Here is a 144,179-nt window from a genome sequence, read left to right on the forward strand (position 1 = left end):
TTTCGCAGGATCTTGGCGGAGCCTTGCCAACATTTCCCCATGGGTCCTGCGCACCGTCATGGAGGGCTACAGGCTGCAGTTCCGGGTCCGCCCCCCCAGATTCAACAGGGTGGTCTGGACTGCAGTGCAACAGAGCCAGGTGTTGGGACAAGAAGTTCGCTCTCTGCTGGAGAAAGGGGCCATAGAACTCATTTCCCCGCCAGTCAGGGAGTCCGGGTTCTACAGCCGGTACTTCATAGTTCAGGATGCTCACCATCCCCGCCATCATCAGTCACATCCAATCCGAGGATTGGTTTGTTACGATAGATCTACGAGACGCATATTTCCACATCTCCATCTGTCCCTCTCACAGGAAGTTCCTGAGGTTCGCCTTCGGGGGCGCGGCGTACCAGTATCGGGTTCTTCCTAGCACTCTACATCGATGACTGGCTCATCTTGGCTCAGTCTCGGGAGTTAGTGGTTTGGCATCGAGATGTCGTCCTCGCCCACCTTCACCGTTTGGGGCTGTGGCTCAGCGCGAAGAAGAGCGTGCTGACGCCTGCCCAACGGACTACGTTCCTAGGGGTGGTGTGGGACTCGATGACGATGCGGGCCCACCTGACGCCTGCACGCGTCGGGTCCATTTTGTCCTCGGTGACCAGAGTGAAGCTAGGCTGCACCATCACTGTGAAACACTTTCAGAGGGTGTTGGGTCTCATGGCGGCAGCATCCAGCATAATCCCGTCTGGCCTGCTGCACATGATAGCCCTGCAGTGGTGGCTAAAATCCAAGGGATTCTCCCCGAGGGGAAATTCGTTCCGTCTGATACGGGTTATGAGCAGGTGCCTTTGTTCCCTGTCAGTATGGAGGAAGCCTTGGTTCTTGTCCCAGGGTCCCGTGTTGGGAGAGTCATGTCGCCGGACAATTATTTCGACAGACGCCTCACTCGTGGGGTGGGGCGCGGTCATGGACGGCCGCTTTGCGAGAGGCTCCTTTCTCTTGGCACATAAATTGCCTGGAAATGTTGCCGGTTTTCAGAGCTCTGAGGAGTTTTCTGTCGCTCTCCACAGTCGCCACGTCCTTGTCAGGACTGACAACATGGCGGTGGTGGCCTATTTGAATCACCAGGGGGTCTGCGCTCGCGCCCATTATGCAAACTGGCACATCAGATCCTCCTGTGGTCCCAGCAGAGACTGCTGTCCCTCAGAGCGACATACGTCCCTGGGACCCAGAATCAGGGAGCAGACCTGCTGTCGAGACAGGGGCTGAGGCCCGGGGAATGGAGACTCCACCCCCAGGTGGTGGAGTTATTATGCGAAAGGTTCGGCCCCATAGACGTGGACTTGTTTGTGTCTCGAGAGACTACGCACTGTCCCCTGTGGTTCTCCCTCTCGCCCCCAGCCCCGCTAGGGCTGGATGCCATGGTGCAGACGTGGCTGAGGCTGCGCCTGTATGCTTTTCCCCCGGTCGCTCTGCTCCCTGGGGTTCTGGAGCGGGTCCGTCAGGACGGTGTCAGTCTACTGCTGGTAGCCCCGTTTTGGCCCGAGTGTTGTTCTCAGACATAATATCTCTATACGAGGGCCCGCCATGGCAGGTCCCCCTGAGGAGGGACCTGCTGTCTCAGGCGGAGGGCCAGGTCTTTCACCCTTGCCCCACCCTGTGGAGACTGTGGGTCTGGCCCCTGAATAATAATAATAATAATAATAATGAATAAATCCACTCTAGGGCCCTCCTCATAGGGGCTTCGCTCCAGGATTTGTGTGAGGCAGCTGGCTGGGCCACTCCTCACACTTTCATCTGGTTTTATAGTCTGGACCTTCCTTCTGCACCCGGCACCCGTGCGCTCTCCTCCTAGTCGTGCCTACAGGTTGCTGCACGCTGGGGGCAGGCGGAGGCTTCGGCGTGGAATAGTGGGTATTCTCATTCCCATAGTGTCGTCACCGACGCAGTTCAAGTTCCCTCGAAGGGGAAAGTCTCGGGTTACGTATGTAACACTTGTTCCCCGAGAAGGGGAACGAGACACTGCGTTGGTCACACCTCGCCCCGCCTGGAGTGCCTTGCTTCATAGCAAAGAGCTAATGTGTCCGGTGTGCCGGCGTGCTTATATACGCCTCCAGTTACGCCGTCACATGCTACCGTTCTAGCAACGCCAATAGGATTGGAGTAGTTTCATTCATGATTTCAGCCCTGCCATGCCCAGAGGCGTTCCCATAGTGTCGTCACCGACGCAGTGTCTCGTTCCCCTTCTCGGGGAACAAGGGTTACATACGTAACCCGAGACATTGTTTGGGTTTCTGGGTTATTTTTCAAAGAGTAACCCATGTTCTGGGTTATAGGGTTGGCTTTCTCTCTCTCAAATTCAAATTAACTTTTTTGGCATGAATGTATAGCAACCACCCCGCAGTTGTTGTCACAACAGTCTTTGAAATAACCATCGCTTCGTGTTCGATCTGTTTTGGCCTGTGCTTCTTCGGTGCAACTTCGTCGTGTATTCAAGGTAAGCGAGTATTTTCAGTGTTGATGTAATGTAAACTTCTCTTCTGTGTCCATATCCCCGTTGCTAGTACAGCACCACTTGCTAAAACAATTACCATGGCTTAATTGCTATATTGAGACTAGCGTTAGCCGTGGTAATTCTGTGGTTGCCATGTACATCTAACTAGTTTAAAGTTCGTGTAAAGTCACACATGACATGACACAACCAGTGTTTGAAGACTTTAAGCCTCAAGTTCAATTCAGTTATTGAATGTTGTCGAAGTTTGAGAGAGAATGTTTGAGAGTTGTTTATTTTTCAATTTTTTATATAGAGTTTAATTTAATGCAATAAAAATGTAAAAGTGCTTGAAGTGTGTAATATTGTCACAGTCACCCCTAGTCACATGTCTTCCTTTCTTCTGTTTTCCAGCCACTCATCTGTTTCCATGGTTTCTGTCATTTAGTTCATCTGCATCACCTGTGTTTAGTTAATTACCATCATCATCATCTGTTCCACCTGTGTTTTGTTAATCAATGTTCATCTGTGTTAGTATTTAGTTCCTTCAGTTCAGTCAGTCTTTGGCCGTTCTACTTTGCAGTCTTGTTTAGTGTGTGGTCATCCTGCCTGTCTGTACCTTTTTTGTAGTTACTTGATTAGTAAAATATTTTAAATGGAACTTTGGACTCCTCTTCTTCTTCGGCCTGCACCACACTGTGACAGATATAATGTAAAACAAAGTTTTATTTTCTGAAATAAGACATACTGGCATAGTAACCCAAGTTAGGTTATTTTTGACCCAACTCCTGGGTTAAAAAGGGACCAACTCATTTCTGGGTTAATTCAACCCTGGGTTTGTTCTTTTGACACAGAAGTTGGGTCATATTAACTGCAATGTTGGGTTTTTCTTAACCCAACATGTGGGTCAGGTATTTAACCCAGAAGTTTGGTCAAAAACAATAACCCAATTTTCTGGGTTGAAATAACCCAGAAATTAGTTGGTCCCTTTTTAACCCAGGAGTTTGGTCAAAAATAACCTATTATGGGTTATTTTTTGACCCAGGAGTTTTTAGTGTGTACCTATCGATTATGACTGACAGGCGTTCTTCTCTACATTACAATTACATCCCACAGAAGATAATATGTCAGGTGGGGATCCTCCTTAGGGCTGTCATTGGCTGAATCCTCAGGGGAGGGCCTGCCCAGCATGGCGCCATAGTGGTGGGCCTTCCCTAGTCCTGGCAACCAGAATGGGGTTAAATTAGGAAAGGCTAACCCCAGAGCTGTGGTGGAGATGAGGGCGAGGTCAAACACTCTGGTCTGCTTTGATGATGATGGAGGCTGCGGAGAGCAGCAGACAGACTCTCTTCATGTGGAGCCTGCCAGACCCTGGGAGGACATATCATCATGTTCTGCTGGTCACTTATGTTGCTCCTGTTTGGTTCATGCATGTGGAGATCAAGCTAATTAATGTGCATGTAGCTGAGAGGGACACATGAATATCTGTCCAAGGTCCCCATTTGTTCTCATATGTCCTGTATAAATGGTCTTGTGCATTTGTTAAGCTATTTTGTTCCCTAGCTTCTCCACTACCCCACAGCTTCACCCCTACTGTGATAATGCATGGGAGTTGTGGTAAACTGTCCCCTGCATCAACAGCTGGCAACTGACTCTTCGATAAATAACTCAGCCAAGCAACGATTGCCCAATAATAGCTTGGTAATTATATGTCATGATCTCCCTGCCGTGACTCCTGCTAGTGACAGCTGGTGTGGGAGTGTGTGTCCTTTTTGTTATTTTTATTACCTTTAGGTGAATGTGGTGTGCTTGGTGTGGTGTTGTTTTTTGTTTTTTTTTGTCTGTCCGCTTGTCTCTCTTTTTTTCTCCCTCTCTCTCAGTGGATTTCTGTGGGCGTTACCGCCTTCCTGCTTTGGCGGCTGTTCCTCACCTGACTGCAGTCAGTTTCCACACACCTGACCATCATCTAGCAGGCTCCCTTCAAAGACCCAGGTATAACAATCTTAACAATCTGGCAGGGACTGCAAGTCCTGTTGTTAAGTCATACTTACAGGTGCAGCTCTGTAATTTAAGTCTAAGAAAGTGAGCTTTCATATTGGTCAGTATTTCTGTATTAGATAGATATGGGTTTTTGATTTCCATCAAGATTAAAAAAAATGTGTAATGAATCTCAAATATATGAAAGTTTCACTTTTCCATGATATTCAAATTTTCTTCTCATCTTAATTTTTATTTTAAAACCACGTCAGACCACAGTACGTGGCTACACAGAGGCTACAACATACAGCATATATTTGACATAGAAGCACAAATTAGCTGAGCCTGGAGTCTGTCTACACTGTAGCTGATCTCAAAATCTGTGCTGTAAAAGAGGTTTTCACCTATATGCTTGAGGCATAAATGTTGTTTATTTATTTTATTTTATTTATTTAGAGAACATACAAACTCTACACAGAAAGGCCATATTGACATGTTTTGTAAAAATAAAAAATACTTTTGAAGCTCTGCTGTCCTGCAAATTGGAAACAAAACAATGACTGTGACTCTTTTTATACATGGTCCACAAATTTTTGTGCCTGAATTCTTTGTAACTGGGGACACAGAGTTTGAAAGATATTGTACTTAGGTTGGTATCTTGCAAAAGATGCTATTGAATTGCATTGTGGGAGTTGTAGGACTGAGTGTTTTTGGAACTTGATCCACTGTGATTGTACCAGCCTCTGTTAAAGTGAACTTTACCTGCTTATGTTATACAGTATTGCTGAAGATAATTGCATCCTGATCGTTGTGTGAGGAGGGGGAGGTGCTGCGGAAGCAGTCTGTTTGAAGATTTGTCTTTTACATTTTCCCAAACAAATTTAACTGACTGTGGAACACATCAAAGCTGCCATCTGAAAAGCCTGTCATTGGTTGTACCGAGGCCATATTGTGAACATATGATCCCAGGAGACGCTTTTACCCTGTTGAGGTAAAAACATCAAGAACTGAAAGTGAAAGAGAATAAACGAAAACCACAGGGGTGCAATAAAGTGACCAGTAAAGAGACTGTATCGTGGAGTTATGAACTCTGTGCCCTCGTTGGGGGTTGAATATCAGAGCTGGAGAAGTGTAGGTGAATGTTTTCATGAATACAGACGTGAAGCGAAGGCCAGCTGTCGACCTGGTGTTTTCTTGTTCCCACATAGATCTGACTGTGTGATTAGGCTGGTTTCTCACTACCCTGTGGCCTAAATTGCTTTCACAGTGAAGATATCAATGCAGAATGTTACTGTAAGAGATGTAGGAATGGATTTGGATATAAAACATAATACATTTTTAACTTAATTCAGCATAAGTGTAGAACATTTGGACACACACATAAAGCTTGAATCCTGCATAGTGATTTGCCCTTAAGCAGATCGTCATCAGCTCTCGCCTGCTTACGCAGCTATCAGGCAGTATTTGCAGCTAAATGCACCATAAGTCACTTGATAATTTGCAAGGAATAAACAACAACACTGGATAAAAGTAACATTTTCCTTTTTTCAATTATGATCAAGAATCAGGATCAAGAGTTTTGTTACATTCAGACATGTTATGTGAGTAAACCCAAATTCAAAGTGGGTCATTGTTGAAAATCCTGAACTTTACAAACAATTTCTTACAATTACTGTCATTAATTAGGAATGAAAGGTCACTTCAGATCCAATATTCTTGCAGCTAAAATACTGGTTTGCAACCAAAAGAAAGTTGACTTTGATCGCTGCTTGCCGCCCTGTTAACCAACATCATCAACTAGCTGGTCAAAGATGTCATGTGGCTGACTGTGGATTTTTGATTTATCTCCAGAGTTTTATTATAAACCTGTTTACTTCTTGTTTAGAGGAACATCTGCTCTCAGAATATCTGCTCTCAAAGTGACTTGCAAACTTCAAAGTGAGGATGACTTTGAATTAATAAACTGGGAATCACTAAGACTATGCTAGTACTCACAATGCTATATTTGACAGCAAGAGGCACAAATCTAACTTATTTTGTGCTATACTGCCAAAAGAACAGTTCTTCAGGCTTTAATTTTGATAAATGTATTCCTGTAGTCTTTTGAATAAAGGTTGCAGAGAATGAAAAGCTTCAAATGGTTGAAATGAAAACCTTCTTCTGCAGGTCTGTAAATTCCACAGCATCTTCACTGATATTCATGAGAGAACTAAAACATTTGCCCCAAGATCATGGATAATTCGCTTGTTAAATACTTATCTATATTTTTGACCAAATGGGTACAATGCATTTTTTTTAGAAGGCTACAGCATTTGGGTTTTGATTTAATATACTTTACAGTGAGAATGTTCCTCTTTCTCATAGCAAAACATGTGGTAAACCCTGCTAATTCTGCACTCCTAGCAGGTGAAAACAAACACTGAGGATTATTTGCAGCTACTATTTGTCCCAGCTCTGCTGAACTGTCGACCACACAGTCTCAATCCCAGCTATCCAAAACACTGGACTTACACTCACAACAAAGAACATTCATTTCTCTCTTTCCTGTCACAACAAATGAAAGTCTTTGGGTAATCCCATTTGCGTGCAGTACAGTAGTGACTGCTCAAAAGATGTTAATGGGTTTATAATAGGGCAGACCTTGGTACCAACACATTTTTTGTATCATATCAGTGACCATGCAAACAGCACTATAATAACATGGAATTAGTCAGAATCTAGCACTTATGTGACATGTTTTATGATAAATGTGACTCACTTTTGTTAATTTCATTATTAGATTTTCACAGCTGGCATCACTAAAGATGTATTGTAGAGATGAACATTGGGTTTAAGACATTTATCTTAAAGAAATTCAGTTCAGTATGAGTATTCTTACTTACAAAACCTAATTTGGGTTAAAAAAGGGTTAAACACATGGTTCTTGGGTAGCTCTGTACAAAACATAGTATTCACAGCCAACATGAGTTGAATATATTACATGTATTTCCAGACAATATGTTGCTTTTTGGCTCAAAATTTTAAGATTCCAGTACTAAAAGACAAGCGAAACAATCCTCTCAGAAATACAATATATGGTGATTTATTTATTCTCCAACATGTACAGAGAAATATTAAAACATGTTGCATAGTCAAATATGGAATATGAAGGATGACCATGTCTATTACTAAATGATTTAGTCAGGACACCAAATGATTATTAAAATAAAAGATGGGAGGGCAATAATTAATCTAGATTTGCTAATAACTATGATATAAAGACAATAGTACCTGGAGAGGTGAGAATTATTTCTGGGAGTCTAATCCATTTCTTTGATTATTTTTAAGAACAAAAATGTGCCAGAAAGATCTTATTAGACTTTGCTGCCGACAAGTAGCGTGTTAGTGTCAAGAAGGCTGCCAGAAAGATCTTATTAGACTTTGCTGCCGACAAGTAGCGTGTTAGTGTCAAGAAGGCTGCAGAGATTAACTGGTTATTAGTAACTGAAAGTATCTTACCAGTGTGGTTCAACGAGAGAGGAGACAGCTGGCAGCTTTGCCTTTTGATAACGTTATGTTTCACTGTCAATCTGTGTGGCAGTTGTGACCGTGTAGACCTATGTGTATTCATACTAACATGAACTTGTTCACAAGGTAGTGAAGGTTAAAGCGACCGACGGAACACCTAAACCAGGAAAATGTCAATAGATGGAATACTCCCTGAATGAAACCTGTTCAATATTTAGTTTCGGTTCAACCCAGCTGCAGTCAGTAGTGCCTTTGTTCTACAATGAGGGTCAACTGACCTCACTGAACACATAAAACTTGTCTCCTCTTCCTGTAAGTTTCAATTGGGGTTAAACCAGAGTCCCTCCGGCAGACCTGCCGTTGTTCTGCTTTAGTCTCTCCTGATGTCAGATAGTTATTTGAAGAGGGTCCATAGCTCCTGGTCAGGTTTCCCACAGGCCCGAGGCTCAGCCCATCTCCCTGACCCCCCCTGGAAGCAGAGTTCACGCATGAGAGAGGGGAATGAAAAGGGCCACTCCTCTGATTTATGACCCAACGTAGCTATAGGATACCTTCAGCTCAGGGATGGTTTTTGTTACGGAGGTGGGGGTACACCAAAGCGCCTTCCCCCAGCAAGTCCTGCCAACGTTGGTTTAAGATTTCAGCCATTTGGAGGGAGAAGCTTGGCATTCAGAGTGAAAGGGGCAGTAGCTGAAATGGTGAGACTGGATTTTGAAATTGCTTTGTGTTAGGACAATAGGCTGGTACAACACAGTAATCATGCCTTTTTGACTGATTCTCTGATAGGTTGCTTTCCCAGATGTGAACCAGCTGCTCTATTTTGGAACACCAATACATAACTGATTTGACTGATGCTGTTTTGGATCATTCCAGTCATTCCTTGGACTCAGTTATGAGGATTTTATTTTAGTCTCTCAGTCGTGAGTCAGTCTGCGACTGTATCAAATCAGACTGTGGGGTCAGGTTTGGGTTCTCTCTATCATTCTTGATTCGGTACCTTGAACACTTATTGCAGCCTTGTACTAGCCTTATCCTAAACCTGTTCATTCAAGGTGCCTCTGTAAGACAAGCTAAACTCTAAGATGATCTCTGATGTTGAGATAGTCCAGTCAGAATAAGTATGTACAGTAGTACACAGCTCTTGTCCTCACAAGTATCTTCAGTTACAGAACACCTATGCTTCTACAAAGTCCCCGATGCTTGTAGCTTTTGATATATCTAGCACATCTCTGATGAAACTGTGCCTTGGTAACAGCTGCTAATTGGCTAACATGATTTATTCTTGTCCTGGCAGACCTTACAGACCTGTGTGCTAGCTTTGTGTAAGTTCAGCCTGTCCCTGAGTCATGAACTGAGCTTCTCTCAAGCGTAGACATCCACAGTCTGCTGAAGCTGCTGGCGCAGAAGAACTAGGCCAGATTTGACACACTTCACAACCCATGCTAACCCTGACACATATTATTGCTTCTCAGAGCAGAGAGGAAAAATCCTAGCTACAAATGCATCACAGTTAAAGGCCACTCGGACATGAAATGTTGTATTTGACTCAAGTTGTTGTCAAACTGCAGGACAGGAGGTTTTTATCCCCAAAAAAGCTCATGTTATGCCTTTCTGTGCGATATAACAATCTCTTGTTGTGACAACTGCCCGAAGCGTTCAAGACCACAATGAGTTTTAAACTCTGGGCAAAAAAGGAATAAGATTTTCATTTGTTGCCCTCTAAGTCTGTAATGCTGTTATGGCAGCTAGGGCCTTTAAGCAAAACTCTTACAAAATGAATAAAGTAAACCACAAATGCTTGTGTGAATTATAAACAGTTGTGGGTTTTTAAATTACTGAGAAAAGTAGAACAGAAGTTTTGTGTTCCAAGAGATGCAAAGACTCCGAACCAGTTTGTCAAGTCGTAATTGGGTCAGAACTTTGCTATACAGGATTTGCTGATGGGCCAAAGTGTAAAGCAGGAGGTCTTTGGACCCCTGTGGTGTTTTTTAATGTGAGTGAAAAACCACATCAGCAGCATCAAAGCAGCGGTGGATCCCACCCAAGCATTTTTTGCAAGCAGACTAAAGTCTTAAACAGGTACACCAGCTCGACTTCCCCCGATAAGCTGAACTTTAGACCAACCTAAACTCTATCATTCCTGTAATAATAAGATCTGAATTGTCCTCTACAGTGCCAGCTGTTGTCTTGTTTATTTCCAGGCAGACAGAAGAAGAAAGACCAAACCCAAAACATGACCATATGTTTAAACCTTGTCCTATGAATCCAAAACAGGATGTCACAGCGGGCCCTCCGGTCAGACTAACTGACATAGACACAGGCACACAGGAGGGCTATTGTTTTGTTCTGCTTTGGGAAAGACAGAGAGAGGGAAAAGGAAGTGTGGTAAGGGATGGAGAAATTGGATGTGTGTGTGTCTTTGTGTGTGTAGATAACACTGTATGTGTTGCTGTTAGAAACTTAAAGACTTTTGGGCTATCTGAAAAAACAACCAGCTAGCAAAATTTTGTTCAGTGTCTGCATAATAGAGCCCAGGGAATCTACGTCATATGTCAGACGTTTTTATCCTTAAATGTCCTTCTGGGCTTTTTAAAAGGGAAAGTCCTTCCTAAAATAGAAATCACATATTTTTTCCTTTGTAAATTTTAAGTCTGTTCTCAAGCTGAACAGCTGATGAAGTCATCTTCAGACAAACCCTGGAGCTGTTCCATGGACAGTGAATAATGGAACAACTTTTAGCCTGACAGCACACATTGTAATTGTATTGGGATGTGGAGACATTTTGTAATTCACATCTGTAAGCCCTGGGAATAAATAAAGCTAATTTGGATATCTGAAAGGAAGGGTTTGATATGTTTGGAAGCTAATTCACTGTCTTTCCAAAAAATTAAAAGATTGATGCCACATTGCATTTTTGCATGGTAAATACTATAGATGGAGTTAGCAATTAGCTTCTGGAACAGAGGGTATCAGGAAACAAGCACCTCTAAGGTAATTTGTACAAAAATGTAAGTGTAACAATGACAATTAGCCATTTTATGAAAAGTAGCATTGTGTAGTTCCCACGACTTGCCTGGCAACAAACAGCCAATTGTTGTTTTTTTTACATTTTTTGTAAGCTACGTATTAAATAAACAAGATATAAATAGTGAGCTTTAGAGGGGCTGGTAGGTGGGTTTTGTTACCTTCGGACAGAGCCAGGCTAGCTGTTTCCCACTAGCTGTTGCTAGTTTCTGTGCAATGCTAAGCTAACTGGCTGCTGGCTACAGAACTTTTTATGCTACAGACATGAGAGTCAGCCAGGATTAACTTGAAGACTTGAAACAGGGTGAAACAGCTAGTCTTTCTCCAATCTGCCTTTCAATGTCAGGCTCTAATTAACAAGTTATGGCTTGTTTGTTTAATCTGTACACAAACAGAAATATAAATATGACATGTTGTGTTTCTACAGGGAGTTACATGCTGTAACGATTCTTGGTGAACAGTGGCTGGGCTGGTAGGCTAGCTGTTTACCCTGCTGCCAGTGTTAAAGCTAAGCTAAGCTAATTGCCTACTGGCTCTGGCTCATAGCTCCATACTTTGTGAAGTGGTGCTAATTTTATAATCCAACTTTCAGCAAGAAAGAGAATAAAAACATTTCCCCAAATTTTTTACTTTTCTTGAAGCAAGTCAGTCACCAATTTACTGACAATGGAACATTTCCAACAAATGTCACCTGATATATTCACTTTAAGATTCCAGCTCTGACTTCCAGTTTAGGGAGACTTGTCAGCATAAAATAAAATGCTTGTAGTTTTTCCCACCCTTGAGATTTGAATACATTGTACGATGGTGCAAGTCGAAACAAAAGCTGACTCAGGTCTACATAGCATCAGGCCACACAGCCCTCCTTGTCTACAAACACAACCTGCTGCAACTCACTTCAACATACTATGCAGGGAATGCTAAAAGGATTAGCGCCTAGCCACTTGAGATAATGTGAAAAATGAGACGTGATGTGGTGGAGGGAGGAAACAAAGAGTCAAGGACGAGACACAACACTGACTCAGTCGACCATTACCCTCTTAAGATTAGAGAACGACTCAGTCACAGCCTTTTCTGTATGCTATATTGAATTTAAGGTAATATGAATTAAATATTTAGTAAATATTGACTGGATTTTCTGGAATAGAAAATGTTACAAGAAATTATTTATGCAGATAAAAGGTATCTTTGTCTGCAATGTGCGCTATTTGTATAAGAAGTGTGCTTGTTTTATTTCAGGCTAATGTTTGCACACGTTTTCATTTAATGTGTTTTATTATAATGTTTGTTTTTGATGTAGCAATTCCCTTAATCAAAACAAATGTCTCCTGTCGAAGACAATAAACTTTAACCTTAAAATCACCCAAAAACACAACAAAGACAACAAATAAATTCACACAAGTAGTAGTTCTTTCTTTGTGTTTATTTGCTGTGTACATCATACACAAATCTCTTTGGAATAAAACTTAAATCTCTAATATATATCAAATAAAAAGAGATTTTATGTTTGATTTTATGGGGCCACTTTGTAAACATGCAACCAAATGATTTTCAACAGGCAGTTATAAAACCTAAAATGTCCAAGTTGAAGGGGTTTCAGGAGTGTGCCATGCAGATGATAAATACAGAAAAAAACATATCGAAAGATGCAGAAGACGTAAGTGTGTTCATTTATCACATGTACAAATATAACATGCCCAGAATGCCTCTAAGTCTAACCTCTGCATACCTCTGCAGACCCCTAGTTCATATTTCAGAGGCGTCCTCTAGGACAAGCAATGGAAATGACCTTTCATGGAGATAAAGTGAGAAACATTGAAGGATGGATGAAGTGAGGTAGGATCCTGGGTTATCAGAAAAAGGAGGGCGGCTTCAGCCTCCCCTGCTTGTTTTGATGGGAAACAGGCTGTCTGAAGCCAGCTGGGAAGGTTAAACGTCTATAAACTGCCAGATGGTAAAAGTGACAACCTAAAACATATTGCAGCAAGGGTTTGACAACGTGAGCTCCTTTATTTTTGGAGGTAAATATATCATTTGAACGTGCTTCATTTTTCTACTTCTTTGGTGAGATTTTCCAGTTTTGCTCTTTTTCCCCCTCTCTTCTGTATTCTCCATTTATCATCTCTGCAACTCTATAGCTTACACAGATGTGAGTACTGAACACATGAACGATTAGCTGGGGTAATCAATGAATGTGTCATAAGTGATTATTGGAAAGTGTAAGAATTCTGTGTGAGAATTGAACTTCTTTAGGGTTTGGAAAATGAGATGAAAATGCTGAAAATTACTGGCCATGCATGGCTTTTTGTCTTCTATGATGCAGGTGTTCCTTTGAATGCAGCTCAGTGTTTAACGTTATATGAGATGAATCTCTGCACAGAGTAAAAGCAACATCCCTATCTTTCATTTCCTCTCTCTCTGTCCAGTTCAGTGCATTAACAACCCCACAGGGGTGCTTCGCATGTTTGTTCCAACGCCTGCGTTTAAGGAGTAAAAAAAAAGCAACACACAAACTAAACTGGGACAGATCCGAATGAGGTACTCATGGTTCACTTCACACTCACACAACAGTTTTCCAGTTTAGAAAAAACTTAGCTTAGTGGTTTTCCATTTCAATTTAGTCATTAAGGGAGAGTGTCGGTGTCAAGGACACTAAACTGTGTCCACTGTGTCATGACTAACATACAGTAAACATATGTGCCTTGTGAGGGGTCACAGGGGCTGAATTCGGATCAGTTCTGAATCCAGTTCAGTCAATAACTAAAAAGAAGCTACAAATAGAGAGGACAGCAATGTATACTTTACAGCCACACACACACACACACACACATACATACACACACACACACACACACACACACACACACACACACACACACACACACATACACTGATAACAATACAATTTGCTGGGAGAAAAAGTTTCAATACTTCTATAGGATCTATAAATACAATATAGCAATTTGACAGGAGATAACTAGTAGCAATTGTTGTCCTCTCATTTGAAGAAACAGTTTCTTTGGAGTCGTGGAGAGCGAGGGACTGAAGGTAATCATGTGCCATGGAATGCTAACTCTACGTGCCCAATACAAAACCTAAGTTGACTGTCAATGACACTCCTTCAAAAATTAAATGAAAAATCACATTGCTGCTTGTGACTCAAATTACAACCAAGTCCTATTTTTTCGTTCTATGATGCATTGCAGCAATGCTGCTACCTCATCACAGCCCATTCTGAATGTTATTTTTTGAAAATCAATTGAATGTCACTCATGATTTAATGCTTTGACTTTTGGTTTATAGTGCAAATTTCTGCACAAAGAGTAAAGTTGCTGCAGAACCACATTTTACACCAGGCGATTTCACTGATTAGTTCCTTCCTGGTTTACTGTTTTATCAGAAAAGACACAACCTTCAGACTCTACACTCCATGGCACATGGTTCCTTGTCCATGTATTAAACAGTAGACTCTTTGGGTCCCTCTCGAGCAGCGTTCTTACACCCGTAAAGCCACTTGATGACACGTGCGTTTCTCTCAATGATTGACACACCAGTGGGAAGCTGCTCAGCCAGCTCCTCCTGAAATAGCCCGTCTCCTGAGTGCCGGGAGAACTCACTGGGCTCTGAGCCACCACAGCCGTCCCCACTTACACTGCGGAGGGCCAGTGAGAGTGTGTCTATGGAGCTGGCACCAGAGAGGAAATTGTCTCGACCCAGACGCTCTATCATGTCTATGTCCAGCCCACAGAAGTCAAAGAAATGCTCGTGCTCTGATAACACTACTGAGCAGCGCAGACGCAGGTCTGACTTGGAGCGTTGCAACTCCCCAAACCGCCTTCTGGGTGCTGGTAGTGGTGACGCCCGTTTCCACGGGTCATTCTCATCATCATGGTTACTTGAGTGGTTGCCATTGGTCATACCATTTTTAATTCCATCACTGGTACCATTTGTAAATCCATTCTTAGTCCGTTCAAGTGTACAGCTAAACCCGGGGCTGGGGATTGACCCTGGGCTGCGTTCTTGATCTGTTTTACTTGACCTCCTGCTCCCTGGTCCACCATCCATAATGTCTTTGTCATTGGTCCAAGACATGCGGGAGTCTCCATCCCGTGATGGCGCTTTCTCTTCACCAATCACCATCTTCTGGATTCCTCCGCTACTCTTATCCCTCATGGAGCCCTGGAAGAGGCGCCGGACAAAACTGTAGCCCTTCACTTCCATGTTATTGTTCTCTCCCACTGCTGCATCACTGGGGCTCTTGCACTCTTTCTTCTGCCTGTAAATGACAAGGGAGTCCGGCCTCAGCATGCGTTTGCCTGTACTTCTTCTGAGTACAGGGGCACTGTGTGGTGCTACCAAAGTCTTATTTCCTGGAGTCCTGGGGTTGGGCGGCATGACATTGCTCACATTGCTCCTGTTATGCGCCTCAATGTCAACAGAAGTCCGTCGGTTCTCCTTTCTGGAGTCATCATTCTCATTTTCATCTCTTGAGGTGAAGGAGCCAGACAGTGTAGAGAAGGGGGTGTTGGATGAACACCGTGGGGAAAGATGAGGTGTCAGGCTGCCTGGGATGGCAAAAGCTCGCCGAGGCTGTGGTGGTGGTGTAGCACAGGGGACCAGTACAGGCTCCTGTTTGGTGTTGATCACCTGCTGGCTCTTGACATATTTGGCTTTGTCAGCCTCAAGCCTCTCCACAGCGCTGATTGAGCGGCCGTGGCCTCCGCCATCTATCTGCCTGCGCAGGTAGTCTGGACCCTTGTTGAGGAGCCTTAAAGGTGATGGGGATCCAATGGGTGTTAGGGGCTTCATGTTGATTCACTGAGCTGGGAAAGACATCAAAACTGCAAATGACTGACAGCTTCCAGTGTCCCCCAGAGACAGTTGGCCCTGTGAAAATTTCAAACCAAGTGAGAGTGTTAAAAGTATTTAAGTGTAGAAAATGGTGGCAGCTCTCATTCCTGTACACACAGCTCTCGACTCTTCCTTGAGGTGTAATAGATTGGTAGCAATTCAGGAGACCACAGAGTCCAAGTCGGTTGGTGTAACGTTTTCTATAGATAGCTTACAGTCTGTTTGTTGGGCAATTTTAGAGCCCAGACAAATTGATATCTCTATCCAGTATTTACACAGGCATTTGGATAGGCAGGCAGGGCAGAGGGAAGTCCTTTTTTTTTGTCAGCCAAGAGCACTCCCAAATGAGACACTGCCTGCCCACAGCACAGCAGAAATAGCAGGCAGGGTGCACTTTGAAAGGGTTACTTTTTCTTCTCTCTTTCTGTCTCCCGACAACACCCTTCACTGTTGATCTTTTCAGTGATGGCTGCCTGGTTAAATTAGATATAATGGCCTCAAATATTTGCTTTGTGCAGGTTGTCTGAGGGACATTGGGTCAAGACTTCTATTGTTTGGCGCCCGTCATGGTCGAGGTGACCTGAGGGTGGCCGGCACCGAGGCACTTGGTTCATTGACAGACAGACGGGGCAGATGCAGATCTTGTCCTTGTCCTCACCTCACCTGCATGGATCCCTGGGAGAGACAGAGAGAAAGAGTTTTAGTTGGAATGGTTATTCTCCAGGGCAAGCAACAGAGACCAGATGGCAGGACGGACGGTGGTCCCTAAAGCTTAGCTCAGATTGGGCTTATTTAAAGCTGGAGGGAGTTACATATTTGAAGCAGGCAGCAATGAAGAGCTGACACATGTAAGCATTTTACGACCCTCTACCTTACCCATTAAACACAATAAGCATTTTACTTTTAGATATGTAGCTAACACTACTTTCTAAGTGAGTAAAGGTAAGGGTTCAACTATGGTTACCATGTTGCTGCATAACCAGTCAGAAGCAGAAGAAGGACAAACTACAAAATGTTTTTCCTTTGTCACTGAACGTGGTTCATAAATTTAAACACATGATGTCATGATGATGATATCATATATATGAATTAACAATCACATTTGGGTAATGTTTCCCCATCCATGCATTCTTAATCTTTTATAACTGATTTGTGTCTGTCCTTCAGTCATTTAGGTATATTTTTTGATTTGATAGATGTCTGTTGTCCAGACAGTAATGCAGCATCCTGTAAGTGTTGGATGCAACAATGTCTGTTGTCCAGGCGCATGATGACATGTCTGCCTCCATCAGTTTTCAGCGCAGGAAGTTTGTTTGGGCCAATTGTTTCAGGTTTGCTTTAATAGAAATAGTGGCAAATAACATCCTGTATGACTGATCACAGAGGAAACCTGGCAATCAGAAAAAAGTTGGGCGATTATTTTGTAGTTGTAAAAGGACAGCAATTTAAATTTAAATTAATGTTGTATAATCAACTTCTTTGTTTTCTATGATGTAGCTCTGCTACAAAGCACCAATTTTTGTCTGTAACTCAAGGGGCAGAAATCTGTCAGTGTAGCTGACCACTTACAGTTTTAAACAAATATCTCTACTGAAAACTAGACTGAGATTGTTGCCATTTAAACACCCTAAAGTGCTGCTTAAATAACCCAATATACCTCTGACGTAACTATTTCATAAGCACAGTTAAACAGTTTGCTCTCCAAATTAACAAGCCTCTAAAAAGTTAAAAGACACATTAAACCAAACATAAGGCATGACTCTGTGAAATGCATTGCCACATTTTGTATTATCATGCGTTCTATGAAGCTTTCATGCTATGTGAGTTTTGGGAGGGGAGGTCAGGGAAGGAGGCAGCACGTGTCTATTACAGGATAGACTCTGCCCAAGGGTTATTTATAGCATGAAAATACCCCAGTGCCGTTATCATGTCTCTATGTGTGCATGTGCATGTGGTCATGGGTATATTTGTGTATCTGCTCTAGTTTTGCTCCTGAGCTTATAAGCATGTGTGTAATAAGCATGCGAGGTAATAAGCATAGTTGGGCTGCAGATGATAAAGCCTTTCTCTTATTCTGCACATTTTCCATGTCCTCAAAAAGAAGCAGCAAGTTTGCCACGTGCAAACTGGGAAGACAAAGAACATATCTTTTGAACATGAAGTTGTTATAAATACCCAGAGGCACAGGTGGAGTCTGTCTTATATTCACCCCCCTTTAAAATGTCCATCTGGAGAGATAAATGCTCCTTGTGCCGTGCTAGACAGCAGGAGGGTGTTATATTGTTGTGCTTATTATTCCCACAGGTCTGCCTCAAGTGTTATCAAATGCTATTTTAACTTTTCTTTCACATGAGGTAAAACAATGAACAACCTCCTTTGGCAGGAAAAAGGATCCATGTCTCATCCTTTAAGACAAACTATATGACACCGCTGATAGTGGAAAACACAACAAAACACTTAACCCCTGGTTTTCCATCTTATCTAATGCATTTTTGATTTGTAAGACAGTAAATAATAGTGTGACAGAATTACAAAATGACAAAGGTCATGAGCCACATTCAAACCTAAGACAACATGACTGTAAGCACTTTGGCCCACTGACATTCAAATCAAGCGACTTGAAAGTAAAACAAAAAATGTTGCTCTCTGAAAGGAAAATAACTCTTTTAGTCTCATATTCAGACTTATTTTCATATTTTCGTAGACCAGCAAATTACCCGCAGTGGGTTTATAGACATTCATTTGTTAAAAATATTTATAAAAATTCATCATTGGAAGAGTTGAATGTTTCATTTATCAGCATATTCCTTTTATTTGGCTTACAAAATAAGCCCATTTACTGATAATATTAATAACAAAACTATCCAGAATAATTCCTAAAATTATCTCAATTATACTAAATACTAAACTACTATTCATACATTAGAAGGTGACATATCACGTTCACGTAACCATCAACCTGTATCAGTCTCCTCACAGAGAAGCTCTAGCATGTCTAATGGCATGCCACTATAAATTCACTGAGGAAGGGGGTTAACAGCCAGCTAGTTGTTTTTTCCAGATGTCGGTCTGCCAGAGCTCGGGAAAGTCTGCCAATGTTTAGGTAGAGTTCCGGGAAAAATGTCTCGCAACAGGTGAAAGGGAAAGAAAGGGCAAGGACGGGGAATAAAACAAGAAATATGGGTAGAAAATGAGGAGGAAGTGGGAAAAGGGGTTACGGTGTGTTGGCTGGGGTATTTATTAAACAACTTCCTTCCATAACAATCTCTTCTCCATCTGAGTCCAAAATGATAATTCTATTGAAGCATTGAAGGAGATTATCACCACAGGAGCCTAAACAAAGTCATTAATCCTGATGTTGGCTTTCCATTGAGGGGGATGGGGTAAAGTATGCAAAATTATATGAAGAATACGAAGGCAATATAGCAACTGTTAATCCCTACTGACCCACCAGGTATAACTTTGAAATCCACAACAATATGGGCAATATCTGTATTTTTCCTACTTCTAATGTATTTCCTTGGTTCTACTCTTCAGGGCAGTGTGCATTCATTGAATCTGACATTACGAGCTTGAAGGAAACCAGCCACTTTCAGAGGTTAGCTCTTGCTCCAAGTGTTATCTCGGACAACAAATGACTAAATCTGAGTCACACTGCTAACTGACAGTTGTTTGGGACACAATGTCTTAACGAGAAATGATGCTAAATATAGAAAACGACTGAATTCTTCTGAACATAAAGTTAATGTAAATTTGCATGACAAATAGGTAATGTGAAAACACACACACACACACACAGAGAGTGAACCAGTGACTTAATTGGGATTTGCTGGATACAATAGCCACTATTAGGCCCACTGACCACAATGAGCCAAAGTAGTACCCAGCACCTTCTCCTGTGATCTCAAGGTTTGTGAGAAGCGTAAGATGACTAGAGAATCTTTCCTGTGTTACATGACCTCCTTCTTCTCTCACTGTAGGTTGTCATTAACCTCTAAACCCTTCCCTTCTTTCTCAGTGCTTCTTAATGCTACCTAACCTTGTGTCTTTCATTCCCCTGCATTCTCCTGCACTCCTTCCCACTCTTCATCTCTCTACATGTATATGCCACAGGGCCTCCCTACCCTCTCATTTTCCTCCCTTCTCTATCACTCTCTTCCTGTATACACCCTGTGTATCTGCCCTCTCTATTTCTCTTTGAAACTCTGTCTCTCTCCTGCTCTATTTACTGCATACGCTCTGTATCTGAGAGCGATCTTCAAAAGGTTTTGTCAAGCTTGGGACAACATACATTGTGTTACTTTTGCAAAGAAGGGGCCTTATTTATGAGAATGGATTTTGTTCATATATTGACAATGTTTGTTTTACAATGTAAGTATTAACCAATATTTTTATATGGCACAGTGGGACAGGATGAGCCAAGGGGTTGCAAGAGGTCACAATAGGATTAACAAAATTTTTGTATTTCTTGAGAAATACTGGAGAGTTTCAGCCATTATGGACTCTGAAACTATTCAAATGAAACGATCTGAGAAGGGAAAAATCACACATTGGTTAAAGTGGTCACAGTTCAGAGACTCAAGCAAACCACAATCAGGAACCAGTGGTCTAGAATCTTATTGATCTTTCAAAAGAAACATCCTGTCATACACAAAAAATCCATTTAAATGTGTTTGTTTTCATTTTTACCACCAGTGATCTGAGTATGTCAACATTTGTTTTCTTCTGTTTTCCCTCTCAAGCTGTGAATCCAGAAAACATGCAGAGGGCAACAGTGTTAAGGGTACAATATGCCTTATACAAACTAGCTTGTACAAAGTGTTGTCGGAACACGTCACCAAGGAAAAACTGTTTAAACCTCTTTTGAAAATCCAATGAACAGTGGGGTAAAAAGCAGGCCATCACAGAGAAGGGTGAGACATGCTAATATTTCAAATGGGGATAACATATACTTTTAGACAGTCTCTCCTCAATAGCATTCATGCTGTTACATTTGGTTGTACACACGACCAATGATGGAAGTAGGTGTGGGAAGAGATGAAGTATAACTACATATTATAATATATATTTCACAGCTTTACATATGTAAGGCTTGTTACGGGACGTGCGCAATATCAGTCTCTGGCTTTTGTAAATAACAGATTGAAAAACATGACCTGAAATGTCTGACTTGAAATGTCAAACATCTCGTTCAAAAGCGATCTATCGGACATGCAATGCAAAAGATATCACCAAAATCCAAACATGAAAAAACTCTAGGATTAATTCAGCACACTAAGCATGTGACCCTTCTCTTGCATCTCTCTTCTCTTCTTTAATAAAACTCCTGTCTGTCTGTCTGCCCTTTTCCTTCCTTTCCTCCCTCCCCCGTGTCCTCTCTGTGAAGCGGATGGCCCAGCCTGCAGGGGAGGCTTAACCAGGCACCCCCATGCAGCTAAAGAGGAACCAGATGTTTTGTGTCATGGTACACTAAGATACACGGACAGCCCTGACAGAGACCTGTCATGGGAAGGGACCATGTACTTAAATTTTTCTTTTAATCAACAGCATTATTTGTTTGGGCTACTTGCATTTGACCCTTTGAGAACACAAAGCAGGTCAGGTTTAAGTTTTGTAATCTATTATATTGTCACATACACATATTTGACAGTGAAAAATGCAGTTCTGCTTATTTTTCTGATGTGAAAGTGGTTCCCCAGAAAAAAAAAAAAAAAAAGATCTAGGAAGTGTTTGTTTGCTTCAAAACAACCCACAGAAGAATAACTGGCTCGGATCAGACGGTTAAAGGAAGTTCTACTGTGACTTATGTATCCAGTGAGGTAAACATAAGATAAGAGGTCAATAAATTCAGAAGGACCAACTTTGAAGCTGCTAGGAAATGAATTCAGCACGCTTTCCTGTCAAATTAATCTTTGGACAGTTGAGAGGCATCTGCTGCCGACAAGGAACCAACTGACCATCTCTTACGTCTTTCCTCTCTTTCTCTGTTGTCTTGCATTTCTCACTTTCTTTATATTAACATCTGGCATCTTACTTAAGTATGACACAGACTAACGATCACCACTAAAGGACTGAAATGTCTGAATGTTCAAACGTTAACTAAAGCTCATTCAAAGATGCCTATATGTCATGACGAAGCATCTGTGCACATCGATTCTCTACAGTGTGAGTATGAAGCGTCTAAATGGCCACTAATGAGCCAAGATTCATGACTCCATCCAGTTCAGTCATTAACCAACAAAACAGACACAGACTAAAAGAAGTCTGTTAAGGGGTAGGGCAAAGAAAAAGAGGTGTCTTCTTCTATTATCCAAACAAAGAGGCATACCGGCCTTTCTTTGCATTATTAATGGACCACAACAATGCTCCTCCTCCAGGTCTACAGATAAGTCTTGACCTGGTTGCGCTGCCTCATTAGTCAGGGAGTGAAAAGGGACAAATAACAACACGGTGGCAATAAAATGTAAGACATGGTGCCAAGGGACACATACGCTACTGTCCCTTCAAAAACAAAGCCTGGTAGGCAATTGTAAATCCAATCATCATTGTAAGGGCTTGAACGCCATTTGCCGCTTGATCTACAGTTAGAGGCTTTCACCCTATTCATGTGGAGCAGCAGTAGGCCACCTGGGATGATTTAAGGGACCCCCGACCTGAATAGACCTCCTCCCAAACCATAAAATGGACAAGATGGGCTCTTAACTCACTTCTACTGCTCTTTTGTCATTCAAAACAAGTCATAGCTGAGACAGCTGAGCTCTGGAGCCACAAAACAAAGACACCAGACCTGTGCAGACTTTCAGATGACAGTGATAAGACATGTGCCACTCAAGAACATGCTGGGTAAATGTGCAAGTACACTAATAAGATTATTAGCTGGTTTGTAAAATTAGCCGAAATCCTTTTGGCTAACTGTTGAAGATATTTTTTTAAGTCTAAACGTCTACAAAAGGCAGAAAGCACATTCTACTCACAATAATCAAAAAACATTCTAAACATTACAGCTAATTAGCTTGTAAATCAGCCAACAAGCTAATTGGCTTATTAGCCAACTAGCTTCTAAGTATGTCAGGCCACTTGGCTAACAAGCTGACTAACAATTAGCTAATAAGTCTGTTAGCTGATTTGTAAAATTCTGCTTCATCATTTAAAAAAATGTAATTGCTTTTGAAACTAAATAAAACTTCTATTCACAATAACCAAACCCTTTCAAACACATCTACTAATTGACCTAATTAGCTTTTTAGCCAACTGGCTGGTAAACTGGCAAATAATGAGCTAATTAACTCTCTTTTATTATTCATACCACACCAATAAAATAATAAACATCTGTAGTTACAATGTAGTATCTATCTGGTAACATGTGATAGGCATTATTTTTATACTATAAATCATTTCACAAGCTTAATCGATATATAATAATTATTAATTGGCTATATTCCACCAAGTTAGTTAAAACACATTATCACCATGAGATGTGAGAGTGACTCTTTCAAACATGTGATATAGTCAACCTATAACAGCCATATACTGTACCAACACTGTAACACCCATGCAGTGCTAACGCAGATAACATCTGCTGAGATAACATGTTCTCATTTATTCTTGCTTTTATCAACAGACTGGACAAGCTAAGGGCACCGGACGAGTGCTGTTACTGTTGATGATTAAACAGCTCTGACGTCTAAAGTTATATGAGTCACTATTTACTTTTTCATCTACAATTTTTAGTAAAAAACAAACAAACTTAGCCTTTGTAAGTCTGGACTTAAACTGCCAAAATCTGCCCATAATTTTTTTGAATACGTATCTTAAATTTTAGATTTATATTATGAGAATAATGAGAAGACTATCATTATCATGGGAATTCCAATTTCAGCTTTAAGTTTCAGATAAGATGGTCTCTACACCAGGTACTCTGTGCAAGGAAACCTAACAATCCACACTGTAGCACAGAGACACCTGAACCTGCCTCCCACTCGAGGAATGTTAAGCCCAGCTGCGATGCCTCACTGTCAATGAGTGAACTATTGATGGGTGAACTTATGCACTTACAAGGAGATGATGCATACCTGGATCCTCATATAGGAACTGTACAGAAAATGGATTATCAAAGCCAAACACCCAGATAAAGCAGCCAAACATCCAGAAAGACACTGGTGGGAGAGAACTTGTATGTGTACATTTATGTGTGCAGTGGAGCTAGACCTTTTGTTGATTGGTTGATTAAGTTCGTTGTGTAGAGAATGAATGATTTGTCAATAAACTATTGAATAAAGGACAAAATGTTTGGAGCTCTCTCTCTATGGAATGCACTCATCTGTGGAGCATGAATCTATTAAACAAAAAAAAAAGTGCTCACTCTGCGAATATGCCAAAAAGTTTTATACCACTCCGGGGCCCATACTAAATTCATATTAATGTCTCTTCTGGCTGAGCATGCCTGACAACCCACACATATAAATTTGATGCAAAAATAATGTTTTGATAGAGCTTGCTTAAACCAAAGAAAATCAACCAGCAACTATTTTAAGATAAAGGGCCAAAAATTCACAGGTTCTGACTGATTAACTTGTGCGCACAAAAAACATAGCATCTTACAGGACTTCAGGGGCTTTGTACTATTCAGATCATTCAAAGGAGCAATTTCTGTAAACGTGTATGAGGGTCAGGAAATGTTCTCCTTTCTTAACCCCAGCTTGTCATTTAACCTGCAATTCCAACAGTGGTCCCTAGGCCAAAAACTGCCTATAGTGCTGTTGCTTTGGCTTGATAAAACACAATACTGTTAAAGCAATTAGAGTTTTGCAGTTTAGATTGTTCATTTCTTTAGTGCATTGAGTGCAGCCAGCAGGTGCAGTATGTCATGAATGTTTGCGTGTGAGAAGACACTAAGTGAGAGAGGGGGTGTGCAGGAGAAAGTTGAGTTTGTATACCAAAAGTCCAGATCTGGGCTACATCAAGTAGACAACCCAGCTCTGGACAGTATTGTTCGGTAAATTATAACCATCACTGCTGTTCCCCCCCACATGCCAGCCTGGTTTATGTGACCAGCAGTACAAACCGCAGTGACCTACTGTGTGTGCAGCACAGCCCTGGACTGGGAATGCACTTTACAACTCAGGGTAACACAGATCTCTCCCCAAAAAAGCCTGTCCTGAGGCTGTTTATACAGTACAGTGCATAGGCAAATATCTGGGCACATCCCTCAACCTCCAGAGTCTTAAATTATGAAGGCCTGTTTCTACACTGTGAACCCTCATTAAGCTCTCAGCTGGTGAGAATGCTCTGAAAGACAGCTCTGTGTGGCAAGCTGCCAGATGTTTTATTTCACCAAGTCGGCACATTTTTCACTCTGCCAGGCATATGTCAGCAAAGTGATAAAAGATGATTCAGTAGATGATGCCTCTTAGACTTGCAAAGAGCAACTAAAATGTCATAACATGGTTAGTGGTGTTAAATCATACACCTGTATATCTCCATTCGACCTGACGGAAACGTCTAAAAAATAATAGAATAAAAAAACACTCTACAGTGATGGACAGAAGAGGTACACATACAAAGTGAGGGTGGAATCCATTATTTCTAGGTTTTGTTTTAAGATTAAGAATGATGAATGAAATTAATTAAAATCTGGACACAAGATAGGAGATTTGGGTGCTACTCTATACTTAGAAAGGAGGGGTCACATGTGAGCAGAAAAATACTTGATACACAGCTCACAGAAAGACTAAAAAGAAAGAAAATTAGTGGAACATCTGTGTAACTCCACCCTCTTTTCACAGAGACTCACCAGGGTGCCAAAAGGACATTCACACAACATTTGCAGAATTATTGTAAACACATGTTGCCGATGTTCGCAGTAAGAGCTTGTGAGGACTTGTGACAAGGCTGTTTGGTGTTGGATAGAGCTTAAAGGTGCTCCAGCTATGCTGGGTCCCCAAACACTGGGTCATCTGTGACTCAGGATGGGCTTGTGTGCCAAGTATTAAAGCTCCTAAAAACCTTCTGTATTTCTCTATAAGAATAAATACCAATGACGAAATAAATAACACTCAAGTTAAAGCTTGGAAAAAAACACCCTTAGTTTAAAAAACTCTAGCTAATCTTCTTAATCGGGAATGTGTAGGTGAGGTTTGATTGACAGAGCTGAAAACACAAGCAATGAAACCTACAGATGTCATCATGCTTTGATTCAAATGGTGCTGAATCCCGTTTGGTGCAGAAATAGAAATGTCTTTTTTTGAGTCCTGTCAACTTCAAACCAGTGAGAAACGCAAGGACAAAAACAGAAATACAGAAATCTCTTGTGTAAAATAACTAAAAGGTTGGCAAAACAAAAATGCATGTTCAAGTAAAAAGCTGATTCACAAAGTAGATTTTCAGACTTCTCCCAAAACATCCAGACTAAAAGAAAAGAATCACAAAAAGTCTCTCACACAAAGACCTTCGAATGAGATCTTCTGTTTTTCCTCGCTGCCATCTACGCTTAGCTGTTAACCTCCGTTGAACCTGCCAGCTGTCCTCTCTCATTACCCATCGACCGACCTCCTTCCCACAAACAACACCCCGAGTGCCACGGAAAGAGACCCCACCGTTCGTCACTCGTCCCTTCCTCTCCTCCCTTGCTCCTGTCAGAATCAGAAACATCTGGAGGAGCCGGAAGAATTCGTGGAGCTGCATCAACGGCCCCCTCCTGTGTCGAAGGGAATGTCCAGACCTGTGTCATCTGCCTCATGGTTGAGCGGACACAGTGCGGCACGGCTGAGTGTGATGGGATGTGGCAGAGCTGCAGAGGCGCTCGGTCGGACTGTGAACAATTACGGGGATGTTGGAGCAACGGAGAGAAGGCCTGCTCTCACAGCTGTCACCCACACACAGGGGACTGTCAGAAGATGGAGATCTGTCAGATCATGTTTCATGATTTTGTTGCCCACCATTAATTATGGATTGAGTTATGAGCCCATGGAGAAGTGAGTGATGCAAGAGCAGACACCGACTTCAGGCCTGACGAAATGGCTAGACCGATTATGATAATGATCATATCAGTTCAAAAGGTGGATACAAACATTTGGCGCAAATTTGGATTTCTGCTAGCAAGTTAAAAGATATTCAAAGACATCTGAAGACACTCAAGAGCAGCAACATAAATCTTAAAAGATAAGCCAGAAAGTAGGGTTCACTCCAAAAAGCTACATACTTGGACTCATCCATTTTGAAAAATCTGTCTTTGCTCATCAAATTATCACTTCAGATAATAGGATTCCACACTGTTTACAAAACAGAAGAAATACTAAATGGTAGGTTTTACTTCTCGTTTCAGCCAACAGTACTTTTTAGGAGTGCATGTTTATTTACCATAAGGTGCCTGACTGAGTATGTTGTTTTCCCGCTGGAAGATGTGATGTTTTTGACAGGTTCTTCCTCTTTTTCAAACACTTCTTCCTGAAAACGTTTGGCGAGGAAGTTCCCAGAGACCATTGGCACAATGGCCCAAACTATGTGACGAGGAGCAATAAAGCTAAATTATAAGCCTGACAGTTTGAGTGTTTGAAGTCTCACACTTTTGTGAACGTCTAAAACCAGCTGCTGTTTAGCAACACACACACACACTCACACACTCCTTTAACACAGTGCCAGGGGGAAGATGATGTCATTAGCAGGGTACATTTTCCCCTCTAATTAGAAACTCGAGCTTCCCGCCATAACTTGGGGGTCTTAACATGCAGCCATGCAACAAAACAAGGATTAAACAGAACAAGTGTTTGACGTGCCTCTTAATAGAAAATGTATTATCACAAAGTCTTAAAAGGGCTCTGCAGGAAAGCAAAACCATGCCTCGAATGTGACTGTGGTGCAGCTTGAAGTGATGAGAAACACATAAGTTTGTGAACTAAAATCATGAAAAATCCTGTGGCTTCTGCTCGATCGCTGCATTCAGCACTGATGTGGCTCAAACGAATAAGATTATACACTTGTAGAGCCTCAAAAAACAGCGTCAAGTATAAACCAAAAGAGGGAGAAAATTGGAAAATAAAACACTAAGAAAAAATCCTGGTGTACTATTACATCCCAGTTTATTGTCTCAAAAGTCACAAAATCAATGTGATTCTGCAGGCTTTCTGAAGTGTTGCACCATCAACACAATCATCATCAATGTCCCTGCTGGTACTACGAGGCGAGCAGGAAGGCAAAGACCCAAATTACATTTCATTTAGTCATGTTAATGATGTCAGGCCTCCTGTCAACACCCCAGACGGAGACTGCAGCGAGCAGCTCTACGTTGGGTGCCCCTGGGCTCTCTGCTCTGTTACGGGAGGAAGCATTCTCGTCTGCTCCGCTGGGATCAGCATCCAACACAGATGCAGCCGTATTTCAGCTGGAAAAATTAGCGCACTGCCACATGAATTTGGAGAGAAAAAAGGAGACTGTTTACGAGTCGTCTGCTTGACACTGTAATTTTGCAGGTAGGTATTCAGTCGGAGAGATGTTAGTATCCTGCGTTTAAACATGAACAATATGAAGGATTGATGGTGTTTATGACCTATGACTCACTGTTGCTTTCAGGCAGGGATGCATGCCAGGTCAGATTTGTGGGCTTAAACTTTCAAGAAAAACAAAAGTTGAATCAAGGAAAAGTAGACCTGAATCTACCTCCTAACAATTCCTTATGCCATGCATACACCACATTCATTTTACCAAGTTCCTTGAGGGGGATTACACCCCAAACTATGACAAAAGCAATGTGTTTATCTTGTATTAGTTCATCTTTTTAAGCCAACATTTTGTCAGTTACATTGACTCATGCAGTGAACTGAAAGACCACCCCCCCTCTGGAAAGCTTCCTCACTGCCAGTTCATGATCTGCATCAAGAAAAGCATGAATTAAACCTCCTGCTGCTGCACGCCGGCCAAACCAACACTCACCTATGAATCTCAGGGTGAATGTGTTTATAAGGTATGTGTGGTCTGTTTAGTCTAGCTAAAAAAGTTTGTTTATGCTTCTGACCCCACACTGATCAAGCCAACTCAGGACGCATGAGCTTTAAACATATGAATAGAGAGTTAGGGGAGCGATTGGGTCAAGGTGAAGTTGACCCTAGGGGTACGTGATTGTCTCCTTGGAGGACACAGTCTTACCAGTCTTTTAAGTTTTAGAGTGAGTGTGTTGCAGTATGACCCCTCAGGTCTCCAACTTACTTTTGTTCTTTTGTAAGTTCTCAGGTAACACTGGCTTTATAATGAGTATGCTTGTTTTAATTCGCATAGCTGACTACAAAACGGAACATGTATTTGTCATGAATTAACTGACTGGTAGGAAAATGCTTAATTTAGTTGAAGCTTACAAAATGTTTCTTCCCTGATTAGATGTTTGGAAGCCAGAGCCTCATTTGTGCCGTTCCCCTGATTTCATCCAGATGTAAATAGTGTAGAGCAGAGTTAGGAAGGGATAAACCTGGTGCCTCAGGTCAACTGTATCTGCTTTAATCAGGGCTCAGTGGTCAGTCATCTCTCTCCCTCTCACCCCCTCCATACCATGCAGCTATTACTGACTGGACTTCAAGGCTGAGATAAACCAGAGAGCCTACATATAGGTTTACATGGTAGATGATGAATTGCTGCATTAAGTTCTCAAAAACTGTTTGGGGTTGACACATAAGCTTGGTCTGTTGTTTATGGATTATCCACCTACAAAAAGCTTGACATTCATCCCTCACAGACATACTGCCATACATCAGCCATAAACACACCATAAAGATCTCAGTCGTGACTCTAAAGAATATAAACTCAAGTAATCACGCAGTAAAATTTAAAATGTCAGACACGTGTACTCTTCTTTGGTGTACATATTTATCCAATTTAGGATTTAACTCATATTTAATAATAGTGATTTTATACCATGTAGCCTACCATTGGATCAATGACCAGTGAGTGCCACAGCTATTCTGTGCCACATAGTGTGCCACATATGGTCTTTTTTCAGTTACGAGGCTTTTGTTTTTTGTCCAGCAGTAGCTACAAAAATAATCCAGCTGTAAATATGATTCAGTTAATGCCTGATCAGCCCATGCCAGTCTTTCTCGTGTAAAGCTGTAAAACAACGCTGCCACATGTTAAAAACAGAACGAGAAGTCAAAATAACACTACTCGCAAAATCACCGATCGTATGAATCCATTCATTCCCGAATCGAACATGATCGGTACCCGGAAAACTTCACAAAATAAATCAATCTCGACTCACACATCTGCTTATAACGAAACCATTAAAAAATACAGTCAGCTCCTTGCTCACCTGTTTCGCTCAGTTTATCCACTCTGGTTGTTTTTCAAATCCTGTAAAGGTGTGGAGATCCTCCCTGTGACAGACGGTCTGCTTCACCGTGGCGCTGCGCTCTGCGCTCTGCGCGGACAGCTGGCACACTGAAGGGACCGCTGCATGGCAGCAGCGCGATAAAGAGGGACTCCCGACCTCCCTACAGCGGAGGGGGAAGGGGCGAGGGGGGGCAGGTATGAGGCCGTGTAAATTGACTCCTGTGTAGCATGCAGGGAGCTGAGTGGAGCCGTAAGGGGGTCTTTGGATTAGGGCAAGAGTACAGTGTCAAATTTAACATAATAAGTTATTTAGCTTCATAAACATTACAGTATCCGCTATGTGTGAATGAAATAGGACATAGAGTACATGTATTTTTTATTAATATTTAAGAAATACCTATTAATCCTTTGTAGAATTTGGGGTTTCTGTGTTGCTATATCCTTTAATTCGCCTATAGGGGTAGGCTACAGTTGGGGGAGGGTGTTCACTGGTACCGCTTATTTTCTGGGGGAAAACAAGAACGACTGAAGCAAACTTTAGAGGATGCCTGTAAGTGGTAGCTAGCCTTCTGAAAAGTTTACTTGCACTGAAAACAGTCTACAGCTCTGCTATCAGCTTTGTGAGGCTATTCTTAGTCACGGTGATGCAATGCAATGATTTGCTTTCACCAAACTAGCCTACAGCTGGTACAAGTATTTGATCAGAAACCAAAGTATTAGACAGATTGTGTCAACAAACTGGCAGTTTTAACTTCACTAATTGTTGACATATTAGAAACAAATGTGCTCTCAGTGTGTTAATACAGGTCTTGTGTGATGAGCAATGCCAACAACCAATAAGATGTGCTGAGATTGACATGTGACATGGGATGTGTATCTGACAATGAAGTTTTCTCCTGAAGTGAGAGTTCTGGCACAAGCCCTGATGCCCCACCGTGCTTTATTCCTCCGTCATTATTTATAGCTTAGTAATTGGTGCGCAGGCCAGAATCGTTGAACAACTCTGCTAACACTAGTGTTATTTTTTATTTTATTTTCGAATTGATTATTAAATGAATTAGTTGCTATGCTTACTGAGTAGTTTATTCATTGGTTGTAGCTTGTTAACTAATTAGTCAATCCAGTGTATTGATTGATTGACTGCGTTTTAATCAGTATTGTTCTCCTGCTGCTGATTAATGAATCTTAACCGTGCACTTCACACATTATCTTAGATGACTTTTAGGTTTCTCACACATGATGTGAGCAGCTTTACACCCTTTGTTGTTGATAAAGTCACATGTGATGCAGTTTGATTAAATGTTTGTTTATTTATTTATATATTCCTTTTCCCAAGCCTCGTAGTCCATTCACATGATTTATTTTGATGTGAGTTTTGTGATGTTTTTATTTCTTGTCCTCTACTTATTGTACTTTTTCTTAATGAAAATGATTTAATAATTAGCTTTGGGGAATTCTCGATGAAATAACACCATAATGTCACCGTGCTGTTGTTCTCAGTACGTGATTGAAAGCACAGAATAAACAGCATATTTTGCAGTAGTATGTTGCTTGTTTTTCAACAGTATCCTCTCTCCTTCTGTGTTTTCTCTGCTCACCCTCCTCCCTTCATCCCCACACAGCTCAGCACGACTGGCTCAGAGAGGTCGGGAGAGAAAGGCTGAGATAAAGGAGTGATCCACACATTTCACACACACCTGTTTCTCATTCCCAAGCTCATCACTCTTGACATGGAAGACAGACGATTGAGGAAGCACAGCGCACACAGAGCCACTGGAAATATTTTACCGAGAATATAAACACGCTCCAAAGCAACGACATGCTAAGGCTCACATGATACATACATAGTGCAGACATCATACACACACATGCACTCTTTTCCTCCTTCTGCTGTCATGACTCTGACGAACATTTCACACTTAACTGGCCAAACCTACTCCTGTGAAGCAGCTCTGTAGTTCACAGGAAAAGTGTCTAGATGGGAAGTTTGAAAATAGCAAGCATGCTCAGCAAAGCCTTGAAAGAATACAGGTTTTAGAAAATAGATCAATGCACTCCTGTATTATGGCATTTCTCAAAATAGAAGTTTCCTGTTTCTGGAGAACTGAGAAGGCAGTCACGCTACATTTGGGGCACCTCCAGACTGGAGCCGTGCCTGTCCTCTGCCACATCTGGGTGAGGAAACACAATCTGCTGATCCCGTTCCCTGACCTCTGCCCTCACAGCCACGACTCAAGGAAGCCACACTTCCTGCTGAGCACTGCGTGCGAGGTGGCAAGCGACCTCAACCTCGTTTGACGCCATATTTGCCCGCCGGAGGACACTTCCTGTGTAGATAGTTCTGTCTCTCTCTGCTGCTATGTGGGTCAATGTAGCAGGAGGCTTATTCCTAGCATGATACCTGGTGCCAGTCAGCTGTTTAAGACCCTGTTAACTCGTGGGGTGATAATCCTGTAAAAGCTGTGAAAGATCACGTACTGAGAGGGTGAGGGAGACAACAGGGTTACACGCAGCATCCAAAAGGATATGCAGTGTTTTAACTTATGAGATATTAGACTGGGTAAACATGCTGTAAAGAAAAGTCAATAATAACTGGAAAAGATAGCACTTTTGCAGTGTACATCAACCTTTTTTCAGGGCAAGTCTCTCTCAGTTCACATTTAAGAATGATATTTGTTAAAATGTTAATATCTTTTTCACGTGACTCACAAAAGCAGTTTATGACATATGGTATTAAGCAACAGAAGTTAACAACACTCCTCATGTATGTAGTCTGGCAAGAGATTGATGGGCAGAGCTGTGCCCATTTAAAATACTTTTTACATCTTCTTATTGAAATAGCTCAGCATTTTGCCATAAGCCTTCTTTAAAGCAGTTTCCTCAGGGACAAGGCTGAAGGCCCCTCCATGCAGCTCCTGTTTACAAATGTTATCTAACACCAGGGAATTGGATACCCACAAAAAATCAGGGAAATGTTAGAAGTGGGGTTGTCAGAGTTTTCATGTACTTGATGTCTTTCCATGATGGCTGGGCATCTTTCAAAAAAAATGACAGTTATGTATGCTTTAATCTCTAAATAATCCTTTTTTTTTTTTGTTAAATATGGATATTTCCCCGGTCTTTCTGTGTGGAGTTTGCATGTTCTCCCCGTGTCCGCGTGGGTTCTCTCCGGGTGCTCCGGCTTCCCACCATCCAAAGACATGCAGGCTAGGTTAATTGGTGTCTCCAAAATTGTCCTTAGGTGTGAATGTGAGTGTGAGTGGTTGTCTGTCTATGTGTGGCCCTGCGATGGACTGGCAACCTGTCCAGGGTGTACCCCGCCTTTCGCCTGATGTCAGCTTGGATTGGCTCCAGCCCCCCGCGACCCTGTACGCAGGATAAGCGGTCGACGATGGATGGATGGATGGATATTTCCATTTAGGGACTAGGGGCTACAGGGTAGAACACACATGCACACATACATTTCCGCATGTATATTAATAAGGATCGTCAACAGGAAATGTTTGAATTCTCTTGTACTATCTTTGTGAGGACTAATTTGAGATTTAGATATTGAGACTATTCCGAGCATGTTTGAGGGGTCAATACTTAATTAGAGAGCTATTTTAAGTGCAATGTGTAATTCCTGGTCACATGATCCATATTGGGGGCAGTATTGTGCAAGAACTGCATGTTTTACTAAATGCAGTGATGACACTGTTCAGGATTGTGTACAGTTAGACATGTGCAATAAACTTTGTCCAATGTCCTCAAAAATGAATAGCTTTCAGTCTTGCCTCATCTCATAACAGTAATACTGTAATGTAAGTAATATAAGTGTTTACAATATAGTGAACCAATCAACATCAGTCTACTACTATGTCCATAATCTCATCAGTTATATAAAAAAGCGCAGGACAAGAATAACCACATTTCTACCAAACTGCTGAGTCAATCAAAATAACACTGCTAATCTTCAAATGTGGCATCGGCCAATAGTGTAGCTTGCTTAGCTCAATTTCACCAAGATAGTAACAAGAAAACAGCCACATTCAGAGTTCAGCATCAAACCACATCTCATTACTCAGCTTTAGAGCTGTCTCCACAGTCTCTGTCTCCTCCGCTGCGTTATTTACTTTTGTTTTGCTTCTTTTTATATCTCTTCTTTTCTTTGCCATCCTTTTGTTTCTATAACACTAACCGGGGGGCTGTAAGTTTCTTTCCTACCTTTGTAAGGCTCTTTGGTGTTGTGGTCAAGTTGCACGTTTGGCACCATGTAGACCCTGGTTTAAATCTCCATTTGGTGTCAGAAGTGGGATGACTTGTTTGAGGGGTTTGTGAGGGCCTGTGTGTGTGAATTGGAAAAATATATTTGAGCTGATTTTAAATATTTATCTTCAGTAGGAACCAGTGGGCATGGGGCCACAAATGATGAAGGCAGAAAGCAATTGTTGGTTTTGGTCTTTTCATGAGATTTGTTAAATAAGAAAAACATAGAATATCACAACACTGATCACTTGACTCACAGATAGTCTAGTCAAATTGTCCTCACATTCAACAGATTCAAATTGGTCATCACAAAAGAGCACAGACACACACACACACACATTCACACAAACACAAGCTTGAGGATTAATGACACTTCAACGAGAGGAAGCTGTACTGTGGCCAGCTTCTTGCCCCAGTCCATCTTGGACCATTTGTTGGCATTTCTCTGTAGCTGATGACGGCCTTGTGAGCCATGTGGTGGCTATTGGGAAACACAGGGGTAATCAGGTACCCTTTTATGTAGTAGCACTGTGCAGGTGAACTTTGACAATAAGGGGCCTGGGGCATGTTAACTTGTTGTGGTATCGACTGCCTCAAACTTGACGGAATGAAAAATGCTTCTCGGGTTTTATTGTGAATGGAGTGAAAAGAGGAGGGTAATTATTTTTTCCTGTATAGGCATCGTTGTCTCTCCCGGGCACAATTTTCCCTTGTTTGTTTATAGTGTAATTTGCTTTGAAGTTATTCTAACTGGCTAAGAATCTCCAGGGAGTGTGGCCTATTTATGAAGTCACAGAGAAGAGGAAGTTAAGTGGACATTTCTCCTTACAAGGACTCTGACACTTTGGCACAGCTACCAAATCACTTGGTTAAAGCTGCACTATTTTTTTTTTTTATATTAATAATGGATCAGATGACTATGTGTAATGTGATGAATCCTGTAGATGAACCCAAAGAGAAATATCACCCAACTGCTATTTTATTCTCGACTCTTTGGAGTATTATAACATCTTTCAGCTGATTGTTTTGGTTTTACTGTCCGCAATTTTACTGTTTTGGTTCACTCGAAAAACAAACTCTAAAAACCCACAGTACGCCACAAGCCCAGTACCAAATGGCAGGCAGACACAGTTAGCTGGTAAACATAATGACTCAGCTAAAGAGCCACATATTTCCTTTAAGGGTTGGAGACCAAAACAGAGCTAAAAGGAGCATGACTGCTGGACATAAATTCACCAAGTGGCCAGAAACACGACTCTAAATAAATATGTTGCTAATGTTGCTCTGTGTCTGCTGGATGTATAAATAGGCAGCTGTTTGCTAACACAGTTGTTAGTGTTGTGTTTACAGCTTGTTCCCCTGTGGCCAAAAGAAAAAAACATAAATACAGGGAAAGCTCATGGTTTTTGGTTAGATATTTAAAAAAAAGTTAATACATGCTGTCTCGTGCTTGAGTCAGCGTTGACCTATATTAATACCTAACCAAGATCTTTCCTGGACTTTCTCTAACTTTTATCAAGTGCTTTCAGTTGCCTCAAAATAACCATAAATGTGATCCACGCAGCATTAAATGTCTTACGAAACAAATGTGCAAATGCAAGTATAAGTACATAATTCCTAGGAGACAGTTGACTCCAATACATGTGGATCTAGAAGCTTTTATCAACTACAAGATCTCCCACATTGATCTGTTAAAGCCCAGACCTGTTGGTTTACCTAAACATGCTCACACAGGTGTGTCTACCTCCATTTATTTTGCCCTTTGTGCTGACCTTTACCCCTCTCACCACTAAACTCCTGCCAGTGACGGCGCCTTTTGTTTTCATTTTAAATCTGTTGGAGGAACAGCATGCCCCTACATTGTTTTGTTTTAGTTTGCACAATCTTAATCAAAAAAGAAGAAGGAAAAAGAAACAAAAAAAGGGAGAAAGATGTTCGCAAAGTCCTAAATATGTCAGAGTTGTTGACCCAGCGCCACAGTTGCTTGGATGTATGAAGCATTGTTTTATTTTAGCTGCAACATGCCACAGCTCTGATTGATGCCTGCATTGCTGTTGAATCCAGGCAAGATGTGAAATGCTGTGTTGTGGATCGGAGCCATCTGCTGGCATGTCTCTGGAGGCTTACAGCTCTTATTGTTTCATGAAGAAAACATAATATGATGGGCATCCAAAGTGTATGATGACAATGGCAGGAATGCTGTGTGTGTAATATTTTCTAATATTAAAGATCAATATTTGTGTGAGAACAGAGAAAAGATCTCATCACATCAGGAGACATTCTCTGGGTATTTCATCTTGGCTCAGGGATTCATATCCTTTGGCAGAACATCTTTCCTGTGGTGAAACAATACCAGACGTTGAAGAGAAGGAGCTGGCATTATGAAATGCACACTGCAGCCAGACTTAGAGGTCAGTCAGCCAAGAGGTCTCCACATAATCGACCCAAACCAACACATTCAGGCTTTCTATGAAAACAAACACTGGAAAGTAGGGGATTAGTTTTTGTATGTGGGTCAGTGTCTGTCAGCTGGATGGCTGGAGAGGTTGTCATGTCTAGATGGCAGCTCTGCCACCTGCAATAATAATGAACACTGTAAACATCGGGCTGTTTGTTGGAACAAGACAAAAATGAGGAGGTTGTGATTTTAGTGTAAGAACCCTTCTATGTATGCTGGCTTGATATTAAAGTGATATGCCACCCAAAGTCAAACATTTGAGATATACAAATACTCACCTCATGTAGGCTTGAAAGATGGCTTTAAAAAGTTTTTTTGTGTTTTGATCCATCACAAACAACAGCAGCTGTGGTCAGTTTAAACTTTCAGCCAGATAAAACACAGAACAGAGACGTGAATGTGAAACATATTACGTAATTAATGTTGGTTATTATGGATTCCAAGTTGTTTTCACTAGTCAAGGCAAGTCATTTTTATTCACATAGGCTAGCATAAAATCACAACCTTGCCTTAAATGGCTTTACAATCTTACAAATTTACAAACAAGACCCTTGTTTTAACACATAAAAAATATCAAAAAGCTCAGAAAAAGTGAGATAAATAGATTTGTTGATAGATAGTCTTTGTTTTGCCAAAATCTGTGTGACATAGAGGGACTATATTTAGCCACAGTTGACTGATATCTAGAGTTTATGCTACAGGAGTGAGAGGTTTGTATGGATTTTAGATATTTTTTTCCCGCTGTGAAAATTTGTCATTAATTGAATAAGATACTAATTCCAGCTAAAGAGAGATTAAGTACAAACACTTAAACATCTCATAAATTAGTATTGGTGTTGGCTTTTGAATGCATCTGAATTATCATGCCATATTTTCTCATCTAATGATCTCGCTGTCAATGGAACTGGGACAGCACATTTTTTACCTTGCAATTCACATTTCTCACTTTTCAGGCTATAGACTATTGGAAAGATCATGTGTTTTTCCCATTTCGCTTGTTGTTGGAAGATACTCAGACTGTAATGGAGGATTAATCTGGACAGTCAGCGCTTACTGGAAGCTAAAGACTTCAAAGGTCTTGATCATAGCCTGCCCATGCACTCCAAAAGAATCTGTCAAACAGCTGGCACAGAACAGATGTGGCTCTCCATACAGGCCAAACGCCTCAGTCTGCAAAACTTACAACTTTCCACTCAAATCTATAAACCTGGGCCTATTCTACATCTACACCACCCATTAGCATCATTAAGGAGCGCTCTACATCCTACAGGCCACTTCCGCCTGAACCCCTACAGCAGAGGGACCAGGTGAAATCAAAATGGTTTCCACATGTATTCTGGTTGCCTGGTGATGTATGGCTATGTATGCTAGCTAATGAGCTACGCCAAGCATGATACGGTCATCTGGGAGAGATGGTTTGCAGATTGAGCCTAAATCCCACAGTTAGCGAACAAGCTAAACAAAGCCTCATCTAAGGAGAGTCATGCCTCAACAGCTTTTCCTGTTGTAATTCACCCTTGGATGAAGTTGACTGAAAGAGGATGTTGTCCGTCTCTCTGTGGTCCAATGGTTTTCTCTGATTTATCCGCATCCCTTTCAGGAAGACAAAATTCTCATCACTTTTCTGTGGCAGAGGTGTTGAGCAGGTTAAGTAGCCCTGTGACAGGCCCTATTGTCCCCTCAGGGATTGAAGTTCAGCCTTCCTCTCTGCTTGTCCCTCAACAGGAGACACAGACCTTTTACCAGGTTGGGGTCCCCGTCTGTGGGAACATGCATGGGTTCACATTTACCTTGTGTAGCTTTTTGAACAGCAGGGTGGTAGGATGTGGATACACTGATGCTTGTCAACACCTATCTTGTCCCAAAACATGAGACTAAGTGGACATATCTTGTAGGGACGTGAGGCGTGCCGCAGTTTGCTCGTCTCTTGTTTTTCCTATTTAGGTTCACACAAGTAGTTCTTTCATGAAGTTGATTTAAACTTTAACAGATCATTTGGATCAGAACTCCGCATACGCAAGTGTTTTGGTATTAAAGACAGCAAGAAAGCGTTATGATATAATTTGAAATGTGTGGTATAGTTAAACATGGTTCAAATTTTAATTGATGGGGTCTTGCAACTGTTTGGATCAGCCATGTGTTCACCAAATGGTGCTCCAGTTAATGAGGGTTGGAGTGCAGCAGCTTGCTGCCAGGCCAAAGGCTTCACACCCAGGTGCCAAAGAGTTCGTTGCCTTTTTGACAAGGACAGTAACAATCAACCAGCAACTTTGCCAAAATGTGAGTTGTATTTCAACCAGTGTCTAAATGACCATGAAACCAGTCATGGTTAAGGCCAAGGGTATGTATATGAAGCTCTTTAATGTCGAACTCATCTATTTGGAAGAGCTTGATTTGAAATGGCAGCCATTTATCAAACACACAATCTGAATTTACAACTTTTTATGATGTTAATTCTATTGAGAGAATGTCTGTTTGTCTCTAATGAGTTTGTGGCCCGGAGGGCAAACGAATTTACAGTCGCTTGAAACGACGGTGAATGTTTCATGTTAACTTGTTCAGCCCCCACATGTGGGTACATAGAGGAGAGCTCTTCATAATGTGTCCCAGTACTGTGCGTAACCTTGCAAGAGCTCACCATGCTCACAGATGTTTGATTCTGTGCTTTGGCAAATGTCGCCCTGATGCTGGCAGTCTGAGCTCCCATGTTTCATGGCTGTCAGTCACAGAGGTGGTCTTAGCTTTTAACCCTGTGGAGTTTCAAAGAGAATGGATTTTCCCAGTGCCATCAACCTTAATCAAAATCACATTGTCTACAGCTATTGGCCAATGGTGAAACCTGGAGGCTTATCCTGAATTTAACTTTGATTGGCCTGGGTCTTTGGATTGAGTTGCCCACCGCCCTCTGCTCTTTGATCTGCTAGGGCTCTTGCAGGAAGCTTTAGTACCCCCTAATCAGCCGTTTGTGGACCAGTCCAAGCTTCCCTGAGGGGGGCATAGAGAAGACTGAGTGTTAAGAGGCCAAATTGGCATATGCACAGTCTGGCTCCAGCCATGGATAACCTCAGGGTACTCCCATGCCAAATGTCACATGGTCATTAAATCAAGGAGTCTCCATTAAACTGGACACAACTGCTTTTGACACCAGGGTCTGACACACTGCACCTTTTATGTGACCATCACAGGGACCACTGCCCAGTGTAGAGTTATTAACATAAAGGGGAAGTTTGACAGTGCTTATAGGCAGAGGTAAATCAACAAAACACTCAGCTTGACCAGTGGTTTAATTGTGTAGTATATTGTGTAGTGCAGTGATTCCAGTAGGAATCTTCTTCTAACATTACCAAGATTATTTGTTTTTAGGAAAGAAATAAAGTCACAGTAATCTTTAAACTACTACTTCCAATAAACTGACTGCACAGGGCTCAACTGACATGAGTCAAAGCTGAAATATGCTTCTGCACATAGGCAAACATGCACAGGTTGTTTTGGCATGTTCATGTGGCTGTTTCATTTGTACTTGTATGTACAACTTTTATACTTTTTAAAAAATTTCTAAACTGCCTCTCAACATGAGTTGAATCATCACAATGCGTTGGCTCCTCTGCGAGTCTCTGAATGACCTACAGTTACCCATAACAACCTTCTCTACAAAGGTAAGCCAATCTTCATAGAAATGTAATTCCAGCTTGAGTTTTAATATCTTGAGTTGTAATATCTGAGCACATGATTGTGAGTGTGTGAAGTGTGTGACTAGTTGGCAAGCAAGCAAAGAAGTGAAAATTGATAGGTAAAGGTAATGGATAAATGGTTGAAACGTCCAGTTTCTGTAGTAGTAGTAACACAAACAGCCATACCTCCATAATCACTATGTCTTGTATGAAAAATGTATTGTAACAATTTCCAGTTTTATATTATTGATAGTGTTATATAACACCAAATTAATATCCATTCAAAAGAATTGTAATAAAGGGGTGGTGATGACGCAGCGGACAAGACGCATGTCTTGGGTGTGAGAGACCCGGATTCAACTCCCCACTGTGACATGTCCACCAATGTGTGAGCAAGAAACTTAACTCCTAGTTGCTCCAGAGGCATGCGACCTCTGACATAAAAAGCTTTGGATAAAAGCGTTAGCCAAATGAATAGATGTGAATGTAAATGTAAATACCTTTGGAACACCTGTAGGGGTACATCAGACTAAAGGTTAGGAACTGCTGGTCTAGTGTTTCCATTGCTCACTGAGCTCACTAACATGAAGGGTTAAGAGTTTGAATCCCACTGGGACTGAGCTAAAATCCATGCTTTCTCAAAACTGTAAAAATTCTAAATATAAGAATTTATCTTTTTGCCAATACCCTTTACTGTTCATCTATAAAGTGTCCTTTAGAGGTTTATACCCCTAGAACAATGTTAAATGAAGCTTGACCTCCATCTCTGCCTTTTGCCTCAGACCTCCCACTCACAGGTTGTATTCAAAGGTCACAAGTCTGCTTTGGTTAGTATCCTCTGTCATGTTGTGTGGGAACTTTGCCCTAACTGACCCTTGTTGCATTATGGGTTACAGAGGATCCTCTTTTTCTTGTTGTATACCTGCTCCTGCTAAAATTATTATACACGGTTGCCCTTGTATAATAGTGGAAGTACATGTGTATTTCTTTTTCCTTTATACACAAACAACAGGTTACACTTTTTGCTTGACAGAGTCGTATTTCACTGGTTTTCTGTTGCACCTCATCTCGTCAATCTTTAATTGATTTGTTGTGCTGAAAGGTGAAAACAAAGGTTATCAAGCACACACTCTACAACAGACAGACACAACTGTAAGATTGTTTCTGGTAGGAAAGTAGCATGTTTACAGATAGTACTACAAGATTACTGTTCTAATGTCACTAATAAGAGATTAGCTACAGAAAAAAACACCATAGTACTTCAAGTCTGTTTGTCCACTTGTTATTCTAAACCCTTCTCCTTTTATCAGCTGGAGGTTTCTGTGTTGTCTCCGGGGACAAAGCATTAAAAACGAAGACGTTATAAACAGGAAACAGAGCCCCTCTCTGGTTTCATCTCAACCCCCAGGAAGAGACAGCCCCATTTCAGTGAGTGACACAAACCAGAACACACACACACAAACACAAAGTCCTCATTATCAATCAGGTATCAGGCTTTATTTACCACCTCAATCCTCCCACTTGTCACCACAAGTAAGTGGTAATTTACCTCAAAATGTTTTATAGTGACTACCCTGAGAGGATTGATCCAGCCTGAAAAAGTCGAATGATGGATGTGGATGTGAGACATACTTTTTTGCAGTGATCAGAATTCGGAGAAGAGTTTTAGTGGAAGGCTGGTGATTCATGAATGTGGAAAATAATGCAGTTCTGTTATTACTTCACTTCCTTGTTAACTTTAGGTTGCAGGAGTCATGTTTTCTTTTGATTCTCTGGAGCTGATATTTTGGTAGAAGAACAATAACCTGAGTCTAAACAATGAGTGAATGAATCAGTGGCATTTACAAGATTTACAAAGTTATTTTAAGTCTACAGTATTGGGAAACCCCATGGAAATGTGCTTCATAGGTGCCGATAACACACGTCATATGAATTATTTACTTTGGGAAGTAAACTTTCCATTGCATGACAGCAAGTGCCAGATGAATTCCTTTCACTGTTGAGAGGAATTCGTCTCTCTTTAACAAGCCCTACCTTTTCAGCTTCTATCACTTGGACAAACACACACCCACGTACAGATGGGGATTGTCAGAGTAGTAGTAGAGTCCAACCTGACCAATATGCAGCTGTGTCAGCAGGAGTTGGAAAAACCCAGGAGGAAAAAGAATACAAGAGGGAGAGGGTTGAGAGGAGATAAGAAGAGGAGTGGAAAGGAAATGCAAGTGTTTATGTTGGCCCGCCTCTTTCTTCAGTCCCTGGAGTTTTACTTGACATATGTGTAAATATCGGTTTGTATTTTGTGTGGTCAAAGTGTTTAAGTGTGTTGGTGTATGTTTGAGTCAGTGTGTGCCCTCCTCTATGTACCTGCACTATGTTCTTCGCTAAGTGAGTCTGTGTTTGCAGGTAAAAGGGACTCATGATGCTGAATGATGAAGTGTATCTAAGTGACAACCCCTGTGGGATGATGTGAGTAGGACTGTCAGGCATCAGTAAACTGTGAAACGATGACTCATAACTCTTCTGATTGAGTCTGACTATGTGAAAGGAGAAAGTCCTGAGTTGCTCTTTCTGTTACTTTCTTTTTCTACATTTTTATGGATCAAATTTGATAACTAGGTCAACAGAAATGACACAGTACCCTCTAGTTTTAGATGGATTCTAAGCTGCTATACATAGTCTGTTACTCTGTTCTGGGACTTGATGTGTTGTCTGGTTGGGCATCACGTTGGCATAGCTTGCTGACCTCTAAACATTTTAGATTGGTGTATCTGGAACACTGTATGTTTTTCTTAATTGCCTTTCTGCACAGCCAAAACACACTACTTCTGCGCTCATAGTGTAAGGTCACACTGTACATGAACACAACCCCGGGTGGATTATGTCCATTCACAATTCCTTCAGTTTTATTCAAACAAGATGGATGCTTCCTCAAACACTGCCCAACAGCCAGATTGTTGATCATTCAGAAAATTAATTAATTAAACCTGATCCTCCTCAAACTGCATGCAAAAGGAGAACAAGAGAGTAGAAATTTTGTACAATTCTAAATTGGGCAAAATTGTACAATGTCTACTCCACATAAAACTCCACAACCATTAGGAGAATGGCATGGGTGAAAAGCCAGAGGTGAAAGAAAATGACTTGTGCTTTAGTACTAAGACTTAAAATTAGTTTAAAGGAAATATTATTGATTCTCTGTGCTCACTTGCATTCGGTCTGTTTGCATTTGGGTACATGTACAAACAAGTGATATTTTTTTTAAAAGTCATAGCAATCTTGCTAACTCAATAATTAAACAGAATTTTTTTTCTTGTGAAAATGACCAAATTCTATCTGAGGTTACCAATAATCTAAATAAACAAGATATTCAGATTCCAAAATGGAAATATAAAATGTGTTGAAGTGATCATTTCAAGGCCCACTGTGGTGAACTTTAGGGTAATATCACATGGGAGAATAAAACTGCAATACTATTCCAACAAAGACTCACCGATTTTCCCATTGAGATGTGGCTCATCAATAATTTTGCATCTGATGGTGGCTGTGATAGACCAAGGCTCTTATCACATGCACAGACAGAGTTACAGAAGCAGTGACCCGAGAACAACACCTGTGCTCAAATAAACTTCTGGAAGACTCAATGGAAAACCTGGTTATCATTGAATACAGCTAGTCAAAAAAGGTTTCTGCGAGTACCTTTTCTAAGAAGCAGGTTTGCTAAGTTATCCGGATAACTTTAGCTGAGTGAATGAGTCCATGTTGAAGATTTTAGGTTTTATTCGGGAAAGATATCCAGATAACTCTTTAAAACTGTTTTTTTGGAACAGGGAACTACAGTTACTGTCGGTCCAAAAGTAAAACCAATGAATAAGTATTCAAAAATTAGAAGTAGTTAGTTACATTAAAAGATAATTCTGTATAACCCTGTAATCTCTAAAATGTTTCTCCCTCAGGTATTTGAATACTGTACATGGCATGTTTAATTAGCATTTATGTGTGCATGCATGTAGAATGTGCTGCTTTTTTAGCCACAGGGCCTGACCCTAAATTAGTCCCTATAAATAAATAAAAGGGTAGAGTGCTTCAATCAGAGCTCAGCAAAAGCATACTATATACAGTATGCAGTGCTCTCAAATTGGAGCCTAGCTCAGCTTTGCATTACAGGGACATGAGGTACAGACACGCATAAATGTTCTGTCGCCGTCAGTCTCTCTATTACGTAATGCAAACAGAGGCCCATTCAAATGTATAATTGCTGTTTTTTTGTTGTTGTCATAGCTTGGATCATTTTTATGTTTTAAATGTGTGCAGGCATACAATGAAGTTCAAACACATATCCCCACTTCCCCCACCCAAGAACACACAAATGCACAGACCACATCACACAGTCCCCTTGCTCTCTTGAATATTAGGGACTGCGGTTCAAGTTCTACCCCAAACGAGCACCATGACATGTGTCTTTGTTTCTCTGCCCCCCTTTCCTTATGATCGCTGACGAGGAGAAACTCAACAGTCGCTGACTTTTTTCTCTTCCAAAAACAGTACAATTGTTATTTGTTTCTTGTCATCTTCCTTTGTTGTTGTTGTTGCTGGGGACCACAGACTCAAGACAATGGCTTATTCAGAACGGCCTTGTGAGTGTATCATCTTGTATGAGACACAGAAGATGTGGTCAAGACCAAAGAAGGGTTCCTGTATTGCTGCAGCAGAGACTGAATATCTGGATTACCTCTTTTGAAGTCTTTTTCTTAACTCCAACTGGTTTTGAGTAAATGTTTTTCTTTTCTCAAACAATTTTCATGTGCAGTTTGGGGATTAAACACTGCACAAAAGCACCTTGACTGTGGTTGTTGAGAGTGTTAATCATCTACTAATCCTGTCCAGATTAGTTCAGATGCAGTGCTCCAGTCAAAACTATTGTTGCTTCTACCTTTGGGCTAACATTTCCTTTATTTTGCACCACACCAAGTTCCTGTCAACACTAATGTTTTGCTCACAGACTTGTGTAGTAGATGACATCTTCATTTGGAATCCATCAGTGGGCTGGGCTGATTACAGTGCAGTGTTTGTCTATTGTATTGTTCCCCTGGTTGCCAGCATGTCTGGCTTTCCAGTGGGCATTGTTAATGGCTGTGAGTCAAATGAACACTCGGCACAGTGTTGTTTTAAAAAAGCTTTACCATACATGAGTATTGCACTTTACAATGCCTATTGTGGCTAATGGTCCTTTGTGTGTCCTTTGTACTCATGTTTTTGCGTTTTTTGTATGTTGAGCTGATGTGCTTTCAGGATTTCTCTTTTACCATTTCAGAGGGGGAGAATTCTCTTTTGCTGTGTCCTACTGTAAAAAATATTAGGTATGTAATTTAAGTATATAATGTTGAATTTTTCATGTTGCATGAGCTAGCTTTGAATCTTAATCCCCTTCACATTCACTTGTTTCTGGGTCTGAAGATCTTGCACTGATCTTGTTGTTTTCTCTCAGGAATTCTTAACATCTTCCTGATTTTGATATGCAGATCCTTATCCATACTCTGCAATCCTGCAGAGTTCAGCCCAGGCCATGCCTGTATTCTCCCACCCTACTCCACTCACTGCACTACACACTGGGCTTTGTGGTTTTGGGTTTAGTCCAGAATGCAACTCTGTGGTCAGCCACTACTTAAACAGGCTGAATGGAACGGCAGCTCAGTTTCCCTCTCCTCACAGTAGCACCTACCTAACATGTCATCACATTTACACAGACAGACAGACAGACTCACGTCAGCAAACTGTGGCTCACACTCAACCATGGGAAACTCTTTGTAAAATACATTGAGGAAGAGTCTGGTCCAACCCTACCAGCTCCAGACTTATAAGGTCAACTGTGTCTGAGGCCCTGAGGCGTTTTCCCCGAAAATGAGGGTCTAGAGCCCGGCCATAGCTCCACAGAGCCTTGGGGCAACGTGAAGACAGCTCCAGTGCTCTAATGCAATATTCAAATCCTGCCTGTGTCTGATGCTGCAGCGTGCCCCGCTGCTGTAAATCTGTCCTGTCTCATCACCGTCCACGCTGAGTCACGCTCCCCACGCCCGCGCTGCCTCCACAGCCTCTTGACATTCTCTGTACCACTCGAGGGCAGTGAGGGTGAACACACATGCGGGAATGTGGATAAACCCACATGTATGCACACATGTGCTTTAAGACAAACATAAGTGAGCAATTGCACACTTTCGGCACCTACACACAAACCCATATGCTTCAAGCTAAAGACAACACGAATGCGTGTGTGAACACACAAAATATGCGTTAATATACTTTGTATTTTTTTTTTCTAATTGGAGTGAATTGACAATGCACATAGACAGTGATTTTTCATAATTACACTGACCTTAATGTAAAAGCATGAAGTCTTGCTAGTGCTGGAAAGTAAGTATATTTACTGCATATAGTGTATATTCTATAACTGTGACTAATGTCTTAGTCACAGTTCTTTAAAAACACATAATCTCTGGTTACATAGTTCTCAAATTGTATATAATGTATAATTACAATGCCGCGTACATGTTAAGCATCAGTCATAATCAGTAGAATTATCATATGCATACTGATATAGCACACTCAAAGGGGCCAATCTTTTGATTTTACTTGGTCAATCTTTTACTTTTTGGAATATATTTGGCTGAGATTTTGCTGATAATGCGTGGGAATAGGACTTCTACATGTTATATTCTCCATTCAGTTCTTTCTTTAAACTTTCATTTCATTAACCAAACAACATACTCACAAACTCCTGCTAAGGATAATTTGGTTATCAGTGTTTCAGGTGAGCTACAATGCATTTGTCATGAATTAACTTGGTCATGTTTATTCAGTAATCTGTTCATGTTCCAGTACAGCAGCAATCCCCCTATCTGAAATGGGTGTACAGTATGCATTAATGCGCTGTGGCTACTCCCACAGAATTACTACTTAGGAAGCATAATTCAGATGTACAGTATGGTGAACAGAGATATAATGAGAGCCATGAAGGATGTGGCCTCTCCTGTCCTGTGCTGTGCTGGATTGCTTTTCCTGCCTCTGTCCATGTACTATATACTGTATGTTCACAGGCAAGGTTACGCTTTAACATTCTCCCTCACTCATAAAATAAGTCATCACATAGTAACAGTGAGTCTATAAACCGATTTAAGGATTGCCCTTATAGGTCCCATTATGCCCTTTGGTATAAACGTGCTGTCTTCCAGAAATAGCGCCCTGCATACTTTATGTGTTTTTGTGTACTGTATTTTTGTCATTCCTACACTGAAAATGGGGTGAAGACGGAGTTTTGTGGTTCTTTCTCTGCAACGCGCTGCTCCTTTTATAGACTCAGTGGTCACTGTGTAACTCTCATGTGGTTTCACTTCGAGGCACAGTGGCAGTGAACTCTGGAATTGACTCGTCACCTTGAGCTGACACAGTGGTTATGCGACTAAAACTGAGAAATGCTTGACTGATTAAAGAGGGTGACAGAGCATGGTGACATATTTAGCTAAGCAGAAGTACAGTTTACTTAAGAGTAACAGTGTTTAAAAAAGAAATGTACGGCATCATGACATAGTGGCGGATGACAGTTTGTGTATGGCTAAGACCATCATAAAAATTCTCATTACTATGGAAGTTACAGCTTCCCTGTCCAATCAGAAGGCATCTCATGTTTGGCAGCACAAAAACGCAATGCCGCTGGGAACAGACTGAAGCCAAAGCATAACACTGCTGTTTAACGTTATCATGTGGTAACTGTGCATAGACTCACATGCCTGGTGTGGCTGCTCTGACATAAGCAAAATTAACTCAAAGGAAGATTACTTTTAAGAATTTACACAATAAAAAAATCTAAATAATTTATATACTCTTCTACAGTGTATCACAGTCAGTAATCAGTATCCAATGTGCTAATTATAATCTATTGAGTGAATAGTAAAACATTTAAATCAGCTCATTCAAATTGAATGATATTCCTTTAAAGCTGCACTGATCAATATTTTTGTATTGATGATGGATAAAATGACAATGTGTGATGGGACACGGATCACTCCACCCGAGAATTAGGACTCTGCAGTTCTCCTCATCTCTCTTTGATTTGATTGGTTTTCAAGCCCGCAACTTTACTGTTTTTGTTCATTCTTACTACTCTCATCAGTGCTGTTTTCAGACTAGCAACAGACGCAGACAGGGAAAGTTAGCAAATAGCTAAAGCTAGAGCTAAAAGGGGAATAAATATTGGATTTACATTCAGCAGTTGGCCAGAAACATGACTCCAAATGAATGCTAATGTTGTTCTGTATCTGCTGGACACATAAAAGGCAACTGTTTGATATATCAACTTAACAGGTGATAATATGCCAGTGTTGTGTTTACAGCTTGTTGCGTTGCCCTGGAGTGGCCAAAAGATTAACTCATGCAGATTTAGCTTCAGCTATAGCTTTCAGAGATGTGTATGTTTCTTTCAGATCACATGCATTTTACATTACAATATGTTTTTGTTTTACAACCGTCCCATAACTTGATATCCAACAGTTAAAATTATGTTACTTAATTCAAGATAACACTTTCATTTATAAAAACAACATAAAAAAAAGAGCAGCCTTTGGTGAAAGTGATCGAGGTCCAGGCCTCTGGAACCTGTGGCAGTTCTCTTAATACATCTATAATTGTATTAATTTTGTACCTAAAAACTTGACATTAATTTGATTTAATTTTGAGACTTCCTACATTATAACATTGACTATTATTGTCTTCATTCAGTTTCACTGTTCATATACTCTTACAAACAGTCAGCGCTGTGTCGACGGAATTACACAGTGAAAACAGTGCACAGTCCAAATGACTGGTTATTCCATTTAATAATACATGAAAGAGGAACTTCTTGTGGTGGTAAATTATACATGAAAACTGTGGTGGTGAATTACAGAGCCGCCATGTTAAGATACATGCTCAAACATCTCTTACTGGCTGGCTGCACCTGGCTGAGAGGATGATTTGTGTTCACTCTTATAGATTGTAAGAGCGAAGGTTGAGTCATAACATTGTTGAACTCAAACAACTTTGTGACTGGCATAATGTTTGTGTTTGTGGGTGGAGTGTGGGGTCTGTGAAGTATGAAGAGAGCAGCAGATAATGCCCAATAATGCAGGTATTTTGATAAGAGAGAGATAATTCATGTTCTTTTTTTGTCCTACACTCTGTTTGTTCATGTTTTCCCTTTCTCAGCCGGTAGAGGTACTGATATACAGCTCATATCATAACTGGCCTTGGATGGTGCAACCTGAGCTAAGCCGTTCACTGTCTCCCTCTCATCCCCGGCCTTGTGGATGAAGTCATAATTCAAGCAGATGTTCCCAAGCAAACATCACTCTGGAATTAATAGGGCCCTCTACAGGTTAAAAAAAACTCAGTCTGACAAACTGTGGCATAAAACAAAGTTACTGACTAAAATAATCCATGCCCACTAAGATAATCAGTGTTCTGGTCCGCTCTAAATTTTGCAGGCAGTTGAAATATTCATAGTGGCGGGATGTGAGATGCCTTACCTCTCAAGTGCACAATCTATGGTGAATACAATGTCATGTGTGTATACAGTGGAATACCTCCAAGCAAATTTTACTGGCTCCTTTGAAGTTCAAAGTGGGTTTCCTCCCCGCCTGGTCTATTCTGGGTGGTGCCAGATGTGACCTGGGCACAATCGCTGAGCGAGCGCACCTTTCATGGTAATGAGGTAAGAGTTATGGTTCGCCCTGGAGCCAAAAGGTCTGCCTGGAACACAAAGGAAAGAACACCTTGGAAACCTTGACCTGACAGTGGAGCAAAGTCTGGCTCTGGCACACTTAAAGACTTTTATTAAAACAGTGTGTGTGAGGAAAACAACATGCAATGTTTCATTTTGGGTAAGGCCACATAGCTCCCATCTGAATTTCATTTACACCACTCAGATATCAAGTGCATCTTTTCTCAGGGATTTAAACTTGTACTCACTCCTAGAATTGCTTTATTTCTTTATACCATCGTGATTGTAATTTTAAATTATTGTTTGATGCTGTTAGGATTTTCAAAACATAGTGATGACAATTTCTTCTCTAATTTCTTCTCTAATTTTTACTGAACAGAGTTTGAACTGGATGCCGTGTTATTTTATATTTATAGAATGATGGCACCCCCTACAGGCACAGAGTCGTGCATGCACATTTTCACAATGGCAAACAATGTCATATGCTTGACTTTGGGAGGTGTTGCTGCATCATCAGAATACAGTTTGAGTGTGTCAGGGTTTTTTCTTAGATACAAATGTCTGCAGAAATAAATTCTGCATTCAGGTAGGTGTCACTAGTAGGAGACAATGGGGGAAGAAAGAGAAATAGAGGAAGGAGAGGGGAGAAGGGAGGGAAGCTTGCTGTCAAATTAATGAATCACATGCTGCAGTGGCGAGGTGGTGGGTGTTAACACATGGCAAAACCAAGAAACCATGAAACCACATCTACCACATTCATTTGCTTGGATTTGTAACGCCCTTATTTGTTTACTGAATTTCCTTAATTCTCATCAATTGTTCTTGTAATCCTGCAATTTCACAATGCATTTCTTCATCTTTGAGGTAGGCCTTACAGTTAGAGCCAACAGAAATGAAGATGTAAAGACATAGATTAAAGAGAAGAATGAGAGGAAGACAAACTGGGCCACATTTGATAGTAATTAAAATAATACTGATTTAGTTTTGACTCCTATAAGATTGTCAGTCAATCAAATTGTTGTGTAAAATAAGTGGAGTTCACCCTTAAGACTGATAAAACACAGATATTTCACCGCCTGCTGTATGTGCCATTTCTCCAAGTCTTGGCCACTGAACAATGATTCGCTACAGCATGCTGTCAGCTGCACTAAGCTGCTGAAAACATTTACGTCACATTGGTCATTGATTCTGAGCAGCCACCAAATTACACCAGAGACATTATGTGGATCACCGTCTGACCCGTAGCGTGCCATGACCACATGACCATAATTATGAAAATATGTCTTTGCCTTAATCTAAGATGATGGAAATGATACCCCAAGGACACCAGTGGTCTGCAGGAGCTATTGTATACTTATTAAGCATGATGTGATCTGGAATTAGTTAGAGCAGTGATATTTGCATTGGCTTAGAGGGAATACGGGGGAAGAGGTTTGCAGCAATGACCCTATGAGAGAGAGAGCCAAATAGACAGAGAGAGAGAGACACAGCGAGAGGGAGTTGGATATTATCCAGATGCTTCAGCTCCATGTCAAAAGTGACCGTTTGCTCTGTGAATCCTCAAATAACCACCTCTGCCCTGCAGAGTACAAATAAAACCATCAAAATATTTTGCTCCTCTCCTTGCTGACAGACATGCTGTCAGAGCTCGTCATCATTTACAGAGCTTATACCAGGTGGCATCACATCACCATTTGTTTTTACAAGTCTTATCCCACATACCTGCTGGGTACTTGTCACAAATCCAGGAGATGACAGCGCTGGATGCTGCAGCGAGCCTCTAACGAAAAGCCATGTTGATACAGTACAGCCAGGAACATATGAGTGATGCAGACAGTTTCTGTGCAGGGGATTGAAAAAAAAAACTGTTTAGTACTCTTACTCTGTATATGATTTACTGATTTAATCTGACTCTTGGTAAGCAACATGTACATGCAAAGTAGAATATAGAGTCCCACATAGCCTCATGTTTCCTGTTTGTGTTATGTATATCTGAATAAGTATGATTTTGTACACCCTACAGGATTTTAACACTGGAGTCACTTTGTCCATATGAAATGAACACAAAGATAAAAGCCACAAACTACAAAGCCTGTCAATAGCCTTGTTTTTAAATCCTGTGGAAATAATAAAAGTTCCAGCCAGTTTTATTTCTGTGGTCTCAAATGCTGCCTGGCAATAAATGACTTGTTTTGTTCACATTGCGTGGTTTGTGGGACAAGACACAGTGACTAACTCCATGCAGATAAACGTAGAAAATAGAAACTTCAAAGCGGACATATAAACCATTTTGGAGTCAGGGTGAGATGGTAGAGTTTTTATGTTCTGAAATTGTGTAATTGCACAGTTCAGATGAGAAAATGGACTTCTATCACTGAGACTGTTCTTACTTTGGCTTCAGGGATATGAAAGAAAGCCTCCCAAAAGCAAAAGCCAATAAGCTTTGGACTGCAGGCTTGGTCAATAAGGTTCAATAAAATTGTTCTTGCCCGATCTTGGATGAATAGAAAGCTTTCAACACGCAACTCCTTTTTCTTCTGGCTGGGGATTTATTTTAGTAGAGTACAATTTATCTTTGATCATATCTGAATTGCTGGCTTTCAGCTTTAGGGTGCAGATTGGCCTTGACTGCAGCACTGAACCCATAGGGCATCTGGTTCATGTGGCCTTGAAGCACATACTCTATTTTGCTATAAGTAGTCGTAGCACAAATATGATAGGCATGGCATGTGTTTAGCTCCGTCCTCCTGAGTAATTTCCCTCATATCCACTAACCACAGCACCATGCCTCCTATTATTTTCTCCAAGAGTTTGATGATGTTTGGAATCATAGAGCAGAAATCTGGGCTCGTGCAGCAAAGTTCTTGGCATCTCAACTTTACCACAACAAAGCTGCTAGAGGCAGGTTTTGTGTCCCAACATAGATTTTATTTAGGGTTACTACTAGTTTTGTATGGGGCTTAATTTACAAATCGATTTGTAAAGTCATGCTTGATATGGCATACAATACATGGTCTTGCAATAGAACATGTATACCATCCCAAGCATGGCTTTCTTACTGTGCAAACGTGAGCAAGTACTGCAGTAACCCTACTTAGAAATAGATAAATGAAAGAGGTTGCAACTCAAATAGTTATGAGAGCAAAAGAAATAGACATTCATTTATGATTAAACCATTATCTTAAAAAGGGAAACACCAGAACACAACAGACAAATATACCAAACACACAATAACACAACAAACTGTCAAGATATAAGTGACAATAGATAACTAATAGCCCCCCCCCCCCCCCCCCCCCCCCCCCCCCCCCACAAATTGAATGCACAAGTACAAATAATGATGCCCTCCTCTCAAACAGCACAAACTGCTGCAGATCCAGCAGACATAAAGGCATTCATAATACATTTTAGACATGAGTGCATGTACTGAAATAACATTGCCCTCAATATAACCACAGCTCCTCCTCCAAGCCTGTCTTAACAGAAAATGTGGAAGTATATTCAAATTTCACTTCCACAAAGTACACAGAAGTTCAAAGACACTTTAACTTCAATTAACACACTTTTTAAAAAGTGGCCCATTAAAAGTGAAAAACAAATTCTAAGCAGGTTTTGGGTCTGTGGTGTGTTCATATTGGAGACATAGAAAAATTAATTATACTCAAATCACAACAGTCAGCATGCATACTAAAAACCCTTGAAGATGTGTTCTGTTGATCTATACTATTGGCAATGGACATTTTGATTTGCATAGTAGGGAAACAACATAACAAGGTTATAACAACATTAATGACTGAGCCCAGTAAGCCATGACAGTTTGACAGTGAGGTAGCATGAGCATAGGACCCTGAAACTTAAACAGCTAAATGAAATTCAGCAATTGCTCATTTTATTATTACACCCATGGTTTTGTTGCTATGTGACATGTCAAAATGTCTTCCACGAAAAAGTCATTTTAAAATAAATTGAAACCTGTTGTGAGGCAAGCATAATAAATAAGTGTTTAATCATTACTGAGGCATTTTACTTCTCCTTGCAAAGTTTAATTCCTAAAGTCTCAGTGTGACTGCTGTATTATTATATGTATTATATAATTTCCTGTTCTGTTATTAAATAAAACAATAAAGTATGTTGACTTCTTGTAGGTATACTAATGGCAAAACATTACAACAATCCCTTTTATATACTAACTGTATGCAGTATATCTATCTATCTATCTATCTATCTATCTATATATATATATATATATACTGCATACAGTTAGTATATAAAATTAATTTGGAACTCGTCCATTAGAGCAAAACATACAGCGGTTCACACCAACAGCAGGAGTTAGCAGTGACCACAGTACAAGAGTATTAGGTGTGCCACCTGCGCTGTGTTTCCCCCGATCATGATGCAGTATCTAACTAACTATAAAACATAAAACACCTCAAGTCATAAAAAGTTATACAGACAGACAGAAATGACTAACAGCATAGACACTTAGTCGCCTGAACTCTTTCATTGTGTTTAAGTGTGTGGGTGTTGTGCAGCACACTGTTATCAACCCTGACCATACCTTATTAATGCACCACAGATCATTCTGACAGACTAGACATTATCTAATCTATATTTATTTAACAGCTTTTCCTCAGAACAATTAATGTCTTTACACTTTCTTTCACTAGCCAATATCTTGTCTACAAGTCCAGAAAGCAGCTATTTGAGCACAAGACTGTAATCAACCCATGTCACTCTTCATTTCTTGTCTTACTGGCCTAATTTTTGGGGACGCAAGGACGCAAGCCAATTTTGAATACATAGGTGGAAACATTTCTCAACAGTTATTACTGTAATGTTGTATCACAGCAAAGACAAACTGACCAACCAGGGGTTATTTTGATTATTAAAAATCAATGGAGGGAAACCAGCAAATGTTTGCATTTTTGCTTAAAAATGACATAAGCAATTCATAGGTTAATTTCCTTAAATTGATTAATAATTTAATCGAGTAATCATTGCGGCCCTACTTTGGGATGCCCTTGTGCTGCTCACGGTCAACTTCTCTATTATACAGTCTATGGTCAACTCTGAGTAAAAACGTTACTGGTTTCAAAAAGCCTGTAATGTTACCCTTGGCCAGCAGGCCTGCTTCAAGTCATCAAGGGCAATTATATGTTCTCTGGAAGGTGTGCTTGGAAATTCACCACTTATGTTGAGTCATAATTTTGAACTTGCGATTTGAGTAGCTTTCAAGCACACTACACACCTGGAACAAAAACCAAACAGCAAACAGTATATTGATTAGTATGACTATCTTTTAACACAAGTACCTTGGTTCAGTACAGAACATATGTGCTTTACTTAAGTGTCATTGAGGAATGAGTTGAGCTTGCTCTAGGGCTACCCTTGGTAGCTGAAACAGACCCCTGACTTCTAAGACAAACATGGTGACCTTAAAGGTTATTTGTAGCCAATGTTCTATCCCAGCAAAAATTAATTTCTGCAAATGTATGCAGGCCCACTCCTTAGTCAGCCAATATGAATATCACTGCTCATAATGCTAGGTCACGTCATGCTAATTAAGTATTCAGATCATGGCGTAAACTGGTGTCCTCGGGCATAATCTCAGATGTCATCCGAGATGTAGGCAAAGGCACACTAGCATGGTAACATTCGCGTAACCAGCCAGGGCTGGCAAAGGGCTGGATAATGACCTATGATGATAGGTGTGTAACTGGCTGCTCACTGCAAACATACACTAAAGGTTTTCAGTAGAGCAATCACACCAAGTGGTGTAGTGATTTAAGTTGACAGTGTTAAAGCTTAGATGACAGTGAGCATCAACGTTATTCTGCTTAAGTGTCCTTGAGCAAAAATACTCTGCTCTCTGGACTTTAGTCTATTTGGCCCTGACCTTTGACCTCCCTATGAAAGCTAGCAAGAAAACAATATTAACAACATAGATAAAGCATAGCCTATCTAATTCAGGAACAGATGTGTAAAGGAGAATTTTTGTTTCAGAAGCAGCATTAAGGGAGATCCTTTTTCTTTCTACCAATGAGATACCTTAAACCTCCATTCCTATAGGTGTCACTGTAGTCGGCCATCCCCCTCCCCTTCCACTCTACACCTTCTCCTCCTCCCATCCACCAAACGTCCGCGAAAGGGTGTGCGTTTTGTGTGCATATGTATGAAGCCACTACAGAGAGGAGCTGTCGCCACTTGTCTTGACAACCCGGGATAAGCCTCTGAAACCAGTGGTCAGCAAGCCCCAAGTTTTTCACCATCCTCCCTCTGACCTGAGCGCCATACCAAGGTCTTGTCCTCCTAGGATCACGGTGGAGATGCCGCATGCGGGGACATTAATATCAAAAAGTTGAATTACATTGGGCACACGGCAAAATGCTATGTGACAGCTGTGTGGCTTCTCTTCAAGGTCAGTATCTGGGCATCTCCGCCTCACGGACGAGTTTCTCGGGCAGTCAGAGGGAAGAAGAAGCGTGTTGGGGATGCCGCTGTGTCTAGCTTGCCTCCAGCATCAACAATGACATATTGACCGAAGAGGACATTGATAGTCACTGACATAGAAACCGACAAACTTGTGAAACACCGCTGAAAAAAAAGGGGGGAAAACGAATAGGATAGGTTTGCGTTTTACAGTATGGTCTGTGCTGTTGTAAAAAGAAACTCGTAAGAGCATCTTGGCATTTCCTGCTTTCTTCAAACGGCCTGTGTCGGCGCGACTGTCTACCTGGCAGCAAGCAACAACGCAGAAGTCAAGCTAGCCAACGTTACCGGACAGAATGGGTCTCTGGTTCGGTTTAAGCTAGTCGAACCGACCGTTAAAGTCAGTTTGAATGTTCGCTGGTTGAATAGTTTATTTAAATTGACTGTCGTAACGTTACGGAGTTGAAACCAACTCAGCTGTAACGTTACCCAACTTCCTTGAACTTGCTTGCTTTTCAGTCGTACTTGCACGATCGCATTTCTTTTCATATTACATTACGCCAACATCATATTCAGCATCATGCCTTTGGGGGCGGGTTCACACAGCCCGGCTGGTATCGGTAAGACTTTACAGGAGCGGGGACTGCTCCTGCTGATGGTTTTGGTGTTTCTGGAGGGCTCCGTTCTTCCTCTCGGAGCTTCCAGCTCTCCGGATATCAGCCACCAGGAACATTTGGACAAACACAAAGTGGCAGACAAAGGGCATAACTTCACTAAAAAACCTTTCCCTGTGCTCAGCCTCGACTACCCCCACATACAGGTCCCTTTTGAAATCTCATTATGGGTGCTGCTTGCGTCTTTAATGAAATTAGGTGAGTATCATGTGAATGTCACGTATGTTGTCATGTTAATGCATGTAGCATGTAGAAATGCATGTGACCTAACAGTTGGGAATTTGAGTTAAGTCTTTCCAGGACATGCCCTCTAAGGGTTGAGTTATACCTGGTCCTGGCTGCAGGTGTTTTCTTTGCAGGTAAGTTAACCCATTTGCAGCCAGTTGTTCAGATGCACCATAACCTGAATATCAAAACAATTCAAGGTAGAGTTTGTTTTCAGACTGCTCTTTGGATCAAAATCACATGATGAAGAGATTATTGGGTTAATTTAGATGCCAAAGTTGTGATCAGATAACATGCCACCATACCATTTGGTATGCTGACATAACAAGTTTGACCAGAATAGCTCAATTCATTTGGCGACTCTAAGGGTAAAGCTATACTGCTGGTCACGCAGATTAGTCATCAGATCTGTCAGCATCATCTGGAAAGGGTATTTTGCTAGTTCTGTACTTACTCCTGCTACAGTAAGCAGCTTGATGCATCAGTCTGGATTTTGGGACACCAATTATTTGGCATATTTTCAACATGGGATCCTCCTAGTGTTTGTGTCCTCTTTTGCACTCTGAAAGACGTCTGTATACCTCCTTCTCTTTCCTGTGTTGCTTCACTGTCTGCTGTTTCCTCATCCTTTTGTTGCTTGTCACCTCACACTCTCCTTTCTTTCTAAAAATCTGTCCTGTCTCTTCATCTATCGTCAAACACTCCCCATGTTGTTCTTTCCACAGAACACTGCAGTGTCCCCTGCTAACTTTTTCTGGCAGTCAGCATCTTGTCAGTTCCCTGTGACATTAGGGGCCTGACTGAGCACCAGCTTGTAGGCGGGGCGCATACAGCCTTTACTTTTTGGGCGAGAAGCCCAGTGTCTCTGGGGAGAGGACAGGCAAAGTGGGACCACCTGGCTTGGGTGGCTCTCTGTTAGGACGCAGCTCAAGGTCATGGAGTGAATATGAGCGATGAGGATAAAGTGAGAGAGTGAGTTCAAGGCGTGATGAAAGTATAGGAAGCTGAAGGGAGGCAGAAAAGAAATGAGGCAAGTATGTGGGCTGACAGGAGCAGTAAACAGTTGTGACCTTAAGCTGCTGATTATCCCAGGACGGCTGAAAATGGGTTGTGGGTAATTCAGTGTGGCTGCTACACTGCTCAGCCTTGGACCAGCATCTGATTCATGTTCGTGGACTTAATATCTTACAAGCCTAAAAGCACATCCTCAGTCCTTTTATTTCTAAAGCATCCCTGCCTGCGTGCATGGTGCCTTTCTGCCCTTATTTCTCCCTCAAATACTTTTCTTGAATTGGTTATACCCAGTGCAAAAGCTTTTAATATAAATCAAAACCCAGGGGATGTAATTTTACTGAGAATATGCCCCAACAGTGTTAAAGTAAGTGGCAAAGCCCTTGTATTTATGAGTTATACTCTGGATTGGCTCTTGTAATAAGGGTACAGACCAATACAGAAATAACTAGTTATCAACTTGTGTCAAAAGCTGTAATTGGCGCTGGAAGCTTACTATAAAGTCATGATGACTTTATAGTGATAAAGTGATACAGTTTTTTATTTTTTATTTTTTTTTGTTTAGAGGAAGGGTGTGTTTGAAAGTATCTGTGTGGTTATAATCAGGAAGAATAAGAAGTTTCTAAATTATATTATTCCACATTCACCAGCAGTTAAAAACAATAATGAGTAGGCTACACTGTAGGGCGTAATGCTTATTATTATTATTATTATTATTATTATTATTATTTATATTATCATCAAACTACCACCCAGTATCAACTTTCAGGTTGACATTTCAGTTAGGTTAAATCTGATAATGTTCACTAGTAATACATGAACATGCAATGGGACACACCTTTTGGTAATTACCTTGGTGGCTGTGAAGCCGTTTGATTCCAGTATTCCCCTCTTCTAGCGAGACTCCTTGTAACAAGTTTGACATCCATACGTGCAGTTAGTCTCACCTTCCATTATAATTCACAATTGGCCAAACAAGTTTAAGAGAAAGTGTGTGTGTGTTCTTTCAGTGTGACACGAAAGCCACACATATTGTTGGAGTGTTGGACTGCAACCTGGATCTTGATCCCTGTGATTGGGAGCACAGAACTTTTTTTGTGGTTTGTTAGCTAGTTTGTGATGCTGTTATATGGCATTATCTGTTCAACAAGAATGCAAAATATTAAAACATTTTTGGTTGCTAGTACCTTACTTTATGGAGAGTAGCGAGCCAGACCGTGCTCTGCTTGCAATTATTTTACAAGTGTAGTCATGTTCTCAGCGGTGCTGCAGTTTTATTACCATGATTATCGAGGATGATTTGACAGTGCAAATAAAGAATTGAACTCGATTCTGTCAACACAAGCTTTGTTTATTATTAACACAGTCAGTATTTGTAATTACAGGTCAATCATAAAATGGCAATTAATGTAGGCCTATGCTCTCCATAGTTTGGGATTGAGCTGCTCTCTGTGAGTGGTGAGTGGAGATTTTGAATGCGTGAACTGCAACGCTGTGGGTTGTTTTTTGCCTTTTATTTAGCGGACTTCTTAAATCTGGTTTCACTGTGTGTAGTTGATAAGCTGCACAGATGTTTAATTTTCTGAAATCCATTAAGTCTTGATTAACACTATCTCAGGAATGCTGCAATTGTTTAGCTCATTTGTTTGCCGAGTAAATGGTTCCCTAAGAGGCCTGCCCATTCCTGAAAGGATTGCTTAATCTATTGTAAACAATTGATGATAACTAAGGTGGAAGACAGTATCACTGGGTTGACCCATAAAGCTCTGTTTTCATTCTTGAACAGTATGTGTCCCTCGTAGTACCTCCTTCTACAGTTGGTGTATATTTTTTTATTTAATCACAACATTTTGTTGACAAAACTGAAATCGTGACAGAATCAGCTGTGGATTTACCTTTGAATTTGCAGCTTAAGACTTAGAGAGTCAAATGCCTTGTCAAAGTGTAGACAGAAGCTATGAGTATGTTTCATTAATTATTTGATGTTTAAAAAATAGCCTCATGGGTAGATCAGTGGCTTAGACTCTTTACCATCATAGAAATAACTGTCTTAAATTATTCTTGTCTCTATGAAACAAGACCATCTTTTGTCAATTGTAAGACGAGGTCAAAGTTGGAGCTACTGGTAGTATCTACACTAGCACTTCAGTAGTGATAGTGGAAGAAGTGCTTGTGAAGGGTCAAACCTCACTGTTGCGGTGATAACGTCAAACCTCACTGTTGCTTAGAAACATGACCTTTGCTAGAGATCACCTGTGTGAGTCAGTAGTATTGTGCAGATATGGCATCAGGGATCATACTGAAATATACCAGCAGCACAACATTATTAATAATTTAAACCAACACTGGTCTTGCACAAGCAACTTGAGGAGCACCATGATCTACATCATACAATCAAACAATGACCCACAGAGGCTTGTCTTTACACAGCACTGTTTTCCAGGACAAGGTCTGAAAGAAAATTTCCGTTGGGTCCAATTGTGTGGCTGGTTAGGATGAGTATTATTCAACGTGGAGACAGAAGTTCACAACGAAGCTGTAGAATTATCTTGGACCAGACTGAGTTTCTGGACAGGATCATATACATGGTTACAGGAAACAACAAGCTAAACAAAAGGTGTGGGCGGAGCTAAGCTAATACTCTAAGGAAGGAAAAGAGACTATCAGCACCCAAGATGTGTAGGGCTGCAGCTAACGATGATTTTAGTATTCGAAGCTTCTATAAATTAATTCTACGATTCATTGATGTGTCCCCCCCGTAACGGAATCGGCTGTGCATGTTTATAGGTGATAGATATTTATTGGTCCTTTCGGAAATTCATAGTGTGTCATACAGTAAACATCAGACCAACAACCAGACAGCTGCTTTACAAACAGAAACATCACCCGAGTGCTATACAAGTGGGCTTTGGCCGATGGTCGTGCTGTTCACACTACACAACTTGACGGGAGTCTTGAAGTCGTTGTGGCGTTCACACTGCCTGACTGATCGGTGACAGGGGGTCACACACTACAGGAGCTGCGTCACCCGACACAGGTCTCCAAACCACATTTTGTGAAGAAAATACACATGAAACGGGAAATGAGCGATCCTGAACACGAAACAGCTTTTTGTTATTATAAAGATAGCAAATATAAAGACAAAGAATATGGGTGAAAGGATGGATTAGCACATGCAGGTAGCAGGGATTATCTGAGCTACAGAGAGAGCTGGAGGTGCAGCTCCCCAACAACCAGTGAACTCTAGACTGTGAGGTTACAACTCACGGCCCAAAAAGGAGAACAACAAACGCACGTGTGTACATTTTCAGCTGAGGATTGTGGCTTCCTTTGGCTAACTCAACAATCAATCATGATTTCAGTTAAATGCTAAAGTTGCTGTTACTCTTACCTTGTCTGTGGTCTGCTGGCAGAATACCGGATGATTTGTGATCAGATGCCGAGGTGACATAAGTTTTGTTTTACGGTGGACGGACTATGACATTACAGGGTTGTTGTTTTTTTTAGCTTGAAATAATCCCATATTTTGGACACTTTCTTCTTTGTCCCTCTCTCTTCCTCCACTTTGCAAACAGCGGCATCATAATCACGTCCTGTTCACAGCCTAAGTGCAATGTGCAACAGTTGAAACACTGTGCTGTATAGTTATATGGATTAAACGAAGTATCAATGCAAAGAATTTGTGTCTGCATTTTATTTATCAATTGACTCGATGAATCGTTTCAGCCCTAGTGTTCAGTATCAGCCACAGGGGGGAGGGCATCTGAGAGAACCAACCCAATTAATCGAAATATTATCACAATATGGCCAAGTACAATATCTAAATCGCAGAAGCTGCAGTTTCTTTGATGAAAGTAAAATGTGTGTCTGATGTACTGTAAAGATGCCCCTGCCTACAAATCTTTTTCTCCAGATAGCCTTACATAGAAGTCTGTCTGAATGGATTTACATAGGCTCAATACATGTCTGTTTCAAAAAGTAAAGAGGCAAATTGAATTCTGGACTTTCCTGAATAAAACAGGTTACACTTCAATGTTATTTAGATTTCTAATGTAATGACAAAAGACCAAATCGGAGAGCGCCTGAGATTCTGGAACAAGTTGGCTTCACATAATAGTTAAGGTGTGACTCATCACAATGCAACAGTAGTGAAACTAGTGGTTTCACTCACAAGGGTCTGTTAATCAAGGTGAATAAGTTTCTCTCAACACAGCTTACTTACATATAGAAAAGCAGGTAAATTAAGAATTAATTAATTAATAGAAAATACTTTATCTAAACACAGACAATACATAGAGAAAATTAAAACTAAACTATTTTCTTCTATCAAGGCCTGCATGAAATTAGTTGTCTTGACCTTTCTGTGAACCGCAGTATGTTGTGGTGGAAAGCTTGCCATTCAATTTAACATCTTGATTTCTAGGAAATCAATGAATGTATCATCAATCACCTTCCTTAACAAAGCAGCCGTTTTCTCCCTTTTGTGCTCGCTAGATCCAGCAGATTTGGTTGCCAGTATACAATTAGTCACCTGGCAACAGGACACAGTTCCTCGATTTGGAAATGGTCATGTGTAGCAAGTACCAGGCTGTGCTGGGTACACATGTAGAAGTGAAAGAGCTGTTACCCATTGCCGGTTTTCAATATCCTTTGCTGCATAACAGCTCTCAGGAGGAAATGGGGCAAGGACACAGTGCCTGCCGTTATTGACAAGTGGCCAGGATGAACTGCCTGATCTTATAGTTGAAGAATTCTGTGTATATATATATATATATGTGTGTGTGTGTGTGTGTGTGTGTGTGTTTTTATATATATGTGTATATGTCTTAACTGCAGTTGTGTGACATGCGTTACTCTTTGCAGTGCACTGCCCCTCTTTTTACTTATCTCTAGTGGTGTGGCTCTTCACTTGATGAACACTGAAGGCCATTATGGGAGTCATGCAGGAGAGATTTAAGAATGTGTGTCACCACTTAGCCTGGGCTTCCTCGACTGAGTTTTTTGTCCGAGGTCGAGGACGTGTTGAGAGTTTTTACATTTAGAAAGGTCAATACTGATCCTGAAATGGCTTTTTGTCTCAGAATTCATGTCCTGGTTCTTCAGCATGCACAGTCTTCACTGGTCCCTCCTGGCCATCCATGAATGATAATGGATAATTTAGAGTGTCATTGTTGGATCCAGTGTGGAGTGTACCACTGCTCAAGGCAGTAATACGTTTAGTTCCTCTAGTAATGACCTGTTTGTCCTTTTCATGAGGACTACACTACCGATCTTATTAAAGGTTCTGTGCTGACTTTCTTTGAACTTGGTCAGTCAAACAGTTGAGGTATTATTAGGTAGGTTATTCCACAGCTTCTGCAGTGCAACATGGGCACGTCCTGGTATGTCAGGGTATTCACTGAAAATTACACAATAAAAACACAAATTCATTTCCATTCCATTGACACAAATGGCAAATTGACAGGCTAATTCAAAAATACAAAAATACCACGTTTTCATACAGACTCAAAAATGTAAGGTCTCATGCTGTCACAGATTTAATATTTAGCTTATCTAATATTTAAATATGAGAATTGTGAGGCTATGATATGGAAAGACAACAATGTTGAATTTGCTACAGAACCCTTGACCTCTTGGTAATTTGCTACCTTCTTGCAGTATTAGCAGTGCAACCATATGACCTGATATCATGCTGTATGTTTGCTCAGAAATGTAGAGCACAAGTCCCCTCAAGATTTGAATTGTAGAAGTAAATGCTCTTTGTTTGCAGACCTTGTTTCTTTGGATCCCATAACACCTTGGTTTATGCACTACCATCTGCTGCCCTCTGTCAGCCTGCAACAGGCAGAACATGCTTATCTTCCATCAAAGAGAATGCTAAACATATGTACATGCCATGGTATGATAAATACGTTGTGTGTTTAGTAAACCATACATACAGATATGAGCTGTTAAATCCATATTGTGGAACAGTGGACGTCTTTAAATTCTTTGCAAGACTTTACACCTGTTTGTAATAAAGCAAGGTGATGATAAAGTGATATTTACTGGCAGAATTTTTAAGTCATTTCTGTGGAAGGCCTGTCAAAGTAATCTATAAGATTTCTCAGATGGGAACCAATTAGCTTACTGGAGGTGTGCAGGCCCACTTGTGTAATCTGGTGTACCCCACGCTAAACAGAGATCTCTGTAGTGTTGACGTCATAGACATTTTAAGCCACAGCTTCTTATGTAACAGGGGGTTGAGATGTTGTGAACATTAATGTGGTAATTTAGCTTTCATTTTGAATCCTCCAGGAAACAAACTGATGCTTTCTTCTGAAGAGACATTGTGCTTTGTATAGTCTCAGAACTGGCTTTGAATTGACATAAAGCGTCAGGGTAAGGTCAGATAAGGTTTCTCTTTAGGCAGCTGTGTTTCATGCATTTATCCCAGAACATGTGTGTTAACCCACCTGAATGCTAAACCTCTATGGAGTTGGCATGGTCCCTGTTTTCTAATACAGCAAGTGCATTGAAAAGAGAAAAGCAGTTGGCCGACATCTCGTTTATCTTGAAAATTTAGGGCTCCTTAGACCATTTAAGATAAAGGCTTCCTCGCTGTCTTCAGTTCTCCAGCTGCATGCAGCTGTATAATCCACAGACATGCAATTATTGAGCTTGTGTGCTGAAACACTTAATAGTTTTGTCCTCATGCTGTCCAAGTATAAATATCCCCCACCTCATATGTCTTGTATTCCTGCAGAGGACTTATGATGCTAAACTTTCACATACTGTTAAAACAAAACCCTGCAACATTGAAATGATAAAGTAAGGGTTAAATATAATTCCAGCTCGTATCTCATAAATTATCTATGTACTTGCTGTCAGAATTGTTGTTAACTGGTTTACTGTGTACAAGCCCTCGCCATTACATAACAAACTGTGCAACGTGCCAATGAGTGAATATTGATTAGCTCCTCTGCAATCCTTTTTGAGCAAACGTTCACCTGCCTGTCCCTCCCTTCTTTGCTCAGGAGGGAACACACCCTGTGGTTACTGTGCCAGATGGTGCTGCTGTCACTGCACCATCCATTCTTGGCCTTAATAGCTTAAGCTTTGTAGCTGTGGTGCTTATTGATTTAACATGTGCTGCTTTGGGTGCATTTATCCAAGCATCTTAGGTTAAAATTCTATGTGAATGTTACCATTTGAATCTAAAATTACTGCAGAGGTTAGACAACATATTTCTGTAGAATAGCTGTTGCTTAGGGTGGATATGTCAGTCCCTGCCTCTGTATGTAAATACACACAGACTACAAAATACTGGTCTTACTGTCTCAATCACAATGAAATACAATCTTTTTGGGCATGTAATGTGAAGCAAGGACCATCTCTCACGTGAGCCTCCACCATCAACGATAGTGTTTGCACATAACTCTATGAAATTCCAAAAATGTGTCAAATTCAGAGAGTTATAAAAGTAGCATCATTATCTGCTGTACTGCCAGAATATGTTCTCTGTTATCTGTCATATTTTCTACCCCTATAAGATTGTTTAGCCTGTGTGTGACAATGTAGCTTTATTTGGTTTACATTTCTGTGTGTGTTTGTGTGTTAGTGTTAATGCACCATGTCGTCGGCAGGTACATTGGCAGCTGGAAAATGACCCCATGCTGCTGTAGTGTACAGTAAATATAGCCGGGGAAAGACTTCTCACTATGGGATGCACGCTGCAATCTCTTTGAAGTCTTATCCTGTCACCTCACTGTGTATTTATGTAGCCTTGATTGTGTTTATTGTTTCATATGAAACTTCACCACAGCTCAGGGTGATAGTATTTATGGTCCCATGTTCACTAGAGGTGTGCGATATGTTAAGTTTCCAACCAGCCACCAAAAGCCCAACCAGTGATTACCTATATAGTCGAGCAAGTAGTTTCAACTGGGAGCAGCGAGTGTTCCACAAGCTCTTAGTCAAATAAATAACAAAATAAACTCACTATATAAAATATTCTTACACCTATTAACTAAACAGAAAAACCGTACACCTTCTGAATTCAAGTTTTTCAAATGAAGACTAGCTTAATTGCCTTGTTTACTCAAACACAACTTCTTTTAAACTTAACAGAAACTAAATAAACCTCCCCCAAAACATCATGGTTCTTCTTTTTAATGTTCCAACAATCACCAACTCTGGTTTGGTCAGAATAAACCCTTATTTCACATATATTCTGGCCTGACACACTGTTTTTCCCCTCTTCATCTCCCTGCCATTCCTGTGTTCTTTGTGCTACTGAGTTAGCTCGCTGAATGCGAGTCGTCAGCTTTCACTCTGTCTGCGGAAGCAGACCATTAAATTTTCAAAATAAAAGTACAAAACTTGACCCAAAAAACAACAACCCAACTCTAAAGTCACCTTACTTACCCTTGTTGGGTTTGTCTGTTTGGTAAGGGGCCTGTTTAGTAAAAAAAAGGCTTATCAAGTCAAACCGGTTTTGGCCACTCTGTCTTGAGCAATAGCAAGTAGTTGCTAAAGGTTGTTTCAATTATGTGGAAGTCCTCCAAAATTGGATTAGTATGTAAACGAAGAGACAAATTGAAGTTGAAAGATTCTCTCTTCATTTCACAGGCAGCACTTTTTATTAGCCTCTCTGGGTGCTCATGGCATGTGTATTTAAATTGCAGCCACGACTTCATGTGAGATCTGTCTACGATTAATGTTTTGCATACTATTTCCATTTTCTTCCCTTCTTGAATTCACAAGGACAATGGTGTTAGCTGATGTGTCATTCCAGTAACTACACAGCACACAGTTCTTTCCCAACCTACAACTTCAAAACTGGAGGTATCACTTTATTCATATGCTGAAAATAACAGTTCTGAGCAAGCTCTGCCATATCTGCACAGCCTACACAACAATCAGAAGCGTTTCCCTCCTTTCCTGCACACTTTAACTGTGCAGAATATTGCTGAAATAACATTTATGAGTACAAACTATCCAGTAATGTATGTATGTTTGTTTGTTTGTACCTATGAGTGCTCTACAATTTGTTATCTACGTGGTGCTACTACTCAAAAAGTGCGCAGTGTCAGTGACAGTTTTGCCTCCTGTAGTGTTGTCTTGGAAAGTCTTCAGCTTTGCAGTGTTTACAAGTGAGAAAACAGATGGGAACAATTCCAGTTAATCTTATCACTTCTGCGCACACACACACACACACACACGCACAAATACTTCTAAGGTATAAAATACTGCAGTGAATTTCCTGAAAAATCACTCCCTCATTCTTGTCCTTTGTCTCTCTCCATGCCCTTGCATCTTGTCTTTTTTCTTGTAAATTTTCCCAGGCTTCCACCTGATTCCTCGTCTGTCCAGTATTGTGCCAGAGAGCTGCCTGTTGATTGTGGTGGGTCTTCTGGTGGGGGGGCTCATCAAACTAGCCGGAGAAGATCTCCCCCCAGTGCTGGATTCCAGATTGTTCTTCCTCTGCCTGCTGCCGCCCATCATCCTAGATGCTGGCTACTTCCTGCCCATCCGTCCCTTCATGGAGAACCTGGGCACCATCCTGATGTTTGCTGTTGTGGGGACCTTGTGGAATGCCTTCTTCATCGGGGGCCTTCTGTATGCTGTGTGTCAGATCCAGCCAAACAATCCATCCAGTCTCCATACGATAGAGCTCCTGCCTTGCCTGTTGTTTGCCTCCATCATCTCAGCTGTGGATCCCGTTGCTGTGCTAGCGGTGTTTGAGGAGATCCACATCAATGAACTGTTGCACATCTTGGTGTTTGGCGAATCTCTGCTCAATGATGCTGTCACTGTGGTGAGTGACCAAAATAGGGAATAGGCCACAATGTGGTTGGAAACAGACTTTAATGCTTCCATTTGTTATAAGAGAATGCATTTATTGTTTTATCAGTGCCACAGTAAAGGTAGATTAGAGTCAGTTCTCTGTCAAGACTACATAAAATAAACTGCAGTGTGACCACTTGGCTTGCCTGTAGCCCTCAGAAGTAAAATTATTACTTAAACGGTTGTAATATGGTTGGAGTTGTAAACAACAACTTTGTTGCCCTATGTAGAGCATCCTGATGCGATTAAAATTGGCTGGTTTAGTAGTCCGTGAAGCAGATAAAAACTCAAGTTACTTGGTGTTATCATCGGGTGAGGTTGTATATTGAATAAACTTTTAACCTTATAATTAGACTTCAGCTGTCAACACACAGCAATATCAATCCACTAACTAGCCTGTCTACACACAGTAATCCTTAGCTCAACTGTTAGCTGGCCTGTTCCCGAACAGCACCATGTACAGTATAAAGTTACTGACAATACTAGCATCATAGTTATCTGAGACGTCACCTTTATTTTTAACACCCAGTGTTTTTGAAATCAACTAGCATGTTAATACTGTGCTAAATATTCACCCGTAGTATCTTTATCTCAAATACTTTGCATGCTCATTCACTGACAGCCATTGTCTCCAGGTCATACGCCCAGATCCAATTTTGGCTTCAAAACAAGCGCGACAGCCTTGTTGCAGGCTGTTTGGTGTATAGGCCGTGGTGAGAGCAGAGCTCATCAGTCTGGGAGCACTAGGCAGTCAATCTGCATGATTAGCCTGGAGTCTGTATATCTCCATAATGAGATACTTAGCAAAGGCTTGGTACAGAACTTTTAAGTATTGTTTTATCCAATTGGCACAAAATGTTGCAGTTGTCTTTTCCCTTGCAAAAGAAAAGCATGTTCAGTAAGATTGCGATGATGTCCGGTGTGGAACCTGAAATCTCTTTAAATTTACTGGCTAACAAGTGTTTTAAAATGTACCAATATATTATGTTTTATAATGGATGAATAGAGAGACAGATAGATAGATTTTTATTTAATTTTTAATTTAAATTTTTAAAATAACTACAAGATAATACATTTACCGAAATAATAAATCTATAATCAAAGAAAATACATATTCAAATATAGTTATATTGACATAGCAATATACACATCCTGCAAATAATTCAATAAAACCCCAAGTGATTATTAGCAGTGTATTTCTCTGTACCTCTGAACCACAATTTAACTACATAGACAGATAAACAGAAACTTTTCCTAATAGTTTGAAAATTTGACTTTCCCCTTAAGTCGAAACCTCCCCTCTTTCAGAAAACCTTTTCTGTATATTACCAGGCAACAGGTTGTTTCTAGCTTTGAACATAATTACTGCTGTTTGAAATCCAACTATATTGAGTAGTTTCAATGCAATAAATCCTCTTAGAAACAATATAGCGGTAACGCTAAACAAGTAAAAATACATTTGATTTGATTTCACGTCTTGATGATGTGACGTGCTTTGGGACCTTTGGTTGTGGATTTGTGATGTGTTGTAACATTTACACTGTGGGTTTTGTACAAGGTGGAACCATTATGACATCTTTATTCTGTGTTCCTCTTTTGAACACGGCCACAATACAGCCACATAGTGCATGTATATAGTTTTCATTATCCCTTCTCAACAGACTTTTCTGTTGTAAACATTTACCTGCTTTTGTTATGTATCTTAATCAGCACAGTGTTTCTTAAAGTATTTTTTATCGTTCCCTCTTTTCCTCCCTCTTTCTCCCATTCCTAGGTGTTATACCACCTGTTTGAGGAGTATGCAGGTGTTGGCACAGTGACTGTGATGGATGCGGTCCTGGGAGTCATCTCCTTCCTGGTGGTTGCACTGGGTGGCGTTTTAGTAGGAGCTATCTATGGGATCCTGGCCGCCTTCACCTCACGCTTCACATCCCACACACGTGTCATCGAGCCACTTTTTGTCTTTGTGTACAGCTACATGGCCTACCTGTCAGCTGAGATGTTCCATCTCTCTGGAATCATGGCGTAAGTTTGGGGAGGTGGTTATGTAGATAGACTTGGAGAGACAAGCAGAATAGCACATTTTCAGAATCTTCTTTATGTACTGAATGCTGTCACTCCCACCACTATTCCATAATAACATTTTCATTGTGGTGGATAAGACACATGCCTTTGGTGTGAGAGACCCAGGTTCGAATCCACTGTGACATACCAATGTGTAGTTGCTCCAGAGGTGTGCAACCTCTGACATATATAGCAATTGTAAGTTGCTTTGGATAAAAGCGTCAGCTACAGTGGATAGAAAAAGTCTACACACCCCTGTTAAAATGCCAGGTTCTTATGATGTAAATAATGAGACAAAGATAAATCATGTCAGAACTTTTTCCACCTTTTAATGTGAACAATTCAATAGAAAAACAAACTGAAATCTTCAAGGGGGAAAAATTAAAAATTAAAACCTTACAATAACCTGGTTGCATAAGTGTGCACACCCTCTTATAACTGGGGATGTGGCTGTGTTCAGAATTAACCAATCACATTCAAACTCAGGTTAACTAGAAGTCCTTACACCCCTGCCATCATTTAAAGTGACTCTGATTAATCACAAATAAAGTTCAGCTGTTCTAGTAGGATTTTCCTGATATTTTCTTAGTTGCATCTCCGAGCAAAAGCCATGGTCCGCAGAGAGCTTTCAAAGCATCAGAGAGATCTCATTGTTGAAAGACACAAGTCAGGAGACGGGTACAAAAGAATTTCCAAAGCATTAGAACACAGTGAAGAGAGTCATCATCAAGTGGAGAAAATATGGCACAACTGTGACTTTACCATGAACTGGATGTCCCTCCAAAATTGATGAAAAGACGAAAAGAAAACTGGTCAGGGAGGCTTCCAAGAGGCCTACAGCAACATTAAAGGAACTGCAGGAATTTCTGGCAAGTACTGGCTGTGTGGTACATGTGACAACTATCTCCCGTATTCTTCATATGAATGGGCTATGGGGTAGGGTGGCAAGATGGAAGCCTTTTCTTACAAAGAAAAACATCCAAGCACGGCTGAAGTTTGCAAAAACAAACGTCAAGTCCCCCAAAAGCATGTGGGAAAATGTGTTATAGTCTGATGAAACCAAGGTAGAACTTTTTGGCCATAATTCCAAAAGGTATGTTTGGCACAAAAACAACACTGCACATCACCCAAGGAACACCATATCCACAGTGAAGCATGGTGGTGGCAGCATCGTGCTTTGGGGCTGTTTTTCTTCAGCTGGAACCGGGGCCTTAGTCAGGGTGGAGGGAATAATGAACAGTTACAAATACCAGGCAATTTTGGCACTAAACCTTTGGGTGTCGGTTAGAAAGCTGAAGATGAAGAGGAAGTTCACCTTTCAGCACGACCCAAAGCACACATCCAAATCCACAAAAGCATGGCTTCACCAGAAGAAGATTAATGTTTTGGAATGGCCCAGCCAGAGCCCAGACCTGAATCCAATTGAACATCTGTGGGGTGATCTGAAGAGGGCTGTGCACAGGCGACGTCCGCACAATCTGACAGATTTGGAGCGCTTTTGCAAAGAAGAGTGTCAAGATGTGCCATGCTTATAGACTCCTACCCAAAAAGACAGACTGCTGTAATAAAATCAAAAGGTGCTTCAACAAAGTATTAGTCTAAGGGTGTGCACACTTATACAACCAGGTTATATGAGGGGTTTTATTTTTCATTTTTCCCCCTCAAAGATTTCAATTTGTTTTTCTATTGAATTGTTCACATTATAGGTCACATTAAAGGTGGAAAAAGTTCTGACATGATTTATCTTTGTCTCATTATTTTATATCATAAGAACCTGGCATTTTAACAGGGGTGTGTAGACTTTTTCTATCCACCATAAATGAATAAATGTAATTGTAATGTCACATTGTGATGTGCAAGTAAGTTTAATCGTTTTCTGTTTTTAGCCGTTTTCACCGTTTGAGGAAGAGATCTGTTTGAGACCAAACTAATTTTTGTGTTTTTTGGAATATTTCACAAACTGAAAATATTCGCACCCATTAGCCAATATTAGAGAGTACTGAAAAGACAACTAACGCTGGTAATAAAGTAAAAAAGACGTAAGTTCAGAACTTACCATGTAGTCCTAAAGTTTTCTTTTCTTTTCTCTCTCCACCAATTCTCCCCTATTTGCCTCATTGCATTGACTTTGTATGTAATTTGTATGAAACATTTGCTCTGTGTTTGGTCTGAAGAGTTTCACGTCATACTTATTTACCACAGTTTACTGTTTTTCATTGATTGTCAGCAGCACTAGCCGCGTGTATCTTAACAACTATTGGAAGGATAGAAATGAAATTGTGTACATGCATGGTCCCCAGAGGAAAAAACTCCTTCACCATCATGAGGTCGCCATTTTTGTTTTTTAGTGGAACATCTTGACAACTTTAAGATGGATTGCCAAAACAAGACATTAGATACATGTATTCATGTTGTCCAGAACTTTTTCAGACCAAATGCCTGGAAAAACTATTAATGACAATCCCATCAGCCACCTGCAGCACTTTGTTTTTAGTGCTAAGCAATTTTTTCAAGCCATCATTTTTTTTAATGTGCCCAGTCTTCACTGTTCCCGAATTTAGTTCCCATGGTTCCATAGATCCTGGAACTGTTTTGTTGAAAAATACTATAAGATGGGGAACATGTTAAACATTATACCTGCTGAACATTGGCATGGTGATATTGTCATTGTGAGCATGTTAGCCTTTAGCTGTCTGGTATCTGTGAAATACTCTTGGTGTTTCAGGGACGTCCCTCTTGTATTACATGTTTTTAATATAGGGAGGGATTTTACCTCAGTGATTAGATGTCATGGTCTATCTGCATACTTGTCACTGTAGAGAAAATCAATTTAACTTTGAGTGTACATCGTGGCGTATAACCAGTGGTATAATGAATTGAACTGATAACAGCACCTAAACCAAACTTAAATTTATTGGGATCCCAACATTCTCTGAAGTGTCGTTTCTCATCAGCCTCCGGGATATTTCAATCCATTTTCTGTTTAAGGTGCTACGAGTTATTGATGTTGCAGACAGGAGGCGATGATATACTGAGTCTCCCCTCTGAGTCAGGGGCAAAGGATGCGTAGCTTCAAGGACAATCTCTTCCAAAGCCTGTGGCTGGCTTCTTGCACCTCACATCAAAAACTGTTGAGGTTTTTTTTTCATATCACCTGTTTATTAAGAAGTGAAACAGCTTACTGATATGAATTCCTTTCATCATTCCCCAAAAGACTTGAAAGCCAAACCAATAATCACATGGAGGGGAGTGAAGCAGCTGGTGCAGCTTATGGGACATGGATGGCATTCATTTCTGGCCTCCACATTTTTGAATAGATACATTCCATGACACCAAAATAGAATAGTGAAGTGGTCACCAGACAGGGATGGAGACATCTTTTGTGGTGTCATGTTTCCATAATCAGTGGGTAACTACACTATTCCTTTAGTGGAAAACTCTTGCTGAATACTTAAGTCAAATCACTGCATCTGCATTTTAAAAATGCTCACCAGTATTTTGTTTTGGATGACAAACATCCCAGCATTTGGGACAAGACAAACAACTAATTTAAAACATGGAGTCTATGAAAATATGTTTCCTAAAATATATAGCGTGTACCTCCACTACATGTACAAATTTTTACTATCTTTCAACTGAGCAAATGTTTGCCTCTTCTCCTTCCAGGTTGATAGCGTGTGGTGCGGTGATGCGACCTTATGTGGAGGCCAACATATCCCACAAGTCTCACACCACCATCAAGTACTTCCTGAAAATGTGGAGCAGCGTCAGTGAGACACTAATCTTCATCTTTCTGGGTGTGGCCACGGTGGATGGACCTCACTCCTGGAACTGGACCTTCGTCACAGTCACTGTCATTCTGTGTCTGGTGGCACGAGTCATAGGTTAGTTCTACTGCAGTTATTTTTCAGGACAGTCTGTCTGCAGGCATGGTGCAAAATTAGCACCAGCCAAATGTTGGTAAAATATGCAAATGCCTGGTAGATTTACGTCTCTCACCAGCCAAGAAACAATGGTAATCTATTGTGTGGCTGGTACACATTGACTAGCCAGTGGGTGCTAGACAAAAAAGTTAATTTTGCACCCTGTCTGCAGGTCTCCTCTGTGGAGTCACTTCTGGTGCAGGCTTCACTGTCAGAACAGCAAATGCACGCAAAGAATACAAAAAGTGTGTAGACACTTCTGGTGGAAGCAGCGCTTCGATTTAAAATTCTGAGTGAACTTGAAGCATGCTGCGGTGTGTAACAACACTATATAAAGGGCAAATAACAGAGGAAGTGTTGTTAATTTGTAAAGGTACCTGCCTTTGGTGTGAGAGACCCGGGTTCAATTTCCTACTAATTTCAGATTTCTTCTTTAAAGTGTTTTTAATTGAACAGATTTGTCATTAACAGGGCTTAAATGCGAATCCAAAAGTAAAGTTGCTTGGTATTCTTTTTCAAGGGAGACAGATGTATTATAGTACAACAACTATGAGTTGTGATTTATATTAAAAGGATTTCTGTGTGTGTACAAAGATCTTGTTCTCAAAAAGCAAACTGGCAATGCTGGTAAGAGTAAATGTTGCCATCATGTTTCATCACACAGCTGTGTGAGAGGAAGCGCTGGTGTTGATGATATGTCATACTAGTTATTAGTGTTGTTTGAGGAAGAGATCAGATCAGATAAGTTCAGTGATGTAATACTGACTTCTCGTCTTCATTTAACATTCTAAGCCTTAAAAGCTTGAGGTTTTGAGCAAACTTTCCAAGCATAAATGCTGTCTTTGACTGAATTGTTGCTATGAAAAGTCATGCACATCTTATTTATCACATGATACAAGATCTTGTGATGGGGAAAAAATTCAAGTTCTTGTTTTTTTGCTGGTTTAAAGTTGTTTAAATTAAATATAGTTTATAGTACTGCTGAGTACACTCCAAAGCATCTTTTCCCCCCATTTTTTCAATGTGATATTAAAAATTAAAATAACACCATGTCTGCAAATGCAGATTGATTTAAAGAAATCAGCAGTGCATGTTTTTTGGGGGGAAATGCATTGGGGGATATGTTTTTCCTTGTGATAGACTAGATATATCAAGCATCAAGTCTTTGTAAGCTGGAAAGATGAGGAAAAGTATATTGAAAAATCCTAAACATTATGGTTCAGAAAGTATATTATGTTGATGTTCATATACTTTCTTGTTATTGTCTAAACATATTGGCAAGCACTGGCGTCAGCATCTTAAAAAAGGCTCGAAAGAATACTTTTTGACCAAAGGTCTTTAACATACACAGACATTCACAACACGCTCTGACAAAACAAACCCAATGTCAGTTTCTCATTACATTGTCCTTCCCAGGTGTGGTTGGTCTGACCTTCGTGATCAACAAGTTCCGCATCGTCAAGCTGACCACCAAGGACCAGTTCATCGTGGCTTACGGTGGCCTGCGAGGTGCCATCGCCTTCTCCCTTGGCTTCCTGCTGAACAAGGATCACTTTCCCATGAGAGAGATGTTCCTTACTGCCATCATCACTGTTATCTTCTTCACTGTCTTTGTTCAGGTACAAGTACCCAGTTAAGGTTGTCTTGTTTTGGTCTAAAAAGACTTTAGAAGGAGAAATTAAAAAAATACATGTCTTCAGTTTTTGTTATTGAGGTCTATTGAAATTATGCAAAGAGATTCCTGCGCTTTGACTCTTCACTTATATTGAAAACATTACAGGTTGTTATGTTGCTTTCAGGGCACTATTCTAAGTAGGGTTCTGTATGTATTCTGTATGTATTGCATATTACACACTCATTTCACTTACATCACACTGAGGGGTACACCAACAAAGTGAACATTGAAACATTTTATTTGCAACCATTCAGTTAAACATTGTGAATCTTAATCCTCATGCCAAGGATTGAACATAAAAGGAACACTGTATTTGCAGAAAGAGGTCAGTTTGCAACATTTCCTGGAAAAACGGCCCATTTGATGTCACAATCAGTTCCTCAACCTCAAGGGGTCTTCTTTGCTCTTTTTGGTCTTGAAGTAAACTGCTCCAGCTGGTTTAGGAAAATGTCATTTCAGATTCAATTTGTCTGCATGCTGACAGACAGACAGGCAGGTGAGCTAATTCATGCATGAAAAGTTAAACATGCAGAAAGAATACAAAATACGTGGAGACACATTCCTTCAGAAGTGTCTTCTGAGTGAACTTGAATATAACATACAAAAACAGTACATGAAGGGAAGATAAAGACAAACAGGCAGTGATTGCATAGGCCTACACGTTGCCCACATTTAAAGCACAATGAACTGCATCAGCCCTGTCCTGCCAGATAAACCAGTCTCCTCGTGAAACTGTAGGAAGACTCTTGGCTGTGAATTGGACCCAGAATAGAAACAGCTAAAATAAAACCCTGAAGATTAGAAAAATGTTTTATTGATGATACAGCACTGGCAGTCTGATGCTGAGACACATGCAGACCAGGGAAGGGCTTTCACCTGCAATGTGCAGGACTTGCTTGTAGGCTGATTGGCTAGTCAAATATCTGCTTAAGGGTCATTGGTTATTGTAATTATTGTTAGTATTTGTTACATGGAATTCAGACAATTTAAAAAAAAAAAAAAAAAATGCTATCTGTGTAACAAAGTAAGATAATCATGATCTAATTGTATTTATTATCCAGCCATAAACGAGAGAATGTTTTATATTTCTGTATTTATGACCAAACATATTCACAAGCATAGAAAGATGAGGAGTCATTGTTTATCCAGTTGAACACAGGTCTTCACTTCTGTAAGAAACTATATTTCCCCCCACAGTAAAACTGAGGTACGAACAGTTTCTTGGATGTCACCTGGATGACTTTTTTTTTAATTGCACTGATTGTCCTAAAGTGGGATGCAAACATTCGGGTTAACCATGAAATATATCCCTGTATTTATGGTGGCTATTTTGAGTGGTTGAATTGAAATAAGCACAAGGTGAGTGTTTACATGTCTGTTTGCAGAACTGGGCATTATCAAAGAACAGGAATCTTCTGTCACCCACTTTATGCTATTACAGTTAAACCAGATTGACAGCTTAATCTCTTTAAGGAGCAGAATAATACACTCAAGCTTTACTGGTTATAATCTAGCAGCAGCCAAACATCGGTCTGATGTTTTGATTTTTGCATTCCTGGAACCGTTCGGTTGTGGCAGTGACTGTTTCTTAGTCCTGCTGATGACCAGAAGAAGACCATGTGATTATACATGAATAAGCTTCTAGGAAAGCTACAGTGGGGTTAAGTTTGAGACACATTTTTTAGCTGTAGAAAATAAAAAATCTAAAAATAAAAAACATTTGGTTGCCAGAATGAACTTTTCACCTAAGTAGTTTGTTTAGCAGCATGAGACGAGTGTTTAGAAATAACTCAGTTCTTCCTTTGCAACCAAATACACTGTAACAAACACAATTTAAACACACAAAGTGGTTTAAACTGAGTTGTTTTTGTTGATGAATGCACTCATCAGTTATGCTTATGATCACATTTCTCTTGAGAGTATAATCACAGGGATCCACAGGGAAAACACTGCAGGTTACTGATACTGAAAATAATACTTTGCTTCACTGTAATTGAAAATACATCACTCTCTGTCTAGACAGGACATCATAGCTTTGCAGTTCAGGATTTATCTTAAGCTGAATTTGTTCTTGCAAGAAACATCTTTGCCTTACTCTACCCAACTTCAAAGAATGTCTGTCCAGGGATCAATGGAAAGACAAAAATTATATCATTTAGGATTGATAATGAGATGGATTTTATTGTGTTTATCTTACTAGGACGTGGGTTTGCAGATTAGTTTAAGAAGTTGATTCTGAAAGCTGAAATCTGTAACTTTCCTCACATCTTCCACACGCAACAGGGTTGTTGTGAAAAGCAGTGAGAAGACCTGCTGTGTCTGTGAATCAGCCATAGTGGAGAGTGATACTACTGAGCTTCTGCCTGACTTCAGCGAATGAAAACACAAGCACGGTGGCTCTGTTTTAAGTTACCTTTAATGTTGTTATAAACCAGGACATGTGTGGCAGAAGTCAGTCTGAGAGCATGGAGACACAGAAAGGTTATAAAACATTACAGCTTTAAAGGCACTCTTGACTCTTGCAGGGAGTGGGTGATAAGAGCCTATCTCTGTCTTTAGCTAAGGCCAGGAGGCGTTTACAGTGAATAATGTTTTGTTGCTCTCATCCGTGTAGGGCATGACCATCAAACCCCTGGTGGAGCTGCTGGCGGTGAAGAAGAAACAGGAAGCGAAACGCTCGATTAATGAGGAAATCCACACCCAGGTACAACCTCTCCCCTTCAACCATCTTCAGCCTTAATGGTCAGAAGCTGATGATTGTTTTTATGGTGAATGCATATGACCCAGGGCCTTTTGGTATGTGTATGATGAAAGAAATGTCAAAATTGTTTGAAATGTTTTGAAACACAGGACACCTTCTTTATGTAAATTAATGTGATACATGGAGAAAATAATGGTAAATTCATTGCCTTCCTCTTTCACCAAGCCACTTTGTTGAGCCACAGCAATGCATTTTCACTTCCTGACATTGTTTTGTTTACTACTCCCACTGACAAATACAGAAATACAAAAAGTACTAATAATTTTGCTATAATATACCATTCCCTGGATTAAGAAGTTTTCAGTAGTTGCACGTAAGTAATTACATTTTGATAGTGAATTGTTTTCTGATGACATTATACATTATTCTCAGTTGTAGTTATGTAAAATGTGACGTCCTTTTCCAGTAACACTCCTCTGAGACCATTTAGTCTATCAATTTTTGATTGTTGCTTCCATCTACTGGCTGTGTATTGGTACTTCATCTCATATAATGTACTGTACAGTGTGCAGGTACAGCAAACCGTGGTTAGAAAATAATACCCCATTTCATAACAGCAATGATTTTTACCATCGAGTTAAATATAACCTGAACACACAGATTCTTGTATCCACAGTTTTTGGTAGGTACTCAAACACGTCCATGGTCGACCACCCTGAGGATTTTAAAGCTTTTAATACAGATCACATGCACACACACACACACACACACACACACACACACACACACACACAGAGGCTGATCTGGCTTTGTGTTAAGTCACCAGTGCTCGATGCTAAGAGAGCAGCCTGTGCCTAAGGGCTGCTCCGCCACTGTAAAACACTAATAATTAGAGTCAACAGAGCTGACTGATGACACAGTAGTACTCAGCTACAACATAGCATTGAATCCAAATTGAGTTATCTGGTATGGAGGCTGTGAATTTATTTATTTATGTCTGCAAGCAGCTAGGTGACAACTAGGTGATCTTGCTGCAGATCATTTCGAGCACCCATTAAGGATTTTACTTGCTTGCTTGAAATTAGGCTGGGAATTACATGCCAACACACAATGCAATGCTATTATGTGTTGATATGTTGTTCAGTGACGATGTAATGTAGGTTATATACCACTATATGCAGTCGCAATGCATAACAATCATGTATGGATTTGTGCGACAGAATAAGAAAGATATTTTTTCATAAATTGGCATTAAGCATATATTTGTTAAATGAAAGGCTTTTGGATTGGCATCATCTTATAGATTGCTAAAAATAGCACATACAGCTTCATGTATACTGTGCCATTATTTAAATGACAAACAGACATGCAGTAAACTGGTGAAAGAAGAAGCTCCAGAGCCAAGATGTTTGTAGTAAAAGAAGAATACGTCTATGTAGTAGTAAATAAAGTATCATAATATGTTGCTGTTTTGTCTCGCCCTCAATCTTCTAGCGTTAACACTAGAGAAACTTTTCATACTGTTGCCACTTTTTAAAATTAGACTTTTTCACCTCCACCCCCCCAGTGCTGGGCAGTTTTTATATAAATCAGTCTCTTTGGACAAAGCCAAAGTGAATTTTGTGGCTCTGCAAAATTATTTGCACCCATAGCAACGCTGTCTTTCAGACTGTCATCTCCAGGCTTAGTCAGAGCACCAGGGCGGCCGGCTGAAAACCAAATGCATTGGTACATTTCTCTGGTTCTCTTAGCCGGCATGCTGCCACTGCTTATACACACTTGCCAATCATTCACCTGGCTGCTGCCACTGTTGCTGCTGCTAGTTTTCTCTCATGACTCCCATTTAAACTTGTCAACCGCTTTTGTTGATAATGATGTTAGCAGTCTTACCTGGGAGGGTGTTTTTCTGCCATTAATGGGAACTGTGGTGAAGCAAAAGGTACAAGAGATGATGAAGATGCAGCTGAGTAACGTCAGTGGTACCAGTAATCACAGTCAATAACATTGTTAGTAATAAATTATAGTTTATACATCAAAAAAACATTTTACATGTAGCTACAGGTGGTATACCGTACATGCAGACAATGGGGGGGAAAGGACATGACAGGAATCAGTCCAATTGACCAATGCAATTGCTCAAAGTGACATTGTCAGTCTGGTTCAATCTAGAGTTAGTCTTTTTGTCAATCTTAAAAAATCTCAAAAAGAAGATTTGTTTTGCCTGTTTTCATCCCCAGTTCCTCGACCACCTGCTGACTGGAATTGAGGACATTTGTGGACATTATGGACACCACCACTGGAAGGACAAGTATGGATTTTACAGCTATGAGCTAAATACAATCATCAGAAAATATGGGGGGCATCATTTTTATTACTGATAACTCATTTCACTATAAAATGTCAAACATGATGACAAATGTTCATGACAAGTTACTAGAGGCCAAATTAAAAGAAGTAGACCTTTGACTGAAAGAAACTGTGAGCATTAAAAGTGTTTTTTGTTTTTTTACTCTAATCCTTCATTGTCACAATGGTCATTGGTTAATTTTAATAATCAGCTTATTGATTTAAGCGAGAATATACATTACATTTTTGTTTTCATCTGTCACTCTCTTCCTCCCAGACTGAACCGCTTCAACAAGAAGTATGTGAAGAAGTGCTTGATTGCAGGCGAACGCTCCAAGGAGCCGCAGCTCATTGCCTTCTACCACAAGATGGAGATGAAACAGGCCATTGAGCTGGTGGAAAGTGGAGGGGGAGTCAAGCTGCCTTCTGCTGTGCCTTCCACCGTTTCCATGCAGTAAGTACTGAGTTACCACTCTCAGAATACAAAACTGTCCAAATTTAAGTCCTTACACCTGCAGTAACTTATTTTTTGGCAAAATGTGCTGTTTTGAAACCAAAATGGGTTATTTAAAATTTTCTGGGGTAGGACCCCCAGACCGCCCTACTCATATATTTCAGCTGTGATGATTTCTATTAAATACTGTTAATTTATCATCACATCTTGTTCTTGTGACACCAGTATGGTGCATCACCACATCTCATAAACTAAGTGTTTCGTCATACCCCTAATCTGAGCCCACTACTTTTCAACACAAAGTGACGCCCTTGTGTGTCGGTGTCTTTCTCTTGTTGCAGTAGACGAATGCACATTATCTATACAAGATGTAAACTTAAAAACAGACACTGTCTCTGTACATTTTTTTTGCTTGCGTATCATTCTCTCCTTTTTTACCCCTGACCAGTTTGAATGCTTGCACTTTGGGGCAGAGTTGTGCGTGCAACATTAACATACGTATCATCATATTTTACATTTGTACACATCCAGCAGATACAGAGCAAAAATGTCATTCATTTCAGTTGTGTTTCTGACAACCTGGTGTATATAATTCAAGTATTTACTCTCATTTAGCTCTTTTTTTTTGGGTCTCTACTATCTTCTGAGGGAAATATCTGGCTCTTTAGCTGGTAAATGCGCTACTAGTAGTCGCTACTTAATTTCACATTTGCAGTATAGTAGTTGAAGAAGTAGTAGCAGTCAATGATAAACTGCTAAATTTAGCCTTAGTCAGTCTTAATATCTAGTTTAATTCACATGAGTCATTCGTTACTGAATGTAAGTCAAAGATGGAGACACTGGTGTGGATCCTTAGTTTTACTTTTTTCACTTTACCGTCCACAAACCAAGGATAGAAAAGCTCAGACCTGTCAGCTAAATTAATTCAGCAGTGCCAGTAAGAACCTGACTAACATCACTTTACAGTTAACAAACCACTGACTTTGTTGATGTTGAGGATGAGTTACAGAGGGAGGCGATTATTTTACCTTTCTTTGCATAAAATGTTAACCGTTAGAAACGTCAGACATCTAATTAGATACCAGGAGGAAATAATTTAGGGAAATTTCAATGGTTTGATTATTATCACAACAGATTGTGTGATGTGTTTTTAGAAGTGCACACATGAATGTGTTTTGATGTGTCTTTCATTTGTTTGCACTGGTCTGTAATACACAAACTCTGATAGTCCTAACTTTTTCCTGCATTTTTCTCAGGAACATTCAACCCAAGAAGCTTCTTATTGACAAGCCTGCAGAGAGATCTCTGTCCCAGCTGCCTAAAGGCCGAGAGGAGGAGATCAGGAAGATCCTCAGGAGCAACCTACAGAAGACACGAATGAGGGTAACACTGCTATATGAATTACACGAAACATTATTACATTCGTATTCCTGATTTGTTTTAGCTAAAGATGTATTGCCTTGTACTACTGGCCGTTCAAATCATCAATCTTTATTCCTATTGATTTGCACTGATAAACAAAGTGGCACCTCTGCCACATTAGACTGAAAAGCAGGTGCAGCCAGCTCAGCAACTGCAAGTGTCTGGTCGCCACTGTAGCAGTCTAACCTCTTTTCATATACATTTTCACACACTCTTCTTATTCTTCTCTTCTTTATGTTCTTATCAGTACTTCTGCAGACCTTTTAGATAAACAGAAACAAACAGAGTCAATGTTATTTCATTTACTTTAACTTTTATTTGTTAACCATTGAATTGTCTTCTTAAACTGAGTTATGTGTTTTTTTTCTGTCTCAGCTGCGCTCCTACAACAGACACACTCTGGTGGCTGATCCATATGAGGATGGATTCGGTGACTTCCTTATCAAGAAGCAAAAGATGATTGAGCTAGAGCGGAAGGTATGATTATCAGTCTCACTTAAGGCAACACCTCTTAAATCAAGAATCAGTCTGAGCCAGCTGTATGCTTTGTCGGATGTTAATGACACCTGATCACAATACGTTTGAACCAAACATATGTTGCGGATTAGTTAGCGCTAAAGAAGACATTTTGCAATACCATTGCAGTGTGCCATACAGAACAGTTATGCAATCTGGAATGTGGCAAAGTAGAAGTTATATTGCAGGAAGAGGCATTTGATAATCAGGAGAATCACAGTAGACTCAAAAAAACAGATGAAGAGCAGCTCTTTTTATTTCATACAGGGTCTCCAGCAGTTAAATGATTCCACCAAAATGATGATTTGTGTTCTAATTGGAGTCTACCTTCAGTCTCCTAAATTAATTGTCTCGACACAAATGGGGGCTGATTTATTTGCACGGTTGAGTAGCTCTACTACAAACATCCATTTCGTCAACTTGTAATTACGTAATAAAAGTAGACTCTTGTTTTGGATAAATCAAATGCACTACAAGCTGTAGTCATAGTGTCAGCGCAGGACAGCGTTCCCCCTTAAAAATGTAAATACACCTGCAGATTTAAGAAGCAGTAGGAACAGTTTTACATTTACCTTTAAACTTATTTATTCTAGTGGTTATTTATTTTAGATGTTATTTCTCTCTTTTAAAGTCCTGATTATTAGAGCATTGAGTACTTTTTTCATGTTTGTCTGTTGTTTGTAAAATGTGTATCAAGAGGAATGCTTTGTCTTATAATGCAAACCAAATCTACCCACGAGTACAAATAAAGTAACGTGAGCCTGTTTCTTTAAGATGTTGATCAGTGGTTAATCACTGAACTGTTTTAGTTTAGCTGATACTTCACAAAAAATTATATCAGGTAGGGAGTGTATTTCTTGTACTTTTTGTATAATTTAAACTTTATATATTAATAATAGTGAATGTTCACCAAAGTTACCCAACCCATAAACAATCAATATTCCTTTGTTTTCACAGATAAAAAACATGAATAACTATCTGACAGTTCCTGCTGCTCCTCCTGACTCCCCTACCATGTGTAGAGCCAGACTGGCCTCAGGTAAGCACATTTATCTCAGCCACAGCCAAATGCAAACACTCTATCTACCATCATTTTACTGAAAGGTACCACGTGAAACAATATGAGAAACACAGCGATCGGACATTATGTTTTGTTAGGCTCAAAAGGCAGCTTTCACAACACATTAAACACTGTAGAAAGCTACTGTTCACAGCTGCAGCAATAGATATTTCCCCACTGATGGAAATATGTTTGCATGTGCCAGCATGCATGTAAACCAGTGTGTGGTTTCATTTTAGGCACAGGTACTGATTTCAAACCTGCACAGCAGCAGAAATGCAACAAAATCTGCCCAGGTATGTAGTCAGTGTAGAGAAGATTAATTTTGAGTTTTGATAACCCAGCAACGATCCTAACATGCATGCATCAGTTGTGTTGCTTGTTACCATTAATTAATTATTCATCACTAATGAGGGGATCTCATGACATGAAGACTAGAGGATTTATTAGAGCCAAGGGACAAAGTCTTGATGTTTACAGAACAGTTATGCATGATATGTATTGGACATTTAGCTTGTGTTTTTCATAGTGAGTTTTAAAGTGGTCGTATTATGCTCATTTTAGAATAGCATAATAGGAAGAATAGGTTTACATGTTTCATTTTATGTGTTGAATGTGTTGTACGATCCGTTTTAGCTACGTAGTGAAGTATCTCTCTTCGATATGATCTTTGTTGGGTGTTGCACATGCGCTGTACCTAGTTAAGAACTACTAGGCAATCAGCACAGTAGGGTGGATCCTGACAAGCCAGTAACCACAGCTTCGGTTCAGCTGTACATGTTCCCGAACCAGCTTCACAACCTAGACTGGAGCAAGAGGTTCAGTGGTACATTATTATAAATTTATCTTTCATACCTAACATTTTACTGTGCACTGTCTCTACATCACAGTAACAACTTTACAGTATGTCCAATAACCGAGGGTAGCTAACGTTCGGGGGTAAAGGGTAAGTGGAGGCAGCATTATGACAGGTGATACATAGTGACGCAGATAGATTACCGAATTAAATACTGGACTACATTTGAGCTGTTTTCAGGCAGTTCAGGAGCAGTGTTTTCTGTGGGAGATGGTAAGTCTCTTAGGGGTGAACTTCACTTTGCAAACCTATTACATGTACAAAACAGATGTATAACAATATATAATAAAGGAAAGGAATAAGGCCTAAAAGCATAATATGACCTCTTTAACTAAATATCCCAGCATGTGCTGCATTATTTTTGTTGTGTTGTGTTGTGAAATATTTGGAAAGCTCATTAAGCTTGTGTTGTTTAGTTTGTGTAGTGGGCAGCTGTGTTGATCTTAATATTGCTCTCCTCCTCCTCCTCCTCCTCCTCCTCCTCCTCCCCTTGTACATCGTATGTTGATGCACGCTGATGGAGTGATATCAGATCCCTTCTTAAAGCTAATACCCTGATCATATACCCTTGTCCTGCCTGTAGACCCCCAAGCTTACAGCACGAAGGCAGCATCAGATAGAGTGCCGACCATCAAGGTAGACCTGGCTTCTCCTCAGTCGCCAGACTCAGTCAACCTGATGGATGAATTCAGACGGGGCGGCCAGCAGCAGCAGGAGGAAGACCAGGGCCTGACGATGAAGCCTCCCTCGGGGCCAAGTGGACCTAACAAGCCAGGCGAGGCGGACGAACCCAGAGAACAGCAGAAGCTTATGAGGTGCCTGAGTGACCCCGGTCCTAGCGCAGAAGAGGAGGAGGATGAACCCTTCCTGCCTTGATGTGGCAGACTGGCTGCGGAGGGGTCAGATTGCATGTCCACCATCACTGGTTAGATGGGAGAGGGCTGTTTCACTGCTCTGCCCTAAATAATCTCTTTGGTTCAGAAATCAAAAAAGCCAAAACTGCTATTGCTGTACAAATGAGAAAGAGAAAGCAAAAGTAGTTTGAGAAGCGGGGAAAAGAGCCATTTATTTGTTATTGTCATTGCTCTTTGTTTTTTGTAGACAGTAATGAAACAGCAGTCACTGGTGGGGTTTGTGGTTGATAGTCTGAGACATTCAGGAAAGAACTATGCATTACCAAAGGTTTGGACTGTTGTAGTGTCCGACAATGTAATTTTTACATTAGTGTCAGACTTTTTGTCTCATTTCCTTTTTCTTGTTCGTCTTGTGTTTGTTCATGGTTTAACAAAATGTTCTTTCTTTCAAGTTACATTCTTTGAGACATGCTGGGCCTCAAGAACCTAAATCTAATCAACAAAGCAAACTACTTTAATCCAGTTTGCAGCACTTGAGTGTAAGTGCTTGTTTTATTCAAATATCTCACTGAAACTGTTCTTTCATTGTGCTACTTGAAATTGCTGGACATTAAAACATTTGGAGTGTAGCTAGTTTAAAAACATTTGGCCTTATTTTATGTCAAACCTTTTCACATGGTGCATTTTTATTTTTGTCTCTTAAAAACATAATCTGATTTCAGGGGTACTAACATTTGTTTGCAATCAGTTTGTTCCAGTGTTTGTGGGATGTAAGTTAAAAGCTGGATGTATTTCGTCACTGTGTAAATGAGCATACACAGTTCTTTGTAGTAGTGCTTACAGACCTGTGGCCTTGTCTGTTGGCTGTAGAGGGAGCTGCGTGGACTTGAAAAATTCCTCATTGTTGCATAAAGAAGTTTTGACGTATATATGTGGAGTGAAGTGTTTTGGAGGCTTGTAAGACAGACAATGATGCATCACAGATGTTTTGATGTCAGAAATTGATTCTCTATCCACATGTTGTCATGTCACGTGTCCGTGAAAATGTTTTATGTTTTACCTCAACTTTACAACACCCTTTAAAACTCTCTCAAGTAGGGGTCAAGTAGAAAATATTACTCTTACTATTGATATAATGAACAAGTGCTCATCTAACAGTCAACTTCACTGCTTTTTTCACTGCAGCGCTCACTTTCTTTTATATGCCTATTTGCATTCTTCAGTTGTTGTTTTTTTATTGGCCTTTACAAGAAGCTATCATGTCCTACATCACTGTTCAGCTTATTACAGGACACAGCAAGTAAAGGTTAGTTTGTATAGGAATCCTTCCACAACTCTTAACCTTCTTGATATATAAGACTGTCGGCATGTCATGGCAAAGTAACTGAAATTCTATGCAGTATAGATGTGTAAAATATGTAAATTATTACAATATCATATATTTATGAATAACCTTTAAAACTGAAGACTTGTAATCTTGTACACACACAACACATTGAGACAGACCACCACAAAAGTCAAAGCTGAAATCAAACACGGGCATTAAAATAAACAATATCAGTTTGTACATCTGTGACTGAAAAGTTACCTTAGGCATGTTCTAGGGCTGGGCAATAAAACAATAATGATAATTATCGTGTATTTTTTATTTAATTCATTTGAATCGAGAACGAATTAGTACTTATTTTTCTACTAAAATATTAATTTTGTAGGAGGAAAAGGGACAGACAAAAAGATTTTACTTAATTTTACTATATTTTTTGAAAAAAGATTTTTATCTCAATTGTTTTGAATGTTCTTCCTCAGATTTGTTAAGTGATCCACTGTTTGGCAAGTGTTTGCCATGTTTTGACCATAAAGAATAGTTTAAAACCACAATTAACCATATTGGTTTCTTCAACTTTCACTCAGGAGCAAAAATCAGTCTTTAAACTTGAAAGAAATAATGATTTGACATTTATTGATATTTGTTGAAATTTATCATACCATTTAATATCGATAATTAGCGATATCGAATGGTATGAAAGTTTTTACTGTGAGAACATTTTTGGCCATATCGCCCAGCCCTAGCCTGTAAGCAGGATTTAAGGTTAGCAGCTAACTTCAGGTCTGACCCTGGATTTTTAGTCCTACAACAGTGTCTCACTTCTTACCTTTGTGCTGAATGACTGACCTTGTACTTTGTTGTACTTTTAAGATATGAACGCAAGTCTACTTAACGCTTGAAATTATGTTTTCTTAGGCATTTTTTTAGTTGTTCCCAAGTCCGTTACATACATCCTTTCGCAGTTAGGATATATATTATGAGCATATATGTTGGTATTTAAATTAAGTTTAATATTAATTTGTTTATTATAACTTGGTCGCATTTGTTTCTTATAGAGACTGGTCAGGTCTTTTGCTATTAGGGTGCAGGTAATGTGGGAGAGTTTTCAGTAACTGTTGGGAACTGAATCTGTGGTTGAGATAGAGTCTTTCAACCGCTATTTGATCACTTTTTATGGCATGAGTTTTTTGTTTTGTTGTTTTTATAAAGTAAATTTAGAACAATATTTGAAACATTTCACAGTACGAGTAATAAATTAATCGTATTTTAAAATAAATTTCTTGAAAGTGAGTTGGAACAACCTCTTATTCAGTGTCTTATCCATAAGAATATATCGAAGCAACACACTAATTTAATGGAAAAGACAAATGTAATCAGATCTACTCGTGCTCTAATGATGGGCCAGTGATATTATAAGCCTATTAATTTATGCATTCACACAGTCTGCAATTTCCATGTCATATCATAACTACTATTAAAATTATTAGGCTAAGGGTTCCCTTGATAAAGATGTGTGAGCATGCTGAGTAACATCTGTAGCGCTACAGTGCTAAATGTATGCCTGCTCATTCATCAGCCTAGTACAGGGGTTTTCATTTCCACCTAGTTTTCATTTCCAACAACAGGACATAGTTATTTTGAGGTATGTGGTAACTATTATGATAAATATGGTATGGATTACTTATTATGTGGGTAAAATTAGGCCTAAGTCTATGTAACAGTTTAGTGCTGCTGTCCAGTAAGCATGCACCTTCAAACTCCCCAAACAAGTACACCTTTGATTTCATTGCCTTATCACATAAACTGGGTCTATTACTCCTCTCTGAACATTCATTTAAAACAGAAAGGTGATCTGTTAATCAATAAACACCTAACAATATTTGGATAATGAGAAATCTGTATGAACTGAATAGTTAGTATTCAATGAAATGAAACGGCTCCATGCATTAAATTAATAAACAACTATTTTGGTCATTACCAGTATGGTATTGTTTAAATTGTACAGCTTTTTGCACCTTACTTTGCATCTTTTTTTAGGGAATTCCAACAATTCTGAATTATAATTATGTTAATTCCCCACCCAATTAATAGCAATAGTCTCTCCCTACGCCATTGCCTACTCAAGCTAGGTTTTTGAGTTAGCAGTGTAGGTGAGAGATGGGGAGGAATAAGAAGCTGTAGACTACTTGAGCATGGATATTGCGTACTCCACAGCCACCTCTGCTCACCAAGCGTGTGACCGCTTATCGTGATCACGGTTGTTAGGGTTAGTGAAGCTAGATAATGAAAAGATCTGGATATGAGGATCTTGCTTCGTAGTACAGGAAGCACTAAAACGTAGTCTTGTGTTTTGTTGATACTGTAAGTCACTCTCTGCTGTAATGTAGGGTTTTTTTTAACAAGTACCCCAGCCAATAACAATTATGTTGTAAAGCCACAAGTATTCTTTCACCTAGGTCTGTTGTCACTATACTGTAAGAATGTAGTTTTTCCATGGAGGCCATCCAAAGAAAAGGATTATTGTTGAGAGATTGGAGGATCAAACCTTTATGTGTCTGATTCCCCTGTCTCGACCAAATTTGTGTGTGTGTGTGTGTGTGTGTGTGTGTGTGTGTGTGTGTGTAGTCGGAGTGGAGAAGTGTGCTGAAAATGTCAACAAGGATAGGGTCAAAGAGAAAAAGATTGTTTTGCAGAATTGACAAGTGAAGAGACATGTGGCACTTTCCTCCATCCTCAAATCCTGCTTTTATTGTTGCTTAGAGGACAGTGATATTTACATGCAGCGTTTGAGGTTCTAAAATGGTTCATAATCTGTAGTTACTGAAACCCAGAGAACTGTCTCTCTCCATCTGTGAATGTCGCCTAATGTGGTGCTGTCGGGACAATTTTTCAGATGCTCTATGATTTGGCTTCCATTTAACAGCAGTTTTAACTGTCTTTGCCCTTAACTGCTCTGCAGAGAAAGTAGGTCTGAGGAAGGTTGCAGCAAGTAATGCATTTTTGAACATAGTCTCACTTGTGAATGCAAAGCAATGTAGCTCTCAGAGAGAATATGCCTCATGCTCTGCACAGATGTTGTATTCTTCATGTGGGAATGGATACACGAGTCAACATGACTTGGTGATGTGATCAAAAGCAAAAATCTCCTATTTAAATTAACACAATTCTCCAAACAAGAGACACCACATCCCTTATTACTTCACATTATTCCAAAGACTTTTAAATTGTCAAAAAGTAGAGAAACACTATTTTCATACTTTTTATTTTTCATACCAAATGCATCTTTTAGGGCAAACATTCTCACACTGCTTGAAGGGAAATGTTTGGTGCAGAAAACCTTAATCTGAAGCCATACAGCCTATAGAAGAATATATATTTATTCAAATATTATAATGTCATCGATATATACACATCATGCCTTTGTTTTGAATGAAAACCTTTACATTTAAATCATGTCTTGAAATGAATGCTTGCTGTTCTTAATTTTAAAATGTCTACAGTGCTGAAAATTTGTGGTGGGTGTTTTCATTGTATGTGTTGGACTGAAGTACAACACTGTTGCCTCACCAGCATTCATTTCAACTTGAATTTTTTCTGTTTGCTTTACAACACTTGCGTGCTTTATCTGTTTAACTGATTTATTGTACGAAGACTTTGCTTTACAGGGATTTGTAAGTCCCTTGCTTTTATTGTCAAGTGCTTTATCTGGATTGATGTGTGTTGCATCACTCCATGTGCTTTACAGACGTTTTCAGGCTTCAGTATGGGTTTTTACCATCTTATGTTTACCTTTAAAAGCACTCCAGAGGCATTGGTCATCCGAACTTTGAACTGAGTTCAGGCTTGAGTGGATGAATTTATAGCTAAAGACTATAATCAGTACAGCTTATAAGCTTTATGTTCAAATTCGGTGCTCCTAAAGTTAATTGTTTTACTTGGAAAAATAAGATGAAGGCATCAATTACAATCAGCTACATATGTGGATAAGACTCTTTACCTTTAAGGGTAATCTGGACCTTATTTTCTCACGTTTTTGTATCCAAGTGAGTAATTGTAAAAACATTTTTTGAAGTTGATCCAGTATTGAGCTTGCATGCTGTCGGCAGCAGGGAAACAAGCTGCAAAGTAATCCTTGCGGGCACTTTCACCCCATCAAAATACATCCATGAAAGTGCCCAGATTGTTATACAAGTGTCTGACATCATTATGGAAAGGGTCCCTACTGACATAGACCTTTTTTTTAAAGAGAACGATAATTTTTGTTTCAGATTTTTGTTTTCCAGAAACTACCAAAGCCACCAGACAACCATTGAGTAAAAACGGTACTAAAAATGCTGAATACTGGAACAATTTCAAAAAATGTTGTTCCAGTTAGTCACATAGACACAAAAACATGGGAAAATATGGTCCAGATAAAAAAATACCAAAGTTACCCTTTAAGGCCTTTATTTCCATTCATTCGACAAACATAACAAATCTTGTAGATTTGATTCAGATATATCACCATGAACATCAGACCAGCTTTTAGGTCTGTTACATTGCAGATTTATCAAAACAACTTAAGGATATGTTTGCTGCAGTTAAGTACATTGAAACTGTTGGTTTCTGTATTTGTTTCTCCTGTCCATACTGACCGTGAAGAGATTTCATCCTAAAGCGACATCAATGTAAGTTTTGTTTTGTTTTTTTTTGTTTTGGTTTTTTTGCAGTACAAAATTTTGTGTGTTACTATTCATTAAATGCAGCTCAGCAAGGAAACACAAAAAGGGGAACTTTATACTAAAGACTGGAATGTTGGAAGATACCCAATTTATTTTTAACTTTATTTTAACTCTTAAGACTACTGACGACTCACGGTGTCTTCTGTGGCACACTGTAATGCATTTTTTTAATGAAATGTGGACTGGATTCTGTCCCCCATCAGTGAAACTGCTTTAAGAATTGATCTTTTAAGGGCCAGGAGGAACAATTACAGCAACAAAAATCGGACGTGTTAATATTTGTTCAAGATAGGTTCACATTTGTTTCCACAATCTTTTAAAACTGCAGCAATAAAATGAATGGAAATAAATGGCTGCCCAGAAAAGTAGTACAATACAAATACAAAATAATAGATAGTACGTAAATGCTTTAAAAAAACTGTCAGCATTAATTTGGTTACTATATGATTTGAACAACATGGGCTAAAATATGAAAAAACACTGGTATGTAAGTACTGTAGGATTTGACCAGCTTAGCAGTGCGTAATGACCCTGCAGTGTCATTACTCTATCACCCAAAAACTTTTCCTCCCTCGTTTACCTCATCGTTCTCCAATATGCGTCATCTGTCTCTTCTTGGACGCCACCATTTTAAACGACACCGAGCACTTTAACAGAGCTGTATCTTTATCTCAAAACACCAGATGTTAGAGAGAGCAATAAGTGGCTTTAATGTAGTTTACACATTGTGCATGGTTATCAGGTGACACATCATAGGGAAAAAAGATTGCACTTTTTGATGGGCCTTATAAACAGGGAAGGGTTCAGCGTTTTTAGTCTTAAAGCACAGAAGCTGGGATTTCAGATCCCAGTGACTGCTATGCTATGACTTGATAGTGGATTATATTTCCCTTTTATTCATATTATTGTTTTCTTTTTCTTAATGTTTGTTGAATTTTGCAATAATCAAGAGGATTTAAAAAAAAAAAATATATATATATATATATATATATAGAGAGAGAGAGAGAGAGAGAGAGAGAGAGAGAGAGAGAGAGAGAGAGAGAGAGAGAGAGATAAAAACATGTATTAGAAATGTATTATAACAATGTACAATTCAGAATGTCAAAGATAAAAGTGTGCACTTTCTTCTTGATTCATCGTTGCTTTCATAATTCCATCCCTGTAATGACCAGTAAAACTAACAACCAGAAATGAAACTGTCAGACACTATACACCAAATTAAAGTTTCACTTTATAGCAGTGCTGTGTGTCATGATTTCCGTGCATGTATTTTTTGTTCAACCAAATAATTTCTTATATTAACACAAGTGAATTGCTGCATTTCAGCTAGTAACATCCCTCCAAGTGAGGGCTACTAGCAACTTGTTCAGGGAGACATTGATGGATCTGTCACAGTGGGAATCAAACTCGCATGTAAGTTTGGCAAACTCGCCCCTTTGGCGTCTACCATGCCAAAGGGGTGCATCTTATCAACTGCACAATCCCTGTCCCCCTGCAAGAACCTTTTTTGGCCAGAGAGTGATTTAAATCAAATCAGCTGACCTTCACTATTCTGAAAATAGACACAACAGATTTTGTATTTATATATCTGGAAGACATATAATTGGATGCACTGTAGAGCCTAATAAACTCAGAATGAATAGTCTGCCTTGTTAAAGTGTAATGCATTACCCGGCTTGGCAGTGCTACAGTTTGCATGAAGAATATGAGATATCCAGAGAGGAAGCTGTGGCCGCTCTGGCTGAGGAAGTTTGTTTATTCCGCTTCTCTTTCTGTTAAATGGAAAATTACAATGACTCTTTAACCAGCTTGGCCTGACAACCACGTCCCCCCAGTAATATTTTTGGAATGGATATGCTGTATTTATAATATTCATTCATTTTAATTGTTGGCAGTTCTATCGTTTTCTAGCAGAGCCTCTGGGTGGCCAAGTTCATTTTACATCTGAAGAGTCTAATTTGAATCTCTAATTACTAGAATTGTTGTTGGCCAAAAATCCTCTTTATATTTGCATTTGTAGGCATTTAGCTGATACTCATCCAGAGCAATTAACAGTAAGTAAACAGTAAAATAAGCTTAACTTCCCAGATCACCAACATTACAAGCAAACAATAGAGTTGTTTGAGAGAAGAGTTTTTCCCGTCCATAAATCTATGATATCACTGATGTGAAACAAACTGAATGTTAATGTGTGTTTGACAGATAGTAATCAGAGGACATTATCTGTAGTATAGCACAACAACATCATAGAGCCCATCTGGATATAACTGAAAAATGTTTTCCTCAAATACTAGCACTTTCATCCATACTGCCTAACTATGTCTTGAATCTCTCTAGTTTCCAACTCTGGGGTCTTAAAGCAATAGTTTGACATGTTACATGAGAAGACTGGCTCTCTTGTATAGGTATAGTAAACATGAAGTTACTGTCAACAGCCGATAATGTCAGATGTCTGCCAGTTGTGAGGAGCTCAACTAAATGGTATATAAATAAATATGAACTGAATCTGATTTCATATCCTGAACTATCAGATTTAACTTGAGGGGGGGTCCCGTGTCTCGACCCTCTTCATTGGGAACTATTGCTTTCGAGGAATACTGTACATAGCAGAGGCAGACAAAATTAAAACAACACATGCACAATGTACTGGAATGCAACTCAGTACAACAGCACTGCAATAAATTCTTCTTCTAAAGTCTTGTTAATCAGTTTTTCTGGAGAATGTATCAGAAAACACCTGATTCAGCTCGATGGTCATTTTTGAATGAGGTTGCACTTTGTGGAGGTTTTATATTTGATTGCAGTGTATCGTAGTCAAGTCCAAGTTAATTTTATTTACAGCCTACAGCACAATATCCCAAATTACAATTTGCCTCAAGGGACTTTATAGTCTCTACAGTATACAACACCCTCTGTCTTTAAAGGCTCAATTCAAATGAGGGCCCCTCAAAAAATGGAAGAAGCCTCAAGAACAGCAGAGGATGGATCATAGTGTTGCTTTCATTTTATGTAAACTGAGCATCTTCGAATTGAATTAAATTCTATCTCATCTATCTTATAATATTTTGTCTACCCCTCTCTGCTCTTAAGCTGCAAACAAAATTTAAGAACAACAAATGGGGATAAACAAGTACATACTGTAAGTGACTTGGACTTCATGGGTCCTTTTTTTACTGTGAAATAAAAAGAAATAATATAAAACTCATGCCAGATATTTAATAGCCTTCCCCAGTGCTGGAAATTTACATGAGGAGTGTGAAATGAGCCTGAAAGCTTTTTAAATGGATTGGTCCGAGTGTTTACTTATTTCAATTTTGCTGCAGTTAAATCACTGGGTTTCATTTGTTTGTCAGCTGGGTTCCCACAATGGTGGACCCGGTTAAATTGGTCTTGTTTACATGAGGGCTCTTATGTTTATGTTCTCCCGATCGCTCTTTAATGTTTTGAGTGGCTGCCCTTTACATATAATGGTGCTGTTTGTTTTGAATATTGGAGCAGTCTGATCCTCAGCTGCCTCCAAATACAACTTTTGTGGTAGACTTTTAGTGCAGCATCTGTTCAATCTAAAATGTAATCGGTTTTAATGTTGGTGCAAATGACTGAGAGATGAATTTTACACCAACCTTAGAAATGATGACGTCTCAGGGCTCTGCTTGCAATGCATAATAAACACCAGTGGATGGCACTGTGCAGCCATAAACCTACTCGGCCACTTAACAAGAGCTGTCATCACTGAACAATCTTCTACTTTTTCACTTGTAATTTCACTGTAGGAATGATTAGTGCACCAAAAGCATACTGGCATGTTTAATTGGTGTGTTGGGAGGAAATCAGGCTTGCTGTGGCCCCATTCCATCAGCTTAATGGTGTGTTTGCTATTGCATTCCCTCTCATTTACATGGCCCATATACCCCCTCCAATGTATGGCTAATTGTTGTGTTTAGGCAATAAAAACACTGAACCACTGCATCGATGTTATAAGTGAATTTTTTGATTTTCAGCATCGTCGAATGTGCTTTGAAAATATTTTGTTACACAACAAGAAATGTTTTGATTATGAATCTGGTGGAGAAGGGTCACTCGAGGGCCGCATGCACACAGCAGTTTGCTGTTTGTCTTGTCTATAAAAGGAACTGACAAATATAGCTTCAGGAAGGCAATAATGCTGAGTTTATTGTTCCGCTGATACTATTTGCACTGATGGTTGATCTGAGCTGTGTTCTATTTATGTTGAGGAGAGAGGCGGGTATTTTAACATGCCACTTTAGACCCACTCCTTTTCAGCAGAATCGTGCACACAAAAAGCAAAGTAGTGCACATGCAGGACTAGCAATGTTTGAAGTAACTGAGTACTTTTTTTTACTTAAGTACAATTTTAATGAACTTGTACTTCATTTGAGTATTTCCATTTTGTGCTACATTATATTTCTACTCCACTACAATTCACAGAGAAAGATTATACTGTATACTGCTACATTTACTAGTTACTTCCATGATCCAGCATTTAAAGATGGTGCCATGTTATAGATTTAACTACCCACAACGATCAGTTACAACATTCAAATGCCGCTTACATATTAAGACATCAGCAGTAATAATAATAAACTCTCTGACAGAAGCCATTCTGCGTAATGAGTCCTTTGACTTAAAGTACATTTTACTTAGAGAAGATGTGGTGATCAGGATTGAAGTGCCAGTGTCACATCTTGTCTGATGACCCAGAATTCATGAAGGGTTACGGTTGGGTTCCCAACTAATGTATGCTTTGTCGAGATTTGTATATATCTCTCGTATCATGCACCAAGGTCAGCACCCCATCCCAAAAAGCTATCCCTGATATTTATGGCTCAACATTAAGCGCCCTGCTGGGCCATGATTCCTAAAGTCAGGGAAGGCTTTGCAGCTGTGCTTAAAGAAACAAATAGCAGGCATGGTGACATTATTAATCCAGACACGCTGGCACGGGCCAATACATCTCTGCCTGCTGTTTGATGTATTGGTATGAGCAGAACACAGAGATGGACTTTTTCATTGGCATCTTGTTTGATGAATAAAACATCAGTGCGGGTTTGGGATTGGATTTTTAAATACAAGAGCAGAAATGCTTATGGATCACAGGACAATGTCTGTGCCCCTCTGCGAAAAATGTTTTAAAGACAGTCAGCTGTTTTAGTCCATGTCCTGCATACTTTTAGAGACTCAGTGGTCATTTTGTAATTGTTTGACAAATCCTAAAATGAACTGTAAACAAACGGAATGATAAATGCTTTCTCACAGAACATATCTTCTGTAATCATTACAACATGCCAATAAAGATTACAAAAGAGGGCACAAAATCATCTCTTCTATTCCCTAATGTATTCTGTTTGTGGAAATGGTTCCCAAATGATAAACCACGAGCCACTCTGATAACAAAGCCTGGCTGAGGGATGCATCCTTGTTAACCGCATGCAAACAACTTCACATGCAGCGCCAGATTTCCCTCTCCATGCGTATAAATTATGTTTGTACATGAAGGATCAGGATGCCAGTCTGTTCAGCACTGAGCTGATGAGGATGCTGTGTGTGTGTGTGCGTGCTGCCAGTGCTGCATTATGAAGAGCCAGCAGTCACCACAAATGACATTTCTGCTGTGAAATCGTATACTGCATCCGGACAACAGCAGTTTGTTTCACTGGTGAGAGTGAATGCAAAGCATACAAGAAATGGCTTTTATAGGAGCCATTTACATGTATAAACCATTTATTTTCAGTGACAAATGTGTGCGCTTTGATTTTACCATTGCCTGTTGGTATTGGTGAGACTGTATTGCTGTGCTCATCTATCCTTGTGAGAAAATAAGCTGTCACTGGCTGGTGCAGCTTCATGCAAGCTCAACGACTGAACTCATCTATAACTTGGCCTTTTGAGAAACATTGACTTGATGTGCTTATTAAGTTGTTTTAAAAAGGCAGCAGTTGGTATTTTATTTCAGTGGAATCAGCATAAACAGATGAATAATCCATAAGGTAAAATGTATCTAAAATGCCTCAGTGTTTACATTAATGGAGTGCTTTTTTCCAGAGCTGTGCAACAGATAAACTCAGTGGCCAATTTATTAGCTACACCTGTGCAATCTAATGCAATCCAATACAACTGCTCTGCCAAAAAATATACCTTTACAAAATCTATGATTATTGTCAAAAGTAATTGTGTAAATTCAATTATATGTTTATTACTGAAGTTGTTAAATGCAGTGCTGTACTGGACTACATTATATAGAGAGGTGTATGTCCTCACCATTTTACATACATGAGAGGGGCAGAATATTAGAAACACCTCTGAATGTACTGCAGTCCACTACAACACAACACCATCACTGACCTATGACCTCAATGCTAAAACATAGAATTGAATTAACATCTCTGTTACAGTGTCAAAAAAACAAACATTATAGGTATCATAACATTATGGCCCAACAGTTGATAGACAATATTAGATTGTACAGGTGTACCTAACGAAGTGGCCACTGTATGTTGTAGTGCATAAAACGAAGAAAATTCAAACCTCATTATACGCAGACGCTGAGCCATCACAAAGCCCCTCTCTCTGACTACAAACTGTCCTTTTGTCAGTGATAAAGCCCACAAAATGCTTCATAGATTTACCTACTCTCAGAGGAAATGCTCTTGGATCACAAAATAAAAAAGGCTCATTCAACAGTTCTGTCTTTTTCCCCCCTCTTCTGTAAATTACAGACAACCAGTCTTACTCAATTAGGAAGATGGCTTAAAAGTGAAAATGCGGGGTCAAATGCAATAGAAATTAGCCTACCTTAAAATTAGCTTGTCCCACCACATGCACCTTATGATTATTAAAGAATTGCCTGAGGAGTTTCACGTGTCAGATGTTGATGAGTGCGTATTATTTGAGCAGGCATGTTTAAATTCTAGTCAACTTTTTTTTGCCTGGAAGGTAAAAAAGATCGGCTTTTATATTGAAATTATTCTTCTAATAACAGTGGAGAGTAAAGGAGACAGGAAGATCTGAGAATAAGGTTCATTAGGAGTTCCTCAGACATTGTCAAGAATGTCAGCGACACTGATGGTCTGCATTGAATACATTGATTGTAAGAAGATCCTGAGGTAACCTTTGGACCGCAGAACACCAATAACCCACCGGGTCTCCAAGGACGAGCGGAGGCATTTGGGTGAGGGGCGGGGTTATGCCCAGTAATTAAAAACCGATATTGAAACCGATCAGACCTTTATTTTCTCATTCCTGCTTCCAGGTGCATTAGTTGAATAGTGCTGTGCAGGCTCTTCAGTAATGGCCAACTCATGAGCTCATCTATCTTATTTAATCCAGAAAGAAAACACCATTGGCACTTTAGCTTCTATCTTGCTCATGTAAACATTATGTAAACATACTTTTATAAACTTCCTGTCCACCATTTCCAACTCAGGGTCCACTTACTAGCTTTTTCCAGATCTTTCTACTGTATCACACAGTCTTCATCAGCAGATAGAGTTTGCTCAGTCATGGAGATGGATCTGAAATCCTAACAGCAACAACACTAAGCTTGCGTGTTGGAAGATCTCACTTCTCTGAGTAACATGAATAAAATCTAGAAGGGAAACAACATGTGGAAAAAGCAATGTGGTATATTGTATAGAGAAAATACAGTTTCTAGTTTAGTTTGTTGTCATGAGGAAAGAGGATAGTGCTTCAGATTAAGTCAAATCAGTGGGGAGCTTTGCAACAACACAGGCCCAAATGAACCAAATGCAATAAATGAATCGGTCACGGATGACATAGGAAAATCCATGACGGATGCTATGTATTATGAGTTTACTGGGGTTCACAAAAGTTCACAAAATTTCTCTGTAGACTGTCTGTGGTCCATCATGAGCATATAACCCTAGTTTATGGCACTCATCAATCTTTTTTTCTTTACATAAAGTTCAGACTTTTGCAAAGAAGCAAAACTTTAAAAACCCCTGCAGGTGTTTTGACAACACTTACAGCTGTTTTGAAGACATTTTGAGAATGCTTAGAGACTATTCTACCCAGCAGAAAATTTATGAACCTGTCATTTAAAATAAAAATGTATAAAAAGGCATTTATATTCATACATTACCCTGTAAATTAAAATTTTCACAGAACCTGAGAGTAAACAAGACTTGGAGGGAGATGCGTCACTTCCGGCTAGTAAATTGGCTAATCAAGAGTTGCTACGCGGGAAACGTGCTAAACAATCTTCTCTAATGTAACGTTACATCCCACGGAATATTTTTTGTTTCGGCTTATTAGAAGAGTCTTTAAGGAATCGGAAAATGCCTTCAAAGCTGGGGAAAGTGTAAGTGCTGTTATCGACCTGCTTGGCTCTTTAAACTTTAAGGGAACCAGTTGTTAGCTTAAATGTAAAGTTGGGTCTATGCCAAATTCCCACATGAAAAAACAATGATTACGTTAACGTTATTTGAGAGGCACAAACTGATGCTTAAGAGGCTAACAAGATAACTTTCCACACAATAAATAATAGGAATGTAGCCTATTGAATGAATTACTAGAATTAATAAATTTCATTAGGCGAGTTTCCCTTCACTGTTGTCTTTAATAAACAGTGAGGTCTTGAAAATAAACCAAAAAAACCCTGAACACAGTCTTGTATGGTGGGCTGCAATCCCTTTGCTTTCTTTATGTCTGGCTCAATGTATAATGTATAATTCCTGTGGACTGTTGAGACATGTGTAGCAGATATATCTATCCTCGTCTAAAAGCTTTTCCAGGATTAAAAAGCTCATTTTCCTCGGGGGTGTGGAGGGTTTTCTAACGTGCAGAGAGCCATTCAGACCAGATCTCTTGCTTTTGTCCAAGCGGCTTAACTGTGTTTTGATAAGCCGCTGTGAATATCCATCAAGAAACACGACCAGCCCACTGGATTGTCGAGCAGCGGACCGTTTTCGTCTCTCCCCTTCCTCGCCCTGCCTGCGCTGGGCTCTGTTACATTTCCAGCCCTCTCCTCTCCTCTCGCTTTTTTTACGCAAGCGGACGTCCGCGACACAGCGACACCAGCGCGCGCTTCAGGCGAGAGAGCGAAGGCACGGCAGGCAGACGGTCGGGGTACCGGAGCGACGACGCGGCGGTGTGTCCGTCTTTGTTGGAAACCGGCGGACTGGATGGTGGATTTGTGTATTCTGTGGATTTGGATCAGGGGCTAGGATAACTTCGCATGGGACAAAACCCGCCTTCTTTCATGTCATCCAGCGATTTGTGTCGCCCGGCGTGTTGACGCCAGTGGAAACTGAGGCTTTTCTTTTTTTTTATTTTAGGGGAGCGCAATTGACAGATCAGGCGACATGAATATACACGCGTTTCCGTCCACCAGCTGCACAGGATAGATGCATTCAAAACGGCTTCTGATTTCAAATGTGATTTCAGGCTTGTAGCCTAATGCAGCAACGTGGGTCGGCATAAACGGAGACGAGGAAAAGATGCGCTGCTGCATGCTTGAGGTTTTGCGCCGTGAGGCAGTGTGTTATTAACGATTTGCACGGCGTGGAATAATGCATCGAGACACAACTTTGTTCACAGGCCTGGCAGACTGCGAGACGTTTGATTATCTCTTCTAAAAGTGCATTTATTTGTTAGCCCGGCGTATGCTACAGTGATCCTGTTCTTGAATACAGCTTAGTGCTTCTGTAAACGCCACTGTCATTTATCTATCAGCCCGAAGCTGCTGTTTTTATTAAACCCAAATCCTGCAGTCTATTGATGTCGGTGATTGCGTTATTCAGATAAATCCCTAAAGCTCCGGAGTTGCTGCCAAATGATTGGTAAATTGTTGATGTAGGCAGGCCTAACCTTCGCTTATATGCAGATCCAATCGATAGCGCGATAAAGACAGCTCTGGTAGGCTGTTTATGCTACTCTGTAAGTGTCACGGGGGTGTGTTTTAAAATCCCGCATATCTAGTTTTTATACATGACTCAAGGCAGCAGAGAAGCTGCTGAATAGAGAGTGGAGACTGTCAAAACACTGTGCAGTGTCGGAGAAAATACTTTAAGGCAACGTCAGAAGAAAAGTTTCAATGGTTTTCCGAAAGTTGCCCGGTGTGTCGGCATCGGGCATGGGTCTGCGCCTGTCCCAGAAATTCGTGTTTCTGCTCTTTCTCTCGGGTTTGGTAACACTGTGTTTTGGGGCCCTTTTCTTTTTACCCGACTCTGTCCGACTAAAACGCATTTTTCTGTCCAAGACGGAGACCCAGCCAGTCACTGTTGGCTCCGGGTCCGAGAACGATGCCAGGGAGCACTTAAAAAGACCCAAGGAACAGGAGCACCCTCGGGGCATGACCTCCGCCAAGGGGGAGACCAGCACCAAGCTGAAAAGTCTGAGCCGCAAACCGTCCGTCTCTCATGAGACGACCGATGAGCGGCTCGCCGGGGGCAAAGCGCAGGAGGATTTGACTCCGCCGAGGTCAAAAACGGAGTCCGCCTCTCAAAAGGCTACGTCTTCTGACCATGGTGGCAACTCGGATACTTTCAGTTACAACAAGTTCAAAAGGTGTCTGCTCAAGCCCCCGCTGGGGAGAGACAACGGGAAGCCGAGCGACCCCAAGACCAACGAGCGCCGGGAAAAAGTCAAAGAGGTAAGGATGTGACGGTTAACGTTACCCTGCAGGGGGATCATGGCAGTTGCATGTTTATGCAGGGTTTGGACAGTTGACACAAAGTACCCTCAAGGGTTAGGTGGAAGTGCAGTAATCATCTGGTTGTATTACCGGATATAAAGTTTGAGAAAGTATATTTGGGAGTGAATTCATGACCATGTTGTGCAATATGAATCTCTAATCTGTCATATTGATCAAATCATCCTGTCAGTCATCTGACATCACTACACTTTCTCCACAAAATAGTCAACAAGCAGTATTTTTTTGTTTCTGTGGCTTCATAGAGAAAATAAGTTTCAGTCAGTCTTTTGAATGCTGCCAGCATCTTCCTGCTGTCACAACAGACAAACAGCAGCCTGCCTTATTCAGATATAAAAACAGTCAGGCACACTTGAAAGAAGTTATTATATTTCCATTGTTGAATCAGATTTTCTTTTTTTCTGGATTTTTCTGACAGTACAGTCTATAGAAGCAGTGGGACAGTTGTTTGCCAATCTCCTGTCAAACAGACAAAATAAATCGCTCTCAATCATATTGGTTGTCTAAATTTACCCAGCGCTTATTGGAGAACAGTGTCATGAGTAAAGATAACTTGAGTGTTTCCGCTGTCTGTAGCTGAGTTTACATGAAGTCTAATATTCTACAAACAATCAGAATAAGACCAGAAAAGTGTGTCCAGAAGAAAAAATATGATTACTTTTTAATAATACATTCCATGGGATGCGTAAGCTGCACCTTCTTCAGCGGGAATACAGGATATTTCATGCTAACATCATTGTTTGTAAAATCTTTTAAAAAGGTATTCTGATTATTTGCCTGTGTGCATGTAATCATATAAATGATCAAATTGCCATGCTAGTGTTATGCGTGCTGTTAAATTGCATTCTTTCAGGTCATTTTGAGTGATAAAATGCATTTAGCTATTGCACCTCTATCACCCTCACACAATCGCCTGCAAATGATGTGACTGTGTGCCGTGACACTTTGGCCAGGAGCTCTTTAAGCTACACGCCAGCCTTTGTTAAGCCCTCCGGGTCCAATAAGGGGTCCAGAGTGGGAGCGTCTGTGGATCACACATCTGTACCCACTCAAGGCAAGTGAGGCTGATGAGGAGGGGGAGAGGGGGGGTGTGGGAGTGTAGCGGGGAAGCCACTGGCCTGTGCAGATGGGTTTCAGCCTTGGCATGTGACACGGATAAGTCCTGTTGTCACTCTCACTTCCAGCCTTCTGTCACCCTCCATGCTGCTCACATGCCTTTCATACCTAGAGGTGATGTGCAACATGACAACTGAGGCGTCAGAGGACGGAGTGGGTTATTTGCCCTCGTGCACTGAGCCCTCACTGACTCATAGCGTCTCCTTTGATGCTCTTTCAAGTGAATGTCAATGTGACTTTGCTTGCCCGGTTTGTTCAGCTGAGCTCGGCAAAGTTCTTGCCTTCAGGTCATAGTCATCTGAGGGAAAAGTTGTTTTCCATCACGCCCTCCTCCGCCCAATTGTTGTTGCAGCAATTTGTATTCCATCAGTGAGGACCTTTTTATCAGAGCGTTGAAGTGCAGACGGACCCAGCTTACTTGCATTGCACGCTTCTGTGTCCATGTCCATAGTCTTGTGTGCGCTTTTGTGGTTTGCTATTGTTGCTGCAGTTTCCACTGTCTCAAGCCTGCTGGCAGCGTTCCAGACGGCTTCTCTTTTTGCTGGAGGCTCACATTCATGCTGCAGCACAGACTGACACATTGCGCGCCTGTGCTTTGTCCAGGTTTGCAGATGTAAAACCAGGGAGTAACTGTAACAACAAAACAGACAATACTAACATGTTTTGATGTTTGTTTAAGCTGTTTGATGTATATTGCTGTGAAGCATGAAATATCATACAGAGCTGAATTTTTTTTTGTTGTCTCTCGGGTCGTGTTGTGGTGCACAGACGGAGCAGCTCTGTAAAAACACTCTTTTTGTTCACTGTAAGGGAATGCAGAGAGAGGGTATCCCCCCACCCCCTCCAAAGCCAACAAAGAAGGTCTGGTTCAGCCCAGTGAGTGCCTCAATGCCCAAACTGTGAATGGGCATCGTTTTTCTCAACTGCCAACAACTAGAAAGCAGACTCCCCACCTTCTTCCTCTGTGTGTGCATCCACTGCCAAGTGAGGGTGAAACAAGGGACAATGACAGTCTGATCACAGGCACATTTTTGAAGGCAGCCCACCACTAGCTAGGCATCCCCCCAGGATACCAGCAAATACTGCCAAAGTCGCCATGGTGTTGTTTACCTAGTCCAGCAACGCCCTGCTAGTAGATAGTACATTCTCCTCCAAAAGTCCTCCGCAGGATGAAGATGAGAGTAATTTTCAAACAGCCTCCTATTTGTAATTCTGTGATGCCATGGCTCACCGAGTTGCCTGCATGGCTATGTTGCTGCCTCATTGGCTCCGGCATAAGAGGCTGGATTGAAGGGATCGCACCACCAAAATGTGTGCCTGGAGCAACGGGGATTTTCTGCATGCACATTCTGTTGCTGATGTCTTTTTACATTCACTAAGGTTAGAACTTAGAGTGCAGTAATAAAATGCTAGATTCAGAGTGCAGAAGTAGCACATCCGAACAAACAACTTCCAAGCAAAGAGGACATCAGAGAATGAAGGGAGCTCTGTGCCAATCCGAGGAACCCTCTGTATCTTTCTCTTCTGCTGGTCTCCACAACATCTCATGCGTCAAAAAAGAAGTGTGAATCAAAGGCCTCTATAAAGCCAGAGACTTGCTCTTTCCCTTGTCCGCTGAATTTTTAACAGAGATATGCCGATGCAGTCAAATGAGGGTCTTTGTTTGAGGAAATGGGAATACGCTTTATACTGTGGCCTCTAACATATGATTCATTGACATGAGGAGAAGGTAGCACGGGGAGATGGTGCTGACGCCTGAGAGGACGGGCACGCTGCAGCCTCTCATGGCAGAGCCTCCTCCAGTGGAGCAGTACAAGTCTTCAGGGCTTTTGTTGCGTGCGTGTGTGTGTGTGTGTGTGTGTGTGTGTGTGTGTGTGTGTGTGTGCGAACTTGATGACTTATCTAGATGGTTAGCTAGGTGCTTGGGAATGAATTTGGAAGTTTGACAGTTTCAGTTGGATTGTTCGTCACTGTGTTTATCCATCCAGTACTGAAGCACACCTGCATCAGTGTGTGTACTAACAACAACCAAATGAGGTGCACCTGTTCTATTTTACAGCAAGTCTACTTAATGGTCAGCTGGATGTGTGTGCACGTGTGTGTTATCCAGACTAATAAGCAATGTCTTAGAGAAGTGGAAACCGCCTTTTTAATTTTTGTTTAATCCACACTCAGTTTAATCTGTAAAACTGTAACAAAAAATGCACAATGCTGATATGAAAGTTTGTTTAAACTATCATCAGTTTGTTAGGTCACTTTCAACAGTACATCAGCAGCAACACACACCTTATCTGCTTACTTCATCTTCTAGTTAAGTAAACAGCTGAAGGGGAAATTTTGTCTTCTAATTAAAGCTAGGGTAGGCAGTTTATTTCAGAAGCATTTTTTGTGATACTTGAAATTCAAATGCTTTGATACAACAGTGAAAAAGAAAATCTGGTCTGTGGCCGTAAGGACTGTAATAAGCGTATCTAAGAGAAATATATTTTGTAATAATTTGTAGACATCATTCTTTTACTTTCAGTTCAAAAGGTTAGTGTCAGCTCATCTTTGTTTTTGTACCTAAGCACGAGACACTGCTACTGTTGAACATGGTGCATTCCTTCAGATTCACGCCGTGTTGAAGTAAATGGGTGCTTCTTCCCTTGCGTGAAATTTCCTTTCTGCAGGTGTAAACAGAAGTGCTCTCTTCTCGCATGCTCTGTTGACGTACTGCGTAACCAATGATGTGACGTTATGTCCGTGTAGCAGTTGCTGGCAGATAAGTGCAACTTTTATCGACCGTAAAATGCTTGTTGTAGTTCAAGCAGGAGCACGAATGAAATATGCAAAAAAGTTAGAAACTGATAAACAGAACCGAAATGCACGTGTCTTAATGAATCCACGGTTCTTGGAAATTTGGTAATGAGTACGATCTGGTAACCGTTACCATTAAAAATGTCCAGGTTATTATGCATCTTTTTTGAGTTATCTTCTGAAAAAAGAAAACCAAATATTATGATCTTAAATAATTTATTGCTTAAGATCTTGAAGAAATATGATATGTAAGCCAATTTTTCAAGGTGGTCAGAGGTCAGTTTGAGCTAAAGAACAGCCACGATAGAGCAGTTGTGACATTATAGAGAATTTTCTTCCAGTTGTCTGTTTTTCAGTGCTATATGAAGTATTTCTTTTACAGTGCTGGGTTACGTCACTTGTATTTGTACTCATAGGTAGATTGTACAAACAACACAGACAATAGACAACCACGATAAGTGTCCAGTAATAACCAGGACTTATAAAGAGAAAAATAACAGTTTTAAAAACCAACATAAATAACCAATAGAATAAATAAGGTAAAAAATGGATGTACGTTTTTGAGTTTCTCTAACTGTGGAAAATATTTAAACATTTGGCTTACTATAACAACTGAACTACCGCATTACACTAACTCTCTCACACATGGACACACAAACCACACAAACAAAACACAAAGCTGCAGAAATAGGTGAGCTTGTAGCCGTACCTCAAATCCCCTTATAGCAGTAATGACCAGTGAGCTGGTTGTCTGTCTGAATAAAATGCCGGCGTTAAGCCGGGGCCTCCTGGCCGGCTCTGAGCACTGTGACCTCCCTCCACCCCTCATTTCCCTGCTGTCTCTTGCTACGAACCAGGTGTGCCAAACAACCTTCAGTCTGAGCCAGGAAAATGGCTGCCTGCTGAGCAAGAAGAAAGAAATGAAAGAAGAGAAAAGTCTTACACTCTCCAAGCGCTCCTGCAGAGCTGGAATATTTGTGCTTTTCGTCTTCTCTGTGGATGCTGTGCAAATGTCAGCGGCTGGTGTTTGGAATATGAGCCCATCGTTGTCTTTGGCCTGTTTATGCGGGGGAGTGAGCCTCTGGGCCCTCTGGGTGTTATTGATATATTGTGCAAGTCAATGGCAGCTGAGGCAGATAATATCAACCCGTCAATGCTGTCAGGAATTGACGCTGTCCTTTGCTGCCACATAAGAAGAAAAATGAACCTTTTATTATTTTTTTGTTTTGAGACATTTGTTTGTGCTAATTTGACATGCATAATTTTACAAACCCAGCCATTCAGTGGGGTTTACCCAGGTACTACAGTAACAGGTTTTTAACCTTAAATGCCAATAATGAGTGGAAAGCGGGTATGAGTGTATCGTTTGGTGTTGTACTTGTACTCTGAGTGCAGTTCTCGGTCATTGTCTTCATATGTTTATTTTCCTACTACTTTCTCTCTCACACACAATTACATCTGCCATTTACCCTCTTAGAAGAACATCAGCCTTTTCATGTCGCTTTCAAACTCATTGCTGACTGCAATCCTATCAAAACTTTTGATATTACACAGAACATTGCAGTGAAGCCACTAACAAAGATTGATTTATGCCAGGAAATTAACTTATGATAGGTGTAAGACAACCTATCAACCTAAGAAATTTAGTGTGAGTTGAAGAAGTACAGCATTACGCTGTTGTACAGTACTTTAAGTACTGTTGGATCTATCACGTTACGGGTTAATGTAGTTCCCTGAGCAACCTGTTCTTACACAAACATAAAATATTTATTCTGCCAGTGTTTAAAACCACAGTTTTGTTTACCAGTTAAAACTGATAACTGATGCAGCTTGCTTCACAGTTTGTAGATCCGTTCTGAGAATAAAAAGTGTGATGTTAACTTAAATGAAGCTCAAAAGCTGCTATGATATGAAATGTCTTGAACATTAATAATTTACATAGTCTGTTATAAATACCTGCCACTAACCCAGTATGTTATGTTAAAAGAGCAAAAGTTTTTTTTCAGTTCCCACTAGATCATTAGTTACTGCAGTCCTGTTATTAAAATCAAAATACTCCAACATCCCGGCAAACACACTAAACCTGTCCAGAGGTGCTTCTAAAACACAGTAATTGTTTATACAATATATCTTGGCTTTTAAAACGCACACACAAATGCACTGTATTAGGGCACATTTAAACAATGCTGTTTATGGTGATCGATAAAATGCTCACTTTGCATGAAAGCATGACATTTTGAAAAATGGTCACAACTGATAATGACTATTAATGCAAGTAACATTATTAAGATAGCAGAATAGTCATTATGAGCATTATTATTAACACCTGTCATGTGCCCTCTAGTGCAGAGGTTTTCAGAGTGCGAGGCATGCCTTCCCAGGGGCGCTCCAAACAGTTTCAGGGGAGGCTCATTGAGTGGAAGTGAAAATATATTTCATTAGTTATCAAAAGCCGCGTCTCGACCAAAAGTACCAGGGAGTTTTATTTGTTATTACAACATTTCCAGCCAACAAGAACTGCAGATCAGCTGCTGCACTCAAGTCTGTGTCGCCTGAGCGTCAGATGAACGGGATTTTTAATGAGCTTTATTACCTGCTGTAATCAGCTGTTCCCCTTGTTTTGGAGAATAGGAGACCTACTTCGGCTCTGTGTAAAACCTTCCTGAATGATGAAAACTTAAAACAACAACTTTGGACCCAGTATTTAGGCTACCTCCATGGCTGCTATATCCGAGTAATACATTTAATGCCGACGTACAATCTCAGGCAGACATCATCGAGACTTGTGTGGTTAATAAACTGGATAAAACTATCAAGCTCTTAAATTAACTCCAGCACAGAGAAAGCAACACTAAAATAAAATCTCAAGGGGACATTGGCGAGACTTGTGTGGCTATTTAACTGTTGATTGTGATTTATTCGTTTGCAAACGTGGAAAAGAGAGGAGCAGTTGTAGAAAAACACCCGACATTCTCCAGTTAAAGCCAGTAGCCTCTACTCGCCCATTCAGAATTTCACTGCAAGGCAAGCCCCCTCCACCCCCCAAAGTACTGGTACTTTCGGAAAGTACTACCCCCCCTGAGCAGGGACTTTTTGGGGGGTAAAATAAAGACCCTAGAACTAAATTTAGACCCTGGTCCCTTTGGTGGAAACGCAGAGTTCCTCCAAAGGTTCCTTGTTCCGGGATATAGTTCCTTTGGTCGAAATGCAGCTAAAAGGAGCTCACATAGAATAGCCTAAATATGTTTGGTTTGGTTAAAGAGAGAGTTGAGGAAATTTTTGAGGAATTTTACTGTTTTCACTTTCCCCTTGTCAGAAACTAATGAATGACTTATGTATTTGAATGTAATCTGAAGTGTCAAACAGCAATGTTGGGCTGTCTTTTCCAAGCTTTGTCTGAGGGGGATGCCCACAGTCTTTGACTTTGAAAACCCCTGTTCTAGTGTATTGATACAGTGTCATGTCACCCTACTTCTGCAAAAATATATTCCTTAAAAAGCTGAATTTGATGCTTGCTCTTTTAAACAGAAAATGTCAGAGTAAGGGTTGCTGCATTTCTATGTTTGGACATCCTGCTGCAACACTTGAGTGACTACATGCTGACCTGGTGTTGACCAAGGAAAATCTTGCTTACTGATGGTACCTGCGATATTGATTGTTTCCTTCATAGTCATCTCCCATTTTCTATCCCATTAAGTCAATACATTACCCTTTGCCTGCACTATTAAAAAACAAAGTAGGGCAGATGACCGCACAGGTGTCAAGGCAGCTGCATCCAGGAAATCTTGTCTTTCACAGACTAACAGTAAGAGAGAGAAATGTCAGGTAAACAATTCAGAGCCCAGCAGAGAAGCATATTTTTCTGTGGGTGATAAAAGCTGATTAAGCTATACAATACCAGGTCTTTCCCCCTAGGCAATCACTGCAGGAAGTAAGTGATCGGGTGAGATGGAGAAAGGAAAGGGAAGGATGTGAGGAAAAAGTGGGAGATGTTAGCTAACATCCTTTATGCATTCATAGCAGTTTTCTCCCTGCATTCCCTTTGTGGTAAGGGCACTAGCTTGAGGGTAAGTCTCTCTGTTGAGGCACACTTTTCAAGGTGTATGTGTGTGTGTGTGCGTGTGTGCATGCACATACCGCTTGTGCAAGTGCATTGATTTCATTTCATTCATACATAACTCTTTGTAGATAGAATTACAAGATGCACACAGGTTGCTTTGTACAGGCAAATTTATTTTTTTATTTTTTTATTTTTTTGGTATGTGCTTTTCTGTGTACGATTTTGTGTGTGGGTGGGTAGGGTATGAGGCGGAGTAGAGGATTATATTTCATTTTGAACAAATGAAATGCTTTAAATATGGTAGACCATTAAGGTCCTACTATTCCAGAATTGAACAACAATGGGTTTCATGTCTGTATGCTATATTTTGTATGTGTCTGTTGGTGTTGGGGTGAGGGTGGGGTGAAGGTTTATCGTTTCCTGTTCCTGATGACGTGGCCTAGTCAACGGTTTACAGATGTTTTCCCTGGTTACACAATAAAAATCCAGTTTTTCCCTGAAACTCCCTGTTGTTGTTTGATCCTGCACTTCCATATATGCAGAGTCTTCAGGTTTCAGCAGTCTATTTTCTTTACTTGTCCGACTAGCCCCCCCCCACCCCCGTCTGTGTTTGCTATAGCCAGCAAGTGTTGCGTCAGTTTTCAGTAAAATCGAGGGTCACGTCCCGGGCCAGAATTTGTTCACATTTTGACCGCCTTCTCGAACAGAGGAGCGCAAAAGAGCTGTGAGTGGGCAATGCTCTTGGCAGCCGAGGTGTATTTTTTTCTTGAGTAAAGTAAATTTCCGCTTTTCTCAGATTTCATCAGCCACGCTCTTAAGACATTTTTTTTTTTTTTTTTTTTTTTTACATCAGTTCAATGCTGTGATCTTGCAATAAGTTCCTTGGAAGCACATTTATCTTGAGTTAACGGCACCGCTGACATAATGGGGTCATTGTGTGTATACCTCTTAATCCTGGCTTCTGAAGGCCTGTGATTACTGGAAAAAAACACACATTCTTTCCTGACTGGATGCTCTCAAGTTCCACAGTTTTGCCTTCTTGTTCAGTGACTCATTGATAAGGCCAAAATTTCCCAAAATCGTTCAAAATCATACATAGTTTGTGCCTTTTCCATAGCTTCATCCGTTTTTTCCACTGGTGTGCTCATCACTGACAGGCATAAATAAATAAGGGCTAATGACCATGCTTTCCCACCATTATCTACACTTTCCACTGCTCTCGCTGACATTATCAGCTCTATAATAACAAGAAAGAAAGAGCGGCCAGTAGCAGCCTTTGCTGCAAGACTGTCTCTGTTGTAGGATGCTGGAAGTCCACATACATTTAATATCTTGCCACATAGCACATGCTTTCAGCCCAGTTGTGCTTTTGCAAGCTTCAACCGGTTGTTTGTGTGTGTGCGTGTGCTACAGATGAAGAAAGTGGGGAAGATGAAAGGTCCAGGGATGGCCTTGTTTGCTGCTGGCTCTGCTTGACATCTTTTGCTAGGAGCCGAATGAATTTGCCCCCACCTATTCTACCCTGAATCTTCTCTCCTTGGCCCCACTGCTCAGGCAGATTCAACAAATAGGAAATAAGTGGGGAGAGAGTGGCCTAGATGTAACCAGCAGACTATCTGAGCCCCCAGCTGAGTTCCAACCCCCTGCCTTTGTACCTGCCTAATTGCTCAGAAACAGAAACGGAGTAATGGCAAGACATTAGAGTGGGCAGGGAGACCTGGCTTGCCCCCATATGTCTCTTCTCGCTCCTTGCTCGTCTTTTGTTCAATCTGAGTTGTGATTTAAAAAAAAAAAATAAATAAAAAATTATTTCAGAAAGAACCTGTAACTCTGTAACTCCTTCTTGTTCTTCTTCTTCTTCTTCTTCTTTATTTTATTGTCTTCTTCCCTTCTTCATGGCAATATGCGGCCCCAGGCGCGTTTACTGCCACAGCTCTGCCAACTATCCCCTCCTCTGCATCACTTGAGAGCCAGTGTGAGCTGCCCCGACTGCTGTCGTTGCAGATTCGTCTGTCTGCATTGTTGTTATCGTGTTGTGACATGGTTTCAGCCTACTTTCAAGATGGCTAAATAATGCTGTCAAGCCTTTGACCTACAATTTAGGCGGATCCCCGGAAGACAACATCATCTTTTATGTAGTAGCCTTTGTTGGCCAGGATTGGGTTTTCTCCCCAGAGTGAAGACAATAGCTTCATATTGAAAGCTTACCAGACCGTTTTCATGGTCAACACAAGGCTGTCTAGCTTTCTGTGGGTTGAGAGGAACATGTGGAACTAGTGATTTTCTACTTAATCAGCATCACCGGGCAAATAGCCAATAATTAGCTGAATACTTTTAGTCGTTTTAGTTATAGCTGGGTGTGTGTATTCATTATTATAACAATTAAGTCCCTAATCTAATGGCAGAAATGGTTCTCAGTACTCATTAGGGAGCCATATAGCTTTGTCTTGTTTCTATCAAGGTTGGATCATGGGCTAGCTAAATAATTGCAATTTCCATCCCTCCGCAGTCTGTGGAAAGGCAGGGAAATAACAAATAAAATGAGTGGAGAGTCTACTAATGACTACATTTGAGAGAACAACCAGTTTGCTGATCATTAATTGGATGAGAAGTGTAGGTGACAGGCTCTTGAGCATATTTCTTGAGCACTAATATTACGTTGGACAGAGACAGCTAGATGTTGAAGAGATGGGTACATGCACAACTTTTTATAATGAATAAACCCTTCAAAATCTCTTGGATATTTATTTTGACCAGAGAAAACCAACGCAGTTCTCAACTCAAAATCCCCTTATTTAGGAAAGCAGCTGTCATAATGTTAAGATTTAAGAGCTTCTTTCAAATGTTATTGACAGGAACCATTTGCTTTAAAAAAAGTACTGCTAAACCCTTCACATCAAAAAAACTAATTATCATTTGAATCTTGAATAATTATACTTTTTGAAAGGTCTGTTTGAGAGGATAAACTCTTTCTGATATCCTAATATCTTGAAAACCAGCTTTTTTTTTTGTAAACTAATAATGTCTTAACCTAATGTGTTGTCTATTTTACTTTAATGCCAGAACCCGTTTATGAGTCAGCAGGTTATTTTCACTAGTGGTATTTTCTCTTCTCTGGTCTTCTCTTTTCATTTTCAAGAGTGGATGGTGATGTAGTGAGTTTCAATAACAGGAAATGGGTGGATTCCTCTGTTCAGTTTCAGAAGTGGCTGTGGTTAACGTTTTTTGTAGAATCCCACACATGCTTTTTCAGTTCAACTGTTTATAGCTTATTAAGGCAAGGCATCATGCTGTAGTGTTGAACCTGTGATACATAGGTTGGTTGAAAAAATTCTGATCCTTAATTGACTTTAGGTTTCATTTTCATCTAAAATAAAAAATAAACTATTAAGTAAGTGAAATTCCAGCTAATATTGAACAGATGCTACTGTCACATTGGGCTGGTATGAGACTAAAATTAGGTAGTGGTATCTGAGGATTCCCCCTCTTTCAAGCTTTATTCTGAGTAGTCATATGGTATTCTTAAAACCAAAGTGAGCGTTGTATCACCTGCTGCTGCGTTCAATCCAGGCTGCTTATAAAACTGAATAGCTACAATGAATTCTGTTAACTGTAATCTGAGCACAACCATGTAATGTGCAATGCAATTAATGACAGCTTGTTAACTACTGTAAGTCATCACACACCGCAGACTCTCAAACCAGTGTGACGTTAACTAAATAAAACTGTAACGTTGCCTGCGCAACAATAAAACCCATAACCTGTTTGTCACTTACAGAGCACAGCCATGTAAAGTGCAATACAATTAATCACAGCACACCCCCCCCCCAGACTTTCAAACCAATGTCTCATTAATGATATCAACACTTTTAAGGGCAGAAACTACTTTTCAGTCAAATTCATCAAATTAATATTTTAAGAGGTATAATCTGTTAAATATAAGTCATTAATGAAATCAACACTTTTCAGGGCAGAAACTACCTTTCAGTCAATAAGTTGCAAGTGAAATACTGCATTTAATGGGTTGTATTGGCCATGGGTTGGTACACAACAAGTAAAATAATGTAGAGTCATAAGGATAATTGCAAAAGAGATCATGCCTTTATTTTATATATAACTCAGCAGTAAGTCATGTTAATTATAGGCTACAGTCTGTTTTCCAGATATAAACAAGGATATTAGACATACCAAACGCATAATCCATCAACAGGCAACAACAGACTTCTATTATTGCCTATAATCATGTAAATGTCATGCCTGGTTACGCTATAAACTACAAACACTTATTTGGCCACAATTCTGATTATTCTGTTAAAAGAAATTAAAAAAGTTTCACAAAGACATACATGTTATGTCGGTTTGACCCAGATGCAGCTGTTAAGAGGCTGGGCAATACAGCTTTAACATACAGCGCATGCTCCCGTGGTAGGCAATCACTTTCCGGCGGACGATCACTTTTCGGCATGACACCTGTGTTTGTTGTCCTCTCTCATGGGTACCCGCGCACAGCAGATACGTGGTTGTGTTACGTAGGTAGGTTGCAACGTATGGAAGGGAAAACCAGCAAGCTCATCAATTTACCCCAATTCAGAATGCACATTCAAAATGGCAATTCATATGGTAATGATAGCAGCTATTTCCGATGATATAGCCTAATGCTAATTACACACATATGATATTTAATTATGACAATATGATAATATAATCCCAATCAGTTTGGTCTGGAGATTGGGAATATGCTAACATTTGTATTAATTGAGCAGACAGTAAAACATGCTAACAAACAATGAGGTAAAGTTGCAATTCTGCTGTATGCAAGTAGTTTAAAGACATGTTGGCATTTCTCCTAGCCTCAAAGGGGTAAAGTCTTAAAAGTATGTGTTCCAACTTTGTTTGAAAGTAACCCAAAGCTTAACAAAATACAGAATTCAGCTTTTTTTTGTATGGAGAGTAGCTATGGGCATTCCCTTTTGTTCAGAGATGTACTGTGCTCTCTTCAGATCTCTCAGAGAGATCTTTCAGAGTAATCTAACTTCAACCAAAAGTCTTGTTTTTGCTTTCTTCCATGGGTTGAAGTTGTTAACTTGTTGTGGTGATGTGGAAGAGCACTGATTGTGTGTTCTCTACACCGTAAACTATAAAATGGTACTTAATGCTGTTTAATTAATTAAGTTTTATGTACTCTTGGTTATGGTTGGTTGGTACAACTTTTTGTGTTTTTGGTTGTTTTTATTTCCGTTGCTCAGTTATGATAACTTTGTATTCACCAGTTTAATTGCTGAGATCTCTGAACACAGCTAAGTCTTTAAAAATAAGATAAATGAGGCAAGATAAGATGACAGTTTTGACAGATTAGCTACCATTTTATTTGGAGGTAAAACCTAATGTGAGCAAACCCATAAACGTCGCAAATTGCACAGGAAAAATGTGTGCACACAACACCAGTACGTGAGATTTGTCGACAATGCGTCTTCCACAAATTCAGGGATTCTTGCTCTCAAAAAATTACTTGGGCATATGGAAAAAGTTTAGTGAAGGTAAATGAAAAACAGACCCATCTATGGGGGGTATAGCGAACAAAAAGTGCGTGTGTGTGCGTTTGTATTGTGATTGTATTTTGCAAGTAAAATGAGATGGATGGTTGCGATTAATTCAGCAGTGACCATTAGCTGAAGAGCAGAGCCCAGCAGAATCAAGCAGCAGGGCGCTGGAACAGATAAGTGCAATGCAGTGTGTATCTTGTGTGCAGGCTTGTGTGTTTATGCAGGGGTGTGTGTGTGTGTATGTGGGTGTGTGTGGGTGTGGGTGTGTGTTATGTTGTAAACACAGTTTGCTTGGGGAACCTTTGTGGCCCACTGAGTCTTTACAGGAGGCGATTAGATGCTGACTACAGTGAATGAAATCCGACAACTCCATCCAGCATCTGTTCCAGACTCTCCCTGTTAATGGGGTGGAGAACACACCCTTTTTTGGCATAATTTATTTGTTTACATTTGAGGAAATATGGAAATATTGTTAGGTGGAGGACTGAGGGTATTTTCATAGAGAAACATGCCCACATGCAAATATGCTGCCATTTTTTTAGCATCTAAAGGAGAATAGTGAATGTGTATCATAGTGTTATTTCAATTTCTTGAATGCTGTTTGTAGAATTTCATTTTTAATTTAATCTACAGTGTAGCCTTCAAGTGTTTTTAATCATTGTCGTAAATTAAAGCTTCCCTATCTGATTGTGACCTGTAACCTGATGTCACAGCTTATGAGCTTTTTGTTTAGGTTGGCAACAGTGTTAAACGTATCATTTAAACTAGTGAGAATGCAGTGAACTGTTAACTAATTTGGATTTGTTGTATAACTTGTCTGGCTAGTTAGGAGTTAGTATGCATGTGTGTAAATACCATTGTGCTGCATCCTGTAGCAAAGCTTATCTATTTGTAATAATGCATTTTTTCCAAAGTAGATCTACCATGGTAAATGGTCTGTACTTGTATGGTGCCTTTCAGGTCTTTCTGACCACTCAAAGTGCTTTTACACTACATTCCATTCACCCCATTCACACACATTCATACAGTGTTGGCAGAGGCTAAGGGACCAGCTACTCATCAGAAACAGAAATTAATTCATACACACACACTTAAACATGCCGAGGAGCCGGGGATTGAACCACGACCTTCTGACCATTCTACCCCCTGAGCCACAGCTGCCCCAACAACTGTATGTGAAGAAGTAGAAGGAAGCAAGTTTTCTGGTTTGTTAGTCACAGGGCAGTGAAGAAAACTTTGTGTTAAAAAAATTTAACATTTTGACCTCAGTACTCCATCACGGAGTTGCACAGAGATGAAATGCACTGCCCTTGAAATGTTACATTCATAAGTGATAACATTGTGCGGAGTCAACTCATCTGTGTTTTGTATTCCTCAAGGCAGCTGGCCAAGATTTGGATGTGTTTTTACTCTGCTTGCTTCTGAAACAATGCCTGCAACAGCAGTGCCATCACACACGCAGGGGTCTGTTGGCCAGGGGGAACTGACTTATTTTAGCTGGGAAGTCAACACATGAGTGAACTTACAATGCTAACAGAGCTAAAGGAGCTAACAGAGCAGAAAAGCCCAAACCAAAACAAACAGGGCTCTTGTTAGGCACAGGCTGCCACTGGCAGACCAAGCTGACACTGGAGGAGTTGGCACTGTGACAAAAATCACAATTCATATTAATGCAAACACCATATCGGGCAATCTGAAAAGATGGGTGTTGCTTATAAACATTTTGGAGACGTTAACATTCAGCACAAACTTGAAACTAAATTGCTGTGAGGTAGAGGTGTAACAAAATGACCATAGAGTTGTGACACACAAGTGCATATAAGGTCTGTAACCATTACTTCTAGGACTGGGGATCATTAATTTTTATTGATATAGATAGCCTTATTGAGACTGCTTAATGATCCGATTCTTTATCGATACCACTATCGATACTTTACTATTATACTACTATACTATTACTATTTGGTGATGGTTATTTGGTAAGACCAGCCCCAACGGACATGAGGTAGGCCAGCACGGTATGAGTAAAATATTCAATGTGCGATAACATACGACTTGCGATAAATAAACATATATTGAATTGTGCATATTTGCTGTAAGGTTGCTTTTAAATTAAGTATAGGATTAGAATTTAATATTTTAAATACAGCTAAATGTTATTTATAGAGCAGCAACATTGTTTACAACAGCAAAGTCACTATATAAACTCTGACATCACAATAGTGAGTGACGTTTAGAAAGAAAAACATCAGTCTGTATCCCTCCTGTTCCTCCTCCTCCTCCCCTCTGCTGTTATTCACTGCCTGCAGGTAATGTTACTAGGTAGAGGGAGGAGCGGCTGGTTTGTCTCAGCAAGCAGCTGAATTTTCAGCAATGTGCCAAATTTTAAGACTACAGACCAGTTAGCTGTGCTTGTATTAAATTTTGGACTGGACAAAAGCAAAACAACATAATTTACTACTGTTCATGGAACACAAAGATAAGCTGCATATCCTTACAATTAAGAAGCTGGACCAAGGGAACGTTTGGCATTCTTGCTTTGTCATTATGCTCCTTAAATAAATGGGATTAAATGCGTCTGGAGGACGATTGTCATTAATCTGGTGCAATTTATATAATATCTTTTTTTTTTTTTTAAAGATGATTACTGCAATTATGGAAGTTAAGGGATTTATTCGTATGCACACATTCCTCTGTGGAAATACATACAACTTTGTAAACTCAAAACAATGGCTTTTATAGAAAAATTAATTACACTGTATTGCATTGACACTGCTTTACGTCTTGGTTTGCATCCTCTCAGCTACATTCTGTTGTCATTACACACTGTGCCCTTTACTGTGACATGTTTCACCAGTTTGAAAGCAGTGGTCAGCATGATTACATTTGTAGATTTAGCAAGTGTTTGTGAGTGTATGGCTAAAAAACATACCCAGAAGAAGTCACTGATTTTGATAAACCCTGACCTACGGTTGATCTCTTGTGTTCATGCATGTGTGCACTCTGTCACTTGAGGCCTCTCGGGACTAGTCCATTTTTAGAGGTTATCTTGGGGGACTTGGGGGATTCATCTACCCCTCCCTGCGCACTGAACTCATTTGTTCAGTGCTCGCATTAATAATTTATAGCGAGTGTGAACCAAGGGGAGTCTCAGCTTTCTGGTTGTCCTCAGTCTCCTCCTCCAGCCTTCCAGTTCTGTTGCATCTCTCCTCACACACTATTTTATATGAATTTCACATCCATTTCTTCCTCTTCCTTACTCTCTTTGCCTGTCTTTTTCAGTCTCACTCTGTTGCTTCTGGTCTTTCATCCGCTAGTTTGTTGTTCAGACTGCCTTACTGTATTGGAAATGCTGTGCTGCTGTGTTACTGTACTTTCCCTGTCAAGAAAGAGAGATCATTTTCTTTCACGTCTGCTCGACTCCCATTATTCTGCCCAGTGAAACAGATGGGCCCCCTGGCAAACAGTGCTCATGTTGGGATACACTGTTAGTATGAGAGGTTAGAGGTCATGTTGATTCATTCGCTAACATTACAACGTGGACTGTAATCATTGCTCTCACGTTACGATGTCTGTCTGCTCAATCCTGACCGTGACAAACTCTGATTGTATGTTGACTGTCAAATGTATAACACAGCGAGGTAAATTGTAGAACAGCATGTTGCTGTGAGAAGTTAGGCAGTCTGCTAGGCGGTGTGTTGGAGCATGCTCAGACATGATGAAGCTGATGATGAATCGGGTGATATGATCTTGATAGTTTCGGTAGTTTGTTGGTCCTACATACTGTATCTAATGAACATGGACAGAAGGGCATGCAGTTCATCTTTAACACAGTAGATGCTCAAAATAGGCACCCACTCTAAATGCATGGTGTAAGTATTGCACATGAAGGCATCAAGCTTAATTAACTGGAAGTCAAAGTCACGAGCACAGTTAAAATCATTTGTGGAGCCTCAGTTCAAAGGCATTTTAGACCATCTGATGAATTTGAGTGCTTGTGGATGTGGACATACTGTGGTCTATTCCTTGTGGATGTTGTTGAATGTGTCTTTAAGAAATAGGGTGGGAGGGAAGTGGACCCGCTGTTGTGGGTCCATTGAGTTAATTCACACAGCAGCTGTAAATTATATTGATATCACACTTGGTGGCGGATGGAAAACTATACTTCAGTATAAACAGGCCAAACTCAACTGTTTTTTAGGATAGAAATAAATAAATAAAAACCCTGAGCCCACAGTGTGAGTACTCCTGAGTTAAATACCTCAATGGACAGTATTATATATGCTGTTTTAAGAAAAGTGTTTTAAAGGGAAAAACAAGTTTTTGACTACACCTTCTTCAGCATCATTAATTTGTGCCTGTTGCTCCTGGCAATATTTTTGTGTCGCCACTCTCTGTTCAGCCTCTTGTACCGAAATTGCACTTTCTGTCTGCCGCTACCATTCAGTAACATCCTCAACCCAGGATTCATAAATTTAACCTCCATCTCTAATCCTGTTCCAATGCGTAGGAAGCTGCACAACAACTCGGAGAGGGTAGCTGACTGCTGATTAATAAGCGCTTCTACGCCCACACCATTGGACACTAAAATATACAGAGTGAACATTATTTGATAAAACCCAATCCAAACAAAGACACGCTTTGAGGAGTTGTTGCCATGGGCTTTGCACGCAGTCCTTATTTTCATAATCAAAATGGCAATATCTAATTTAGTGTCCTAGACACTGAGGAGATATCACAAGTTATCCTTTCTTTACAGTGACCTTGTGTTGCCCCACTCTTAATCTAATGTAACACGCCCCCTCACACCCGTTCTTTAAGACATATGATGCCTTGTGCATTCTTCCAAATGTACTGTTGTCAAGTTTATGTCTTAATTTATTTATTAGTTAGCAGTGCTAAGTAGTAAGCCTTAATATACATTCAAAAGGCTATTTTTCGTTAGTCCCTGGACAAATTTTTTTGTCACAAATTTGGATTTGTCGGACTTGCTTCTGTAATTTTACATGTTGCTTATTAAAATAGGATGTTGTGGTGTGATGTTGAGTTGGAAGGCACTGTTGGAAGTATAGTAGTGGTTACCCCATGAAGGACAGCCACAGAATCTTAAAAATTTTCAGCGCCTTAAATCTTGTATTGTACTTAAGGTCAGGTGATGAGTTGATGTAGAAAATTTAATAGTTATGGCTGGTGGGTAGGTCCAAAATAGAGGAAGTTAGCCGTGTATGCACAACATTGAGATTAATCAGATGAACTAAAGGTGAAAGAAAGGAGAATGGAGCAGCTGTCGCAATAACAGAAACATTTACTTATTTAAACATTTAATTATTTTGCAATTAAGCTCTGCCTTTTTGTGAAGTAGGTGCAACTTCTGAAGAATGTTTTTCCCGCACCTTTTGTGTTAAACTTTTGTGCCCTTTCTATCTGTTTCTTACTTTCAGTGCTGCTCTGTCCTGTCTTTGCCTCTTGCCAGGGACCCCTCTTTTGCCTCGCCCTCCAGTAGTATTACTGCTGAATCAGCCCTTTTTTTTAATCCCCTTAACATTTGAACATAGATGTTAATGTACCAATGCCTTGGGGTAAATGCAGTCTCCTGACATGCATTAGCATAAACCGTGTGGCTCCTAAATGCTCTTAACACCCCGGACAGCCAAGCTTTTTGCATGGTCCTTTTTATCTCTCACGTGACTCAGGCGTATCATATTGGTATACGTACAGTAGCACCCAGCCATTCAGAATGAGCTCTTCTGCTATCACACACACATTGGATGATGAAGTTCTTTAACATCTCACTAATAAACACATGCTCTTGTGTTTCTCCTTCTGTTCTGACTTTTATGTAAAGCGCATCCTCTTTTCCTACTCTTCCTTAAAATGCATTACCAGAGAGGGAAGCAGTTTTGTCCTAGTTTGCCCCCCAACTCATGCCCTACCGTCTTGCAGACTATACGTGGATAATTACAAGTGTGTCCAGAGCAGATTTGCACCCCACTGTGTCTAATCTTAGATCTCATTTCACCATGTAATTTCAATAGGTGTTCATCTCGATAAGCTATAGAGGCATCAATGAGTCTTTGCGGCCTCAAACTGCCCCCTGAGTGACAGATAAAGCTCTTCCGTGAGAACGACTGAGCAGTTGGAAACAATGGTATAGTTTGTTTCCCCAGGTCTGAAGCAGAAAACAGGAAGTGGATTTAGCAGAGGTGGCGTTTTCTCTTGGAGATCAACATTACCAATGTCAGCTGGCTGCCTATCTGCCTTCTCACTGTTATCCTCAGTCCATTCAGACATTTCAGTGTCAGAGGTCACCTCGCACTCATCCACACAAATAAAACAGTGCAGCAATCAGGGATAGGAATTTCCTGCAGCCTGCTATTGACACTTCAAAGGTTCAGGAGAGCAGGACTTGGAAAATGCTCTTTCAGCACTACGTAATCACCCACCCCCATTCTGCCAGAAGTACTGCCTTATTTTATTGGACAACACAAGGAAAACAATTGAGATTTATGAGTCATGTGGCTGTGTGCACTAACATTCTGCTTTCTTGGCTAAAGCCGAGCTGTAAGTCACTGATCCTTCACTCCTTCCTCCTCCATCATTTACTTTTACCTCCATAATCTTGCAAGCTTCTCTTTCGACAGCATCATTTGCCTCCCGTTCTCTCTCTGAGTGTTTGAATTGTGTTGGAGGTCTTACGAGTCCTTTGGGTCATTTGTAGTCTAGTAACCACAGGAAACATCTGGTTTTAAATTAGTTCTTGTCAAACGTTAACCAAACATTACCAAATTAACTGTTCCATAAACCTCTATAAAAATTAGCAACTTTTGAGTACGCTTCATTAAAAAGGCATGAAATTGTGCACCGATCCACCTTTAAACCTTCAAACATTTAGAGTTAGGAAAGAATACTGGAGTTTTCTTTGGGCAGGCCCAATTCTAGCAGCCTGCCTCCATAACTTACCTCTCACCATGATGATGATTGTCATGAATGGGAAGGGGGGGTGGGAAGACAAATAACAAGAAAAGAAAATATTTTCAAACGAGGAACACAGTTGTGGGAGAGAGCAAAGCAAAGGCGTTCAAGCATGGATTGGTGATTGTGTGTGTGTTTTATGACACTTTCTTTTGAGGTGTGTTGAACAGTGCCCTGGGGCTGAATGCACTAAGAGAAGACTGACAGGCCCTCGGTTTGCCCTCTCTACTTAAGATGGAGTCTCACCCCAGGGGTCTTATGTAGATTACAGCTAGAATGAAGAAATGGCAGAAGGTGCGTGTCTGCTTTTGATTTGTATGTGTTTGATTTGGTAGAGGAATGAATTTCCCTGAGACAGCTCAGTAAGCCATACATGGCCTTCTGATTTTCACTTCCAGGGGAACTGAATATGTGCTAAGCGATTTCCCATGTGCCTCACAAGAGTCCGAGGAACAATTACTCAGCAGGACCATCTAATCCCCCAATTCGCAGTAAGCCTTTTTGCCCAAACACAAATGGACACATACAAAGGCTTATTCCAGTACAGTTCCCACTACTGTACCTCTGACAAAACTATTGCTGTGGGTCCTGGAGGAAAAGACGGCCACGCTAGAAAATCTCTGTGGGGATCAATAAGGCAATTTTCTGTCAGGTCAGTGGCTGACACTGGTCATTTACTCTTAAGGGGGCGGAGGATAGGTAGTGGTGGATTATTGGTGGACATATCGCCTTGCTTATCTTATCTCTCTCTGAACACTTTGATCATGGCAAACAGCTTCTGCAATGTACCAGAACAGTCAGGATATACGCCCCCACCATGCTTTCACTCAGTATCCCATCTATTGTATCCTTCGTAATGGGCAGCTAAAATCAATTTACATAGTTTATAGATGAAGGATATCTGAGATTTTTGGTGGGTCGTTAAATATATTTGAGGTTATCTAGTAGCTGAAGTGTCTAAGCAGAAACTCATTTCGGTGAACCAGACTTTGAGTGCAACTCCAAGAAGACTTTGACATTGCATTAGCATACATAAGAGTTGACACTTCTAATTCCTGCCTGTACTAAGCTTGCCTTTGGCATCATAGCCATGTGCCGGTACTGTTAGTGTAGCAAAGCTTCAGAGCGGCTGCTGCCTGTGGCTAAAATGCTAACAGACTTAACCTATAGCTTTTTGAGAGGGATGTTAAATGCACCAAAATTGCTTTAAGATTAATTAAGAGAGTGAAGTTGGCAACGATTTCAATAATGGATTTATGGTTTAAGTAATTTTTAAAGAATAGAAGTTCTCTGGTTTGAAAATCTGCTGATTTTTGTAGTGTTATATGATGATAAATTGAATGTCTTTGGATTTGGGAAAAAAATAAGCGCTTTGTGCATAAAAATCTGTGCTCTGGGAAATTGATCTGCACATTAAATGATAATAAATTGGGCTGCAATTAAATATTATTTCCATTATCATTTAATCTGCTGATTGTTTTCTCAATTAATCATTTGGTCTTTAAACTGTAAGAAAGTAGCGACAAATGTCAATTATAATTTTTCACTTTGTCTGTCCAATAATGAAAGATTTTCAGTTTACAATCATATGACTTAAATGATTATTCAGTTATCAATATAGCTGTAGATTAATTTTGTGTGCAGTTTACCTCAACTTTAGTGCACTTTTATGTTCCTTTGCATTAGGGCTGCACATAACGACTACTTTTCAAGTCGATTAATCTAACGATTATTTTTGTGTATTCTATAGGAAAAAAATGTTGCCTATTACTCGATTAACATTATTGTATTATTGTACATTTATGTAATCGATTCTGTCGACAAATCGCCCCAGTCCTACTTTACATGTTAAATGCAGTTCAGTCTTTTCATTTTTGCAAAGAATTTTCTCCCATCTTATTCTTGTTCATTCGGATCGTTTTGTTTACTAATTACTCTCTAATCAACAGATGATCTCAGCCTCACAAATGGAGTGTGTAACACATTGTATTGATTTAGATTTGATTAGGGATTTTTTTTGTTTTTTTTTTGAGTACTGGTTCTCCTGTATGAACAAAGAGAGCACAGAGGCACACGTACATATTTAAAAAAAAAATGCTGTGAGAAGTAAAAGACAGCTGGCCTAGAGGGTCGGCAAGGGGGACACTTAATAACACAAACATACTGTGGCCAAAACAGAAAATTCCTATGTCGGATGTTTTTGTTTTTCCAAGGATTAGTTAAAGATTTCAGGAAGTAGAGCGACCTAACTGATCTATGCGGGGGTCTGAAATTGCACAAGTGCCTTCAGCCTCTGTGAGGAAAACCATGCCCTGTTCATATCCTGTGATTTTCCTAAGTGTAGTGTTGTGGATTATGCTGAACCCTCCCACCCCTTCCCCCCATTGCGTTGTCTGTGGAATAACAGAAATCCCAAGGGAGGTGCCAGTTCAGAAGATTTATGTACATATACTAAATTTACTGAACAGACTGGATTCATTGAGTCTTAACAGTAGTAAAAGATGGTTATCTCTGTCATAGAAGTCTGTGGTGAAACATAAAGATCTGAATTTACACAAAGTGGTCTGTCATGCAGATGAGTCGCATTAGTGCCCCATTTGATGCTTTTGGGCTCAAAATATGATTAATGCTACATTGTAGATTGTGATGATGTGTTCAAGGTGAAGTAATAAACAGACTAATGAACACAATAATTTCTTATATTGGCGTCAGTGGACATTTTTCCAATGTGAGGAAAGGGAACCTCACCGTTTACATTTCTCAAATGTGGTTTCATTACACACACGCCCACATGCAGAGAGAGAACCGCGTGTAATGCTTTAGTGAAAGAAGTAGGCCATTCAAACATTCAGATAATTAATATTTAAATGACTTTAATTTATAAATGTGTTTGGTGCAATACAATGACTTAATGCACAGTGTACTCTGACCTTGCCAAATTCAATTTTAAATATACTTTGATTTAATGTCCCATGACGGTACCACACCACAGTAATCACAGTCACTGTTCAGCCTGCCAAGTGTCGGAGTCTATTTTCCCCCAGAGCCAGTGTGCGGAAGTACAGGTGAATTCAGAGCACCTCGGCAGGGCCAACAGTACCAGGTGTCAAAAAGGTGGGCTTAAGGGAAATTGTCTTCGGAATATACTTTGGATATATCATTGAGCCATCAGATTTGGCTGCCATGCCCAGGTAAAATATTCTTAGAGCGGAAGGCCATTTTCTTTCCAATTACAGGGCAGTGCAGGCAAAGTGGCCTATTTGCTTGTTGAGGCGCATGCAGTATGCTCAGCTAGCTGGGATAACTGGCAGTGGGGACGGGGATAAGGAAGGAGGGGTTTGCATCAATGCAGATGCTCCATCTGGTGACATGGAGAGAAGAGTTAAATTCACTTACAGAGTCTGTAGAAAAAAACACTGAATAAAAGTCTGGCTGACGGTTATGTCTAAAAATAGTTCATGAGGATGAAAATTTACAAACTGAGATATACATGCACTGAGGTTGTAGTATGACTTGTTTATATATTTTTGCCCTTTTCTGTTTTTTTTTTTTTTTTTGCTCCTGCCTTTGTTTGTATCTGCATGTATAAAACCAACTGCTTAATTCCCATTCTGTTTTCTTCTTTGGCACAAAAAAGCACAATGAGTTAATGTCACATTTTCAAGTGTAATTAGGATGTCGGATGAAAAGTGATTTATTGATTCATTCTTAATAATCCTGGCTGCCTCTCTTTGGTGTATTTTTTACTTTTTTTTTTTTACCTAGACTGTGTCTGCTTTTGTTGTGTAGGATCAAAACAATATTGTCCAATGTTAATTATGGGTACTAGAACAAGATACTAGAGTCATCTACTGTAGTTATTGATAGGGTTTTTCTCTTGCATTTTTCTTCTTAATCTTAAATCTAGAGTGCAGGACTTTGAATGAACACCTGTTAAAGTCAAGCACTCACCAAACGAGTTCACACATTACTAATTAAGCCTATCACCGCCGGATAAATCTCTCTCTGTACTGACAGTATACTGGAGCTATTAAATCTGGTTTCAGTGGTGAGGATCATGGGCTGGCAAACTGGTAGTGCTGTGTTTTTTGCCAACCAGCAATGACTGGTATGTCAGAGCTGAAGGGGGGAGCAAGCTACAGCAACAACTCAGTACGAGAGCCTATTCAGAACCTATATGTCATAAGCACATGCCTACTGTGTTGAATGCTCTCACATAGGCCTGGTGCTCTTTGCTACCTATATACCAGAATTATCCAAGTACAGTTTCACCTTTTTATCTTCCATTTAGGCCTATGATTCTCAAATAACTGTTGAATCAAATATTCAATGGCATTAGAAAGCATCAACCCTTTTCCCCATTGTAGCTCTGGCCATATGATTTTGTGCCTGTTTTATCTATTCCCTTCTTAGTTGCAGTAGTAGATCCATGCCTTACTCCCGCTGCAGGATCCCTCAGCATTTGTGGCAAAGTACTGTATGTTTCCAGACTGCTTGAATCCTGTGAATTTCTGCATGGAACTATATTACCACCAATGTTATTGTGTTTTGTGCATGAGGTGTATATCTGAAACTGTTTTGTATTCCCTGCTAAAAGATGGCAGTGATACCCAGCCTGTCTCTGTCTTTCACAAAAGGCAGCATTGCTTTCTTTGTGCCACTCCAAAGACATCTCTAGCTGGCACGGATGTGAATAAGGAGAGGCTACACTTGTTTCTGTCTGACACAGAGACAGAATCACCCAACCCCCTGTTGATGAAAAGTGGGAAGAGAAACAAAGACAGCCATTGTTTTACCGTCTGCTTGGGAGTGTGTGCCTAACGTGGCATATACCTTTAAAAACAAGAATCGGAGGGGGCCCTCTGCACAGCCTTGACACCTAATGGGGTGAATGACAACTCTGTTATTATGGCAAAGGATTCTGGGAAATTTGGAAGCACAGCTATTCATAGGTAGTTTAATTCTTTGTCACAGCTGAAGTCATATACATTCAGTTTTTCAGCTGCCACTTAGACAATGAGTTAGCAGTAGAATTGTTGATAGTGAATGGGTGTTAGGGGGCATAAAGGGTGGGCGCACAAGCTGGTGTTGGGTTGGGGGAGGCATCCCCCCACGGGGTCCCCCATGGCCCCGGAGTGACATCACTGCTGCTTTTGTTTCTACCCCTGCTGAGCACCAATTAGCCTGTCACCGCCTGCAACTGGAGAGCAAGCTTTTGTGCTCCACAGCCGAGCAGCAGCCCTGTTTGCTCATTGGCTTATGGTTCACTCTACATGTCAGCCAGTCAGGAAACAGGATGCTGTGGTAGTAAATGATAACACGCAGAAGCTTTCACATACTTTATGCTCAGCTGTTCAGTTGGCATTACATCAAGTGACATCTTGCATACAATGTTTTTACTGCCTATGTACCATGCTACATTCATACTGAGGCCTGTTTGTTTAGAAGACAATTACACCAATTTAAAGGACATCAGTATGAGATATGATTTAGATGTTTTAAGGAGGAATATTCAAAAAGGTGTGCTCAAAAATACAGGTTTGTACCTGTAAAACCCTGTGTTGAAAGCTGGCAGGTTTAATTTTTTAAGTCTCAACATTTAAGAATCTGCCTGTATTCTGTTTTACAAGTTAGTGTGTTCAGTTTCATGCTTGCAATCTTACTTCTACATGCTGTGAGGTTTGTGTGCACACACTCAAAGGTAAGACAGATTACAAGTCAGGTTTTCAACACAGAACTTTGAAAAAAGTCTCTTTGCATGAATTTTTACTACTAGCTCCAGACAGTGATACTCAACTCTCCTGCTACTTAAGCTAACATCACAACAACAGCATGTCTTGTCAGACTAGAAAGTAAGCTGAATGTCTGTAGGCAAGTCATTTAATGTTACCTGACACACAAATCATGGTGGGAATACTGTTGTTTTTTTTCCCCATTTACAGAGTCAGGGCTGTGTACAAACACCAGATTTTTCACAGTGTGCGCGTACACACACACACACACACACACACACACACACACACACACACACACACACACACACACACACACACACACACACACACACACACACACACACACATAACAGACAGCTAGTGGACCGTGAAGAGATCTCCCCTGAATTTAACAAAAAGACATATTGGATTAGAAACACAGCTGGTACACAAAGACAGATATAATTGCGTCACAAAACCAGGTAAAATTACCTGATGTTTTTACCTAAGAACACTTAAACATATAAAATGTATATATCTGTATAAACAAGAGAAGGAATAGAATCAAAGGTGGATGAATGTCGAAAGCCTGCGAACATGAAACTAAATGTACAATCTTGAGTTTACAGGCAGGAAAGTAAATGTTCAGACTTAAATGTACAAGTTTACTTAACTAAGATTATATGTACAAAACGATTTTCAAATGCACCTTTTTTGAATTTCATACACTGTTAAGTGCAGGTACAGCACAGCATGCGTTTGCACTGGTAAACGAATAACTCCATCTCATCCCTGATTGTGGCTTCAAGTCACATCTGACTTTGGCTAATCTGGGGATTGACGCCGACTCATTCAAAGGACACTTACAATGGCAGCTCTTGGCAGGATTATGAAGTATGTGAGAGCGCACAGCGGAATGGGGTCGACTGGAGACGTTGATCCAGCTCACTTGAGCCTTTCGATTCCTCCAGTCACTGTCCGTCATGCCGTATTGTGGCTCCAGGATGGAGTCATATGTTGCATTTGTTTGGTGCTACAGGCTGTCCTCTCTGGCCTTTTGTAGTCGGTAAACTCTGACATGTGTTGTCCTTTAGGTTCAAGAACAACATTGTGTTTTACCTCTTTATCTCCTTTCACCTTGGTTTCATTACCCTAGAATGTGCCACCTACTGTGGCCAAAGAGGAGGCCATTTAGCTGAGTGACTGTCTCATTTCACACTGTTGTAATTGGCTATCTTCTCGCTCTCTCTTTGGCCTTGATAACTGCACTGAAATTGAGGTTCAGTGGCCTTGTGGTACTTCCATCCTTGGCAACTGTGAATCATTGACAACGTTTAAAGTTGACCTGTTCAGCCTGCAGAGTTTGATAATCAGAGTTGTCGTATCATGTCTACCCTGTGGCTTGAACAAAGGTCAAAAGGAATTCATTGAAAATTTCAGTAATCTTAAAGATAATTGTTGCTCAAAGAGTCTGTAGCTTTTAAATAACGTGAAATGAGTTTCACATTAATCAGATAATCTTAAAACAATCACGGCATCACATGACTGTCTATAAATTCTGCTCGTCTTGTTTTGATATCCCTGGCCTACATGTACAGGTAACTTCTATTTGTGACTAGCATAGCAGTTAACATCCACAACATCCAGGCAACCTCTCATATCATAGCTCCAGGCTAAATTCCTTTCTTTGGGTGTGTTCATAAAATTTTAAAGTAATAGTTGGATGTTTGTTTTATGTCCTCCTACCAAAGCTGACATGTTTATCTCCCCCACCCCCAGTGCTTTGCCAAGCCGCTTCCCTCTTGTACCATTTTCTAGCTGTACTGCATCAGACCATAAAAGACAATAATGGTGTGGAAAAGCCTTGGTGTCATGAATTTTATACCCAAATAAAACACACCTATTTTGGAGATAAAAGCAGGAACAAAAAAGGTCTCATTGTTATACTGCCTTGCTGAGTATATTCACTCTGCAGTTACATACAGTAGTTTACTGGAGTATAATACAGCTACAGATTAGTGTACTGTATAATAGAGACTTAAATGAGACTGTGCAGTATGAGCAGAGAGTCAGCATTGCAGCTGATGTTAAAACCTTACTGTATAATGTTAAAAAAAAGTCCATTCAGTTTTTTTAAATAGAAGATGGATATGTTTTTGTAACATATCTGGGGAAAATCCATGATAAACTTGCAGTACAGAATGAATGTCACTTTTTATTTGTTAATACTTGTGTCAGTTGGTAATTTTACACATGATCGGGTTACCCAAGTCTCCATTCCTGGGCCTTTTCTGTTCTAGATCATCTAGATTGCTCCCACTAGTGCAGTCTATGGAAAACAAGAAAATATGTTAATTATGCAGACGACACACACAATTATATAAAGATATCACTAGTAACTAGTAAAGTGCATTCAACAAATAAATGATTAGATGTGCCAGCATTTCCTCCTGTTAAATAAAGATAAGCAAGACAGCTGGAGCTCATTCAGAATGCTGCTGCTAGAGTCCTCGATAAGACCAAGGGAGTAGTCCAGGCCTCTCGCATTGTCTGGGACAGGTCTGCTTACTTTCCCCTGAGTGAGAAAACTAAACATGGAGAAGCTTCATTCAGTTTATATGCACCAACAAACTCAGGGCTTCAAACTTCTGTTTGCCACAGCACTTTATTAAGTTAAACTTGGGACTATTTATTCATATCTTGCACTACACTGTAGCTGCACTGTAATTTCGACTCTCCTGTTTAATTTGTCTTATTCTATTTTAGCTTTTTTATCTTCTGTTTTATTTACTTTTACTCTTTCTAAAACCCCATTTGTTTGTTTTTATAATGCCTTTTTATATTGCTTTGTTTTTTTTTATATCTTAATGCCTTTGAATTGCCTTGTTGTGGAAAATGTGCCATACCAATAAACTTGCCTTGCATTTAAAATACTTGCTAGCTAAAAAAGCATCACATGGACACAGCTACAGGCAAACCCTCCAATTGTAATTGTCAATGAAATTACTTGTATGGAGGAATTGACCTGTAACAAAGGCTACAATATGATCAATGTGTTAAATACTGGAAAATATATACAGTATATGTGTGCCTGTAAGGTGAAACCCATTATAATAAAGTATGTCACTGAAATAGCCCATTCCTTTGCAAGTATTGTTTTGCCCATGTTAACATTTGCTTGAAAATATCAATAAAATTTAAGTTTCAAGAAAAACACCACACATTAAACACTCATTTGTAGGCTTTTAATTTTTATATTAAAAAATCCTAAGGTACCTAAAAGGAGGCACTTGGTTATCACCAGTGATACGCATCTGCCCAGATGTCACCAAGACAAATTCCTGTCCTCACATTATACTTGCTATACTTGCAGTTTGATTTGTTATGCCATTTCACCCTTGGAAGTGACACCGGTCTATTTCCTGCCTCTACTTAGACTTATTCTTTTCACTTAACTCTTCACCCCATGTCACATTTTCAGTGGTAGTACTTATGCGCACACATGCCGATGCTGCTGAGTGACATACAGTAGGGTCTTTTTTGACGGTGGTCTCCTAATAGATGCAGTTTGCTCCCTCAGTGAAGCAAAGTGGATTGCTGATTGACATCTTAGGAAAGGGACTTGCCTATCAGGGATTTGAGAAGGTGATTATATGACAGGAGTCCCTGCACTGCTACAGGATTGCTTTTTTGTATTGAAAGCATTAGCACTCAGAGATCCTTTTGTCAAAAGTGCAAAAGAAATTGGGCTAGTTAAGGCTAAGTTAAAGGAAAAAGACATCACTACTCAGCATTACACACCAGAGTGTGATGTCTTTTGCATCTAACACCACAACATTCACAATTTTTTTCTTCTTAAATGAATACTGCTCTGATTTAGTATATTTTTATAGAAGTATAAAAATGGGCGTTCTTCTTTCTTATCAAAACCTGGTTGCCGACATTAATCACAATGCTTGATTGTCTGTATTTTGGTCAGAGATTTGAGTACATTATGCCAGTGGCGGCTAATGTAACCTCGAGCTGCTAGGCTCGAGTAGAGACGAAGAGCGGGCTACAGAGGTCTGGTAAGCTAACTTCTTTAAAGTTTTCAGTCCCAACCGATGCTGACTCAAGTGACATAAGTTGAAGCAATTTATCAGACTTCACGCACATCCCTCTGCAGTCACAAAAGGCTATATATAAGCTATTTACATATTCAGTAGTACTCCCCAAGACCTCTTAAAAGACTTTGAAATGCTGGTGGAGTTCCCCTTCAATCATACTTATGTAATATTAAATAATTCACTTTGACAGTCTGCTTAGCTAAAATTCATTTTTTGAGGAGTGAGGGTTACTCCCATAGTCCACTGGTGGTTGCCCCTGGACACACAGCTTATTCTGCAATATGTGATAACAGTTGTGCTTTCTGGTTTAACTGCTATCCCACAGCTCCCTCTCCTACAGCTGTGTAATTCAGCTTCTTTTTACTTTCCTGGCACATCTCATATACCCCAACTCTAGGCCCTAATTAAGAAGTGAATGTTTTTCTCCAGGGCGTGAATGTGTATATTTGTGTGTGTGTGTGGGTTTGAATGTATATATATATATATATATATATTAGTGCTACTGAGAAAGCAGGGGAAGAGTTTTTTAGCCTATATTCTCTGTGCTACTGAACCAGATATGGAATCTGGAATCTTTAACCACAGAATCTCCAATTCTCAGTGTTTCCTTTTTGCTTTTATTATTTTGTTTCTATTATTTGAATGGTCCTATAAGCATGCCATGTCAACATTTCAATGAGAGAAATGCCTTACTCTTATTGGCCATAATCTGATTGTCAAATAGAATGTTAATGTACTCATTGACATGAGAGAAACGGGCCACTGCAATTCTGCATTTCTTACTGTTGATATATATTTGCTCCTCAGCCATGACAGTCATGTTGCTGCAGATGACCATTTGACAATTACTGATCATTTGACAATATCTCCTCAGCCAATTTACTGGTGATCAAGTTTGGATTGTGTGTAGGTGATTCTTTATTATGCTTTTGTAATTATTGCTGCTAATAGTAGCTACAGTGATCGACAGAAACTAAGCAGCAACCATTTTTATAATCAATACAGTACAGTGTTTCCCACAGATTGACAGCGTAACTGTGGCGGGGGGGGTTATGCCGAATTTTGTATGCCTGCCGAGAATTGCATGAAAATGCATTAAAGTTCTGCTTTTAAACGCTATACTATTCTTTGTGTGATTCATCAATAGTGATAAATGATCAACGTTAAGAATCGTTAACACATTCTTACACTTAGTAAAAGTAGGCTACCATTTCTTGAGACTCAGCAAAAACATCTGGCGTTAACTGCGTTCAAACAATGTAAAAGGACCTTAATAAGTGAAATCATAATTCGGCAAAACGGATGTTGTAGGCTACCTGTCGAAATTTGCATCCACCTCTTTTCTCAGTAGGACGTTACCTCCCGCAATTCATGGCAGGCATGCAGAATTCAGCACAACACCTGCGCTGCAAAACGTCAGTAGACCTTGTGGGAGCAAGGCCTGATCATTGTTCTAAGCTCACACAGTCTACGTTGTTGACTTGACGGCGCTGTTTTTATTCCCCTATCAAGTCGGTGAAAGTCAGCCAGTTATCTTGAACGCACCTGTCGACCACCAGTTATACAGCGTGCTAATGACAGCTGTTTTCCAAAGTTAACTTAGCTATCCTTATTAGCTAGGCTTCTTACATGCTTTGTGCAGCAGTGTTTATGATAGAAACCATACAATTCACAGACGGGTCTGTTGTCCGTGTTTGCGAGAGAGAGAGAGCGCGACCGAGCGAGAGGATGTGCGGAGCGAATATGCGCTTTGCAGCGCTGCAATCAAAAACGATTTTAATATGCTTAGCTGAACATAACAAGCAATTTGAATATTTCAGCTTTACACTATTTTCTGATGTTATTGACCAGAATTAACCAATTAATAAAGGAAATAATCTGCAGATGAACAATTAATAAACACTGCAGTTAGGTGCAGCCCTGTTGAGTTCCCATGAAATATATATCCAACACCAGTTTTTTACACATACTGGCTCATCTATAGCACTCCATTACCCCAATTAACTGTGGCTGCAGTGGTATTTGGTCCGGAAGATGGCTCTATCAGTCTTGCTTGGCCGCAGCTCCACACACAAAGCATGACAAATGAGAGAGGCCGCACCCTCATTACCTGAGCTGTAATCACAGTGTCGGCTGATAAGATAAGTGTCGCAGTGTATTCTCCATTATTCAGAACATTAGCAGATCTGTGCTGTCTGTACAGGTGTGGTGAAGCCAAACAAGTGGCTAATGCATAGATTGTTCCTCTTTTGGTGATTAAAAAAAATAATAAAATAAAAGATCTACTGTATAAAGCAAACTTGACTAGTTGGTTTAGAGGCGGCCTTTGAAATGATTAGCCCACAGTAAAATTTGACAGAGATGCAAATAAATGCATGCAAATATAAACAAATGCTCCATGTACCCTCTCATTCTGAAGTCATTTGTTTAAGTTTGTCTCACAGTAGCTGGCAGGCGGCGTGGCCAGCATGGTGGAAGTGACTTTAGAGTTGATGGTGCCAATTCATAGCTAGAGGTCTGTCCTCCCCTCCCAGCCCAGTTCCCAGGGGGAGCCCCAGGCTAGAGTGAGATAAGAGCACCACTGAGGAAGCTGTTCTGGGCTTGGCTCACTTCTGTTGTTGGCTTGTCCCCTGTACTCCCCCGCAGGTCTGTTTGAGCGGCCTCCGTTGGTTGAACGAAGCCTAACATGAATAAGCAGAAAGACAACCTCAGTTAGGGGGAAAAAAAGACATGGCACAATTCTGGCAGTTAGGAGTGAACTTTCTGTAGTGACACGTAAACAGCCAGAGAATCTGTATTTGAAACAGTACGCACTGTATTTGATGAAGTATTGTTGTGAAATAGTGCAATTAGTGGTGCAATAGTTTGCTCTTTTGAAACCGTTTCACTGGAAGGCAGTGTCAGCAACATAATCAAACGGCACAAAAATTGATGTTTGGCTTTGAAACTGACCACCTATGACTTGGAAGTTTCATTGGTCCTGTAATAATAACTGGTTGTTCAATGTCCAAGGCTCTGTGTTGGTATTCTTGTGTCTATATGACACAAGAATCTTTGTTTGCTCACAAGCATAGGTATTGAGCTGTGCTGGTTGGAGGCTTGCCCTGTTACAGTGATTAGTCATGCAGACAGATGTGGTCGGCAGGCCACATTGCGTAATTTGGCCCAGATGTAGGTGGAGACTTTGCAGCCAAACACTGAGCTGGAAGCTGTTACTCCCCTGAAACAGCTATTGTTTTTTCTTTGACTTGGGCTCATGGGTTTCCCATAAAAAATGAAACTCAGAGTCCCCATGGTTAGCGAGTTGGATGGTTTGAGAAGACTTGTCTAAATCTTAGTCTTGTCTGGAGATGTGCTCTGAACAGCCTGCGTACTGTTTGGCAATTTCATTTCCTTGAGGTCATACCCTGTCTTCAGTTTTGCAAAAGCCTGTCTGGGCTTGTTTTGTTATTTTCTTTTTCCTCCATCCCTTTCTCTCTGGTGATGATGCATGGTTCTTGTCAAAAAAACTGAGCAACACACAGTGGGGAAAATAGAAGATAAGGAAAAGATAGCCTAAAAGATGACCATGGGTTCAAGCTATGGCTGAAGATGTGCAGGATTTTTTTTTATCTTTCAGCAAAGGGGGAGGACAGTCCTAGACTTTGACATTTCAGTTATCTCCTGACTCTCTTTTTGTCCTCCCCCTTTTCATTGATTTAAAAGTGTTTTTTCCTTCTTCTTTCCCTCTTGTGAGGCTAAATGACATGACAGGAGCAAAAAGCAGGGGAGCGTGAATGTCAACAACTGATTAAACACACTTTGGTTGTGGACTGAGTCACCTATTATATTAATTTATATTGCCAGTTCATGTAATAGTGCTCACTGAAATGATGCATAATCAATTCTAATTGCTCATTATCTACCACATCTAATTTGTCATTACCTGACAAAGGAGTTGTGCAGTTCAGCTGATTCAGGTCACTGTTCATATGTTTAAACTTTAACCTTGCTACAGTCTTTGTCTCTGCTCTGTATAATTGAACAAGACCCTGGACAGGATTTCTTTTAGTTTACTGCTAGAATATATCTCTTTCCTTTGTGAATATTTTATAGAAGAATGCTTAGGAATGTGATTTGCATATTTGCATTGATATGCAATTCCCTTGAAACTTTTGCCTTTCATTTGACCTACTTGTGTTATTTCCAAGGTATGATCCTCTGCTGGTATAGCTCGCATGCTGTCTGCTCTTTTTTAGGATTGTCCTAAATCGATTTTGTATACGCTCAACGCGACAAAGTGTTTGTCAATCACAATGTTACCAGAATCGCGGCTTCAGGCTGTCAGTAGCGTACAGAAGTATAAAGCCAGTCTGAGAGGTGGATGCAAAAACAGAGATGGTACGAAACGGACAGAGACAGAGAGAGTGATTTAGAGCAGAAAAGAACAAAGGAGCAAAAAAAATCCTGAATGATTAAAGCCAGTCTAGAAGATGAAGTACCTACCGACCGCCCTGTAAACAAACGTAAACTGGGGACACCCTTCAGTGACCACAGCAGCAATGTTTTAATCATCTTTTTATCATCTATATGTCTGTAGTAACCCAGAAGTGTTAGCCATCAATTAATAGTGGCTGCAGCTGACACACATTACCCACCCACTATCTTTAATTCACATCCCAGTGTCACAAACCTGGGTAGACTGACCAATAACGCATGGCTCGTTGCCTTATGTCAGAGGCGGCAAACCTACCATTTTAGTTTGATGGCACCTCAGTAAAAAGTCAAGCCTCCATGGATGAAAAACAAACAAATGCTAACTCTAATTTGCAGGATTCTCTTGGAATAAATGGGCTGTGTCCTCCACCGAGGTTCAAATTACTGCCATATAGCTACAAATTTGCTTCCTGTGGGGAAAATCTGAGGCCACACAGGGCAACCTCTCCTGAGATAATCATTATCATTTCTGTCAGGCACTTGTTAGGCCGACCTCATAGTTTGAGCTGTCTGTGTCCTTGAGGCATCCACCGAGCTGCCTGTCACCCTTTAGAGACAGATCATTTAACACTGGCAGCACAGCCTGCCGCAGCCTAGCTAACCTGTTAGCCTTGGATAAAGCTCATTTAGGGCTACACACAACTTCTGGCATGACACATGACACCAGATGGAAGGGAAACAGTGTGGTGGCGACGTCACATTGGCCATTCCTTAAATTTGGCCTTAAGATGCCCCCCCTCTTTTCTTTTTTTTTTTTTAAAGCTTTGCAAACAAATAATTAATTTACCAGACAACGTAGGTCCAAAAACTCAGCTTAATTCCCTCTCTGCTGCACGCCAGAACCTTGTTTTGACTGGGATCTTGTCTGGATCAGATATTTGAGTGGAGAGATAAGGTCAGCAGAGGAGTCTTTAAAGATTTGGCACACTCTTCCAAACAAACCAAAACACAAATTCATTCCAGACTCCATAGTTTGATTCATGCAGGTCTTTTTTTGCTGGTAGGTTCTGCTTACACAATAACACAAGCACCTGTATAATGTAATGCAATCCAGCACAACAGCCTTGCAGTAAATATCTTCAGTCAAGGCTTCTGCCTAGTGAGGGGCTCTTGTAGCCTGGGGGTACCAAACATTCAGACTTTAAAACTTTCTATAATTCTCGCAGCAAAGTAACAGGCTGTGTGGAGGAGGAGGTACAATGTCCGTGTGGTGAGCACAGAAATGGTTAATCTCTTCCCTCAAGGGACATATGGCCGACCACTTACCCTTCCACCCCTTGAACTCAGTGGCCACATGTGATGCCTTTTTAATGATCTAAAACACACCAGATTGGATGCATGTGCATGTATATTTCAGATATATATCAGATGTAGTCTGGCTGTCTTATAGATGTTAATATAGATTTGGATACATTTTAATAAGCATGTGTGCACATATTGTGCATCAGTATTTTGGTCCATCTGTAACTCTGGGTGTTCTGGTTTTGCCCTGTGACTCTCCGTTCCACTTTTCTCCCTCTGTCTTTCCTCTGTTCACCCTTGGGGGTAGGGGGGTGTGCAGTAAGATTGCTTGTCTGTCTTCGACATATTGAATTACGCTAGAGTACTGTTGTCTTTACAAATAATGTATAAAAATCTAAAATCAGACACACTAGTAATATCTAAAAGGAATAGTTCGAGAGTTTGGGAAGTGCGCTTATTTCCTTTCTGATGGCGAGATTGATACCACGTTTAACAGACATATCTGAGAGTGGAGTTGATGGTGTCATTATTCCTTTGAATCGCTACAACAAATGCACTAATGTTATTGCTAGGAAGCACTTAGTAAGACCAACTGTGGTATGATTACGTGCCCCACAAAGCATGACAGTTCAACAGATGGGAGAAACTTAAATCCTATGTGTTATGATAACCTTCTGTTTCCCCTAGCAGTTTGAATTGTGTAAAAATGTGAATGAGAAAAAGCCAAACTTTTAAACGTGGACCTTATGAAAAGCCTTGTGATATCAGCATATGATGAAGCTCACCCCTCTGGGAAAAATAAAATGAAACATTCATTAGTGTGTGTGTGTGTGTGTGTGTGTGTCAGGACAGCTAGTCATCTGTTCACCATGGTATCTGAGACCAGCATGCTGAGGCTGGTCAGGTGACTCCCAGCAATGAGTCAGAGATGACAGTGGGAGTCCTGCTGCCTGTCTGACCAGCCTCAGTCTGACCCTGGGGTGACGCTCTGCCCCGCTGTGCTAAGTCTCTGCCGCTCTCTGTTGCCGTTTGCCCATTATCTCGAGTGGGCCAGTGGACCTCCCTCTCATCTAGCAGCATTAATCGCATAATGGAGGTCGTGGTTGGGGGTAATTTTGTGTGTGTGGTGGCAGATTGTTTGTGTACGTAATAGGCATATGTGCTGGCTTGGAAAAGTTGTGTGCGTATTTATGCACCGTCAAATGTACACAGAAATTCTGGGATCATTACCTGGGATATTTAAGACACAAGGTGGCTACATAGTGCAGAAGGGAGCCTGGTTATCAAATGTCACATTATTTTTGCTAGATAAATTGGTGGTGTTATTATGATAAGAAGTATTAGTTTTAGTAGTATCATTAATTATAGCCCGACAGACACTGGACTTCCCAAGCTTGTTGTGATGTACCAATATTCATTATTTAAACACGAACACATATTAACACATTGTTTTTATAAGGATACCTTAAATTTGTTTTTAAAGAACAGTGACCAATATTGTATGCAGCCAGTGGGAAATTTTATGGTGCTTTTTAGACCAAAAGCAAACTGAGTGTTCGGTGCGGAGAGTTTACATACAAAGTCTATGCAAAGACTCGTAGAGCTGCGATTTTGTGTCGGGTGACGTGAAGGCGGCGGTGCCGGCGACGCAAAGGAAGAGAAATTCTCATGACGCTGAGTCGCAATAGCCTATCAACTTTGAGATTGTCTGTACGTCACCGACATCTTCAGAGCGTTGCATGGAGAGGGCCAGGCAGAGCGGGCGATTGAAAATCTGCAGGCTGGCTGAGAGCTGCTAAACTTGGGAGAGAGGAGTAGGGAGCAGCGCTCCAGCTCTTGGACAAAAACACCAGTCGTCAGACTGGATTATGCTCTGACAACTACGCCGTTTGCTCGCTGGAAGAGCTCGGATTAAACTGCTTTTATTAAATTAGCTTTTTACTTTAATTTTTGGGATTTCAACGTTGATTTATCTTCACTGGAGCTTCTCAGCAGCTAGATTCCGTGCACATCCGGTTCCAGTGTTGTTAGCGTCGTTTGGCACTACTTCATATTTATATAAAAACCGGACAAAACTGGACATTGCAGGGAGAAAAAGCAAGGAGGTTGATCTACCTGGTGAGTTCAGAAAACATGTGTATGCTTTATTCCAGCTATCGTTGTACTTTACTGTGACCAAGTTAGCATAGCATAGCCCTGATCGATCCGAACTTCATTCAGAAAACAAACATTTTAGAAGTTGTTGTCCTGCTGACAAAACCTGACAAAGCATGAATTCATATGTTTAACGAATCTGCATCATATTGTAGTTATTTCGGCTTCAGTTTGATCCATTTATTGCTATTTAATCACAGCAAAATGTTTACTTTGGGTTCATACAGCTGTAGTAATGGCGAGTTGTGTTTATTCGCGTTATCGCGTTGTGTGTGAACACTCCAGGGAACACTCCCCGCGAGTAAAGCGCTGCGTGAATTAAATTCGCGTTTGGTCTGAATGCACAGTTAGTTGAAAAATTTGTCAGTGCCTACTGGTGGTCGGACTATATAAAGTATACACCGTTTCAAAATACTCATGAAACATCTTTTGCATTTCACTATTACTAATTTATTTATCAGCAGACATATGCACTGATGCTGAGATATGCTGATATGTATTTTCCCTGCTAATTTTATCTATCTCGAGTAGTAATGGTTGTAAGTAATTGTAGCAGATTTGAACAATTCAAAGTTAATATTTTACTATATAAAATGTTTTGCTGTAGTTGACTTTTGTGGTTGTACTGAAGCATTTCGCTTAAGACTCTTCAAAATTGCCTTTTTTTGATTTGTTGTATGCCAGATAGTAGGGCTGGCTTATATCATTCTGCAAAATTCTCAGTGGGTTCAAATCCCACTGTGACACATCCACCAATGTGTCCCTTGAGCAAGACAATTAACCCCTCGTTGCTCCTTAGGCGTGCGACCTCTGACTTGTATAGCAATTCTAAGTTGCTTTGGATAAAAGCTAATGTAATTACTTAAAACTAATTGTAATTAGAAAAGAAAAAAACATTTTTCACTTGATTTCAGTTAACTCTGGAGGATAGTACACACTGTCATGACCATCCGTCATTCAAGATGGCGCTGAGTATAGCTGCCTCGGTGTTAGGTGCGCTTTGTTTTGTTTTTGTGTGTTAATTCAGTTTTCGGCTGTGATTCCCGGTGCTCATTCACCAGGGAGGAGCTCATGATTTAATTCCAACTTTTCGTCAACTTTCGTTCCACTTTTTTGCGTCATCAGTGGAATTATTGGACATTTTGGTGAAGGGCTTGCTCACTGTCGTTCGCGCTGTGAAGCGCCGCAGGAGAGGGAATAGAGCCGGGTCACTTGTGCGTCTTCGCCGGCGGGGACTCCGCACAGCTTCTGGTGGGGGAAAACAGAGACTTTTATTCATCTTCTGTTCTGTGCTTCATGGAGACCTGGCTGTGTGAGCTGATAACGGACTCCGCGCTGCAGCTGGCAGGCTTCCAACTGTACAGAGCGGACCGCGACACAGAACTCTCCGGCAAAACAAAAGGTGGAGGTGTCTGTTTATAAAGTGCCCAGCCAGAGAGATGAACACTTTGGATCACTGCTACACCACAGTTAGCAGTGCCTATCACGCCGTCACACGCGCTCCACTGGGTCACTCTGATCACGTGATGGTCCATCTGATTCCTGTTTACAGGCAAAAACTAAAGCTCTGTAAACCTGTAGTGAGGACATCAAAGAAGTGGACTAGTGAAGCTGTTGAGGACCTCCAGGCATGTTTGGACTGCACTGGCTGGGATGTTTTCAAGAATGCTACCAACAACCTGGATGAGTTTACAGAGGCTGTGACGTCCTAGATCAGTTTCTGTGAGGACACATGTATACCAACACGCACCAGAGTGAGTTATAACAATGACAAACCCTGGTTTACAGCTAAACTCAGACAGCTGAGGTTGGCAAAGGAGGAGGCGTTTAGGAGTGGTGACCGGTCCGGGTGCAGGGCATTAAAGTACAGGTTTAGCAGGGCGGTGCGAGAAGCTAAACGACTGTACTCAGAGAGACTAAAGAACCAGTTCTCTGCAAACGATGGCACTTCTGTCTGGAGGGGGTTCAGACAGATCACAAACTATAAACCTAAAGTCCCCCACTCCATAAACGATTCTTGCCTGGCAAATGAGCTGAACCAGTTCTACTGCCGCTTTGAGAGTCAGTCGGACACCATCCCCCGTGACTCCTCAGCTCAGCTTCAGCCTCAGTCCACCACTTCTTCCCCTCCCTCCTCAGAGCTGGCCAGCTCCACCCCCTCCCCTCCTCTCTCCATCACAGAGAGGGAAGTCAACGGTCTTTTCAGGAGGCAGAAACCTCGCAAAGCAGCTGGGCCGGACTCTGTCTCCCCATCCACCCTGAAGCACTGTGCTGATCAGATGTCTCCGGTGTTCAGACATTTGTAACACCTCACTGGAGACATGCCATGTGCCAGCCTGCTTCAAAGCCTCCACCATCATCCCTGTCCCCAAGAAACCAAGGACCACTGGACTAAACGACTACAGACCCGTCGCCCTGACCTCTGTGGTTATGAAGTCCTTTAAACGCCTTGTGTTGTCCCACCTAAAATCCATTCTCTCAGCTGAACGTGCCTGACTCCACCTGCAGGTGGATCACTGACTTCCTGACAGACAGGAAGCAGCACGTGAAGCTGGGAAAACATGTCTCTGACTCCAGGACCATCAGCACCGGTTCCCCTCTAGGCTGCGTTCTCTCCCTTCTGCTCTTCTCCCTGTATACCAACACCTGCACCTCCAGTCACCAGTCTGTCAAGCTCCTGAAGTTTGCGGATGACACCACCCTCATTGGGCTCATGTCAGGTGGGGATAAGTCCGCGTACAGGTGGGAGATCGACAATCTGGTGACCTGGTGCAGCCAGAACAGTCTGGAGCTCAACGCTCTGAAGACAGTGGAGATGGTCGTGGATTTTAGAAAGAGCACAGCCCCACCCTCCCTCATCATCCTGAGTGACTCCCCAGTCACCACTGTGGACTCCTTCCGCTTCCTGGGCACCATCATCTCCCAGGACCTCAAGTGGGAGCTGAACACCACCT

General features: G+C 40.5%; 2 protein-coding genes across 6 annotated transcripts; one reads left to right on the forward strand and one right to left on the reverse strand.

The window, feature by feature from the left end:
* Window positions 1-13,578: 13,578 nt before the first annotated feature.
* Window positions 13,579-57,115, reverse strand: fam110d (family with sequence similarity 110 member D). Of its 3 annotated transcripts, none has more exons than XM_046044679.1 (4): window positions 56,319-57,115; window positions 51,990-52,107; window positions 50,131-50,292; window positions 13,579-16,504 (listed from the first exon to the last, which is right to left on the reverse strand). In XM_046044679.1, exon 4 carries the CDS (start codon window positions 15,785-15,787, stop codon window positions 14,435-14,437), a length of 1,353 nt encoding a protein of 450 aa, XP_045900635.1. In that variant the 5' UTR covers window positions 15,788-16,504; window positions 50,131-50,292; window positions 51,990-52,107; window positions 56,319-57,115; the 3' UTR covers window positions 13,579-14,434. The 3 variants fall into 3 exon arrangements, with proteins under 3 accessions (XP_045900635.1, XP_045900634.1, XP_045900636.1); XM_046044678.1 differs by having other exon boundaries at window positions 50,131-50,296; XM_046044680.1 differs by lacking the exons at window positions 50,131-50,292; window positions 51,990-52,107; window positions 56,319-57,115 and adding an exon at window positions 30,123-30,203.
* slc9a1a (solute carrier family 9 member A1a) lies at window positions 56,392-87,237 on the forward strand. 3 transcript variants are annotated; one of them, XM_046044675.1, is made up of 13 exons: window positions 56,392-57,571; window positions 67,936-68,408; window positions 70,212-70,462; window positions 74,168-74,385; window positions 75,841-76,043; window positions 78,714-78,803; window positions 81,038-81,108; window positions 81,424-81,600; window positions 82,857-82,983; window positions 83,398-83,499; window positions 84,496-84,577; window positions 84,838-84,894; window positions 86,038-87,237. In XM_046044675.1, the coding sequence occupies exons 1-13, from the start codon at window positions 57,280-57,282 to the stop codon at window positions 86,328-86,330; spliced, it is 2,436 nt and encodes an 811-aa protein (XP_045900631.1). In that variant the 5' UTR covers window positions 56,392-57,279; the 3' UTR covers window positions 86,331-87,237. The 3 variants fall into 3 exon arrangements, with proteins under 3 accessions (XP_045900631.1, XP_045900633.1, XP_045900632.1); XM_046044677.1 differs by having other exon boundaries at window positions 56,392-56,688; XM_046044676.1 differs by lacking the exon at window positions 84,838-84,894 and having other exon boundaries at window positions 56,394-57,571.
* The last annotated feature ends 56,942 nt before the right edge of the window (window positions 87,238-144,179 follow it).

Source organism: Micropterus dolomieu, linkage group LG03 (genome assembly GCF_021292245.1).
Source record: "Micropterus dolomieu isolate WLL.071019.BEF.003 ecotype Adirondacks linkage group LG03, ASM2129224v1, whole genome shotgun sequence".
In the NCBI taxonomy this organism is placed as follows: Eukaryota; Metazoa; Chordata; class Actinopteri; order Centrarchiformes; family Centrarchidae; genus Micropterus; species Micropterus dolomieu.

What these genes read in the sequence shown, in the direction of transcription:
- slc9a1a (XM_046044675.1), top strand. Translation starts at nt 57,280, where the DNA reads ATGCCTTTGGGGGCGGGTTCACACAGCCCGGCTGGTATCGGTAAGACT. An exon ending in TGCGTCTTTAATGAAATTAG is followed by an intron (nt 57,572 to 67,935) that starts GTGAGTATCATG and finishes AAATTTTCCCAG; the next exon opens with GCTTCCACCTGATTCCTCGT. An exon ending in TCTTCACTGTCTTTGTTCAG is followed by an intron (nt 76,044 to 78,713) that starts GTACAAGTACCC and finishes TCATCCGTGTAG; the next exon opens with GGCATGACCATCAAACCCCT.
- fam110d (XM_046044679.1), bottom strand. Translation starts at nt 15,787, where the DNA reads ATGAAGCCCCTAACACCCATTGGATCCCCATCACCTTTAAGGCTCCTC.